Source organism: Arvicola amphibius, chromosome 9 (assembly GCF_903992535.2).
Source record: "Arvicola amphibius chromosome 9, mArvAmp1.2, whole genome shotgun sequence".
NCBI classification, from domain to species: Eukaryota; Metazoa; Chordata; class Mammalia; order Rodentia; family Cricetidae; genus Arvicola; species Arvicola amphibius.
In genome coordinates, this window is record NC_052055.2 from 124,757,204 (window position 1) to 124,889,765 (window position 132,562).

At 51.4% G+C, this 132,562-nt stretch overlaps 12 protein-coding genes across 29 annotated transcripts; 7 read left to right on the forward strand and 5 right to left on the reverse strand.

The window, feature by feature from the left end:
- Positions 1–6,189: 6,189 nt before the first annotated feature.
- On the forward strand, positions 6,190–7,421 carry Ier3 (immediate early response 3). Its single transcript, XM_038343328.1, has 2 exons — positions 6,190–6,419; positions 6,530–7,421. The coding sequence occupies exons 1-2, from the start codon at positions 6,210–6,212 to the stop codon at positions 6,800–6,802; spliced, it is 483 nt and encodes a 160-aa protein (XP_038199256.1). The 5' UTR covers positions 6,190–6,209; the 3' UTR covers positions 6,803–7,421.
- A 417-nt stretch (positions 7,422–7,838) lies between these two features.
- On the forward strand, positions 7,839–17,373 carry Flot1 (flotillin 1). The gene is made up of 13 exons (XM_038342234.2): positions 7,839–8,007; positions 8,301–8,357; positions 8,589–8,664; positions 8,744–8,834; positions 8,998–9,141; positions 9,243–9,362; positions 9,728–9,823; positions 9,993–10,145; positions 14,340–14,521; positions 14,614–14,659; positions 15,061–15,198; positions 15,332–15,496; positions 17,087–17,373. Exons 2-13 carry the CDS (start codon positions 8,315–8,317, stop codon positions 17,114–17,116), a joined length of 1,284 nt encoding a protein of 427 aa, XP_038198162.1. The 5' UTR covers positions 7,839–8,007; positions 8,301–8,314; the 3' UTR covers positions 17,117–17,373.
- Positions 17,374–18,906: 1,533 nt separating this feature from the next.
- Tubb (tubulin beta class I) lies at positions 18,907–22,410 on the reverse strand. Its single transcript, XM_038342985.2, has 4 exons — positions 22,177–22,410; positions 20,754–20,862; positions 20,284–20,394; positions 18,907–20,150 (listed from the first exon to the last, which is right to left on the reverse strand). The coding sequence occupies exons 1-4, from the start codon at positions 22,231–22,233 to the stop codon at positions 19,093–19,095; spliced, it is 1,335 nt and encodes a 444-aa protein (XP_038198913.1). The 5' UTR covers positions 22,234–22,410; the 3' UTR covers positions 18,907–19,092.
- A 3,436-nt stretch (positions 22,411–25,846) lies between these two features.
- Positions 25,847–42,132, forward strand: Mdc1 (mediator of DNA damage checkpoint 1). 7 transcript variants are annotated; one of them, XM_038343215.1, is made up of 16 exons: positions 26,023–26,224; positions 28,541–28,676; positions 30,257–30,637; positions 30,721–30,796; positions 31,288–31,604; positions 31,734–32,555; positions 32,676–32,741; positions 32,885–32,977; positions 35,071–35,775; positions 35,880–35,923; positions 37,065–38,663; positions 38,735–38,857; positions 38,936–39,118; positions 39,369–39,494; positions 39,588–39,698; positions 40,936–42,132. In XM_038343215.1, the coding sequence occupies exons 2-16, from the start codon at positions 28,544–28,546 to the stop codon at positions 41,101–41,103; spliced, it is 4,947 nt and encodes a 1,648-aa protein (XP_038199143.1). In that variant the 5' UTR covers positions 26,023–26,224; positions 28,541–28,543; the 3' UTR covers positions 41,104–42,132. The 7 variants fall into 7 exon arrangements, 6 of the variants coding, with proteins under 6 accessions (XP_038199140.1, XP_038199143.1, XP_038199139.1 ...); XM_038343212.1 differs by lacking the exon at positions 26,023–26,224 and adding an exon at positions 25,847–25,904 and having other exon boundaries at positions 31,288–32,555; XM_038343211.1 differs by having other exon boundaries at positions 31,288–32,555.
- A 2,769-nt stretch (positions 42,133–44,901) lies between these two features.
- Nrm (nurim) lies at positions 44,902–48,323 on the forward strand. Of its 2 annotated transcripts, XM_038342997.1 has the most exons (5): positions 44,902–45,089; positions 46,281–46,477; positions 47,113–47,289; positions 47,457–47,734; positions 48,170–48,323. In XM_038342997.1, exons 1-5 carry the CDS (start codon positions 44,957–44,959, stop codon positions 48,240–48,242), a joined length of 858 nt encoding a protein of 285 aa, XP_038198925.1. In that variant the 5' UTR covers positions 44,902–44,956; the 3' UTR covers positions 48,243–48,323. The 2 variants fall into 2 exon arrangements, with proteins under 2 accessions (XP_038198925.1, XP_038198926.1); XM_038342998.2 differs by having other exon boundaries at positions 47,457–48,323.
- Positions 48,324–49,058: 735 nt separating this feature from the next.
- Ppp1r18 (protein phosphatase 1 regulatory subunit 18) lies at positions 49,059–59,789 on the forward strand. The gene is made up of 4 exons (XM_038343970.1): positions 49,059–49,128; positions 50,133–51,730; positions 57,527–57,740; positions 58,924–59,789. The coding sequence occupies exons 2-4, from the start codon at positions 50,138–50,140 to the stop codon at positions 58,941–58,943; spliced, it is 1,827 nt and encodes a 608-aa protein (XP_038199898.1). The 5' UTR covers positions 49,059–49,128; positions 50,133–50,137; the 3' UTR covers positions 58,944–59,789.
- Positions 59,790–62,102: 2,313 nt separating this feature from the next.
- On the forward strand, positions 62,103–73,574 carry Dhx16 (DEAH-box helicase 16). Its single transcript, XM_038342659.1, has 20 exons — positions 62,103–62,459; positions 63,949–64,193; positions 64,295–64,460; positions 64,706–64,762; positions 65,158–65,412; positions 65,504–65,707; positions 65,783–65,977; positions 66,497–66,607; positions 66,698–66,813; positions 67,971–68,181; positions 68,351–68,449; positions 68,559–68,711; positions 69,935–70,075; positions 70,214–70,376; positions 70,479–70,597; positions 70,737–70,804; positions 71,176–71,338; positions 71,568–71,729; positions 72,096–72,269; positions 73,359–73,574. Exons 1-20 carry the CDS (start codon positions 62,253–62,255, stop codon positions 73,485–73,487), a joined length of 3,138 nt encoding a protein of 1,045 aa, XP_038198587.1. The 5' UTR covers positions 62,103–62,252; the 3' UTR covers positions 73,488–73,574.
- A 47-nt stretch (positions 73,575–73,621) lies between these two features.
- On the reverse strand, positions 73,622–78,926 carry C9H6orf136 (chromosome 9 C6orf136 homolog). Its single transcript, XM_038342670.2, has 6 exons — positions 78,713–78,926; positions 77,249–77,653; positions 76,820–76,908; positions 76,448–76,648; positions 73,993–74,062; positions 73,622–73,911 (listed from the first exon to the last, which is right to left on the reverse strand). Exons 1-6 carry the CDS (start codon positions 78,782–78,784, stop codon positions 73,798–73,800), a joined length of 951 nt encoding a protein of 316 aa, XP_038198598.1. The 5' UTR covers positions 78,785–78,926; the 3' UTR covers positions 73,622–73,797.
- A 192-nt stretch (positions 78,927–79,118) lies between these two features.
- On the reverse strand, positions 79,119–92,686 carry Atat1 (alpha tubulin acetyltransferase 1). 7 transcript variants are annotated; one of them, XM_038342663.1, is made up of 13 exons: positions 92,559–92,686; positions 92,088–92,148; positions 91,917–92,008; positions 91,740–91,800; positions 91,493–91,606; positions 91,245–91,346; positions 84,576–84,621; positions 84,392–84,460; positions 82,702–82,773; positions 82,249–82,492; positions 79,911–79,990; positions 79,779–79,821; positions 79,119–79,475 (listed from the first exon to the last, which is right to left on the reverse strand). In XM_038342663.1, the coding sequence occupies exons 1-13, from the start codon at positions 92,663–92,665 to the stop codon at positions 79,298–79,300; spliced, it is 1,269 nt and encodes a 422-aa protein (XP_038198591.1). In that variant the 5' UTR covers positions 92,666–92,686; the 3' UTR covers positions 79,119–79,297. The 7 variants fall into 7 exon arrangements, with proteins under 7 accessions (XP_038198591.1, XP_038198595.1, XP_038198590.1 ...); XM_038342667.1 differs by lacking the exon at positions 84,392–84,460; XM_038342662.1 differs by having other exon boundaries at positions 79,779–79,990.
- A 385-nt stretch (positions 92,687–93,071) lies between these two features.
- On the reverse strand, positions 93,072–99,463 carry Mrps18b (mitochondrial ribosomal protein S18B). 2 transcript variants are annotated; one of them, XM_038342671.1, is made up of 7 exons: positions 99,082–99,419; positions 97,892–98,000; positions 97,686–97,783; positions 97,500–97,568; positions 95,198–95,264; positions 94,222–94,281; positions 93,072–93,577 (listed from the first exon to the last, which is right to left on the reverse strand). In XM_038342671.1, the coding sequence occupies exons 1-7, from the start codon at positions 99,202–99,204 to the stop codon at positions 93,288–93,290; spliced, it is 816 nt and encodes a 271-aa protein (XP_038198599.1). In that variant the 5' UTR covers positions 99,205–99,419; the 3' UTR covers positions 93,072–93,287. The 2 variants fall into 2 exon arrangements, with proteins under 2 accessions (XP_038198599.1, XP_038198600.1); XM_038342672.1 differs by lacking the exons at positions 94,222–94,281; positions 95,198–95,264 and having other exon boundaries at positions 99,082–99,463.
- Ppp1r10 (protein phosphatase 1 regulatory subunit 10) lies at positions 99,238–113,450 on the forward strand. The gene is made up of 20 exons (XM_038342661.1): positions 99,238–99,490; positions 100,027–100,539; positions 106,083–106,200; positions 106,725–106,811; positions 106,938–107,073; positions 107,828–107,879; positions 108,973–109,050; positions 109,191–109,364; positions 109,719–109,824; positions 109,911–110,023; positions 110,447–110,547; positions 110,729–110,876; positions 110,973–111,131; positions 111,222–111,468; positions 111,574–111,637; positions 111,733–111,927; positions 112,204–112,279; positions 112,526–112,639; positions 112,776–113,134; positions 113,269–113,450. The coding sequence occupies exons 3-20, from the start codon at positions 106,094–106,096 to the stop codon at positions 113,338–113,340; spliced, it is 2,388 nt and encodes a 795-aa protein (XP_038198589.1). The 5' UTR covers positions 99,238–99,490; positions 100,027–100,539; positions 106,083–106,093; the 3' UTR covers positions 113,341–113,450.
- Positions 113,451–119,153: 5,703 nt separating this feature from the next.
- Positions 119,154–131,882, reverse strand: Abcf1 (ATP binding cassette subfamily F member 1). Of its 4 annotated transcripts, none has more exons than XM_038343421.2 (24): positions 131,762–131,882; positions 127,039–127,085; positions 126,146–126,235; positions 125,919–126,039; positions 125,565–125,602; positions 125,378–125,485; positions 124,863–124,937; positions 124,667–124,783; positions 123,681–123,779; positions 123,389–123,511; positions 123,044–123,144; positions 122,886–122,971; positions 122,623–122,762; positions 122,391–122,539; positions 122,093–122,176; positions 121,864–121,988; positions 121,589–121,701; positions 121,332–121,503; positions 121,129–121,203; positions 120,976–121,046; positions 120,304–120,336; positions 120,053–120,221; positions 119,892–119,956; positions 119,154–119,797 (listed from the first exon to the last, which is right to left on the reverse strand). In XM_038343421.2, exons 1-24 carry the CDS (start codon positions 131,832–131,834, stop codon positions 119,558–119,560), a joined length of 2,514 nt encoding a protein of 837 aa, XP_038199349.1. In that variant the 5' UTR covers positions 131,835–131,882; the 3' UTR covers positions 119,154–119,557. The 4 variants fall into 4 exon arrangements, with proteins under 4 accessions (XP_038199349.1, XP_038199348.1, XP_038199347.1 ...); XM_038343420.2 differs by having other exon boundaries at positions 125,919–126,042; XM_038343419.2 differs by having other exon boundaries at positions 125,919–126,045.
- Positions 131,883–132,562: the final 680 nt, after the last annotated feature.

Genomic DNA, 132,562 nt, shown 5'->3' on the forward strand with positions numbered 1-132,562 from the left:
GTGCTAGAGTCCTCTGGAAGAGCAGCAAACACACGTGGCCACTGAGCCAGTGCCTTGGTTAATTTTAATAGTGTGCATTCGTTGTCCAGAGGGAAGGGTTTTGTTTTATTACGGCATTGTCTGTACCATATGCTTTGCTCAGATTCCCCGTTGTCTTCCCACTGGCTCTTTTCTCTCAGTGAATCCCTGTTTCTTCTTTCATTTTCTTTTTTAGGTTTTTATGATCTCGATAGCAAATGTGAGAGAAAGCATGCGACGTTGTCTTGTAACGTGATAATAACATGCGATGTGTCTTGTAACGTGATGATAACTTGTGCACCAAGCATTTAATCTCTGCCTAACTGAAAGACCAGTCTGCCCACTTGCTAATTGAGGAAACAGGTTTTCAAAGAGTAACCGGCTTAGCATGGCATGGTTAATAAATAACAGAACCGGATTTCCTCAGTGCCACTAGCTTGGAATATGTTCCTTTTGCCTTCCTTGGTTTCCGCCTCAAACTTGTCTCGGTCAGCAACATATCGACATGCCGTGCGAGTGGGAGCCTCTGGTTGTCCTTCTCAGCCCCCAAATCTCTGGCTGCATCTCTCCGTCCTGCTTCTCTATCTCAGAAGCACACACTTTCAAAGGTCTACTGTTCCTCTCTTCTGTCTGCAGCCATTTCCCAGGTCCCTGGGTTGCCATTAGGCTATGGTAAGCCATATTGTGGCATTCCAGGTGGGATGCAACCCTGGCCTAGTCCTATGCCAAAGACTCGGTGAAGGAGAAGGTAGGGGCTTCCTCATCTGCAGGAGGGGCAGATGAACCTGAGCCACAGCTGAATAGACTCCAACTTCTGCTTTGAAGAGGAAGTGCAAGCAAGGTTCTGAAAGGAGAAAGCTGGAAAAACACCAGGATGAAGTTTAGAAGAGACAGACCTAAAACCATGTGTTCAGGGCTGGAGCAATGGCTCCGTACGTACGAGCGCTAGCTATTCTTCTGAAGGACCCTCATCAGATCCACAACACCCACACAGAAGCTCACAACCTTCCGTAATTCTAATCCCAGGGGATCAGCACTGCCTTCTGCCCCCAAGAGCACTGTACGTGGTGTATAGACCCACATACAGGCCAAACATCCATACACACAAAACAAGTGGGGGTTTTTTTGTTTTGTTTTGTTTTGTTTTTCAAAGCTAAAACTTTGTATTAAACCCCATCGAGACACCAGGCCACCTACTGAAGATACCAGGGAGCCACATGGAGGTACAGAGCATGTGTGACTTGTATACCCCTGAAGATGAGATTAGACCCAGCCTTGTGGTGTAGTTCAGAGATGGAGTACAGGATGAGCATTCAAGAAATTCTGGGTTGGGCTGGAGAGATGGCTCAGAGGTTAAGAGCGCTGCTTGCTCTTCCAGAGGACATGAGTTCAATTCCCAGCAACCACATGGTGACTCACAACCATCTGTAATGAGATCTGGCGCCCTCCTCTGGCATGTGGGCATACATGGAGGCAGAATGTTGTATACATAATAAATAAAATCTTTTTTTAAAAAAAGTTCTGACCGGGCGGTGGTGGCGCACGCCTTTAATCCCAGTATTTGGGAGGCAGAGGCAGACGGATCTCTGTAAGTTTGAGACCAGCCTGGTCTACAAGAGCTAGTTCCAGGACAGGCTACAGAGAAACCCTGTCTCGAAAAACCAAAAAAAAAAAAAAAAAAAAAAAAAGTTCTGGGTTCAATGTCCAGCACCAAAAGAATTATTAAAGATGTAAACCAAGATATAAAAATTTTTCCCAACTACTTTTGTTGGTTTGTGAAGTAAACAAACAAGAGGCTGAGAAGGAGGTGCTGGTGGGAGACAAGACCCCAGGTCAGAGGGAGGAAATGAAGGAACAGGCTGGCCTGGAAGAGGAAGGGAAGCCAAGGGCCTGTGTCTCTAGGATGAAAACACCGGGCACTGACCCAGCTGATGCTCTCAGCCTCTGGTACTTCCTGGCTTTAACTCCCCCCAGCCCCCACTCCCACGCCCCCTCCTTGGTTTGATGACTCACTCTCCACCTTTCCCCAGCTTCCTGGGTGGCAGAGCCCAGAGTCTCCAGAGACTCTGGAGAAGGAACGGCAACAAGCCGGGTTCTCTGGGTCATCTTGTCATTCCATGCTGCCCAGCATCTCCAGAGGAAACTCTGGAGAATGGGATGAGTCTGGGGAGAAGGAAAGGCAACAAGCTGGGTTCTCTGGGTCATCTTGTCATCCCGTGCTGCTATGGCCACAAGAAATGTCCCTGTCTGGGGAGGACGGTAAAGCTAACTAGGCCCAGCTGGAGCCAGAATTCCAGATGTGGGAGTTTGTGTTGAAACATGAACCTGAGGTCTCTTTTCTTTCCCTTCCCTGACTGAAGCCCTGAAGAAATTTTCCATCACAAACAAGTGAAGCATTCCTAACCTTGGGGGCCTCCCCCTCTCTCCCACCAAACAGTTTCCTCTCATCCTCTCCATGTGTGAGTTCTCGGGGAGGAGAGTGTGGGCAGGTGCGTAGTAGCCTCCACTCAGGTGCAAACCTGGAGACGCTGGCCGATAGGCAGATAAGAGAAGGAGAGTTGTTTCTCCTACAGGAAGAGGTGTATTTGATGTGGAAGCTGTCCCCCGTGTTTAGATGGGGATACTAATCCCAGGAAACAGTCACATACACAGCAGTGAAACCTCTACTTACAGCACAAGTGTGAGGCTTATGTGCTTTCCTAAGCATCCTTGGTTGAAAAAAAAATGCCCCTGTGTTTCCTGTTTGGTGTAAATGCAGTTCTATGGCTCGGAAGGAAAAGGTACTTTCAGCCTGGTGGCCTGAGCTCAGCCCAGTGTAGCCTGCATGGTGGAAGGAAAGGACAGACTCCCAAAAGTTGTCCTGTGACCCATCCACCCCCAAATAAATGCAATAATAATTTTTAAAACTTCCAGGTTGAGTTGGAAGCCATAACAGTGTATGGCTTTAATCCCAGCACTTGGGAGACAGGCAGGTAGAGCTCTGTGAGTTCAAGGCCAGCCTGGTCTACAGAGCTAGTTTCAGGTCAGCCAGGACTACACAGAGAAACCCTGTCTTGAAAAGTCAAATAGAAAACTTCTAGGTTGAAGATAGCTCAGTGGTAAAGCATTAGCCTAGCAGACAGGAGCCCCCATTTTCAGTTTCCAGTTTTTTGGTTTTTGTTTTTAAGTTTTAAAAAAAGAAATTTCAGCTTTTCCTTTTTAAAAAAAAAGTTTTAATTAGCCAGACAGTGGTGGCACAGCCTTTAATCCCAGCACTCGGGAGGCAGAGATGAGACAGTCAGACCTCTGTGAGTTCAAGGCCAGCCTACTCTACAAAGAGAGTTCCAGGATAGGCTCCAAAGCTACAGAGAAACCCTGTCTTGAAACACACACACACACACACACACACACACACACACACACACACACACACAAAACAAAATTTTAATCAAATTTATTTGTTTTAGGCTGGAGGGATGGCTCAGCGGTTAAGAGCACTGACTGTTCTTCTAGAGGTCCTGAGTTCAATTCCTAGCAACCAGATGGTGGCTCGCAACCATCTGTAATGAGATACGGTGCCCTCTTCTGGCCTGCAGGCATATGTGCAGGCAGAACACTGTATACACAATAAATAAATCTTAAAAATAAATAAATTTGTTTTTTTTATTTGTGTGTTTTGCCTTCATGTGTGTCTGTGCACCCACATGCATATCTGGTTCCAGAGGAGATCAGAGACACTATTAGAGACCCTGGAACTGGAGTTAAGGTGGTTGTGAGCCACCATGCGGTGCTGGTCAAAGCTGGATCCTCAGCAAGAGCAGAAGCTCTCCAGCTTTTCATAAGATGCTGTTTCTCTGGGAAGTTTAAAGGAACGTATTCATGTTCCAAAGCTTGGAGGCCCTAGCCAGTCTGAGAATATTATGTTTATCCTTATAGCTCTGTATTTTCATATTTACTTTGTAAGATTATTGAGGGCTAGAGAGAAGGCTCAGGAGGTAGGGGCACTTGCCGCTCTTGCGGAAGGCCGCAGTTTGGCTCCTAGCACCCATAACAGGCGGCTTATACCCACCTGGAACTCCAGGTGCAGGGCTCCCAGCACCCTCTTCTCGCTCCTTTGGCTCCACAAGGCACTGTGCTGAGTTCTATGAAGGACAAACCGTGTGTAGCACAGCTTCTGACTGAATGATGGGACTCACAGGAAGGGACTCATATGTACTCACCGGGCTCAAAACGAGATAAAGTTCTGACCTAGGCTCACCCTGGAGCCAGTTCTATTTTAAGGCTTCTACGTGTTCTTCCTCCAACGATACCAATTTATTACCCAAATCACCCAAATCTGGTGATCTCATGCCAGCAATGTCTATTCCGGTCTTGTTTTGGACTGCTGTTACCGTCTACCTGAGCCCCTCAGGTAGCTCATGGCCCCTTAGTCCCACCCTTAAGGGCTTAGTCCCCATCCCAGTCGGTTCCCAGCTTAGAATGCTCTTCTCCTGGGTTGTGCTGCACAGTCTGGGGTCTGCCCCGTGAGTGCTCCTCTGTCTAGTTCCTCGCCCGCCATTAGTACTTCCCAGGAAACTTACTGTGACATTGCTTTCCTCCAGATGGGTCCTGTACTTTTCCAGCTCTGAGCCTCTGCTGACGCCGTCCGTTTTTTCCCATCTGAATGTGTCATATCCCACCTATTGGGTCATCTCAAAGGTCACTCTTGGCTGAAGTCTTCCTGACGGATTAGTCAGAGGTGAACATCAGCTCCTCAGGGTCCCCTTTGATAGCCTTCTTAGGACCCGCAGAAGAGTTCTGGTCATGGCCGCCTTGTAAGCCCAGACCAAAGTGACAGCTGTATCTGGTGTGCTTCCCTCCTGCAACACCAACCTCGGAGCTTTCAACAGCATATATATATATATATGTGTATGTAATTTGATTATTTATTCAGATGTGTGTATGTGTGGGCATATGTAGACCACATGTGGAAGTTAGAGGGTGGCTTTCTAAGAATCACTTCTACCATGTGGATCCCAGGTGTCAAATTTGGGTCACCAGACCTAGCAACAATCACCTTCACTCCCTGAGTCACCTCACCTGACATTTTTGGGGTTTTATTTTAAAACATATTTCACTTTTATTTTATGTATATGAGTATTTTGTCTGTATGTATGTGCACTCCTACAGAGTCCAGGAAAGGGCACCAGATCCCCCTGGGACTGGTTGTGAGCTGCCCTTTGAGTTCTGGGAACTGATCCCAGGTCCCCCACAAGAGCAGCAAGTGCTCTTAACCACTGAGCCATCTCTCCAACCTCTTCTTTGGTTTTTTGTTTGTTTTGAAACTGATCTTGCTATGTTCCCTAGACTGGTCCCAAACTCCTGGGTTCAAGATACCCTCCCTTGGCAAGCCGCAGGGAAGAGGGTCACAGTTTCATATTGTGCTGGGTGACTTCCACAACACCTTTACTCAAACTGTTACGGGTCCCCCAAAATGCTGACTTCTGTGTCCAGGAAGCAGAGAATTCCTGTGGGTTCTGAATGAGGCTGCATGGGACACATGGCACGATGTCTCACAGTTTTAGAAAGCTCTTCATTTTACGTCTTATTTTGTGACCCATCCAACAGAGGCTGCTGACTTCTTGTCTCCGCTCTACCCCTCTTTGAATAACTTCACCGGGGTGTCACTAGCAGTCATTGCACACACGTGTGTGTTTGTGAAATGCATGTGATGGGTCTCTGCGTTCTCACGTATGCCAAGGCAAGCAAACTGTGGGTTTTCGTGTGTTCTTCCTCTTCTTGGAAGTTTGTGCAATGACTCCCCTCCTGGCATGTGTGTTTCTACGCATACTTCCAAGTACGTGGATGTGTTTTCTATGGCCCCTTGATCTTGAGGGGCGTCTCTAACGATGGTGGCTGAACCATCTGCTACACGTCTGGGAGCCCCCTCTAGACACGGCATGTCCGGACGTGTGCTTACTTCCAGCGATTGCACCCACCCGCATTCACTACTTCGGGGCAAAAACGTGCACTGGGGCACCTAAAGAGTAGGCAGTCAAGGCTCCACCTACACTTTCTGCTTCCTCCTCGGAATTTCCAGCCCTTCGCAGCCAACAGCTCCCCAGCTGAGAAGGGCGGAGTTCCGTGGGACCGTCCCCTTCTTTGACTATATAACTAGCGCCGCCTCGCTGGAGATCTGCATTCTTCCTCACTCTCTGCACAGCGCTGAAACTATGTGCCACTCGCGCAACCATCTCCACACCATGACTGGCCTGCGGGCCCCGGCTCCCGCTCCCTCCGCCAGCTCGGAACTCCGGCGGGGCTCCGGTCCCGAGATTTTCACCTTCGACCCTCTCCCGGAGCCGGCGGTAGCGTCCGCCACGCGTCTGAACACTTCCCGCGGACACCGAAAACGCAGCCGAAGGGTGCTCTACCCTCGAGTGGTGAGTATCGCCGGAGTGGGCAGCAGGGGCTCGCGTCGCTGTGGTACCTACCGGGAACAACTAGACGCGGAGACCTTGATCTGACTTTTCCCTCTTTTATCTCTTCCCAGGTCCGGCGCCAGTTGCCAACCGAGGAACCCAACATTGCCAAGAGGGTCCTCTTTCTCCTGCTCGCCATCATCTTCTGCCAGATCTTGATGGCTGAAGAAGGTGTATCGCAGACCCTGGCCGCAGAGGATGCTACCGGTGCCGCGTCACCTGAACCCATCTCTGCGCCCATCACTGCGCCGCCGTTCTTCGAGCCCTTCAATCTGACCTCGGAGTCCTCGGACTACGCTCTGGACCTCAAAGCTTTTCTTCAGCAACACCCAGCGGCCTTCTAAATGCGACACTCAGTCCGAAAAAACGAAAGAGGCACCAGGCGTACCTGGTGCGCCAGAGCGTATCCCAAACTGGGACTTCTAAGGCAACGCCAGCTCAGAACACTACAGCCAAGATGCCAGTGCTTGGGGAGCCCGAGGCACCGTGCGTCCCGGCTAGGCCTACTGGAGAAGGACAGAGGCCTTCCCAGTGTCCTAATGAATATTTATGTATTTATGTATATCCTCCTAGGTGAAGGAGGGGGTGTATGTAATATTTATTCTAATTTATGCAGGGGTGCGAGATATGCCCCCTTGCTGTAACACAGATGTCTGGATTATTTATTAACGAGTTATAGGGTCGGGGAGACAGAGTGGTGGGGGAGCACCTGGGGATTAGACTTGGTGGTAGGGCATAGGTTTAGGGGTAACACTCCGTCTTCCAGCACCCCAACTCTAGTCTGTTGTAAGGCTTTCGGCAGACCCTTGGGAATCCGGTCCGTGGCCTTTGATGTCTTCCTGGTTGCTTCTCAGGGGCGGCTACGGGAGTCTTGGTTCCATGGATAGTCAGAGGGCCGATGTCGGGGGTCGCCTAGTATGTTCCGTGAACACGAATAAACTTGATTGGCGGTTATTATTATCAGCAGTTCTCCAAGTGTTTTTATTTCCAAACGACCAAAAATTAAAAAGACAAAAAATTAAAAAAAAATTTTAAAAAAAGGAGGTGGCGGGAGGATGTGACTAGGTCCCTGGTCCCTGGTCCGCACCCCTTCTTGGGGCCCGAGCTCTTTTTCTTGGAGTTACAGACCTATATCCGGTCACCGGATGCTGTCATACATTGCTGGTTAGCCGGTAGTGTGGCAACCTGCTTACTCACGGTGGACGGCGGATACCCAACGACCTGACATGGAGGGCGTGGCCTCGTGGGGCGGGGCTTCCTTCCGCGGGGGGAGGGGTTGGGGGGGGAGCGCCTGGCGGCCCCCTGCGCAGCCGAGAGCTGGAGTGCTGCGGACCCGAGCGGGGCCTGCCGGGAAAGGGGCGGACCGAGGGGTTGGTCGGGGGCGGGGTCGCGTCTGCTGCAGCAACAGGGTGCGGTCGGGTTGGGGGCGCCAGCGCAGCTTCCAGTTAGCTGGGTGCCCGAGCTGCCCCTGCCTCATTCTAGGGCTCTGGGCGCCTCCGCGCGCGCTTCCCAAGACCTCCCTGTAAGGTTGCTACCCGCGTAGCGGAAGGTGAGTGGGGAGGGGAGGCGGAGCCACGGGCGGCCGAGTAGAGGGGAGAATGCGGAATCGTCTGCAGACCCCTGGGCGCGGGAGAGCTTTGTGGGATGGAGGGGCTAGGGGGCGCAGGAGAGGAAGGCCGTGAGAATCAGCAGGCACAAGGAAGTAGTCCCTGGGGATCTTAGGACTGTCATGGGGCGCTTAAGGGACTGGGCGGTGGCAGAGGCAGTGTGCTCCTGATAGAGGGAGGAGGAGGTGCCACAAGGCCCCTTCCCCTGTGCAAAGGCTTTCTCTCCATCCCCCAGCTGCAGCTTCAATCATGTTTTTCACTTGTGGCCCAAATGAGGCCATGGTAGTCTCCGGTAAGTCTTGTCACAGCCAGTGACACCCGCTCCACCCCTAAGCCCCCCCTCCTCTCCTTACCAGCCCCAACCTTCTGGCCACGGTGGGCGCAAACCACCGTGATTCCCAGCCTCTATTTTCCAAGAATGCTCTTGGAATGCTGTCCCTCAGTTCCCAGATTCTCCCTGTGAGTGCGCCCATCACCCTCACCTCGTAGTCTGCCATGGCCACATTATGCCCTCACCTTACAGGGTTCTGCAGGAGCCCCCCAGTCATGGTGGCTGGGGGCCGAGTTTTTGTCCTGCCCTGCATCCAACAAATCCAGAGGTAGGTAGTCACAGAACCCCGGGAGGCAACCCATTTTCCTCTCTGCTCTTTCCCTTACTGACTCTCCTTCGCCCCCTAGGATCTCTCTCAACACACTGACCCTCAATGTCAAGAGTGAGAAGGTCTATACCCGCCATGGGGTCCCCATCTCAGTCACGGGCATTGCCCAGGTGAGGCTGTCAGAGCCTTCCTCCCAAAGCCCACACCCACCTTTCCCTGGCCACTGAATACCTCTGACCACAGACTTCTCTAATCTGCCTTTCTGCTGGTCTCGCCTTCTCCACCTGCCCCCAAGGCACCTACCTCTTCCTCCTCTCTCTACTGTGACTACAGGTGAAAATCCAGGGCCAGAACAAGGAGATGCTGGCCGCCGCCTGCCAGATGTTCCTGGGGAAGACAGAGGCCGAGATTGCCCACATTGCCCTGGAGACGCTGGAGGGCCACCAGAGGGCAATCATGGCCCACATGACTGTGGAGGTGGGACTGGGGGACAGGAAATACCTGGGTGGGATGCCAGCATGAGTGGCACCTGAGGACCAGCTTGTCTGTGACCTCCTCCTCCTTACTATTTTCTCTAGGAGATCTATAAGGACAGACAGAAATTCTCAGAGCAAGTTTTCAAAGTGGCCTCCTCAGACCTGGTCAACATGGGCATCAGCGTGGTTAGCTACACCTTGAAGGACATTCATGATGACCAGGTAAAAATATACAGTTGGGCAGGCTTGGTAGCTGGAGCTTGTCATCCCATCCCTGGGGGTAGGTTGCGGGGACTAAGGCAGGAGGGATCCATTGGTCATCTGGGCTGCATCGTGAGTTCCATTCCAGCCTGGGATGCTTCATGAGTTCCAGGCCAGCCTAGTCTACAAGGCGAGTTCCAAGACAGCCAGAGCTACGTAATAGAGAGACCCTGTCTGGGAAAGCAAACAAAGAACAAGTTTAGTGGTAAAGCACTGACCCAGGCCGGCATGCTGGGCCTCTGGTTCAACCCCTGCACCACAGAGCAGACAGAAGCCTCGACCCCCTCTCTCAAACCCTCCCGAGACTCTGGTTCATTCTCCCACAGGACTACTTGCACTCTTTGGGGAAGGCTCGTACAGCGCAAGTCCAGAAGGATGCTCGGATTGGGGAAGCAGAGGCCAAAAGAGATGCCGGGATACGGGTGAGGGAGATGGGGGTTGCTTGGTCTCCGCTGGCTTGTTAGACACCCAGTGGACAAGGGCACAAGGGGGTTTGGAGAGTCCAGCTGCGTGGTCATTGGGGGTGACAGTAGAGACATCTGGCGGAGAGCAGGCCCTTACCCTTTGGCCTTCCTCATTAATCTGACCTAGGAGGCTAAGGCCAAGCAGGAGAAGGTATCTGCCCAGTGTCTTAGTGAAATAGAGATGGCCAAGGCACAGAGAGACTATGAGCTGAAGAAGGCCACCTATGACATCGAGGTCAACACCCGCCGAGCACAGGCTGACCTGGCCTATCAGCTACAGGTGAGTGGACCAAACTGGGCTAGTCTGGGCTGCCCAGTAACCCTTCTCCCTCCTCCTCCCTTCCGTTTGGACTGGGAGAGACTTGGGTCAGTTTTGACCCATCTTCCCCGTATGATCAGTGACATAAGAGTCTCGGGCAGACACTGGAGAGGAAGCTCAGTTGGCAGACATGCTCAGTGGCACACACATGTGATCCCCACACTCCCCATGCCAGGGAGGCAGAGACAGGTAGATCTTGGGGGATCACCGGTCAGCTGGGCTAGCATAAATCGTTGAACCTCAGGCCAGTTGTCTCAGAATAAAGGTAAATGGTGCCTGGAGAGGAATGTCCTCTGGTCTCCACAAACACACAGGTACACGCACACCTGTACATGCATGTGTATCTGCACACACATAGAATAGAGCATTCAGTTGAAAACTTCCTAAAAAAGAGCCAGGCGGTGGTGGCACACTCCTTTAATCCCAGCACTCAGGAGGCAGAGGCAGGTGGATCTCTGTGAGTTTGAGGCCAGCCTGGTCTACAGAATGAGTTCCATGACAGCCAGGGCTGTTACACAGATATGCCCTGTCTCAAAAAAACAAACAAACAAAAAATAAAAGAAAGAAAGAAAGAAGGAAGGAAGGAAGGAAGGAAGGAAGGAAGGAAAGAAAGAAAGAAGAAAGAAAAGCCATAAATTTGATTGATCAAGAGGGTCACCATGTTTGGGCTAGCCTGTGCATGTCTGTAAGGGCACCTGGCTGCAGATAGAAGCCAGAGTGATGAGCCACCCTGTGCTCCACTCACCAAGCTGTGTGTTTTGAGTCTGCACCTGTTCAGAAGAAGAGAAGTTTCCTCTCATTTGCACAGGGTACCCCAAAACTTAATCAAAGAAGAGGGTGAAGAAGGAAGCTTGAATAGCAGAAAGTGCTCTATGGACAGCCCTTTATATTCACAGGGTGCACAGTTGCGAATCTGCCTGCACGCTGGGATTAGTGGGCGACCCCCAGGTCCGTGTTTGCAGCATTCTTGTAAGGTACTGGCAGGATGGGATGCTGAGGAATTCTAGGTCCTGACGCCATCTGCAGATGACCTCAAACTAGAACATGCTGCCTTGTGTCGGCTCACGGGCCGCAAACGATCTCACCTGGCATCATTAACACCAAATTTCTGCATTTTCGTGCTTTTTGTTAGTAATCCTGCTGTTTCAAATGACTCTTGGGACTGAGGGTATCACACACTCCCGGTGAAACAGCACTCAAATAGTACTAAAGTGCTGTGTGAGGTCCCTTAGCACCGACGCGGTGATGTCCCTTGTGGAGAAAGTGTGTGTTAAGTTACCTTTGTTCAGACAGGAATTAAAGTACAGTTGGCTACTGTTCCACAGGAATGCATCAACTCAGTGTGTTTATACAAGGCATCTTTCTTTTTTTTTTTTTCTTTTTTTTTTTTTTTTTTTTTTGATTTTTCGAGACAGGGTTTCTCTGCAGCTTTTTTTAGAGCCTGTCCTGGAACTAGCTCTTGTAGACCAGGCTGGCCTCGAACTCACAGAGATCCGCCTGCCTCTGCCTCCCGAGTGCTGGGATTAAAGGCATGCGCCACCACCGCCCGGCTATACAAGGCGTCTTTATTACTGTGCTTTTGTTCTTCCAACAAGACAGGGACTCACTATATTCCTGTCTGGTCTGGAACTGACTACATAGACCCCTCACTGGCCTCAAACTCACCTGCCTCTGCCCTCAACTGAGGGCTAGGATTAAAATTGTGCACCACCATGTCTCACACCCAAACCAGGCTCAAACTTGCAGCAAGCCTCCTGTTTCAGCCTCTCCCTTTTTTCTTTTTCCAAGATTTGTCTTATGTAGATGGTGCTCTATTCTGCATGTACAAGTTTATGTAGAAGAGGGCAGCAGATCTCATTACAGATGGTTGTGCGCCACCATGGGGTTGCTGGGAACTGAACTCAGGACCCCTGGTACAGGCGTGTACCACCATGCCTAGTTTAGAAGGTATCTTTTGGGTTTCCAAGACATGGTTTCTCTATGTAACCCTGGCTGTCCTGGAACTCACGCTCCACCTGCCTCTACCTCCCGAGTGCTGGGATTAGAGGCATGCGCCACCCACCTGTGTAGAGGGTATCATTTAAACAAAAACACTTGAAATTAAACATTGATTGGCTGATTAAGGATGTAAACTAGGCTGCTCCTTGAACTCACAGAGATCCTCCTGCCTCTGCCTCCAAATGCTGTGTGTAGCCAGTTTTCTTGGGCCACCAGCCCCCAGATCATGACACGTAGACTTACTAATTATGAATGCTCGACCTTAGCTTAAGCTTGTTTCTAGCTAGTTTTCTATTTTTGAGTTAAAGTTAGATTAACTCATTTTTGTTCATCTCCGTGTTGCCCCGAGTCTCGTATACCTCATCTCCATACAAGACCTATTCCACTGTCCTGCTTCCTCCATGCCTGGCTGGCTGGACCCCTCTTCTCTCTACCGCCTGCCCTGAGTATCCTTCCCATGCCTACCTGTTTTCAGCTTTTTATTAGACCAGACAGGCACCTTGGGCAGGCAAGCTGAAACAGCAACACATCTTTACATAATTGAACAAATGCAGCATAAACAAACGCGACACATCTTTACATAGTTAAACAGATATTCTACTCCACAACAGCTGGGGCTAAAGGTTCACTGCAGTCCTGTGGTAGTCAAGCACACCTTTAATCCCAGCACCAGCACGTGGGAGGCAGAGGCAGGGGAATCTCTGTGAGTTTGAGGCCAGCCTGGGCAACAGAGCAAGTTCCAGGACAGCCAAGGCTATACAGAGAAACCCTGTCTCAAAAAAAAAAAAAAAAAAAAGCAAAAAAGATTTATTTTGATTTTATGTGATGAGTATTTTGCCTATGTGTTTGTATGTTCGTGTGTTGATGTGTTCCGTGTTCATGTGTTGATGCCTGCGGGGGCCAGAAGTGGGCATGACATCCCCTGGAACGGGAGCTACAGATGGTTGTAAGGTGCCAGGCAGGTGCTAGGTGATGAACACAGGTCCTTTGCAAGAGCAGCCAGTGCTTTTATTCCATTTATGTATGTTCAGGCCAGAGACAACCTGCAAGAACCAGCTCGCTCCTACCATGTGGTCCCCAGGATCAAACTCAGTCAGACTTGAAGAACAATGCTTTTATGCCCTAAGCCATCTTGCTAGTCCAAGATCACATCAAGTCTGAGGCCAGCCTGGGCTGTCTACTTTTAAGGTAGCCTGGAATACAGAGAGACAACTTCTTACCTTAAAACAAACAAACAAAAAGGGGGGCGGGGGCTGGAGAAATGGCTCAGTGGTTAAGGGCACTGCTGCTCTTCAGAGGTCCTGAGTTCAATTCCCAGGCTCCGAATGGTGGCTCACAGCCATCTGTAACTGTAGTCCCATGAGACCCAACACCCTTTTCTGGTGTGCAGATGGTCATGAAGACGAAATACCCACATACATAAAATCAATAAATCTTTAGAGATCGGTGATGGTGTGGGCCTTTAATCCCAGCACAAGGGAGGCAGAAGCAGACGGATCTCTGAGTTCAAGGCCAACATGGTCTACAGATTCAGTTCCAGGACAGCCAGGGCAACACAGAGAAACTCTGTCTTGTAGAACTATAAAAATAATAATGAGAAAAAAAAAAGAGAAATATGAACATACCCACGCAGTTTGTGGAAGCTGGTCACAGCAGTTGCTGCTAGGAAGGGAACCCAGCGGTTTGAGGCAAGAGGGAGGGGGGAGCCACTCTTTCCCTATCTACTTCTTCTTTTGAATTTATTTTGTGTGCAAAAGATCGGGAAAAAAAATACCTGCTGGCAGGGTGGAAAAGGCAGCAGTGAGTATTGCGCTTCCCCTAAGAATCGCTGCAGAGGGAAGTGGAGAGGGAGTGTGCACAGGACTGTGGAGGTAGAAGATGATCAGTGTGCTCTGGAGAGTCAGCCAAGTGGAAGACCTGGGAGGGACGCTTAGTCTCACCTTACCTTACCCCTTCCAATGCTAAGGCCTTTACCTGCTCTCAATTCTGTCCTTGAAATGGATCTCAGTACCCTGTAGGCTGAGCAGACCAGGAAACGACTTCATGGGCCTCCTCCACACCGTACCGCTGGCTTTTCTGCCTGGCTCGGTTTAGGGGGGAGAGGGATGTTAGGGCATCTGCTCCCCAGCCCTGTCTAGAGTGCCCCTTGCCCTCTAGGTGGCCAAGACCAAGCAGCAGATCGAGGAGCAGCGGGTGCAGGTGCAGGTGGTGGAGCGCGCCCAGCAGGTGGCAGTGCAGGAGCAGGAGATCGCCCGGCGAGAGAAGGAGCTGGAGGCCCGCGTGCGCAAGCCTGCGGAGGCTGAGCGCTACCGGCTTGAACGCCTGGCAGAAGCAGAGAAGTAACGCCCATTTCCCGCGCCCTTCCTGGCCCCTTGACACTCACAGGCAGGCAAGGTGTCCTGCAATGAGCCTACTTCCCTTCTATCCCCAGGGCCCAGCTGATCATGCAGGCCGAAGCCGAAGCTGAGTCTGTGAGGGTGAGTTGGGGCGTGGCTCCTGTTTGGCACAGGGAAGGGCTTGGTCAGGGTTTCTTATTCCTTTTTTGTTGGTTTTGGGTTTTTGAGACTGTCTCACTGTGTAAAACAGCAGACTGGGTTCAAATTCACACAGATCGGCCCTCTTCTTCCTCCCAAGTTTTGGGATTAAAGGCATGCTCAATTGCACCCAGCTGTCTATTTTTTGCTTTTTAATACGAGGGATAGGATGGCGTATGTACTATCTTGCCAGGGTGGAGGCCAGATCTCTTCTTCCATACATGTGAGTCCCGGGGATTTTAACTTAGGTTGTTGGCCTTTACCCTCTGAGACAACTCATTGGCCTCGGAATTTCATATTCTTAACGAGTGCCGTCAGTCTCCAATGCCCTGTACCCTCTACAGATGCGTGGGGAAGCGGAGGCCTTTGCCATAGCGGCGCGCGCCCGTGCCGAGGCTGAGCAAATGGCTAAGAAGGCAGAAGCCTTCCAGATGTACCAGGAGGCCGCCCAGCTGGACATGCTGCTAGAGAAGCTGCCCCAGGTCTGGGGGTGGGTGGGGCTCTGGGAGAGGGGTGAGGTGAAGTAGGTGAGGAGGGGTGCCAGAGTGAGGAATTCCAGTCAGTAGTTGGGCGAGTTTGATGGACCGTGTGGTCTGAGCTGTCTCTACTCACCAGGTGGCAGAAGAGATCAGTGGTCCCCTGACCTCAGCCAATAAGATCACGCTGGTGTCTAGTGGAAGTGGAACAATGGGGGCAGCCAAAGTGACTGGGGAAGTCCTGGACATCCTAAGCCGCTTGCCAGAGAGTGTGGAGAGACTCACGGGCGTCAGCATCTCCCAGGTGAGGGTGGATGTCGTGTGTGCGTGTGCGTGTGCCAGAGAGTGTGGAGAGACTCATGGGCGTCAGCATCTCTCAGGTGAGGATGGATGCCGTGGGGGGGGGGGTGTGTGTGCACGTGTGCGTGTGCCAGAGAGTGTGGAGAGACTCACAGGCGTCAGCATCTCCCAGGTGAGGGTGGATGCCGTGTGCATGTGCGTGTGTGTGTGTGCGCGCGCGCGCGTGCCAGAGTGTGGACTCACGGGCGTTAGCATCTCCCAGGTGAGGATGGATGCCGTGTGTGTGTGTGTGTGTGTGTGTGTGTGTGTGTGTGTGTGTGTGCGCGCGCGCGCGCGTGTGCACCTGTCAGGTTCTTGCTTGTAAAGTCCCAGGTCAATGAGACCCTGAAAACAAAATGGTGAACAGTGCTCAAGGAACGACAGCTGCAGTTATCAAGGAGTGCATATACGAGAACTCCCTCCAGCATGTTAAATAGTGTGGCCCCCACGGCTGGGAAGCAGAACTTCAGCCAGACTGGTTTTTTTTTTTTTTTTTTTTTTAATGTATACAATATTCTGTCTGTGTTTATACCTGCAGGCCAGAAGAGGGCACCAGACCCCATTACAGATGGTTGTGAGCCACCATGTGGTTGCTGGGAATTGAACTCAGGACCTTTGGAAGAACAGTCAGTGCTCTTAACCTCTGAGCCATCTCTCCAGCCCCCCAGACTGGTCTTTGTAGCCTGTGTGCCTGGGCACCACGGGAGAGCAGAGAATTAGCTGCCGCCTGGTGATAGCTCATTTCATTGCAGTCATTGCTTTCCTTGAGTTTACCCACCTGTGGGTTACGGTCAGAATGATGTAAGTCACAGCCCCCTTGCCAGGGCAATGGGGAGATTGTCTCCGGAGTGCTAGGGCAATGTTATATGTGCCACAAAAATGTGTAGTTTGGTGTAGCAGTACAAACCTCTAATCTCAGCACACAGGGGACAGAAGCAGGCTGATCTGTGAGTTTGAGGCCATCTGGAGCCACACAGTGTGACCCTGTTTGGAAGGCTGTTCTGGAACTCATTCTGTAGACCAACCTGGTTTCAAACTCAGAGATCCACCTAACTCTGCCTCCTGAGTGCTGGGGATAAAAGTGGGTACCACCACTGCCAGGCAAGACCCTGTCTTTTTTGCTTTGAATTAGGGTTTCTGTGTAGCTTTGGAGCCTATCCTTGAACTCAGAGATTCACCTGCCTCTGCCTCCTGAGTGCTGAGATTAAAGGCATGAGCTACCACCGCCAGGCTAAAACCATCTTAAAAATAAAAGCAACCTTCACCCAGCTGGGTTTGTTGGACCATCCTCGAAACCTGAGCTAGGCTCCTTGATATGGAGAGAATACAAAGCTCTGGCCCCTCTGACCTTCAGTGACAGATCTCCATGACTACATTGATGCCTGGAACTTGCTTGGTAGACCAGACTGGCCTTAAACTCAGAGATTGCCTGAGCACGTGCCACCTCGCCTACCACGACTGTTGCCCTTTTCAGTGCCTTCCTGAACCCATCCTTCCAAGTGGTTGCTGGGGAGAGCAGGTACCTAGTCCCATGCGTCCCTTTCTTTTCCTCTAGGCGAATCACAAGCCTTTGCGGACAGCGTGAGCCATCAGCTGCGGTGGTCATTGCATGCACCTCTCCTGGCCCTGAGCATGCCTCCTGGCAGAGGTGCACCGTATCTCCTTGCCAAAGTCTGTGCCTTGCCTTGGAGGGGTCTGCTCCCTTCTTAGCCCATTGCCAGTGCCCAGATTTTTAAAATCTAGTGTCTGGCACCAGGTTTTGCAGACACCAGATTTTGAAGATCCCACTTAAGCTCATCCCAACTATTTAATTTCCTGATTAAACTAGACTGTGTGAACCTGTTTGGAGGCTTCTTTCTTTACCAAAGCCAAAAAATGACCTTTGTACTGATAGTTTGCAGCATGCCGGAAGCATGAGAATCATAAATCCCCCATCAGCCTGAACTACCCAGCAAGAACCCAACTCACTGGGAGTGGACTGTGGGGCACACTGGATATCAGACTCCTGCAAGCAAGGAGACACCATCTGGGGCACCACAGCAGATGCCAGAGTACGTGGCATAGTATTCGTCGTAACCGTGAAACACCCTGCTTTATACATTAAATCAAAGCCCGTTATGCTAATACAACTAGCAGTGAGGTAGCTCCAGCCTGTAGAGACAAAGCCCCTGGCCACCCACGGCTTTCTGACCAGAGGTAAAAGAATCACAGGTTAAAACCTAGTGGTGGTGGTGGTGCACTCCTTAATGCCTGATGCTGGGGGGCAGAAAGAGTTCCAGAACAGCCAAGGCTACAGAGAAACCTGGGGAGAGGGGAGACTAGCCCCAGAGGGATCTGGAATGGGCTAGTTATTTGAATATGGGACATGGGTGTCCATTCACAGGCATTACTATGGCCCCAGCAGCCCTGCACCCCAGAAACCTCTGCTGAATGCTGGCATTTGAGGTCTGCCTGTGTAACCTTGCTTTACTACTTGTCTTCCCCCTCCCCGAGAGAGCGGGTGCACGCTACATGGAAGTAATCTCAGCTTTTGGAATCCCCTAGTTAGGGGCAGCCTGGGCACAGGTCAGTGCATAGGGTAATGTCCCGCCTGTCCACAACCCTAGAATGTCGATATGAACAAGGCTGATTGGATGATACTCTGCTTACCAAGAATTCAAGATAAAATGATGAAGTCCTGTGACATCCTCACAAGCTGGGCCCCACGCCTCGACCATGACCTGACCCTGAATGACCACACCTCACACTTTTTTCCAACTCCCATTTATTTGTTGGCTCTTGGGGCAATGTCATCTTTTCAATATGAAAAAAAGCAGCCAAGTTCAACACAAAAAAGAAGGGTAGGTAGGGTAGGACCAAACCAGGAAGAAAATGGCAGAAGCAGAGACAGGTCCCAGACCCCCCGTGGCAGCACACCTTTCCAGGTTTGGAGGTCAAATGGATGGGGCAGTTCTGTTCCACTCCCACCTTAGAGAAAGAAGGAATACAGGGAAGACACCTCCAATGGCAGATTTGGCTCAGGACAGCTGGAGGTTATAAATGGAGATAATACTGTTAATCCTTCCCCTGAGGCTGAGATGAGGCAGAGAAAAACCTGTCAATTGAAAAAGCCTCAGTGGATTTCCCCGTGGAAATAGCCTTCACTGGAAAACCCCGCCCCTCTCTTCCCTTCCCAATCTCCTTAGCTTTAGGATGGTGGCCACTATCTGGATCTTTAGTAATGTTCTAGGCAGACTCTGGAGCAGAACTCAGGTTCCTGGGGAATATAATGGAAATATTGACAGTCATGAGAAATGGGTACCAGAAGGAAACAGGGCAACACTCAGAATGGCAGAAGTGTAGGTTTGTAAGAGTGGAAAGAGAAAGGAGACATTCCACAAACAAATATTTATTGAGCGCCTACTGTGTGCCAGGCACCGTTCACTTCCCCCCGCCCCAGTGAAAAAAACGAAAAAAAAAACAGGACAGAGGCAGCAGAAAGAAAACTCTGAAGGAGAAAAATGGGCAGCTGAAGAAAGCTGAGGGAACTAAGCAGCCTGAGGTGATGCGGGGCTCTCTGCCTTAGGCCTCTTCTTCTGCCTCCTCCCCGAAATCCTCCTCCTCTTCTGCAGTGGCATCCTGGTACTGCTGGTACTCGGAGACGAGGTCGTTCATGTTGCTCTCGGCTTCGGTGAACTCCATCTCGTCCATGCCCTCGCCCGTGTACCAGTGGAGGAAGGCCTTGCGCCGGAACATGGCCGTGAACTGCTCCGAGATGCGCTTGAACAGCTCCTGGATGGCCGTGCTGTTGCCGATGAAGGTGACCGCCATCTTGAGGCCGCGGGGTGGGATGTCACAGACCGCCGTCTTGACATTGTTGGGGATCCATTCCACAAAGTAGCTGCTATTCTTATTCTGCACGTTGAGCATCTGCTCATCCACCTCCTTCATGGACATCCGCCCGCGGAAGACGGCCGCGACGGTGAGGTATCGGCCGTGGCGGGGGTCGCAGGCAGCCATCATATTCTTGGCATCGAAGACCTGCTGGGTAAGTTCAGGCACAGTGAGGGCCCGGTACTGCTGGCTTCCACGGCTGGTGAGCGGGGCAAAGCCGGGCATGAAGAAGTGGAGACGCGGGAAGGGCACCATGTTGACAGCCAACTTTCGGAGGTCAGCATTGAGCTGGCCCGGGAAGCGGAGGCAGGTGGTGACACCGCTCATGGTGGCGGAGACGAGGTGGTTCAGGTCTCCGTAGGTGGGCGTGGTGAGCTTGAGGGTACGGAAGCAGATGTCATAGAGGGCCTCGTTGTCAATGCAGTAGGTCTCATCGGTGTTCTCGACCAGCTGATGGACGGAGAGGGTGGCATTGTAGGGCTCGACCACGGTGTCGGACACTTTGGGCGAAGGCACCACGCTGAAGGTATTCATGATCCGGTCAGGGTATTCTTCTCGGATCTTGCTGATGAGCAGGGTGCCCATGCCAGAGCCCGTGCCTCCACCCAGAGAGTGGGTCAGCTGAAAGCCCTGCAGGCAGTCGCAGCTCTCTGCCTCCTTCCGCACAACATCCAGGACGGAGTCGACCAGCTCAGCTCCCTCTGTGTAGTGCCCCTTAGCCCAGTTGTTGCCTGCCCCAGACTGACCTGGAACGTGGACAGGAAGAAAATTAAAAGCTTAGTCACTAAGCTAGAGAAGAGGCATACATGACTATCACTAGTCTTCCAACTTTTGGAATAATCCCCCTTGGTACATGAAAATAAATATTTTGTAACTCACCAAAAACAAAGTTGTCTGGTCTGAAGATCTGGCCAAAAGGACCCGATCGAACAGAGTCCATGGTCCCGGGTTCTAGATCCACCAAGATAGCTCGAGGAACATACTTGCCACCTAAAGAGATTCAAGTAGACGTTTGAGAGCCCTCTGCAGTAAAGATCAATTTTGGGTAGGAAATGCCACAAACCACTAAACTTGTCATTCCAGGAGCTGCCACCTGGTGGCAGTAGAGCTCCCATCTGGCCCCTTGTAGGTGTCTAATGGAAAAGGGAGATTCTTCATGCAAAGGGCTTAACAGTTAATGTTGGAAATTTGGGCATAGAGATGCCGCTTTTTAAGTCCAGCACTTGGGAGGTAGCCCGATCTTTTTAAGTTCGAGACTGTAAAATCAGACCCTGTCTCGATAGCCTAGGGTTTAAAAAGACCCAGGAAAAGTGTTAACAGCGAAAAAGGAGCCGAATTTTCGCCTTTACCTGTGGCTTCATTGTAGTAGACGGAGATTCGGTCCAGCTGCAGGTCGCTGTCTCCGTGGTAGGTACCGGTGGGGTCGATGCCGTGTTCATCGCTTATCACCTCCCAGAACTGCACAGGGAAGAGCAATGAGCCGTCAATGGCTTACGTCCTGAGGGATGACTCCCCACCCGCATTTCAATTCTAGACATGCTCAAACGAAGCTGAGGTGTTGAAACTGCAATTCCGTTATCTGCCTGCCGAACCTCCACCAGGGGGAAAAAAAAAATCACCGTATTTGTAGCTAGGATTAAGTTCAAGGGGCTGAGGGTTACGAGCATTCATATGGACGGACTGGACAGCCACCCGCCCATTTGACCAGCACCCAGCCAAACGCTTCGGGATGGGCACCGCCCCTCTAGGCCAGCACAAAAGAGGGTTGGGGGAGAAAGGTGCGGCCACTGCAGTCGCCCACCCCTTACGCGTTCCACGTGACTGCGGTGGCGGGCCGGTCTTCCAGCAGCCCACAAAGGCGGGAGTAGCGAGGGCGGGGCCTGGCACGAGGGGCGGGACCAGCGCGCCCCCGCCGGCTAAGGCTGCATTGTCCCTGCGCTCCAGGGGCGGTAGCCCCGCCCCCGGAGGGTCCCACCCTTCGGCTACAATTTAGCGGCCGCACTTCCTCCTCCCCACCCCTCCCCCGCTACATTGTAATTGCGCGCAAAAGAAAAAAAAAAAAAAAGCATGGCTGCGGGTTTTTATTCCTTTGCTAGCTTCCCTCTCCTACTAAATGGTCTCTCTCTCTCGCACACGGACTTCGTTCCGAGACTTATAGACACGCCTCTCACTTTTCCATGAGGTCACACCCTAAGATTTCTTAAAGGCAATGAAAAGTAGCCCCCCACACACAGAACCATCATCTACCTAGAAGCTAAATCAAGCCTGGAGGTAGCGAGTGCCTTACGGTCTCCAAGCCTTTGTTGAGAGGTAACGCGCACCGGACCACGTCGCAGGGATCTCTGCAGCTGCCCGCCCTCCCCTTCCCCCTCCAGCCCTGCTCCACTAAGGCCCTCCAAGCGGGGTGGGGGTGGGGGTGCCGCAAGGGGAAAACCTCGCTCCGGCTTTGTCTCATACCGTTTCCGCATCTCTCCTGTCCAGTTCTCGAACCGTTAGAAAACCCCTCTAAATAGGTACTTTACAGTTCCACAGACTCCCGGTCCCCTAAATACTTAAGTCTCTTTTAACGGCTTTCCGAAAATGTGCCAAGAAAAATATTTCTCAATTTCTCAGCATCAGAATGCTAGCCACAAATATGGGTTATATTGATACGTGCAAAACTTAGAGGGGGCAAAGCTAACGAATGGAGAATGCAAGCCCCTGGTAACATTACTCATGACTAACCTGGATTTTTCGTGCTCACATATTTCACCTAAATTTTGAAATCCTTACCTTAGCACCGATCTGGTTGCCACACTGTCCGGCTTGGATGTGCACGATTTCCCTCATGGCTTTAAGATAGGTACCGAGCAAGAAAAGATAATTATTTTTCTTTCTGGGCTGGTCTCAGGATGAAAGGATGGAACGTGGCCCCGGAGGCTGCAGCAGCGAGATGCGACCACGACCGCAGGAAGGTTCTAAGAGGCAGGAGAGGCCGGCGAGCGCAGGAGGGAAGGCGCGCAGGGCGGGGCGCGCGTTCGCGCGGTCGGGGGCGGGAGATAGGCGGGAGCCCCTGGTCGCAGACAAAGCCTCTCCAGCCCGGCGCTGATTCGACCACTCGATCACGTGCGAGGCGACCATTGGTCTAGGAGCCAGTGGCGAGCGCAGTCCTTTTCGGGAGTTGTAGTTCTCTATTGTTGTCCACGCTGCAAAATGAAGTTAGGCTTGGGTGGGTACTGTGGGAGGCTTAGTGGGTAGCTTGCGGCGTGGGCGTGATTGTATTTATTTTTAATGGAAAGTGACCTCTCACGAGATTCCTATCCTCTAGTCCTGAGAGAGGTTTTTGTGCTAAGAAGTTTTGGGAGGGCTGAGGTGTCCTCAATTGGGAGATGGGATAGGCACGCCCAGCAAGCTGCCCACCGCAGTAGATTTGGTAAGGGCAGACTGCATAGCTCAGCGGAAAGTCCCGAGAAATGTGGCGTCCTGCCCTGATACATACTATCTAGTTCTTTGTTGTCCCAAGACAGGAACTTCACTCACTCCCTCGCATCCCTCCTGAAGAAAAGGATTGTCCTCCTGTTTCTAAGGGAGTTGTCCCAAGGATGTTTCGAAAGAGAAGCAAAATTGCAAGGACTTTTCAGACTAGAAATGTTGCCTGGGGATGGATGCTCATAAAGGGTGAAGGTGGGGTTGGGCCTTCAGGACCACGGCGAAGACATCCTGGTCTTCTTGTCATTATAAACTGTGAAATAGAATTCCTAATTGGTGCCTCTCAGACACCTGGGTTTTTGCTTGGTTGATTTTATTCACTAGGTGTGGCTGTGGCAGAGTCCTGCAACTGTGAAAAAGCGGGATAGGGGATCTAAATGGACTCAGGTCAGAGCCCATGAGCTTCTTCCCGGGGTTTCATTTGATAGAAACTAAGTACCCTAAAAGGTGTAAAGGGAGCCTGGCAGTGGTGGCACACGCCTTTAATCTCAGCACTCGGGAAGCAGAGGAGGGCAGATCTCTGTGAGTTCAAGGCCCGCCTGGTCCACAGAGCTAGTTCCAGGACTGGCTCCAAAGCTACAGAGAAACCCTGTGGGCCGGGGGGGAGGAAAAGGTGTAAAGGGATACAAAATGATTAACTAGAGTCAGAACAAGGGTGGTTCACACGGGTGTTTTCTAATTTGGAGGCAGAATGATCTCAGGAACTTCAAGGTCAACCTGGGCTAATTAGGAGAGTTCCTGGACAGCCTGAGGTACAGCTTCAGAATGTAAAGTTAGCTTGTGCCTAACTTCCCAAGCAGTAGGGAGGTTGAGGCAGAAGGATTCTTTTTTTTGTTTGTTTTTTTTGTTTTTTGTTTTTCGAGACAGGGTTTCCCTGTAGTTTCTAGAGCCTGTCCTGAAACTAGCTCTTGTAGACCAGGCTGGCCTCGAACTCAGAGATCCGCCTGCCTCTGCCTCCCCAGTGCTGGGATTAAAGGCATGCGCCACCACCGCCCGGTTCAAGGATTCTTGTATGTTGAAGGCTAACCTGGTCTACAAAATGAGAGTCTGTCTTGAAAACAAATCATACTTTCAGCTGGAGAGATGACTCAGCAATTGAGTATTTGCTGTTTTTGAAGAAGACCCAGGTTCAATTCCCATCACCCACAGAAAGGCTTTCCTTTTTTTTTAACTTTATTTCATATGCATTGGTATAATGATGTCAGATTCTCTTGAATTGGAGCTACAGACAGCTGCAAGCTGCCATGTGGGTGCTGGGAATTGAACCCGGGTCCTCTGGAGGAGCAGTCAGTGCTCTTAACCACTGAGCCATCTCTCCAGCCCCACAGAAAGGCTTTCAACTATCCATAAGTCCAGTTCCAAGGAACCCAATACCCTTTTCTGTCGTCTGCAGGCATGTGGAACACAAAATAGTGCACAGACAGATATTCAAGCAAAGCCGGGCGGTGGTGGCGCACGCCTTTAATCCCAGCACTCGGGAGGCAGAGGCAGGCGGATCTCTGTGAGTTCGAGACCAGCCTGGTCTACAAGAGCTGGCTCCAGGACAGGCTCTAAAGCTACAGAAAAGCCCTGTCTTGAAAAACCAAAAAAAAAAAAAAAAAAAAAAAAAAAAAAAAGAAAAAAGAGGAAATGAGGCTGGAGCTGTGGGTCAGTGGTTAAGAGCACTGGTTGTTCTTCCAGAGGATCTGAATTCAATTCCCAGCATCCACATGCAGCTCACAACTGTCTTTAACTCCAGTTCCAGGAGATCTGATACCTTCATAGCAACACATAAAGTTAAATGAAATATTTAAAAGAGAGCTAGAGAGCTGTGATAAGCAGTATGTAGAAGTGTGTTGGCCCAGACAGAGGCTGGAGGACCAGGGAGTTCAAGGCTGACCTGATGTGTCAGTTCTACCCCTCACTATGCACATGGTGAGGTACATACTGAGACCCTTTCTCTGTCAGAAAAAAAATGTATCAAAGACATTGTTAATATTCAATCAATACCCAGATCAAGTCATCTTTTAAATAAAAGAACATTAAATAGCACTAATGTCGCCTTGTTCATTAAAAAATGTTTTGATTATGGTGATGCTAACAATGAAAGTAATTATATTTTGTTTCTTAAATTTGAATTTGTCCCGTCAACAGTAGGAACATGGTGAAGGAATCCAACTTAGAGCTTCAAACGTATGCCGATTTGTTTATTGTGAACATACGGAGAGAATACCAATGGGAAAGAACTCTAAACAACCCAAGTCCAATTTCTTGCTATGCTTTCTTTTATGATAATGAAGCAAATTATTTTATAATATTTTTCCCTTTTCCGTGTCTTGAAAGATGACAGCTTTGAGGTTTTAGCAAAACAGTTTGCCTAGCCACGTTTGTTTTATTTAGGATTTTCCTTTTAGGAAGGTGACCTCAAAATGTCCGTCATCTTATACATATATATTATTTCTACTAAGCAGTCCAAACCAAAAAGAAATGAAATTCCTCTGCAATGGGGAGTTCTCGAGCGCCACGCCTACGGGCAGTTTTCCAATCTGCAACCTCCAGCCACGACTGCAGCCTGCAACCCTCATTTCTCGTGAGTCGGCCGGCGCCATTCCTGGGATGACCGAGAAGGGCGCTCTGGCCTCGGGACGACGTCTATGGTACATCCCTTCTAGCCGCCGCCGGCAACTGGCGCCAGACTCTCTGGTAGGCGTTTGGAAATCTGCGCGGGAAGTGTGCGGTTGAATGACGTCGGGCCGGTGGGTTGGGCCAGGGCGCTGGCCAATCACCGGGCCGGATTCTCAGGTTCCAGCCCCCCCCCTTTCCCGCCCCCCGCGTTTCCTCCGGCGTGTTTCCCGCCGCTAGCCACACTTTAAAGCTGTGAGGGGCGAGGTGGGGGCGGGGCTTCCTGCGCGGGATTTGAATCAATCGGCGCGCTCCGAGCTGGAAAAGACAGCTCCGGGAGCCAATCAGCGCATCGATCGCTCTTCCGGGATCCGCGTTCCCGCCACCCCGCCGGCGGCCGTTACTGGAGGCGCGCGCGCGGGGTTTCGTAGGTGAGTTCGGCCGCCCGCGCCCCGCTTACCTCCTCCACGCCTCTCGCGGGCCGGAGGGGCGTGCCTTAGGTGTCACTGGGCGGAGGTAATGTGGGCTGCCCGTTCAGATCCTCACGCTAATAATTATGGCCCCGGTGTAGATTCGGTGACGCGGAATCTTTAGGCCACGAGGGAACACACTCGCGCGTGGGTCAAAGATGGTTGCTCTTCAAATTGGAGCGAGAGTCGTAGGCGTCGGCTGGGTTGACAGGACGGAGTTTCCTTCTTGGGGTTCCCTACTTTCCCTGTCAACGGTTTCCCCATGTGTGGCATCTTTATAGGTAAAACCTACCCATGCAATCTTGAATTTTTGTCTTTTTTTTTTCCTTAGTCTGTAGCTCTGGAGGTGGAGCTCCCATGAGAGCAGGGTTTGTTTTGGTTGAGGCTGTGTGCCAACTACCGCGAAAGGGACCAGGTGCCCATAATGTTGTAAAGCAGACAGCCGGACCCCGCTGTGGGGGTGGGGAGATGTAGATAACAATCCCACCCGTTGCGATCTGGAGGGATTTGAATTGAAATCCAAACAGCGTTCAGATCACGTCGGCTCTTGCCCAAGGCGTTACCAGGATCCTTAAAACCCATCTGTGTCGTGTCTCATCTGAAAAAAAAAAAAAAATGGTTATATCTACAGGATTCTTCGGGAGAATAAAAATCAGTCAGTCAATTTAAAGTATTATAAAACAGTTTGACCCGGGCAAGGTGGCGCACGCCTTTAATCCCAACATCCAGGCAGAGGCAGGCGGATCTCTGGGTTCAAGGCCAGCCTGGTCTACAGAGTGAGTCCCAGGACAGCTAGGGCTACAGAGAAACCTGTCTTGGGGGAAAAAAATAATGGAAACATCTGTAGTTCTTTGTACTTCAAGCTGAGGTATGCTGACTAGAGTGTATAAATTACAGACTTCGTACAAGGGTCAGAGTTTGTTCCTCAGTTCTCTGTGTCCTTAGAGGTTAGAAAAAAAAAAAAGAAAACAGTATATTTCATGTAACAATTTCTCAACACCACACTTACACACAGGCGAGGCCTGGTTCTAAGGAAGGTGTCACGTCCCCTGGAACTTGCATTACAAACTGTTGTGAGCTATGTGGGTTTTGGGAACTGAACCCAGGTCTTCTTGAAGAGCATATTGAACTCTTTCGTAACCTCTGAGCCATCCCTTCAACCACTGAACTTGCTATTTTTTGTTTTTTTGAGACATGGTTTCTCTAACTTTGGAGCCCGTGTTGGAACTAGCTCTTATAGTCCAGGCTGGCCTTGAACTCACAGAGATCCACCTGCATCTGCCTCCCAAGTGCTGGGTTTAAAGGCGTGCGCCACCACCGCCCAGCTCAACTTGCTATTTTTTTTAAAGCAGGGTCGTCTTTGTTTGTTTGAAGTGGGGTTTCTCTATAGCCTTGGTAGTCCTGGAACTCATTCTATAGATCAGGCAGGCCTCGAACTCAAAGAGATCTCCTGCCTCTGCCTCCCACAAGCTGTAATTAAAGGCGTGCGCCACCTCCGCCCAACTTTAATCAGGGTCTTAATGTGTTATCCGAGCTCACCTGGAGCTCCTGGACTCAGGCAGTTGTGCTGCTTCAGCTTCCTCAGCAGCTGGTGCTGTGGACTTAGACTAGCTCAATCCAGTTTCTCATGCTTTTATATACTTTAAAGTCTAGCTCAGTGGTAGAGCATTTGCCTTGTGTGAGGCCTAGGTTTAGTCTCCGGTACCTAAAATCCCATAAAATACCCCTTTGTATATAATGGTATTCTTGGACCTTAATTCTTTGTCATGACCAAAAGTATGCACATATGTATTATTTGTTTCATTTTGGAGGACAAGTTCTTAGAACCCAAGGCTGGTTTACTACAAATACAAGACTAACCTTGAACTCACAGAACTCTGGCTGCCTCTGCCTCCCAAGTGCTATACCTGCTATACCACGTGTATATCATTGTGCCTGGCTAAGTCTCCCAACTCTTAATCTTCCTGCCTCAGCACCCCAAGTGCTGGGATTACAGATATATGACAACATGTTTGAATCAAAGATTTTTGTTTGTTTTTAGACAGGGTTTCTCGGTGTAGCTCTGACTGTCCTGGAACCCACTATGTAGACTAGTCTAGCCTTGAACTCGGAGATCACCCATCTCAATCTCTCAAGTGCTGGGATTAAAGGGGTGTGCCATTTACTACCTAGCCCCCTAAAACATGTGTTGTTTTTTATTTTGCATTGGTAGTTTTAAGAGTGTTGAACATATGCCCTCAAATAGGCTAGCCAAACAGTTTACCACTGACATATTCTTACTATCTGCTCCCCATCCCCCAGTATTTTTACATACTTCAGAATGACTGACAGAAAATCATCAGTCACCTCATGGTGGCTCCCATCTTTAATCCCAGCACTCAGGAGGCAGAGACAGGTGGATCTCTGAGTTTGAGGCCAGCCTGGTCTACAGAGTGAGTTCCAGGAGAGCCCTACATAGAGAAACTGTGTCTGTGGAAAAGAGAAAGAAAGAAAAGCATTGTCTCCATATGTACCCAGGTTCACCTCCAGTTATTTGTTCTCTATCAGCGTTTATATAAACTAATGACAGGAGCAATGATAATGTGTTTTCTTTACAGATCATGGAAAACACCCAGGTTATTGACTGGGATCCTGAAGAAGAGGAGACAGAAATATCCAATGGGTCCCTGGGGCATAGCTTGGAGCCTATAGGGCGGCTGCGTCTCTTCAGTAGTGCTCATGGACCAGAAAGAGGTCAGGGGATTGTTGGCAGCTGAAATATGAATATGGGTTTTTTTCTTTGCCTTAGAGGTTGTTGGATCATTGGTAGAACTTTATATGTTTCAAAAGAGATATGAATAATTATTCTTTTTTTTAATTTAATTTTATTTTTTATTATATTTTTGGAGACAGGGTTTCTCTGTAGTTTTGGAACCTGTCCTAGAACTAGCTCTTGTAGACCAGGCTGGCCTCGAACTCACAGAGATCCGCCTGCCTCTGCCTCCCAAGTGCTGGGATTAAAAACGTGCTCCACCACTGCCCAGCGTGAATAATTAATTCTACTAAGGATGGCAGAGAGGCCACGTGATTGACTATTCGGGCTGGTGGCCTGAATTTTCTAAAAGTTGATTTTCTTTTGTTGGAACTTGAAATAAAAATGCAGTATAGGGGCTGAAGAGATGATTCAGTGATTAGGGTACTTTCCTGCTCTTGTAGAGGACCTGGTTTACAGTCAGAGCATCCACATGAGGGGTCATTCGTACCTGAAGCTCCAGGGTGCCTGCACAGACATGCTGGACATACACTCATACAGGCGCAGGCACATACGTAATAAGGAAATTTTTCTTTCTTTTTTTTTTTTTTTCAAGACAGGGTTTCTCCTCTGTAGCTTTTAGAGCTACAGAGAAAAAAAAAAAAAACGTGGCCAGGCATATAATTTTTAAAAAATTAAAATACATTGTGGCCTAGAAATGGGTGTTGGTGATTGTGGAAGGACAATGGATATGTAATATAACTGAACAGTATATTCACAATGATTGAGATGCTTAGATTTGTATTGTGTATATGTTTTTGTCTCTCTATGTAGTTCTTTCTGTCCTAGACTATGTAGACCGCTTAAAACTCACAGAGATCCACTTACCTCTGCCTCTCAAATGCTAGAATTAAAGGCCTATGCCACTACGCCCAGCCTGTATTGTGTATTTTATCCAACGAAAAACACCCCTTAGGCATGATAGTGTCTGTGATTCCTATATTCAGGAGGTGAATCTAGAGTGAGGGTAACCTAGACCACATAGTAAGTTTGAAACCAATCTGGGCTACATAATGAGACCCTGGATCAAAAACAAAACAAGGGCTGTAGTTCAGGGAAGAGTGCTTAGGTAACATGCATAAAACTCTGTTTTCAAGTTTGAGTAATTAGAAAAAAACAAGACTAGTGTAAGTAGATAAAGTACTGCAGGTGAGTAATGTATTTATTGTATGTGCTCTTTAGTCAGGTGGTGGTGGCACATACCTGATTTTAATCCCAGCACTCAGGAGGCAGAGGCAGGCAGATTCCTGTGAGTTCGAGGCCAGCCTGGTCTACAGAGCGAGTTCCAGGACAGGCACCAAAGCTACATAATGAAACCCTGTCTCAACCCCCCTGCCAAAAAAAAACAAAAACAAACAAACAAACACCCATTCTGACCAAAAGTAAATACTCTCCTATGCTGGTTATTTTTTAATCCCTATAAGAGCTTTGAGTGAATAGTAGGGTACCATCTTTAGGCCAGGACTCCTCTGATTTTAATATTTGTTTGACCTATTCTTTTATATTTCTTTTCAATCCTTAGATTTCCCTCTCTACCTTGGCAAGAATGTAGTTGGCAGAAGCCCTGACTGCTCTGTGACCCTGCCTTTTCCATCCATCTCTAAACAGCATGCAGTGATTGAGATCTCTGCTTACAACAAAGCCCCCATCCTCCAAGATTGTGGGAGCCTCAATGGCACTCAACTCGTAAAGCCTCCTAAGGTCCTAACCCCTGGAGTGAGCCATCGTCTGAAGGACCAGGAATTAATTCTGTTTGCAGACTTTCCCTGCCAGTACCGTCGCTTGAATGTCCCTCCACCTTTGGTCTCTCGGGGATTTCTAACTATAGAAGGGACCCCCAGAATACAGGGAGAATCCCAGACCTCCAGAGTTTTGTTGGCTGAGGATTCAGAGGAGGAAGTGGGTAAGTTTGTGTCTTGGGAGTGTGTGTAAATAGACAGGTATGAAAATGTAAGCTTTCAATTTATTCCTTCCTGTTCTTGCCAGATTTTCCTTCTGGAAGGTGTGTGGCAAATGGATCAAGAAATCCAACATCCCCATCAGCAACAGTTGTTCCGGAGAGGTGAGTACCAAAGCACCAGATAACCGAGTCTTTCATTTTGTTTGGCAATCCTCTGGGTTCAGTTTGAGTATTGGGATAACAGGTTTGAGCCATCTTACCTGGTTTTAGACACCTGCACTTTTGAATAAGGAGTTAAAGTGTCAATCTTGAAGAGATGAGATGATTTTTTTAAAGATTTATGTATTTATTATGTATACAGTGTTCTGTCTGCAGATCTCATTATAGATGGTTGCTGGGAATTGAACTCAGGACCTCTGGAAGAGCAGGCAGTGCTCTTAACCACTGAGCCATCTCTCCAGCCCCAAGATGATTCTCTTGAAAGGTGGAGCTGAGAGCCTAGGCATAATCATTTCCTCAGCTAAATTAAGTTATGATGAGCATTTCTGGTATATGCAGTGGAGACGGGAAAAGCAGCTGCCAGCAGTAGCAGTGCCTGCTCTTAAGTGCCTGCACTCATGGAAGTACGTCCTGCGGATTCTTTGTCTTTGCAGTGATGAAGAGGCATGTTCTCCAGCCCCGAGAGCCCCTGGGCTGTCTCTGCCCTTTGACGTGGGCAGTGACACAGATGAAGAGCAGGGTCAGCAGCTGGCAGTGGGAGGATCCTCTTCAGCTAGGGCTGGTGCTGCTGCTGCAGAGGCTAAGCAGCCTGAAGGTAAAAGAATGACAGCTGGCATCCTGCTGGGACAGGCGCAGCCTACTGAGCCAAAGTTCAAGGACACAGAAGTCAAGAGTGAGGCTGGCAATGGAGCAGCTCAGGTCGGGTCAGTTCTGGAGAGGAGCCTCACTCTTGGGGAGGACAGTGACACAGATGTGGAAGGAGAGGGGGTTCCTGTGACCCCAGTTGTAGGTCCTGGGAAGAAGCAAGTCCTGCTTGGAGTTGGTACAGGGGATCCTGGAGCACCTGGAGTGGCACCTCTGCAGGGCGGCCCAGCCACAGCTATGGAGGAGGGCAGGATGCCAGTGGCTGTCCCTCCAGAGACAAACCACACACCCATGGTGATTGACAGCGACACGGACGAGGAGGGTGACGTCTCAGCAGCGCTCACCCTGGCCCATCTGAAAGAGAGGGGGATGACTTTGTGGAGCAGAGACTCAGGCGTGGAAGAGGCCAGGTCCCAGCCCCAGGTCCTTGTAGAGCGAAGCCAGAGTGCCTCTGGGAGAGACAGTGACACAGACGTGGAGGAGGGAAGGAGAGAAGTGGTCCCTGACAGCCCCGTGGACATAGATGAGGCTCTCACTGTCAGGCATTCAGAGAGCCAGCCTCCCCATCGAGCCAGAGATGGAGGTGAGGATGTGGACATGAACTCCCCTGGCGGCCACCTAGAGGGAAATCAGGCCTCCTCTGCCACAGTGGACAGCAGTGCTGCACAAGTGGAGGGGGAATTCCCCCCAGAGCCAGCTGTTACCCTGGGGGAGAAGCACCAGCTGCCTCTAGAGGAAGCCCAGCCTTCTGAGGAGGCCTGGGAAGCAACTGTGGGGGAAGGCTCATCTTCAGCAGTGGCAGATGTAAGAAAGAGCCAGCAGCCAGTAGCAGAAGATGCTGGGACAGAGTGTGCTACAGCTGTTTCTGAGCAGGAGAGCACTCTTGAGTTGGGGGCCCAAAGCAGGTCACCTACTGCACCAGCGGAGCAGGTAGTGGTGTATACAGGTCCTCGAGGGGATCCCACACAGCCACAGAGAGAGGGAGCCCAGACTCCCACAGGAAGAGAGAAAGGAGCACAAATGGGCAGGACCAAGAATGCCAAAGACTGCTGTGACGGTAAGTGCTGCCCTCTGCTCTGCCCTTGACCCTTGAAATAAGCTATCTATAAGGTTAGAGAACTGTAAAGTCCTGAGGATGAGAGCTGATACTTTATCTGTCTCATATCTCTTCCTACAGAATCTGAAGATCTGTGCCTTCCAGCTACCCAGTGCTTTGTAGAAAGGGAGAGCCAGAGCTCAGAAGGTGAGGACATTGTTGTGTTTATATTTGAGTACAGTAAAAGCCGGGTGATTAGACTGGTCATCCTTGAAAGATGGTACGGCCTAGATGGGGGGGGGGGGCTGGCATTCTGGAGGAGCTGTGTTCAGCCATCTTTTCTTGTGCAGCTGTCCAGGGTTTAGAAGATGAGCCTACCCAGGGCTTCCCATGTGCTCTGCCCCAAGAGCCTGGGCCTTCCCATCATAGCCTTCAGACTCCAGGTATAAAAAAGTCTCTCTGAACCCTCAGCTTTGTATCCTTTCTTGTTTTCTTCCTCTACATCCTTTCATAGTCTGTCTTGTTGGGAATTGTGGAGCCTCAGACCCCGAATTTCCTGTAAACAACTTGTTTTCCTCTGCTTGCAGCTGCTCTGAGCAAACAACTTGTTTTCCTGTGCTTGCACCTGCTTTGAGCACAAGACAGGGGAGTGGTTCCTGGTGGGCTTGCAGCTGAGAGTTAGGGCATAGCCATTTGTCAAGGAGACCCTATATAAGCTGCCCTGGAACAAAATACAGTTGGCATTCTTGGTGTTCTTGTTTCAAGAGTGACCCATGTCTGTGTGTGTGTGTGTTTCAGTCTGCAGCCCCTTGCCCAGTTCGCAAACTGTGCAGTGGTGCGGGCAGTATGCTACAGCCTTATTACTGTAGTACAAGTAGTACAGTCGTTACAGGACCGTAGTACACGTAGCTCAGGAATTACAAGTCTTATTTTAGATTTATCTATTTTTATGTGTATGAGTGTTTGATTGCATGTACTTATGTTCACCATGTGCATGCCTGCTGCTCACAGAGGTCAGGAAAGGTTGTCTTATCCCCCGGAACTGGAGTTAAGAACAGTAGTGAGCCACCGTGTGATTTCAGAACTGAACTCAGGTCCTCTGCTAGAGCAACCAGTGCTATTAACTACTGAGCCATCTCTCCAGCTCCTCATATTCATTTTAATTTGCCTGTTTGTTTGTTTGGAGACAAAGAGTTCATACAGCTGAGGATGAGCTTGAACTTCTGGTCCTCCGAGTGCTGGGATTATAGGTGTGTGCCACCACATCCAGCTAAGGATGGACAGGGCTTCATGAATGCTTAATGAGCTCTCTACCAACTGAGCTGTATCTCCAGCACCACCATTCATATTCTTTTGCTATTTTACTGGTGCTCTCCATTTCATCAGGAAAAGAAATCCATAGCAGACATGTGATACACACTTGGGAGGTAGAGGCAGGAGCTCAGAGCTAGCCTAAACTACATAGAAAGTTTAAGGCCTGGATTATGTTAGACCTTGTCTCAAAAGAAGAAAAAGAAGAAAAGAAGAAAAGATGGAGCTGGGGCAGTGCTGGCGCACACCTTTAATCCCAGCGCTCAGGAGGCAGAACAAGCAGATCTCTGTGAGTTTGAGGCCAGTTTAGCATACAGAGTGAGTTCCAGGACAGCCTGGGATACACAGAGAAACCCTGTCTCGTGATGGGGGAGGGCAGGGAGATGGGCTAGAGAAATGGCTAAGTGGTTAAGAGTGGCAACTGTTTGGAGGACAAGAGTTCAGTTCTGGCTCCCATGTCAGGAGCTGACAACTGCCTGTACGCCCAGCTTCTAGAGATCCATGGGCACCCCCACACATAATATACGCACATACATGTAAATAACAATTTAAAAATACATCTTTAAAAATAGTAAGCTGGGTCTTGATAGCACACACCTTTAATCCCAGCACTTGAGAGGTGGAGGCAGGCGGATCTCAGTGAGTCTGAGGCCAGCCTGGTCTATAAAAGGGAGTTTCAGGCCAGCCAGAACCACCCGGAGAAACCCGGTGGCAGAAAACAAAACAAGACAACAAATAAAAGCAGGTTATTGGGCCTTACCCTGATTCTAGTTCAGGAGACTTGGGATTGGCCCAGAAAGTCAATTTTTCCCCTCTGCAGGCTGGAGGTTGAACTCGGGGCCTTATACATGCCTGGGAGTACGCTCCTCAGGCACATAACCAATCCTTTTCAGAGATTATAATCTCCTAAATAGCATGCAGTGTTTTAACTGCCACCCTATTCCAAGCTTGCCTTTTGTAACCCATTTAGCCATTTGTGAGTGTGCCCTAGCTCTTTGCCTTATTGCCTTTAAAAAAGCTTTACTTTATTTTATGTGCATTGGTGTGATGATGCCAGATTCTCTGAACAGGAGTTACAGACAGCTGTGAGCTGCCTATGGATGCTGGGAATTGAACCCGGGTCCTCTGGAAAAGTAGTCAGTGCTCTTAACCACTGAGCCATCTCTCCAGTCCCTTATTGCCTTCTTTACCTGCGTGCTCATCTCCTTTTTCTGATCCTCTCTAGGTGCAGGCGCCCTGGATGTGCCTTGGGAGGTTTTGGCTACACAGCCATTTTGTCTGAGAGAACCTGAGGCCTCTGAACCCCAGCTCATCGCCACCCACCTTGAAGCTCGTGGATCTCCTCCATCTCTACTTAGTGCACCACCAGGACACCAGCATCTGAGTCACACAGAGCTGTTGGGAGTTCAAGGCAGAGAGATACAAACTATGGAGAAAGCCATGGGTATACCAAAGGAAACAGCAGACAGGGTGACCCCTGAGAGAGAGCCATTGGAAAGGAAAATCAGGGAGAGAGATGTGATGGGGGAAGAACTACCTCAGGTGATAGAGGACAGAGAGCCAAAGACGGTGCCAGCTAGAGACAGCCAGGGACAGGAGTCTAACAAGGGGGAGGGTGGGGATCCTGAAGGAAATAGGGAGAGTTTGAAGGTAGAAATGGAGATGTCCAAAGACACACAGAAGAGAGAGAGAGAAGTAGGGAAACCAGAACCAGAGAGAGAGTGGGAGCCAGCTGGTTTAGAAGTGAACCTAGATAGAGGGGTGGCTGAGGGAGGGAGCCATGACCAGAAAGATCAGATTGCCAGTCCAACACTAAAGCCTGGACTTGGCATGGGAGACCTTGAGGGACTGACATCAGCCCCGCCAGTCTCTGGGAGCCAGGGAGATGGAGGAAAGGGAGACCCCGTGAGCCCCGGGAGGCAGCAGAGAGGTAAGTGAGGTTGAGGGAGGCAGTGCTGTGCAGCCCTCATGGCATTGGTCCTGCACTGCAGGCTGCTCAGCACTCAGCCACTCCTGTTTCCACTCTCTGACTAGGCCGCTTGAATTGCAAGATGACATCTGCTGGAAAGGCTTCCAGGGTGAGCTAGCTCAGCTGCTTTTTGTCCTGCCCCTACTTCACAAGTTGCTCCCATCCCTGGCAGCTTCTTTGTCTACCCAGCCTGCCTTTGATCTACTCCTTTGTGTAGTTGCTGTTTTCTCACTGACTGTACATTCGTGCATGGCTGAGGGTGTGTGTTTGGGGAGGTGCATGAGGAAGCCAAGTAACAACCTGTGTGGTGTTCATCAGGAACCACCCATCTTTTGGGAAGGGTGGGGGTCAGGACCTTGAGCTGGGTTAGAATTTGTTAAAGTAGACTAGGCTGCTTGGCCGGCAAGCTCTGGGGACCATCCTGTCTCTATCTGCCTGGCTGTGGATCGCAAACTTATGTCACGGTTCCTGACTTTTTTACATGGCTTCTGAAGCTCAGATTCAGATCCTAGTTGCTTGTCTTGTTTACTGAACTCTGCGATCCCACGTTCTCAGTTTTCTTCATCACTCGTTAGTTAACTTCTGTTCCTGTTCCGCCACCCATTGTTCCCAAGTGGCAGTTTCCTTTATTGACTCAGAAGTCTGTGCTTCTGCCCTCTTTGCCCACCCATGTCTTAGCTCCTGTGTCTACCTACCGGTGTAGAACACTGTGCTGGAGTTATGAAGAGAGAGGCCTCTTATGGTATCCAAAAGATTGCTTCTTCTCCCAAGGAGTTCCTAGCCTAAAGAGAGGTCACAGAAAGAAGTGCCAGTGAGCATGTCATGACCGTAAATAGAATCAAAGCCAGACATACTGACAGGCCTGTCATCCCAGTACTGGGCAGTAAAGGCAGGAAGATGAGTGGAGGGAGGACACAGCAATCACATGAGGCCCTCAGGAACACTGAGAAAGAGCAAGATCCATGCCCACCTCTCTCTCTCTCTCTCTCTGTCTCTCTGGTCTGTCTCTCTCTCTTTTTAACTATTTTTATTTTATAATTCATTGGTGTTTTGCCTGGATGTATGTCTATGTGAGGGTGTCAGATCTTCTGGGACTGGAGTTACAGACAGGTATGAGCTGCCATGTGGGTGCTGGGAATTGAACTCAGATCCTCTGGAAAAGAAGCCAGTGTCCTTAATCACTGAGCCATCTCTCCAGGCCCACTGACCTCTTTTCTTGCTCTCTTTTATCACTTGCCTCTCCTCCTCAGGGTGATCCAGAACCACCAGCCCATTGCCTGCTTTCTCCAGTGCCTGAAGCTTCAGCTCCACCCCAGAGTCTCCTCACCTCTCAGAGCCCAAAGCAGTCTCCGCCTCCGCCTTTGATGTCTTCCCCTTCTGAGCCACACCTTCCTGAGAGTCTTCACACAGAGCCTAATGTCAGGCCTCGGAGGTCCTCCAGGATGACCCCCTCATCCTCTGCTGCCCTTAAGCCTAACACTACCTGCCCCAAAAACCTGCCTGCCGCCCCCAGACCAACATCTCAGGTCACTCGGGGCAGGGCAAATAAGTCCTCTGCCAGGACCCCAGAAGTGATTGTCCCTACAGACTCTGAGCTCCAGCCTCCCACCTCCACAGAACAACCTGCCATCCCCAGACCCACATCTCAGGTCACTCAGGGCAGCACAGATAGTTTCTTTGATAAGACACCTGAATCAGTTCTCACAGGTCCCGAAATCCAGCCTCCCACCACAGAACAGCCTGTTACCCCAAACCCTACACCTCGGGCCACTCGGGGCAGGCCAAGTAGGTCTTCCATTAAGACCCCAGAACTAAATGTCCCCACTAGCTCTGAACTCCAGCCTCCCACCTCCACAGAACAAGCTGTCATGCCTAAACCCACATCTCGGGCCACCCGGGGCAGGCCACATAAGTCTGTCAGGACCCCAGAACCAGTTGTCCCCACTGTCTCTGAACTTCAGCCTCCCACCTCCACAGAACAAGCTGTCATACCTAAACCCACATCTCGGGCCACCAGGGGCAGGCCACGTAAGTCTATCAGGACCCCAGAACCAGTTGTCCCCACTGACCCTGAATTCCAGCCTGCCATCTCCACAGAACAGCCTGTCCCCCCTGAGCCCTCATCTCAGGGCAGGGCACGTAGGTCTTCTGTCAGAACTCTTGAAGCAAGCATCTCCACAGCCCCTGAACTTCAGCCTTTCACATCTAGAGAACCTCCTGCCCCCAAGCCCACAGCTCTGGGCACTCGGGGAAGGACATGTAAGCCCTCCATTGAGGATTCTAAATCAGTTGAACCAGTAGCCCCTGATTTTGAGCCTCCCATCTCCACTGACCATCTTGTTACCCCTGAGGTGACAGATGAGAGCATTACACTAAAGTCTTCACCACTGAGTGCTTCCCCACTGTCCACCACCCCTGAACTGGAACCTGGTCCCCCAGAGCCCATTCCTCAAGGCAGTCGCCGAAGGAGGCGGAAGGCTGCTGGGAAACAGGGCTCCCACATAGTTCCCATTGACCATGAGCCTTACTCTGCACCCTCTAAACCCGAGTCCCAGTCTTCAACCAACCAAAGCTCAGGGACATTAGAAGCAGCTGAGTTGATTACAGTCGCTCCTGAGGCTGCCATTGCCCAGGTTCCAGAGACCCCACCTCACGTTCCTCTGATGCAAAACGAAGCAGCTGGGAGATCAGGGTTCACTCCCAAACCGCAGGCTGAGGCTTCTCGAGTCCGCAAGGAGCCTTCCACTACCCCAGACTCACCACTTCAGAAACGTCCCCGAAGACAAGTTCCCCAGATGACCATCGTCCCCAAGGAAGAAGATCCCCCAGAAACGCCAGTGAAGGAAGAGGTAAGAGTCAGCCAGGGCCCCCTAGCTAGGAGCAAGAGCTACAGGACTCAAATCACTGATAGGATTTTCAGCCTCAGGAGAGAGCAATTCCGGCACCAGGCAAGAGAAAGAGGGGCCGTGCAGAAGATGAGACCCAGGGAAACGCAAGTCGAAGCCGGCGGGCTAAACCTAACCAAGAAGCAGTAGCTCCCAAGGTAGGAAACCAGGGCCTGGGGACTGAGAGGGGAGTGCAGCTGATGTGGGTTCTGTGACCATCTTCACACATCCCCTAGGTCCTGTTCACAGGAGTCATGGATTCCCGTGGAGAGCGTGCAGTCCTGGCTCTGGGAGGCAGTCTGGCCAGCTCAGTGAACGAGGCTTCCCACTTGGTCACCGATCGCATCCGCAGGACAGTCAAGTTCTTGTGTGCTCTGGGGAAGGGTATCCCCATCCTCTCCCTGAACTGGCTGTATCAGGTAAGGTGGTGAGCAGAGGAAAGGACTGCTCACCTGCCCTCAGGACGCAGTGACAGGAGCCGAGTGGAGGTGGAGTTAGTGAGGCAGAGGCTGCTTTGAAGAGGTTATTGTAAGGGCCTGATGACGCAGTGGTAGCACACTTGTCCAGCGTGCTTGAAGTCTTGGATGAATCCTCAGCACTGGGAAGGAGAAAGAAGACATAATGAGTTCTCTTCAGATGAACCGTTGTTCTGCCTGTTCTTCCCCTTAGTCCAGAAAGGCCGGTTACTTCTTGCCCCCTGATGACTACTTGGTGACTGATCCTGAACAAGAGAAGAATTTTAGCTTCAGCCTTCGGGATGCCCTGAGCCGGGCTCGGGAACAGAAACTACTGGAGGTGAGGGGCTGCCTTCTGCAACATGCCTCAGTCCTGCCCAGTGGCCTTCGCCTCTCAGTGCAGACACCTGTCTCCGCCTCTCCTCTTTCTTAGGGCTATGAGATTCATGTGACCCCTCGCGTGCAGCCACCTCCAGCTCAGATGGCAGAGATCATTGGCTGCTGCGGAGGCACCGTCCTGCCCAGCATGCCCCATTCCTACAAGGTATGCGGGCATGTCCAGAGCCTGGGGGGGACAGCTAGGAGGTGGTGGGGATGAGGACGGGTGAGGACAAAGGCTGACAGGAGTGAGGGAAGAGAGCTGCTGGCACCAGTGGACTGAGTTTTGTTTTGAGGGTGAAACATTTTCAAGTAGCCAGATGTGGTGCCACACATTGGCAGTCTAGCACTTGGGACTTGAGGGCAGGAGGAACAGAAGTTTAGGTATATACTCATAAAATAGCAGCCTGGCCTGCGCATGACTGTTCCCCCACCCAGACTTTTTTAAGATCTATATTATGCACAGAGAATAGGGACCATCATGTGAGTGCTGGAAACCAAACCTGTTATTGCGAACCATCTCTCCAGCCCCCATTTTTTTAATTAAAAAAATCCATATACTTTGTGCCCATATTCAACAGTTTCGATTATGTGTCTTTTTTTTTAAGGTCTGTAATCAGGGTGGCCTCAATCTAGCAGCAGCCCCTTAGACTTAACCCAGCAGTTCCTGACCTTCTGACACTTCTGGAGGCTTCTTTTGGTTTGGTTTTGGTTTTGATGGGAGGTTTTTTTGTTTGCTTGTTTGTTTTATTTTTTTTTTTTTGTTTTTTTTCCAAGACAGGGTTTCTCTATAGCTTTGGAGCCTGTCCTGGACTAGTTCTGTAGACCAGGCTGGCCTCAAACTCACAGAGATCCTCCTGCCTCTGCCTCCCGAGTGCTGGGATTAAAGGCATGTGCCACCACTGCCCGGTTTGGTTTGTGCAAATTATAATTATAAAAACAGCAATGGGGGCTGGGAATGGGAGCTCACATGGCAGCCTGCTTGCCTAGGTAGCACATATAGCAACTCTCGGTTTGATGCCTAGCACACATAAACTGGTCTGTAATTCCAGCATCTGGAGGTAGAGACAAGAAGACCGGAAGTTCAAGATCATCTTTTGCTACATAGTAAATTTCAGGCCAGCTTAGTATGAAACCACTTTTCAAAAAAGAAAGTGGGAAAAAACAAAAAGAAAAAAAAAAAAGAAAGTGGAAGGTAGGCTGATCTGTTTTGAGTTAACCTTTGAGGCAAAAATACTTGATAGACAGGGCAGTGTACTTCATGTATGCTTTGTATGTTTGTGCGCTCATGTCTGTGTGTATGACTGTAGATATATATAGTCTTGGTTCTGAGGCTGCTTAGGGCATCCTGATCTGTTCCTAGGTTCCTTCCTTCCTAACTCTGTCTCTTCTGCTCCTCACAGCCTCAGCGAGTTGTCGTGACCTGCACTGAAGACCTTCCTTGCTGTGCTGTCCCTGCTCGCCTGGGGCTGCCCCTCCTCTCTTCTGAGTTCCTCCTAACTGGTGTGCTGAAGCAGGAAGCCACACCAGAGGCCTTTGTCCTCTCCAATTTGGAAATGTTACCTTCCTAAAGAATACAAATCTACCAGCAAACACTCCTAGAAAACACTTGGAAAAGAAACATAAATACACAATTAAGACCCAGCAAGGTAGTCCACCTTTAATGTGAGCACTTGAGAGGCAGAGGTAGGCAGATTTTTTAAGAGTTCCAGGCCAGCCAGGGCTACATAATGAGATCCTTTCTCAAAAACCAAACAAACAAACAAAAAACCCTCAGGGCTTCACAAAGACCTAAGATATTGGGAATGTGGGTAAGGCCACAGAGCTTTTGAAAAGAAAAAAATAAATAAAGAAAGAAAAGGACTTTTTCCCTAAGATGTCCAGTTTTAAATTGTCCAAACCCAAGCTGGGGTAGCTGTGTGGCAGAGCACTTGCCATCATGGTGAGGCCCTGCTTCAGTCAGCAGCCTGCAGCTGCTCTGGTGAAACTGCTGTTCCAGGCCCAGCACCCTGGTGGGACCCATCTTTGGAAGCTGTCACTTCCCTTTCCTTCCCAGGATTCTTTTTTGTTTGTTTGTTTTGTTTTAGACAGGGTTTCACTGTAGCTTTTGGAGCCTGTCCTGGAACTAGTTCTTGTAGACCAGGCTGGCCTCGAACTCACAGAGATCCTCCTGCCTCCCAAGTGCTGGGATTAAAGGCGTGCGCCACCAGCGCCTGGCTCTTCCCAGGATTCTTACTTTACTAAGTAAAGCAGCTCCCAGGAGTGCCTGACTGAGAAGATGCGGGTGGCTCATGGCATGTTTTATGGTCTGTGACTGGCCCGGTTAGAAAGGGTGTTCCATGTGCTTTTGCAATGCTTGCTGTTAGCTGTGGTCATCTCTGTGTAGGTCAGCGCTCATGCAGCCTGCCTGACGGCGAATTTCTGGTGTGACAACAGAAGACAGTCTGAATTTGCACTCATTTATCAGCATCAATTTAGAGCAAATTATATTTGGTTTTAAGAGTTGGCCACTTTCCAGGATGTGGAGAGCATAGGAATCTTGGGGACTGCTGGTATTTGGTTTAGCCTCCGCAATGAACAGTTGAAAAGTTCCTTTAAAGTTGAGCGCAAAACACTCGGGAGGCAGAGGCAGGCGGATCTCTGTGAGTTCGAGGCCAGCCTGGTCTACAAGAGCTAGTTTCAGGACAGGCTTTAAAAAAGCTACAGAGAAGCCGGGCGGTGGTGGCGCACGCCTTTAATCCCAGCACTCGGGAGGCAGAGGCAGGCGGATCTCTGTGAGTTCGAGACCAGCCTGGTCTACAAGAGCTAGTTCCAGGACAGGCTCCAAAGCTACAGAGAAACCCTGTCTCGAAAAATCAAAAAAAAAGAAAAAAGAAAAAAAAAAAAAAAAAAGCTACAGAGAAACCCTGTCTCGAAAAACCAAAAAAAAAAAAAAAAAAAAGTTGAGCGCAAAATTAGTCACGTGCATAGTTTCTGTAGTCCCACTACTTAGGTTTGAAGCAGGAAGTTCACAAATTCCAGTTCAGACTGGGCTACAGAGTAAAACCCCCCGTTTTAAAGAAAGGGTTTTTGTTTTTATGTTTTTTGCGGTTAGCTTTCATAATTTTTATGGTAGGTCAGTATTCATTTGACCTACCTGCTTATCATATGACCAGCGATGCTGTTCTTTTCTCCTATTGGGAAATTCTATACTTGACCTCTGAACAGTCCAGGTAGAGGGAAGTGGGATCAGAAGTTCAAGGTCAGCTTTGGCTACTTAGCAAACGAGAGCCCAGTCTAAAACTACAAGACTCAACAATGAAAAACAGGCACTTGATAAATGTTTTTGGTTTTTTTTGGGTGGGGCTTTTTTTCTTTATGCTTGATAAGCAATGATTTTTGCCGCTATGCCTCATTCCAAGCCCCCTATTACTTTTCATAATAGATAAATACAGAAATAGTGTAGATGACTGGGTAGTATTAACACACCTTTAATCACAACACTTGGGAGGCAGGTAAATCTGAGTTCGAGGCCAGCCTGGTCTACAGAGCTGTTCCAGGACAGCCAAAGAGGGCTGTTACACAGAGAAACCCTGTATTGAAAAACCAAAAAGAGAAACTAGATGTTTGTCCAGCAAAGATGAAATATGCTGTGTGTACCAAAAGGAATGCTCAGACATGAAGTAAAAACTGGTATTTGATAAGTGTCAAGAACACCCTGAGTAAAAGAAGCAGACTCAAAGGACATTTGATTTTACCTGCATAATAATATCCAGGATGGGTGAATGCACAAAGATAAGAGTAGATCAATGCATCCCAGACTCTAAGGACAGGGGAGATGTTAAGGGGTCGAGAGTTTCACTGTGGGGAGCCAGAAAGGAAGTGGTTGTACATAGTGCAGAATATTAAATGCTACTGTACTAAATGCCTGTTTGCTATGTGAATTTCATTTCAATAAAAACATAGTTGCTAGCTTTGTATACTTTTCTGCTGTGAACTGTTAGAAAACTACTTTGGTGTATATATAGCCTGCTTTCTCTCCGTGTGGTAGGCGTCATTTTGGGCCCTGCTCTCGCTAGGCAACTGCTTTATAACTCATTTATACCCCAAGTATATGCTGAAGCTTTATAATTTTTCTTTTTTGGGGGTGCCAGGGGGTTGAATCTAAGGCTTGCAGCAACACTGCTCAAGTAAATGCTTCACTAAACTATAGTCCCGGACCTTTGTTAATTTGGTGCCTGTGGAAACCGGAAGTCAGCCTTAAATGTCCTTCCTCAGGAGTCCACTGTTTCTTTGAGACAAGAGTATCTCACTGGGACGTGAAGCGCCCTGGTTAGGCTAGGCTGGCTGCCAATGAGCCCTAGGCATCTGCCCTTCTAGGTCTTGGATTATGAGTGTTTTCAAGGGTGAAGCAGGATAAAGTGAAACCGCAAAGCTTAGTGCAGTCCTCGTTTTCCACCTACAAGCCCTTCTGGGTCTGCTCAGAGCTCCGACAACAGTGGAGCTAGACTGGCACTTGGTGCTCCGCTGCCGTCCTGGCACTTGGTGGTAGAAGGCAGGAACATCAGCTCAAGACTATTCTCAGCTACATAATTGCCAAGTTCGACGCCAGCTTGGGCTACATGAAGATTCTGCCATTTAAATAAGTGGAGAGAGCAGCAGTATGCAGACCAGAACCTCCTCAAAAAGACTGATATTCTCGGACGCAGCCCACTCAGTACAAATTTCCCAAGCCGAGCATAGGGCGGGGAGGAAATGCGCTCTACAATGCATGGCAGTTTGATCCAGAGGCTGTGGGAGCGCACAGGCTGGGTGCTGCTAGGATGTTCCTCTATCCCTCAACCTGAGGGTCTTGCCTTTGCTTGTCTTGGGTATTTTCATCTCCCTGGCCCTGCTCTATCTGTAAACTAAAGGAATAAGTTCGTGTCTTCTGAGGATCCTGTGCTCGGATAGCTACGGTGGGGGACAGATCCTTTCACCACGTGGTCTTTTTTTAATTTCTTACGGCCCCTTTGGACCGGGTCTCCATGTGCAGTCTAAGCTAACTTGAAATCTTCCTGCCTCAGCCTTCTGAGTACTGGAATTACAGGCACGAACCATCAGGAACAGCTCTGAAAAACGATCACCAAACCAAAATCTATGTTGGGCGTGGTGGCGCCGCCTGCAACCCCAGCACACCAGGGACTGAGGTCTGGTTTGCACGCAAGGGAGACTCTGTCTTCACTTCTCACTCCACGTGAACACGGGCCGCACTGAGGTTCGACCCACGCGGGTGGCTGCAGAGTCGCTGCCCTGACGACGGCTAAGGTTCCAGACTCCGCGCTATGACGCGCCTCTCGCGGTCCCCGCCCTGAGGCCAGCACCCCACGAAGGCGGGACCTGGGCGGGGCCAGCAGCCGCGGGAACCCCGAGCCCGCCTCCTCGGCAAGCTCCTTGGCGCTCGCCATGGCCCCGGCGCTGCTGCTGGTCCCGGCGGCCCTCGCCTCCTTCATCCTGGCCTTTGGCACCGGAGTGGAGTTCGTGCGCTTCACCTCCCTGCGGCCGCTGCTTGGAGGGATCCCGGAGTCCGGTGGTCCGGGTGAGCCGCAGGGATCCTGGGCGAGCTGAAGCGGAGAGGAGGAGCCAGAACAGCGTGGAGAGGGCGGGGCGGGCGTGGAAACAAATGACAGGGAAAGGCCAAAGCTGCGAGGCGCCAACGGGAAGGGAACAGAAGGCTAAATCAGAAACTCCACGATTAGTCCGTCCTGGGCAGAAGCTGGGGAGTGAGGACTGACCGAGTAAGGGCGCGGTGGGGGTAGCTTTTGTGGGGAGAACTAGGGACGGGAAAGATGAAAAGAGGAAACATTAGAAAACCGCGACAGTGGGCCCGTGGTAGCTCACACCTTTAATCCTAGCATTGCAGAGGCGAGGAGATCTCTCAGTTCAAGGCCCGCCTGGTCTGTTGAGTAAGGGTTATGTATGTAGAGAGACCCTGTCTCAGAGAAACAAAAAAAGAAAACTAATCACCAAAGGTGATTTCTCTAGCCTTGCTGTGTGTGTGTGTGTGTGTGAATATATGTGGAATGTGTGCTTGTGTTTCCGTTCGTATGTGTGCAGGTGCGGCTGAAGGGAGCCTTGAGTGTCTTTCTTCAGGGGCTAGCCACCTTATTTTTAGACAGGGTCTTACTATGTACCCCCAGCTGGCTTGGAACTCAAAGGTCCACCTGCCTCCGTCTCCCATGCATTTTGGGGACAGAATCTGTCACTGACACCAGAAGCCTATCAACAACTAGGTCAGATGGGTCCCCTGGAACTGGGGTTATAGATGGTTGTGAGCTGCCATGTGGGTGCTGAGAAACAAGCAGGTTCCTCCGGAAGAACAGCAAGTGTTCTTAACCGCCAATCCATGACACCAGCCCCTCTGGAGTTCTCCTGCCTCTGCCTCCCCAGCACTGAGATTACCGGCACACCCCACCATGCCAGGCTTTTTGTACAGGTGCCAGGGATCGAATTCAGGTGCTTACATAGCACTACATGGACTGAACCATTTCTCCAGCCCTCCGGCACTGGTTTTAATAATGACCCTGCCGGCATTCTAAGAATCTTTCCCAGAAGGAGGCTAGAGAAGATGGGAGATTGAAGGAACAGGAAATTTAACTGGGGTTGGCCTTGACAAGATCTTGAAAACGTCAGGGACATGGAATAGGGTTCCAAAAGAAGATGAGGGTAAGAGGAATGTTCTAGCCTTAACTGATCCTTTGTCCCTGTCTTCCCTAACCAACTCCCTCAGATGCCCGCTATGGGTGGTTGGCTGCCTTGCAGGACCGAAGCGTTCTTACCTCCCTGGCTTGGGATCTTGGGCTTCTGCTATTGTTTGTGGTGCAACATAGCCTCATGGCAACTGAGACAGTGAAGGCGTGGACATCCCGGTACTTTGGAGTCCTTCAGAGGTCACTGTACGTGGCCTGCACTGCGCTGGCCTTACAGGTATGAGGCCTTGGCCACGGGAGACATAATTCGTGGTGTGCTTATACTGGAGTGACAAGACGAGTGTGTAAGAAAGCAGAGGATGTGAATCTCAGCTCCCCGTCCCCCAGAGCACATGCTCCATTCATCAGCAGAGTCCTGTGTTTCTGAAATTCCCCAGCACAGCCTGAGGAGTCTCACCCTTGCAACTTTGTTCATGTTGTCTTGCTTCAATTTGTTTCTTTGTTTCTCTGCGTATCCCTGGGTGTCCTGAAACTCCCTCCTGCCTCCTGGAGATCCACCTGCCTCCTCCCCTTCCTGAGTGCTGGGATTAAAGGCCTGCGCCACCACTGCCTGGCTTGCTTCAAATCTTAAATCCTTCTTAGTTCCTGTCTTCCAAACCTAGGTCTTCAAGAGAAGACACCTTCCAATTAGTCTTCTCATTGGGTGTTTGTCATAGGCTAGTTTGCTAGGTATCCAGCAGCCCTCCTCCTATCCGTTTTGTAAGTCCTGTATAGAAATGGATCATCTTCATAGCCTCCATCCCGAGCCCTCTTCATGATAAATATTTACTATTTATACTCAGAGGAAAGAGCGGTAGGTCACTATGGGGCCAGGGAGGTCACTGGCATGCTTAGTTTCTCATCTTTTCCCAGCTGGTGATGCGGTACTGGGAGACTGTACCCAGGGGCCCAGTATTGTGGGAGGCTCGAGCTGAACCTTGGGCCACCTGGGTGCCCCTTCTCTGCTTTGTGCTCCACGTCATTTCCTGGCTCCTCATCTTCAGCATCCTTCTGGTCTTTGACTACGCTGAACTCATGGGCCTCAAACAGGTGAGGATCCCACATCCCTGCCTGAGTCTACCATTCTCTCCCTCCCATACTTTGATTGCTCCCGGCTCTCTAGTCCCTTACCTCCTTTTCTGATTGTCTCTGGGCTTGAGGAGGATGCCTGGACCAGAGGCTTGGGCTTGATTTCCATGCTCTTCCCTCTCTCCTAGGTATATTACCATGTACTGGGGCTGGGTGAGCCTCTGGCTCTGAAGTCTCCTCGGGCTCTGAGACTCTTTTCCCACCTTCGACACCCAGTATGTGTGGAACTTCTAACGGTGCTGTGGGTGGTTCCCACCCTGGGCACTGACCGCCTCCTCCTGGCTCTTCTCCTTACCCTCTACCTTGGCTTGGCTCACGGGCTTGACCAGCAAGATCTCCGCTACCTTCGGTCTCAGTTACAAAGAAAACTCCAGCTTCTCTCCAGACCCCAGGACGGGGAAGCAGAGTGAGGAGCTAGCTCCATTTCTAGGGCCTGTTCTCCTTCAAAAGTCAAAATCCCTTAGCTTCCGGGCCATTTGTTACAGACCAGAGGCTGGAAACCATGTGCTGAAGGGGCTGTCACTTCCCCTGCTTGAGACCTCAGTTCCAGGGTCCAGATCCCCTACTCTAAATTTAGAGTTTCTGCCACTGGCCTCCAGGGTCCACTTCTCACCAACCAAGAGTGGGTACAAAGTCATGTCATCTCTTGGGGTGTAACACAAGGCCTTGAGCACTCCCTCCCCTGGTACTGTTATTGGCTCTGCACCTCAGGGATCCCCTTCCTAGTTTCCACTTCAAGGAGCTATGCCAGGGCCAGTCTGCAAGTTTGCAGGTAGTGGATATCTCTTATACCGCTGTGCGTCTTCCCCACTCCTGTCTTCACTTCTCCACCTCCTTATAGGTCCTGCCCTACAGATCCTAGGTGTCTCCTGTTTTTTAACTCGGTCTCCTACCGCGGTGTCTCCCGTTTTTAACTCGGGCTGACTCGGGTCTCCGGGCTCTCTCAAAGGATATGCGCTGCAGAAAAGAAAAATTAAATATTTCTACGTATGGTACCCAGTTGTCTGTCCATGCCTCTCAAGCCGCCGGATCAAGTGTGGGAAGGAAGCTGAGGCCAAGTTCTTGTGGCAGCAGCCTCTGACGACCACTGGGCTGGGGCCACACCCCACGGGCCCGCCCCCATGTCCCAGTCACCCAGTCCTGCTCCCTCCAAACATTACAGTTTCTTCGCGTAGAGATCAGGGAACCCATGGGAGACAGAGTATCTCTGGGAGGGGAGCGAACTCCCAAAGCCATTTTTCCTCAGACTCTGGGGCCCGGCAGCCGCCCACACTACCACGGTAACAAAGACTGGCCGGGGAAAGCAAAAGCACGGGGAGGGGCGGCGAGTGATGGGAAGGGCGGGTCTGACTCCAAGCAGCTGCCGCTTCCTCCCCATGTCCCTCAGGGGGCCTGAGTCACGGGCCGCCGCCCCGGGTCGGCCAGCTGGAGCAATAAGTCTGGACACCCAGCTTCTCCGGGGCTGCCAGAGGAAGTGGGTGAGGGCCTCTGGAGACAGAAAACGAAGCGCTGTGGATTGCCACTGCAAGAGAGGAGTGCCACCAGAGTCCCACGCGGGAAGGAGGGCAGCGAGGCCCCGCCCTGCGCCCGGCTCCGCCCTGCGCCCCCTTCCCTCGCTCCATTGTCCGTAGACAAAGCGGTCGCCGCCCCCGCCTGGCCCCCGTCTGAGTCTCCGTCCCTCCTCCTAGGCGCCCTCGTCCCTCCTCCTTTGCTTCCCACCCTCCCTCCAGATCTCCCTTTGACTTGCTCCTCTTCCGACGCCTGGCTCCACCGCACCTCCTCCTAGGGACCCCAAGGCGTGTAAGTTGACTGTGGGGCTCCCACTTTAAGGGAAGTGTCTCCTGATCTCCCTGGGAGTGCCTCCCCTTTGTGCAGAGATTGCATGTCCGTGCAGTTCCCGCGGGTGCATGGCCCTCTGGGTCAAGGTCCCCCTGAGAGCGGGGTCCCTGCTTGGGGACAGCAGAGGCATGAAGCGGTTCTTCCGAGCGTCCGGGTCCTAGGGCGTAGTTGGTGGGGAGGCAGGCGAGGTTGAAGGGACTGGACGCGGGTGGACGCCAGAGTTCTGAGAATGCGTAGGCAGCACACCCGCTCGGGTACCAAAAGTCCCCGAGGAGGGTATTTCCCCTGACCCGCCTCTGGGGCGGAGTACGCTGTGGGGTGGGGGCCGGACTGAGGGGCGGGGCCGAGCGCAGCCGGGAAGGCAGCCGGGACCTGCGGTGCCCGTGCGAAGAGGCGCCCGCGCCCTTGCCGGCTTTCTGCTCTCCCCTTCTCCCTCGGACCTCTGCCCTCTACATCTGTCCTCACCTTCTCACATCCCCTCCGACCCCTCCGCCCCCTCGCCAGCCGGTTCCCTGTTCTTCCTTCCCGCTTATCTCCTCTGGGTACCGGGGGAGGGGGGCAGCCTCGATTGAACCCGCTCACTTCTCAGCCCCAGTTCCCTCGTCTTCTCGCTCTCTCCTGCTTTTCCTTCCCTCCCTTTCTCATATCTTAGGGACTGTCTAGTGCCTACAAACCCCCAATCTGGCGCTGCCTCTGCCCGGAATCTCGACTCTTCCTCTCCCATTATCCCCACCCCCAGCTTGGCACCCAGTTTTTCTCTTAACTTTTTTAGCTCTGGCCTCTTCTGCCCTCCTTCCTCTCCCTGTTCCCCTCTATCTTCATCCTTAGTTCCACCGTCCTCGGTTCTTAGTCTCTTCCCGCATCACTTCCTCCTCTCCCACCCCCATTCTCAATCCCCGGGTCCCTCCGAAGCCTACCCTTCCTTTCCTGTTCCTGTCCCCCAGTGCTCTCTCCTTCACTTCCAGTGACCATGACTGCTATCCCAGATTGGAAGCTACAGTTGCTAGCCCGGCGGCGGCAGGAGGAGGCAGCGGTTCGTGGCCGTGAGAAAGCAGAACGGGATCGCCTGTCTCAGATGCCAGCCTGGAAGCGGGGAATCCTGGAACGTCGCAAGGCCAAGTTGGGCCTGCCTCCTGGAGAGGCGAGCCCTGTGCCTGGGACCGCAGAGGCTGGACCTCCGGACCCAGATGAATCCGCTGTCCTTTTGGAGGCTATTGGGCCAGTACATCAGAACCGATTCATCCAACAGGAGCGACAGCGGCAGCAGCAGCATCGAAATGAAGTACTTACTGATAGGAAGCCTGGACCTCTGGAGGCTCTAGAACGGAGATCAAGTCCTAGTAATTTAAGAGAGCAGAGCCCCAAGGGAAGAGAGTCAAGAGAAGAGAGGCTAAGTCCCAGGGAGGCCAGAGATAAGAGGCTGTTGACAGGGGGAGCCCAAGAGTCATGTTCCAGGACTTCGGATGCTCGAGACTGGAGGCAGAGCCCTGCAGAGGCCAGAGACCTGAGTTCCAGACCAGCAGAGGTTCAGAAATGGAGGCTGAGCCCTGGAGAAACTCCAGAAGAGAGCCTGAGATTAGCAAGTCCTGGAGATGACAGTCCCAAGAGAAAAGAGGTATTGGAAAGCAGACTGAGCCCCGGGGAGTCTGGCGACCAGAAGGCCTGCCTGACAGAGGCCTATAAATGGAATCTTGACCCGAAAAAAACCCAGAAACAGAGCTCAATACAACTGGAGGCCACAGAGTGGAGGCTGAACTCAAGAGACGAGGGGAAAGACTACTTGGAGGAGTGTGGGAGAAAGGAAGAAAAACCGAGTCCGGGGATTGTCCTAGACCAGTCTCCAGGGCCAAAAGAGGGCCAAGACACCATCTCTGGAGACGTGGAGACTGCTGCTGAGCGGAAGCCTAGCCCTGTGGAGGATGGAGACAGGATCTCAAGACCCACAGAAGGCTGGAAATGGACCTTAAACTCTGGGAAAGCCCGAGAACGGGGCATAGAGACACGAACTCAGAAACCGGATCCTCCAGCATCTTCAGAGAAGCACCTGGGGCCTTCTGGTTTGGAGGCTGAAGAGGAGGCTGAGAAGGAGGAGGCGGGGGCTCAGAGCAGGCCTCTGAGAGCCCAGCAGAACCTCTGCGCTGGGCCCTCCCCCCTCCCACCAGAGCACGCTGGGGCTGGGACGGAAGGCTCCAGACAGCAGGAAGAGGAAGCAGCAGAACCCCGGCCCCCAACGACAGCCCCTCTGTCTCCCCCACCCCCAGCCCCAGCTGCCCCCCAGCCCCCTGGGGATCCCCTCATGAGCCGTCTGTTCTATGGGGTGAAGGCAGGACCGGGGGTGGGGGCCCCCCGCCGTAGCGGACACACCTTCACTGTCAACCCACGGAGGTGTGTGCCCCCTGCCAGCCCAGCCCCACCGGCCACCCCAGCCACAGCTGATGCTGCAGGGCCTGGATCCGGGAAGAAGCGGTACCCAACTGCTGAGGAGATCTTGGTGCTGGGGGGCTACCTCCGTCTCAGCCGCAGCTGCCTTGTCAAGGGGTCCCCTGAAAGACATCACAAACAGGTAGGAAAGCTGCCACGCCTGACTGCATGGAAGTCTCCTTCTAGTTCTGACTGGATGGCTTTTTAAATGTTCCTGTCTTCTATTCTTTTTTCTCCTGCCACCTCCCTTTCTCCCTCTGCACACACACCCTTCCTCCGGCTATCCCTCCTTTCCATTCATTTCAGAGCACCAAGGATTCTGCCCAGCAGTCAACGGCTGTGTTGGGGTGTGTGGTTTTCAGGGTGTGTCCAGCCCTGGTCCTTCTCCCTCCCTCACGCTCAGTCCTCCTTTTCCTTTTGAGCTTTCGATCCAGGCAAGCCCGGCTGGTAGGAAAGATGAGAAAACTTTGTGAAAACGGGGTGAAAACAACCAGAGGGTAGAGAATGTTGAGGCAAGAAGTAAGTTGGAATGAGCGTCTCAGCCCCACGAAAGAGGACATCCCAGGGCAGAAAGGGGCAAGTGAGATGGGGCTGAGCTGGGTGAGGAACAGAGGAAAGGCTTTTAGACCCCAAGTCAGTTCCCCCCCCTCACCCCCCAGAGAGGCATACAGAGGCCATTTGAAGTGGGTGACCTCGGGGTTGCCCGTTCCCCCCAACTGGGCAAATGTTAGACAGTGCTCTCCTTTTCTCTGGGGACAAGCAAAGCCTTCTCCTCTTCCAAAATATCCCAGTCCCTTCCCCCATCTTTCCTCCCTGGGCTTCCCTTCCCCCACAGAACTGGCTCAGCCTTGGTTTTCCCCTCTGTCCCTCCTCCCCCTGGCCTCTCCCTCCCTTTGGGGTAGAAAAAGAGAGAAGTTCATTTGCGCTGAACTGAGCACCGACTGGCCAAGGCCCTGTGGGAGTTGGGGGCAGGGGTGGGGCTGAGGCCAGCAGAGGGTCAGAGGTTAGGCTGGAATGCAGACCTGCAAGGAAACACTGGACAGGGTAACTTTCCCTCTGGCCGCGGCCCAGTTTCTTAAGTGAGAAAAATCTCCGGAGAAAGAAAGGGCCACACTCAGCCGCCTCAGACCCGAAGGTTCCCCAACACACTTCTGCCAGGGCCTTCCCGGGACGCCTGCTCCTGCTTATTCTCTGTAACATGTGTGTGTGTGTGTGTGTGTGTGTGTGTGTGTGTGTGTGTGTGTGAGTGTGTGTGTGTGTGTGTGTTTGGTGTCAGTAGGAGATCATAAGGACCGAAGATCAGGGCTGAGCTCAGGGATCATTTGATTCTCCCCATGCATCTTTTTGTGTTTTTAACTTATGGACAGAGTATTCATTGTCACAATAGCATTATTGAATATGACTTTTGTTCTCTCACCTCTGTCCCAGCTTCACTGAAGCTCCAGCCCTCCCGGGGTGGCACCTAAGAGTGTACCCTGAGCCCTCAGGCTCCTATTGGCCCTCTCTTCTCGAGACTTGGCAGATATAAAGGAAATTCTCCCAGGGTGAGGCACGCAGAAAAGTCACTTCCTCCCTGGCTTGTGACTTTGGGAAGTGAGCAGAGGGAGGCTCAAGGCTTTGTGGTCCAAGCCTAGGAACCATCTGGGGGAAGCCAAGGAGCCTAGGTGCGGTGCAGGACCTGTGATGGTCACCATACCTAGGTCATGCAGTAGGAGGGGCGGAAGTAGACCTTCCAAACAGGAAGCCTGGGGTGGGGGCCGGAAGGCTGGTGGGACTGAGTGGGAACACTGGGCCTGGGGGCCTGCCAGAACTGTGCTCAGGATGTGGTGAGAGAATCAGGAAACAGACACACTGGGGTGGGGGTGGGGAGGAGGCAGCCGCGTTCCTCCCTCAGCCCTCTCTCTAAGTCCTGCACCTCCCAACCTTGTCTGTCTGTACAACCTCAGCAAGGATGACTGTGCCTTGCCCTGCTCTGTCCCGGCCATGACCACCATCCCTCACCCTTCCTGAATAGTTCCTTTTCAGGCTGCTTCATCAAACTGATGCCTGCCACCACGAGAGACACCACGCCTGTCCTGTCCCAGGCTGTAGCCGGTGCTGTGCCCCAGCAGACTCTAGGGCTGGAGACCCGCCCCTCCTTCCTTGGCCCCCTTGTGACCTTATATAGCTGATGAGAGAGGCTCCAGTGAGTCACTTCCCTCTCTGCGCACCCCCCCTCCCGCGCGCGCGCCCCATTCGGGTTATGCATTCCTGAGAAGCCCAGTCAGAAGCTGGGGGGAAGTGAGGCAAAGGGGGTTGACAGAAGTAGATGAAGGGACGAAAGAACTGTTTTACAGAACTAACGATAAACTACGGGGCTGGGGTAAAGCTGTCAGCAACAGAACCAGTATGGGTCCCTTTCCAGATACTGGTGTATGAGCCATCTGGAGGCTGTCCCTCTATTCTACAGAGGCTGTCCTCTGTTGTTACCTCCCCTGATGTCTAGACACACCTTTACCTTAGGCAGTGTGACAATCTGTAAACTCCTTTCATGGCAACCATGGACATGCGTAGCCAAGTACAGTCAGCCTTCTGCCAACATGATTTCAACCAAGCACAGACTGAAAGTATTCAGGCCCTCCAGGCTGGTGGTTCAGACTTGTAATTCCATCTATGGGTGTCAAGCTCAAGACTAGCCTGGGCTAATTTAGTGAGCTCCAGTCTCAGACATAATATTATAAAATAATAATAATAATAATAATAATAATAATAATAATAAAGACTGGAGAGATGGTGCAGCCATTAAGAGCACTGGCTGCTCGCAGGGAACCTGGATTCAGGTCTCAGCACTTAGCGGAGGCTCACCATCCTCCACCCTGGTTCTAGGAGATCTGATGCCCTCTTCTGGCCGTCTCTGGCACTGAATGCACATGGTGCCCTTGTGTGCCAGCAAAACACTAAACATGGAAAAAAGTTTCTAAAGCGTAATAGACTTGAGAATGCATGGGAGTGGCTGCGTGAGTCATATGGAACACTGTACCTTTTTATGTAAGGATCTGAGCGCTTGGGCATTGTGTGTGAAGAGGTTTTACTATAAACTCCCCCTCCCCCCGAATTTTTAAATAATGTATTTATTTTTATTTTATGTGCATTGATGTGTATGTTGGTGTGAGGGTGTCGGGTTCCCTGAAATTGGAGTTACAGACAGTTGTGAGCTGCTATGTGGGTTCTGGGAATTGAACCAGGGACCTCTGGAAGAGCAGTCAGTGCTCTTAACTGCTGAGCCATCTCTCCAGCCACACCCCCCTTTTTGTTTGTTTTGTTTTGTTTCGAGACAGGGTTTCTCTGTAGCTTTGGAGCCTGCCCTGGAACTCGCTCTGTAGACCAGGCTGGCCTCAAACTCACAAAGATCCCCATTTCTTCCTCCCAAGTCCTAGTGCTGGGATTAAGTGCGCCACCACTGCCTGGCTTCCCCCAAGATAGTAACGGGTTCTCTCATGGTGCTTATGCAAATATTAGTACTAGGGTGTGTGTAATAGGATCAGGACATAGAGTAGGAAGCTAGTGTGGCAACTTCCAAACAGGATGCCCTGGAGCAGAGGAGTCTTGGGGATATTTGGGGGAAGAGTCTCCCAGACAGAGGGAACGGCACAAAGGCCCAGAGGCGGAAGTGCATCTGGGCAGCTGGAAGGAAATCACCCTGCTGCCTTTGTGTAGCTCTGGATGTTGTTCAAAGTGAGATGAAATGAGAAGTCATTGCAGCTGGGCCATGGTGGCGCACGCCTCTAATCCCAGCACTTGAGAGGCAGAGGCAGGCGGATCTCCGTGAGTTCGAGGCCAGCCTGGTCTCCGGAGTGAGTTCCAGGACAGCCAGGGCTGCATAGAGAAACCCTGTCTCAACAAACAAACAAACAACAAAGAAGCCTTTTCAGGGTTAGGGTTTGGACCCTTTCTTAGGGACCGAGGTGTCACGTCTCTCTCATTCAGCCCCTAGAAGACTTGGAGATACACAGGAGGTCACATGGAGGCTCTGGGGTACAGCCACAGATATCCTGGGTAGATCTGGAATCACCTGTTTATCTCCCTAAACCTTCTGGTTTGCAGGGCTAATCCTACTGTGTCCTCCCAGGGGGAGGGGGGCAAAGGGAAGGGTGGAAGGACTCTGAAGACAGCCTGTGTTTTTAAGGATTTCTGCCTCTCTCTGGTTCTTTGCCTGTTTTTGTAGCTACTCTGGCCTCCTGCCTCTTTTTGTGGGTATCCTCTGGCCTCCTCTACTTCCCTACCCAGGGTTTGCCGACTCTGTCCTTGTCAGCTCTCCAGCCGCGTATTCCAGGGCTCTTCTGTGTGTTGAGCCATCTCTTGGCTCATATAGGCCTTTCCATCGTGTATCCATTCCTGAACCAGGACCTGTATGATAGGATTGGAGAGAAGGCAGGGGAAGGGAGGGGGCAGGCTCAAGCCTGGGTTTCCCAGGGAACACCAAAGCCTTGAGGATCTGGAAAGCAGGGTGCCTTCAGGGATTCCCTTCCCAACCAGCTTTTTCCTGCCTGGCCAGCTCTGACTTCACCCCCTTTTGTTTTTGTTTGTTTTTTCGAGACAGAGTTTATATGTGGCTTTTTGGAGCCTGTTCTGGAACTAGCTCTTGTAGACCAGGCTGGCCTTGAACTCACAGAGATCTGTCTGCCTCTGCCTCCCTGACTTCACCCCTTTTGGGACGCCCCAAAGGGTGCCCAACGGCCCAGTCCTGGCCACAACACTCTTCCTCTGTGCATTTTCTTTTCTTTTTACATCTCCGACTCACAGCGCTAAGGGGGGGGAGACCCGGATCTTCACAGCTCTAGGGGTGGGGGGAGACCCGGATCCTCACAGCTCTAGGGGTGGGGGGGAGACCCAGATCTTTCCTTATTTACTCACATTCCCAGTTCTTTTTTGTTGCTGTTTTTTATTTTTTCCGAGACAGGGTTTCTCTCTGTAGCCCCAGCAGTCCTGGAACTCACTCTGTTGACCAGGCTGGCCTTAAACTCAGGGAGATCCTCCTGCCTCTGCCTCCCGAGTGCTGGGATTAAAGGTGTGTGAGCCACCATTGTCCAGCTTTTTTTTTTTTTTTTTAAATTTAGACAGTTTTAATAAACATGGAAGGCTAGCCTGGAACTTACTGTAATCCTCCTGCCTCAGCCCCCTGAGTGCTGAAATTACTTGTGTGAGGCACCGTACCTGGCTGTTTGGGTTGTTTCTGTTCTTGATGTTTTGTTAACGTGTTTTGGTTTTTGGTATTTAGGGGTGGAGACATACCTGACACAGCACCCTGTGGAGGTCAGAGGTCACAAGCCGGGCATCCAGCCAGGCTGCAGTTCCATCTCAGTGGCCCAAATCTGGTTTGGGTTTGTTTGTTTAAGATTTTCCTTTTTTTTTTTTTCTAGGCGATGGTAGCATAACCCTTTAATCCCAGCACTTGGGAGACAGAGGCAGTGAGATCTTTGAGTTTGATACCAGTGTGGTCTACAGAGCGAGTTGCAGGATTGCCAAGGCTACACAGAGAAACCCCTCTCTAGAAAAACAAAACAAACAAATATTTATTTATTTCTGAGTCTGAGTGTTTGCCTACTTGTATGTGTATATGCACTACATGCGTGCCTGGAGCCTGCAGAGGGCCTCAGGTCATGTTTCCTCTGGAACTACAGTTACAGATGGTTGCGAGAGGCCTGGTACTGAACCAGGTCCTCTGGAAGAGCGTCCAGTGCTGTTAACTATTGAGCCATTGTTTTGTTTGATGTCATTTGAAGGGAAAAAAAAATCAAGCTGTAAAGGAAAGTCGAATCCCCGCCTGGAAGGGGTGGGAGGGGACGACGGTCTTTGGGGTGCCTAAGACCAGCTGCACCGCATCTGCTCCTAGGCCCTCCCTCCCTGAGGTGCTTTAGTAATGAACTTGTTTCCTCTCCCCTCTCTCCCCACCCCTCAGCTCAAGATCTCCTTCAGTGAGACGGCCCTGGAGACCACGTACCAATACCCTTCCGAGAGCTCGGTACTGGAGGATCTGGGCCCGGAGCCTGAGACCCCCAGTGCGCCCACCCCCTTGGCAACACAGCCTGACGACGACGATGAGGAGGAGGAAGAGGAGTTGCTACTGCAGCCGGGGCTCCAGGGCGGGCTGCACACCAAGGCCCTAATCGTGGGTGAGCAGCTGGCGGGCGGAGGGCGCCCCCTGGTGTCCATGGTGTGGTGTTGTGACGTGTTTGGCCTAATTCCCTCCTGCAGATGGAGTCTCCAGATTTCAAAACCAGAGCTCGCCGGTTCTCTAGAACTCCAGTCTGGTTAAAAATACCCGAGTTGGGTCAGACGACCTGGAGTATGAATTCCAGCTTGTCTGTTACTTACGGTGCAATCCCGGATCCATATGGGCTTAGTTTCAATTTATCTTGTGTGGGGTGTGCACGCCCACACTCCAGGAATTGAATCCAGGGCTTTTTAGCATTCTAGGCGAGTGCTCTGCCACTGATCAGTATCCCCAGCCTTCATTTTATCTTTCTTTGCTGATTTGAGACAGGGTTTCTCTGTGTCGCCCTGGCTGTCCTGGAACTCACTCTGTGGACCAGGCTGCATTTTGACATTCTTTTAAAATACAGTTAATAACTGTGTCCTGGGCTTTGGAGTGTGTGTGTGGTGTGTATGTCAGTAGTAAGACCGCTGCCTAGAACTGAGTGTGGTGGCTCATCCCGTTACCCCACCACTCAAGCTGATGTAGAAGTACAAGAACAGCCTGGTCTACACCGTGAGTTCCAGGGCAGCTTGGGCTGTACAGATTGAGACCCTGTCTGAAACGAATGAATAAACGAGGTTGTGTGCCTTGCTTTAATCCCAGCGCATGAACATTCGATAAGATCACTACCTCCTGAGGTGGTTGAAAGAATCGAGAAAGTGCCAGGCGGTGGTGGCGCACGCCTTTAGTCCCAGCACTTGGGAGGCAGAGGCAGGTGGATCTCTGTGAGTTTGAGGCCAGCCTGGTCTACAAGAGCTAGTTCCAGGACAGGCTCAAAAAAAAAAAAAAAAAAAAAAAGCTGCAGAGAAACCCTGTCTCGAAAAACCGAAAAGAAAGAAGAATAGAGAAAGTTTTTGCGAAGCACCTAGGACTATAGCTGATATTAAATTACTTCACCTTTGCTTGAGATGATTGTGAGATCACACAAGATAGCCAGTGCACAGTCCCAGCTAACTGAAGACTGTTGACAGTGACAGGCACACACACCCCCACACACTGTGAAGGACTTCTACTGCCGCTCTTCAGCTCTGGGATACGTGGGGAGGCTGGTGGCAGAGGCTCTCCCCACTTCGCTGTCTTGATCACTCCTTCTTTTGTAGATGAGTCCTGCCGGCGGTGACCATCTTCCAGTCTGGGCCTGTACCTCCCCGCTTCCCATACCTGAAGATCCTGGAGTCCGGAAGATTCAGAGCCAACAGACGAGGGAGGGGCAGTGAGCACATTCCAACTTGCTTCTCCCATCCTGTTTCTGGGGCAGAGCCAGTAGCCTAAATTTACTCCTACCCCAAGGTCCCCCGTGGGTGTAGTCATGTGGGCTGGAGCATCCTCGGTGAGCTAAGAGTGAGCTTCAGGTCCTAGGGCGGAACACAGGATTCACCTGGGATTGAGATGGATGGAGCACCTCCAGCCCCATGACAGGGTACACTGTCCCCACAGCCTTTGACTTCCTGCCACTCCCGGGGACACTCAGGATTTACGCATTCACCTCCCTGGGAGGTCTAGATCCCACTCCATCCACAAGCACCCCTTTCCTAGGTCACTGCCCCTTTGTTTACAGCCTCCTCCTCCTCCCTTGATCGCAGCCTGGTTTACATACCCACCAGCTCCCAGTCCCGCCTGCCAAAGTCCCAGGTTTACAAGCTCTGCCTACCCAGCCTCCCTAGGAATCCTCTACCCTCCTCTTGTTTTATTGAGAGTGACCTGGGGAGGTATGTGGCTTTCTTCACCTTTGCTCAGTATTACTGTGCCTCAGTCTCTCCCAAGAGAGAAGGCTGAGGGGTCCTAATTCTGTACCCCATGAGAATTATTTAATTCTGTTCCTCCACGTGGTTCACATTGAATTGAATTGCAGCGTGGGGGGCACTAAAGGAGGTGCCTCGTTTCTCGCCTATTGCTCCTTTATTAATTGCCTGATTCGTTTCTTTTTGTAACTTTCCATAATAAAATGGAGCTCTTTTCAACTCTCTTGCTGCTTCTTTCTTTTTAAAATTTCCTTTATTTTTGTTTTGTGTGAATGAGTGTCTTGCCTGCATGTATGTGGTGTCTGTGGAGGCCAGAGGATGTTGGACCCCCTGGAACCCTGGAACCATCTGGGTGCTGGGCATCAAACGTTCTCTAGTAACCAATGCACTCCTTAACCACTGAGCCATCTCTCCAGCCCCAGCTTTGGAGCCTGCCCTGGAACTTGCTCTGTAGACCAGGCTGGCCTTGAACTCACAGAGATCTGTCTGCCTCTACCTCCTGAGTGCTGGGATTACAGGTGTGCGCCACCACCACCTGGTTTCTTCTTTATTAAATTAATTTATTTTGTGTATAATTATGTTTTGTATGCTTCCAGCTCACCGTCCCCCCTGCCCCACCCTTTTTGGAGAGTAGGTATTACTGTGTGACCCTGGCTAGTTGGGACTTACTGTGTAAAACTGGACGACCTGGAACTCAGAGCTCTTCCTGCCTCTGCTTCCAGAGTACTGGAATTAAAGGCTTATACCACCACATCTGGCTTCAAAAAAACCAAAGTGTTGCCGGGTAGTGGTGACACACACCTTCAATTCTAGCACTTGGGAAGCAGAGGCAGGCAGATCTCTGTGAGTTTGAAGCCAGCCTGGTCTGCACGGTGAGTTCCAGGACAGGTTCCAAAGTTACACAGAAAAACCCTGTCTCAAAAAAAAAAAAAAAAAAAAAAAAAAAAAAAAAAAAGTCTTTACAAAGACGGGTGGAGAGAGATGACCTGGCAGTTAAGAGCACTTGTTCTTGCTGGGCCCAGATCCAGTCCCAAGCACCCATAGAGTGGCTCACAGCCGTCTGTAAATCCAGTTCCAGGGAACCAGACATTTTTCTGTCCTCCCTGGTACATAGACGTACATGTGGTCAAAACATTCACAGCTGGGCGATAGTGGTGCCTCTAATCCCAGCACTCGGAAGCAGAGACAGGCACATCTCTGTCAGTTTGAGGCCAGTCTGGTTTAAGGAGTGAGTTCCAAGACAGCCAGAAATGCTCAGAGAAATCTCGCCTCAAAAAAAAAAAAAAATTAACAAAATAAATCATATAGGAACTGGAGCGATGGCTCAGGACACTGGCCATTCTTCACCAACATCACTACCAGCAACCCTTCATTACTTTTGATTGTATAGAAATTACATATTTCATCCAAGTGTGATACTGTCTATAATCCCAACACGTAGGAAGTGGGATCAGGAGGATTTAGAGTTCGAGGTTGTCTTTAGCGGAGCAGTACACACAAAGCCAGCCAATGCTGCCTGAGACCCTGCTTAAGGGGGTGTGGCTGGAGAGAGCCGGCTCAGCAGTTAAGAGCAACTCCTAACATGATGGCTCATCTGTAACCACCGTTTTAAGAGATCCAATGCCCTCTTCAGGCTTCTGTCTGGTACACATACTTGTAAGTAAAATGTTTATATGTACATAAACAAAAAATCAGAAAGAGGGGCTGGAGAGATGATTCAGTGGTTAAGAGCACTTGCTGCTCCTTCAGAGGACCTGCTTTTGGTCCCCAGCAACCACTTCAGGCAGCTCACAAACATCTATAACTTCAGCTCCAGAGAGACACCATATCCTGATCTAAAGGGCTCTCTTGCACACATGTGGTGCATAAATAAACATATCTTAATTTTTTTTTTTTTTTCGAGACAGGGTTTCCCTGTAGTTTCTAGAGCCTGTCCTGGAACTAGCTCTTGTAGACCAGGCTGGCCTCGAACTCAGAGATCCGCCTGCCTCTGCCTCCCGAGTGCTGGGATTAAAGGCGTGCGCCACCACCGCCCGGCTTTAATTTTTAAAATTAAGATATCAGAACTCCTACCCAACTTACATATTTCTATTAAGTAGCTTTAAATTATTTTTTAACATTTTTAATTATGTTTGTGTGTATGTGCAGAGGCCAGTAGAGGCCAGAGGTGTTGGATCCCCCTTGGAGCTGGAGTTACAAGTAGTTGGTTGCGAGGAAATGTGGGCGCTGGGAATCGAACTCGAGCTCTCCGAGCATTCTTCCCCAGCACCTTATTATATATGTCTTGTTTCCTAAACCTGATTCCTACCTATTCCTTTTATTCCACGCGATGGGATAGTCTCCTACACAGGGCCTTGTGTTCACTGAGAGCAGCATTCGCGCACCGACCATCAGGGGGCAACAGAGGGCTTGCGCGGTGCTGCGCCTGAAAGCCTGGTACCCTGAGTGTCCGCAAAGAGCCTGCGCGATTTGAACCCTCCCAGCCACCGTTAAGCTCGATCCGGAAGAGCTCGACTCTTTCCGGGTTTCGCGGCTTTGGAAGCCAATTTGGGGCTACCCAGTCCGGCACTCTGGACTAGGACTCTCTACGGCCGCCGGCGCGGGGCCGTGGCGCTTTAGATCTCTCCTGGCCCCGCCGCCGTCCGGGCTGCTGTGCAGCCTGCGCGCCCGAGGCGGGACGCGTCGCTATGGCGACGCCGGCGGGGCTGGAGCGCTGGGTGCAGGAGGAGCTGCACTCGGTGCTGGGGCTGAGCGAGCGGCACGTCGCGCAGTTCCTGATCGGCACGGCGCAGCGCTGCGCCTCGGCTGAGGAGTTTGTGCAGCGCCTGCGCGACACCGAAACGCTGGACCTGGGCGGGCCGGCGCGGGACTTCGCGCTGAGGCTCTGGAGCAAGGTGTGTGCCGCCGGGGCGGGGCCACTCGCAGCTCAGGGGGACCGCTTCACGTACACGCACCTTGCGTTTCGAGACCGAGTGTAGCTGTCTCTTCTAGGGATGCCTGGAACTTTGAAAATGTAGTACACAAGCTGGCTTCGAACTTGCAGAGAGCCTCCCCGTAACAGAGAGACCCACCATTCCTGGCTCCGCCAAACATCTGTCTTTCTCCCCTGTTACCTAGGTACTGTGGTAGGTGCTGGGCGTACAGCTCTGAGGAGAAGATTTAGGAGAGAGGGGTCTGCGTACGTCTTTAAACCTAGAGCCCTTGTTAGTTACCCACATACTCCAGGGCTGAGGATGTCTCTCAGGTGGTAGAGTGCTTGTCTAGCATACAGTAAGTCTTGGGTTAAGTTTCAAGTCCTGGGAAAAAGTCACTGAGAACAGAGCTATGGGAATTAGTAATTAAAAATTAGGATGGAGACTGGGAGAGATGGCAGTTAAAAACCTTGCTACTCTTCCAGAGGTCTTAAGTTCCCAGCGGCCAGTTCTAGTGGCACACAACGACCTGTAATTACAGCTCCAAGTGGATCTGATGCGCCTTCTGGCCTTTGCCAGGTCTCCATATCCATACACATAAATGGATAACAAATAAATCTTAAAAAGAAAGTGGGTTGTAGAACGTAAACTACTCGAACTCTGGGCCTTTTTTTTTTTTTAAATTCTATTGTGGGACTGGAGAGATGGCTCAGAGATTAAGATCGCTGGCTGCTCTTCCAGAGATCTCTGTTTGAATTCCCAGCACCCACATGGCAGCTTACAGCTCTCTGTAATTCTAGTTCCAGGGGATCTGATACCCTTACATAGACACACATGCTGGAAAAACACAAGGCACATAAAAGTAAAAATAATCATTAAAATTTTACAAAATTTCATTCTGTGTGTGTCCATTTGTGGATGTCAGAGGGCAGCCTGTAGGTGCTGGGTCTCTGTCTCCACCGTAGATTTTAATTAATAACCATTTCATAGATGGGTTCCTGGAAGGAAGTTCAGAAGCAGAGGGCCCCGTTGAGCTGAGAACATGAAGCAGAGAATGATGAAGATTGGTTTAAGATAAAGGCAAATGAGGGCTGGAGAGATGGCTCAGAGGTTAAGAGCACTGACTGCTCTTCCAGAGGTCCTGAGTTCAATCTGGTGCCCTCTTCTGGCAAGCATACATAGAAGGAATGTTGTATACATAATAAATAAATAAATAAATCTTTAAAAAGATAAAGGCAAATGAGCCGAATCGTGGTGGTGCACACCTTTAATCCCAGCACTCGAGAGGCAGAGGCAGGCGGATCTCTGTGAGTTCGAGGCCAGTGTGGTCTACAGCGCGAGTTCCAGGACAGGCTCCAAAGCCACACAGAGAAACCGTGTCTCGAAAAAACAAAAACAAACAAACAAAGATGAAAGCAAAGGAGAGTGCTGATGTCAGGAGCTGCCACACCAGCGTGTTTTCTACTGGCAGGTGCCACGGAAGGCCGTGGTCGAAAAGCCAGCTCGGGCAGCTGAGCGCGAGGCCCGAGCCCTGCTGGAGAAGAACCGGTCGTATAAGCTGCTGGAAGACAGCCAGAGTGATGAGGAGGCAGTGGGCAGGGACGCGAGCCGTCTCCAGAAGAAGCGGAGAAGACGGAAACACCTCAGGAAGAAACACCACGGGGAGGAGGAGGAAGAAGAGGAAGGGGTTTCCGAAGTAGGAAAGGGAAAGTCAGGGTAAGTCTGAAGCGAGGAGAGAGGGAATCGGAGCGGGTGGTTGGCTGCGGGGCGGATAAGCTTCCTCGATACCCCACTTTGATGCCCTGGGCTGGGTTTAGGGGGAGTAAGTCACCCGCGGAGGACAAGCCAGCCTCAGAGGATGAGTGGGAGCGGTCGGAGCGCGAGCGTCTTCAGGACCTGGAGGAACGGGATGCCTTTGCAGAGCGGGTTCGGCAACGGGACAAGGACCGGACCCGGAATGTTCTGGAGCGGTCAGACAAGAAGGTGAGTTGAAGAACATTGGATAAATCTGGATCTGATTGCAGAGTTGTCTCTGGGAAGACAAGGGTTGTCGGTAGGGTTCCTGTGTGGGGCAACAGGGTCCTTTCTGGCCAAGGCTCTCCCTGCTTGGTTGAAATCACAGAGGCTCCTCACTGAGAAGGCAGTGAAGGACGTTTGCCATTCGGAGGGAATGATCAGAGACCTGTGTATCTTTGGCCTCATGACCCTCAACTTGATTTCTTCTTTAGGCTTATGAAGAGGCTCAGAAACGCCTCAAGATGGCAGAGGAAGACCGGAAAGCCATGGTGAGGCCCTGCGTTCAAGAAGCAAGATGCAAAGACAAGAGAAAGACTGATGGAATTGGTTGGCTGTAGCAGGAAGGGTTTCAGAGGGATTCCGGTGAAATGCGGGTGGGTGGTCAGTCTCTAAAGGAGGGGGCCTGGATGACAGGAACCAGCAAAGAATGGGCTTGGGCTGTAAAAGGAAGGAAAAGCGGCAGACCCTCCTGCCTGTGGGGTCAAGTCATAGCGTTTGCGATTAGAATCTGGCTTTTCCTGTCCCCAGGATTTGATGCAAACATGAAGCAGCAAGTATCAAAAGTCTCACTCCTGCCCTCTTTCTAGTTTCCCACACTCCTCTTGTAGGGAACTGTGTTGCTGGCTCCGGTAGGATGAGGATTTGACTGTCCTTCCCGACCCAGGTCCCTGAGCTCCGCAAGAAGTCTCGCCGAGAATACCTGGCAAAGCGGGAGCGGGAAAAGCTGGAGGACCTGGAAGCAGAGCTGGCTGATGAGGAGGTCCTCTTCGGGGACGTGGAACTGAGCCGCCACGAGCGCAGGGAACTCAAGTACAAGCGACGAGTGAGGGACCTGGCCCGGGAGTACCGGGCGGCCGGCGAACAGGAGAAGCTAGAGGCCACGAACCGCTACCATATGCCCAAGGAGACTCGAGGCCAGGTGAGGGAGCCCTTGCTGCCCGTGAGCGAGGCGTGCGGCGGCTGGTCCGGGCCATCCTTCTTCAGGCCCATCCGTTTGCCTCTCTCCATAGCCAGCTCGAGCTGTGGACGTCGTGGAGGAGGAATCGGGTGCCCCAGGAGAGGAGCAGCGGCGCTGGGAGGAGGCCCGGCTAGGTGCGGCATCTCTTAAGTTTGGGGCCCGAGACGCCGCCTCGCAGGAGCCCAAGTACCAGCTGGTGCTGGAGGAGGATGAGACCATCGAGTTTGTCCGAGCTGCTCAGCTCCAGGGTGATGAGGTGAGAGGAGGAGTCTGGGATGTTGGGGGGCCCTCTGAAGGTGGTGGGGACTTCACTCTCCACCCGCTTCCTCAGGAGCCGACCTCAGCTCCAGCCCCATCAGCCCAGGCCCAGCAGAAGGAATCCATCCAGGCCGTCCGCCGCAGCCTGCCCGTGTTCCCCTTCAGAGAGGAGCTCCTGACCGCCATTGCCAGTCACCAGGTCCTCATCATCGAAGGCGAGACTGGCTCTGGGAAGACCACACAGATCCCACAGTACCTCTTTGAGGAGGTCAGTCATTGCAGCACGTCGCCAAGGGCCCAGGCCTTGAGTCGGTCCTGGCAGACCTTCATGCGATGGTTGGCGGAGTCCTGTCCTGTCCTGTCTGCCCAGTCATGAGGCTTTTCAAGCACATTCAGGTCACATTCTCGGCCGCCTTGTTTTCAGGCTGGGGGAGCTGGCTTGGCACCCCCTCAGGGCCCTGGTTTTCATTCACCTGTTTTCTCTTTTTTTTTTTTAAATTTTTTTCTACTTATTATTATGTATACAATATTCTGTCTGTGTGTATGCCTGCAGACCAGAAGAGGGCACCAGACCCCATTACAGATGGTTGTGAGCCACCATGTGGTTGCTGGGAATTGAACTCAGGACCTTTGGAAGAGCAGGCAGTGCTCTTAACCTCTGAGCCATCTCTCCAGCCCCCACCTGTTTTCTCTTGACTTTCATCTTTGGCCCCTCTCTTCTCCCTGCCTTGCCTGGCTCAGGACAGCATGTCTGTCAAAGGATGACCTCTCTGTCCTCTCCTCTTAGGGCTACACGAAGAAGGGTATGAAGATTGCGTGCACCCAGCCCCGGAGAGTGGCGGCCATGAGTGTGGCTGCCCGAGTGGCCCGCGAGATGGGTGTGAAGCTTGGGAATGAGGTGAGGTCTCCGGGTCTCTGGGAGAGGGAAACCTCTCTCGCGGTCTGGGCACCGGTCGGTCGTTCTTACCACCTCACCGTCTCTGCCCAGGTTGGCTACAGCATCCGGTTTGAGGACTGCACATCCGAGCGGACCGTTCTGCGCTACATGACAGACGGGATGCTGCTCCGCGAGTTCCTCTCCGAGCCTGACCTTGCAAGCTACAGGCACGTTTGGTACCTGCCTCTCTGCGGATGCACGGCCCAACTGCTGGGCTGCCTGCTCCCTTCAGCTTTCTTCCCGGAGCGGGTTGGCCGCTGTCCGTTCACTTAGCACACCGGTTATTTCTAGTGTATTGAAACACGATTTCGCTTTATAGCCCAGGCAGGCCTGGGGCTCACGGCGTGAGCTGAGCTGGCCTCGGTCTTGGAGTCTCAACACTGAGTTCATGAGGAAGAGCCACCATGCCAAGCAGTGTGCACTTTAAGGCACGGTCTTACTTCTACTTCTGAGTAAGAATAGCTGTTCCCAACTGACCCAGAGATGTCTGACTTGTTCCGTTCCTGCTTCTAGGCAGTTTCCTGCCTTTTGGCTTTTTTACATTTGAAAAGAAAATTTTGCTGGGCGGTGGTGGCGCACGCCTTTAATCCCAGCACTTCGGGCACAGAGGCAGGCGGATCTCTGAGTTTGAGGCCAGCCTGGTCTCCAGGGTGAGTTCTAGGACAGTCAGCACTGTTTCACAGAGAAACCCTGTCTTGAAAAACAACAACAAAAAAACCCCTATTTTGTGTGTGTATATGTGTGTGCATGTATGTGTGTGCATGCGTGTGCATACGTGTGTGTATGTGTATATGCGTGTGTGTGCGTGTGCAATGGCATATGTAGTGGATCAGGAAGCAGCCTGTAGGGATCCATTCTCTCCTTTCCACGTTGCCTTGGTGGCCAGCACCTTTACTGCTGGATCATTTTACCCGTGCTATCTTTTTTTTTTTTTTTTTTTTTTTTTTTTGGTTTTTCGAGACAGGGTTTCTCTGTAGCTTTGGAGTCTGTCCTGGAACTAGCTCTTGTAGACCAGGCTGGTCTCGAACTCACAGAGATCCGCCTGCCTCTGTCTCCCGAGTGCTGGGATTAAAGGCGTGTGCCACCACCGCCCGGCTTACCCGTGCTATCTTGACTGCTTTTCATGGCCAAGTCCAGGATGGGTCGCAGATCACAGAACCCTGGCCCTTCTCAGCATCTGTCAGAATCCTATGACTGGAGTACTTAACGCCTCCTCCTCTCCCTAGCCCCGCCCACTCTGTAGCCCCTCCCCTCTCTTCTATCCAGCTCCCTGCTTTCCCTCACTGACCCTTCACCCTCACCCCTCTCCCCTTTCCTCCCCCAGTGTGGTGATGGTGGACGAAGCCCACGAACGGACTCTGCACACGGACATTCTCTTCGGGTTAATTAAGGATGTTGCTCGATTCCGCCCTGAGCTCAAGGTCCTGGTAGCTTCAGCCACACTGGACACGGCCCGTTTTTCCACCTTCTTTGATGATGCCCCTGTCTTCCGAATCCCTGGACGCAGGTTTCCAGTTGACATCTTCTATACCAAGGTGCCCCTTGGGAGGATGACGTCACTGTGAGGCGGAGGAGCTGGGGCCAGTTTAGGACGCTGTCCAAGGGAAGGGTCTAATGCGACACCAGGGTGGGGGTAAAAGACATGCTGAGGAGGGAGAAGAGTCTGAGCTGGTGGCCCTCTGTGACCCGAACCTTCCTTCTCAGGCCCCCGAGGCTGACTACCTCGAAGCCTGCGTTGTGTCTGTGCTGCAGATCCACGTGACGCAGCCCCCTGGGGATATACTCGTGTTCCTGACAGGGCAGGTGTGCACTGTGGCGGGAAGCGGGTGGGTGGGTGGAGTGTTTCAGGGAAGGACGGGGCTGGTGTGTGGGTCCTGTGACCAGGACTCCTGCCCTCCTGCTCTCCATCCAGGAGGAGATTGAGGCCGCCTGTGAGATGCTTCAGGACCGCTGCCGGAGACTGGGTTCCAAGATCCGGGAGCTCCTGGTGCTGCCCATTTATGCGAACCTGCCCTCTGACATGCAGGCTCGCATCTTCCAGCCCACACCCCCCGGGGCCCGAAAGGTCAGTGGGAGAAGCCTTTACTCCTCACCCTGCTGCCCAGGCAGTGAATATCGAACAAGGCACATGCTGCCCTTGTTTACCCGGCTGTCGGGCACAGCTGAGGCGCAGCCAGGCCCTCACCTTCCGGCCGGAGAGAGGTGAAGTTAGCGGTAGCTGAGAGAGAGCGAAGCTTCAAGTTCTGAGCTGAGGAAGCCTTTGTTTGCCAGGACATAGGGTCTGAGTGACCCTTGATAAAAATGGCTGGGAGGACCCGGAGGAAAGCAGACGTGCGTGTGAAGTCAGGAGTGGGTTTCAGGGTTTTGAGTGCTGCTGCAGCCAGAGCTGAATGGCCAAGGCTAAGACAGAGGTTTTTGAAGCACTCATTTTATTTTTGTATATTTATTTATTTTAGTTTTTCTTTGTGTCTTTTTCTTTCTTTTTTGGGGGGAGGTTTCAACACAGGGTTTCTCTGTGTAACAACCCAGGCTGGCCTCAAACTCACAGATCCACCTGCCTCTGTCTCTCAAGTGCTGGGATTAAAGGCATGCACCATTGTCTGGCTTCACTCAGATTTTAAAAACCAAAGGATTTTAAGTAGAGTTTTGGTTCTCATTGAGCAAATATTTATCGAGGGCTTGGGGGTGTGGCTCAGTGGTAAACACGGGCCCAGCATGTACACATGAGGCCCCGGCGCCGAGGCCCAGTACGGCTGTGTGGGGAGGATACACTGATGGGCAAAGTAAGACTTACAGTCTGGTGGGAGGAGACGTGGGCGTGTCAGTTTGTACTGAGGACAGCGAAGAAGAGATTCAGGGCAGCACAGGAAGGTGGAAACAGACTCGGGGCTGAAGGGGAGGAACAGCAGAAAGGCTATTTCCAGTGGTGGAGGGAGGCTGCTGTCCGGGAGGACTGCTCTGCTGAGGGACAGGCTGGTGCAGAGCATCTAATAGGAGGGCGCTAGAGGGGATCAGGAGTCACTGGGCCAGCACACGTGGAGGGCTGGAGCAGATGGTGGTGGAGAGGTGGCGCAGGGTCCTTGACATCCCATCCTCCGTCTCTGAAGAAAACCCCTAAATTCAGTTTCACTTCTTTGGTTTGCCCCTGCTGACTGCCACCCCCGACCTGCCTCACCTCATCGCCAGGCCTTTGGACGCTGTTCCTCATGGCACTGAACTTTCTCAGGTGTCTAGTGGGCTGGTCACTGGGTGTCAGGAGTCACTGGGTGACTCTGTCCTCTCGCTTAGGTGGTTGTGGCAACAAACATTGCAGAGACCTCGCTCACCATCGAAGGCATCATTTATGTGCTGGACCCAGGGTTCTGCAAGCAGAAGAGCTACAACCCCCGCACAGGCATGGAGTCTCTCACCGTCACGCCCTGCAGCAAGGTCAGCCCGCATCTCTGTGAGGTCCAGGGTGGCAGATTGTCCCCCAGAACATTTGAGGACAGAGTTCAGTGGTCTAAATACTCCAGACTTTGAGTCAACACCGCCCTGGCCATGTGTTTGCCACTGCTTTCTTTCTAGGCCTCAGCCAATCAGCGGGCTGGCCGTGCAGGTCGGGTGGCTGCAGGGAAGTGTTTCCGCCTGTACACGGCCTGGGCCTATCAGCATGAGCTGGAGGAGACCACAGTTCCTGAGATCCAGAGGACAAGCCTGGGCAACGTTGTGCTACTGCTGAAGAGCCTAGGTGACCAGGCTGCCCGGGTCCTCCCTCCTGCCAGGGCGGGCGGGGGGTGGGCTCTGGAGCTCGGGGAGGACTCCTTTCCACGCTCCGCTCCGTTTTCTTCAGGGATCCATGACCTGATGCACTTTGACTTCCTGGACCCTCCACCCTATGAGACCCTGCTGTTGGCTCTGGAACAGCTGTATGCACTTGGAGCCCTCAACCACCTTGGAGAACTCACCACGGTAAGGAGCTGGTGTAGGCTGGGCCAGGGTGAAGGAAAGTCAGAAGGCTCTGGGAAGCCCTGGGTGTTGCCAGGGACTCTTGTAGTGGTGGGAGAAACCTGAGGAAAACTGGCCTCACCTTTCCCTTTCTTTGTGTTAGTCTGGTCGAAAGATGGCAGAGCTGCCTGTGGATCCTATGCTGTCTAAAATGATCTTGGCCTCCGAGAAGTAAGTCTCACCCACCCAGCTCCTGGCACAAACTGGTCACACCGCCTCGGTCTCAAGTGCCATCCCTCTCTTCTCTTCATCATGTTTTGTTTTGTTTTGTTTTGTTTTGTTTTTTTAAATAAATGTTATTTAAGAAGTCTTAAGCCGGGTGGTGGTGGCACACATCTTTAATCCCACCACTTGGGAGTCAAAGGCAGGTGGATCTCTGTGAGTTCAAGGCCAGACAGTTCCAGGACAGCCAGGGCAGTTACACAGAGAAACCCTGTCTCAACAAACAAACAAACAAACATACAAACAAGTAAGATAGAGAGAACTCAGAGACCTCTGTCCGTTCTTGTTTGTCCTTTGATGTCTTGCTGTGACCTCCCCAGGTACAGCTGCTCAGAAGAGATCCTGACAGTGGCCGCTATGCTGTCTGTCAACAACTCCATCTTCTACCGTCCCAAGGACAAGGTCGTCCATGCAGACAATGCTCGCGTCAACTTCTTCCTCCCTGGAGGGGACCACCTGGTTCTGCTAAATGTGTACACACAGGTCACTGGGAAAGGGGGAATTTGGGAAGTGTGGGATACTTTTTTAAAAGATCTATTATTATGTATACAGTATTCTGCCTGCATGTAGAGGGCGCCAGATCTCAGATGGTTGTGAGCCACCATGGACCTCTGGAAGAGTAGCCAGTGCTCTTGACCACTGAGCCACCTCTCCAGCCCCGAGGGTGGGAGCCTTCTGTCCTGATGTTAAATCTTAGGCCTTGTCTTGGCAGTGGGCTGAGAGCGGCTACTCTTCCCAGTGGTGCTATGAGAACTTCGTACAGTTCAGGTCCATGCGCCGAGCCCGGGACGTGCGCGAGCAGCTGGAGGGGCTCTTGGAGCGTGTGGAAGTCGGCTTGACTTCCTGCCAAGGAGACTACGTTCGTGTGCGCAAGGTCAGGGTTCTTGTTGTTAATGTTTTGTCTTTTTCTTCCCTCTTTTTGTTCTTTTCAAGACGGGGATTCTCTGTGTAGTCATGGCTGTCCTGGAACTTGCTCTGTAGACCGTGCTGGCCTCGAACACATGGAGACACACCTGTCTCTGCCTCCCAAGTGCTGGGATTAAAGACGTGCCACCACTGCCTGGCTGAGTGCTTCTTAAACCCAGTTCCCCTGCCTCAGCTCTTTCCTGGTGTTTCCTGCAGCCTAGACAGCATGTCAGTGGGTTCCCCACCTTTCTAGTTCTCCAGAAACCTGAGCTCAGAGGTGATAAGTGGAAGCCCCCAAATGGCGCCTAACCGTATTTTCTTGCCTGCTCCTTAGGCCATCACTTCGGGTTATTTTTACCACACGGCAAGGCTGACTCGGAGTGGCTACCGCACAGTGAAGCAGCAGCAGACGGTGTTTATCCATCCCAACTCCTCTCTCTTTGAACAACAGCCACGCTGGTTGCTCTACCACGAGCTTGTCCTGACAACAAAGGAGTTCATGAGACAGGTAAGGGACTCGCTTGCTCAGGTGGGGAGAGACGGGGAGACAGTACGCTGTGGTATCTTACGCTCAATTCATATTTCTGGGACTGGCATTGAAACAAGGTTTATTAGTTTAAGTGTAATCAAATTTAATGTATGCTTGGGGTGTAGTCAGTGATAGTCCTTGGCACCATTACAAATAAATATAAAAAAATCTTTTCTTGCAATTGTTAATGCCTTCCAAGATCTGAGAATTGTAATTCATTCAATAAATAGTTGAAGCTGTGCCTAAAGGCACAAGTCTGTAGTCCCTGCTGCTCAGGATGGGGCAGGAGGACACACATTCAAGGTCTGCCTAGATAACGTAGAATGTGGGTCTGGAGCGATGGCTCGGTCGTTTAGAGCACACACTGCTGTTGCAGAGGACCCAGGTTCAGTTCCAGCACCCATAAACCAAGCAGCTCACAACTGCCTGTACTCCAGTTCCAGGGGATCCTCCGTCAGCCTCGCCTGGTCTCTGCAGGTTCTGCACTCATGCACACTCAGACACCTACACACACATATCACAAGTAATAGAACTAGAGAGATGGTTCCACAGTTCAGAGCACTGACTGCTCTTCTAGAGGACCTAGGTTCAATCTCCAGCACCGACATGGTGGCTCACAAATGCCTCTAACTCCAGCTCTAGAGGATCTGACACCCTCTTCTGGCCTTCTTGGGCACCAAGTATGCAGGTAATACATAAACATGTGCAGGTAAAACACCCATACACCATACACATAAAAAAATGTTTTAAATGTGGAAGAAATTTAGAGGGAGAGCTGAGGATACCTCAGTGACAGTCTTCCGTAGCAAGCATGAGAGCTTTGGTTCCTCTCCCGAATCAATAAAATGTGCACTCAGTACCGGGGCTGAGAAGCAAATGAAGCAGATGACGTCTGCCCCGACAGACAAGCTTCTTGGGACTCACCTGCTGTAGGAACATGTCAGGGTGTGTCCGCCATTAGCATGAAACATAGCCTCAGTCAAAGGGGAAAGAAAAGCCTTTTTAGCCACACAGTTAAGATTCTGGCTGGAAGTAAAGGAATCCTACTGCTCTCTGTTGCCTCGTTAGGTACTGGAGATCGAAAGCAGCTGGCTTCTGGAAGTGGCTCCTCACTACTATAAGGCCAAGGAACTGGAAGATCCCCATGCTAAGAAAATGCCCAAAAAAGTAGGCAAGACACGAGAAGAACTGGGCTAGAAGATGACAAACAGACTGGACCAACAGCTTCCTATTTCTTCCATACTTTATTTAATATCTACCAAATAAAATTATTTTTGGAATGAAGCGTGTGGGAACTTTGGGGCCCAGAGAAAGTGACATGAAACTGTACCTTGTTGTTTCCTTAAACTTTATTATTTACAAATTAAATTACACAGCAGCTTTACACAGCATGAGATGGTAAGAAGGCAGGAGAGTGGAGGGGAGGTGGCCGTCTCTGGACATTCCTGTCAACCTTCACCTCTTGTGCGCAGCAAATTCTTCATGATGCCTCCACCCCAAGCTGGGCTCAGGCCTTGGAACACAGGTGTAAGCTGGGCTCCGGTTCTGAGAGCCCCAGGGCCACCAGAGCGCCCACCAGCAGCTTCTTCACAGGTGTCGAAGGTGAGTGTGAGGGCGTCAGCTGCAGAGACAGGCTAATGAGGCTGGGGAAGAACACAGACTGTTCTACCCTTCGCCCGCCCTGCCCAGTCCCAACACTCACCTTGTCTAGGTGATGACGGCAAATGAGGCCGCTAGAATTCAGGTAGAAGGTGGAATAGGCGTCAAAGGTCCTGGAGAGGGAGGAGCTTTTTGAGGGGTGAGTCATCCTGAGACTTAATTCACGTGTCTGTTAGGACGAGTTCCTAAGGGTCGCGTGTGTTCCATCACCTGAACTGCTTTATCTGAGCAGGATCTTGAGTCCCAGGCTGACTTCCTACGCTCAGCTTGGATACTGGGACCATCAGTCTCTCCACTCTGCCCAGCCACCTGATTAAAAACTCCTGGTGCTGCCGGGTGCAGTGGCGCATGCCTCTAATCCCAGCTCTTGGGAGGCAGAGGCAGGGGGATCTCTGAGCTCAAGACCAATCTGGTCTACAGAGCAAGTTCCAGGACAAGATCCAAAGTTACAGAGAAACCCTGTCTTGAAAAAAAAAAACAAAATACAAAAACCCTCCTAATGCTCAGGTTGGATTCAGAGCAATTAAATCATAACGCCCCTTCTACAGAAGACCTAGATTACTGCTCCGTGCAGCAAAGGGTGACCCTCCAGTGGTTACCTTGTGGGTGGGCGGGCAGGTGCATGTGACACAGAAGAGGACACAGAAGAGGACCATCTGGGGAGCTGGTCCTCTCCGCCCACATGTGGGTACCGGGTATTGAACTGAGCTGCTTGTCAGACTTAGAAGCAAGCGTCTTTACTTACCCACCAAATCATCTCACTGGCCCAGAAACCATTTAAATGCTGACGTACAATGGTGGAGGCTGAGCCTAATAAGTTTGGGGGATGTACCAGCCAGAAACTTAACCATGTTGTTCACCCAGGGTCGTGAAACTAAATTTAGGATGCAGTATTTTTATTCATTTGGTTTTTGAGATGGTTTCATATAGTCAACGCTGGCCTTTAACTCCTGATCCTCCAGAAAGCGGGAATATTTTGTTCATTAAGAACGTATCACGTATCAGGTCCAAGTAGCATAGGAAGAAACTGAAATTCAGGGATTTCCTCTTTTCCTTTCGAGACAAGCTGTCCTGAATCTTACTGTGGAGACCATGCCGGCCTCAAACTCGGAGATCTGCTTGTCTCTCCTCCACAGTGTTGGGATTAGAGGTGTTTATTAACAATACCCAGCAGGGGTTTGTCTGTCTGTCTGTCTTCCTTTTTTTTGTTGTTGTTGTTGTTTTTTGAGACAGGGTTTCTCTGTGTACAGTCCTAGCTGTCCTGAACTTACTTTGTAGACCAGGCTGGCCTCGAACCCACAGAGATCCACCTGCCTCTACCTCCCAGGTGCTGGCATTAAAGGCATGTGCCACCACCGCCCGGCTCTGACTGGGGTTTCTTAATAAACACAAAAATCTATTAATTTTACTAAAAGTAGACTGGACAATCGAAATGGTTTTGCATATGGTACTTGCAGGCAAGCCTGTATACTGAGTTCAATTCCCAGGATCTATGCGGTAGAGAGAACTGATTCTCACCAGCTGTCTTCTGAGCCATCACTTACATGCTATGATGTGTACCGCCACATGCACACGCGAACCTTGACTTACATGCTATGATGTGTACCTCCACATGCACACGCGAACCTTGACTTATATGATATGATGTGTACTACACATGCACATAAACACAAACAAAAAAGTTTTTAATGATTTTTAAAGGTTTATTTATTTATGTATGGTATTCTGCCTGCATGTCTGTTTACAGGCCAGAAGAGGGCACCAGACCTCATTACAGATGGTTGTGAGCCACCATGTGGTTGTGGGAATTGAACCCAGGACCTCTGGAAGAGCGGCCAGTGCTCTTAACCTCTGAGCCACTCTCCAGCCCCCCAAAAAATAATTTTTTAAAAAAATTCAAAAAAATAGACAAATAAAATCTCTACCCCCAGGAAATTTTAAGATTTATTTATTAAGTATACATGTTCTGTCTGTATGTATGCCTGCATGCCAGAAGAGGGCACCAGATCTCACTTCAGATGGTTCTAAGCTATCATGTAGTTTCTGGGAATTGAACTCAGGACCTCTGGAAGAGCAGCCCTCTCTCCAGCCCCTCCAGTTCCCCTCAGGAACTCTACAGTCAAATCAGAATAACTCAAGCACTGTTGGGAAACAAGATTGTAGTGGCATTTCATAAATAAAGCTGCCTGAAGATCAGAGACTAAAACAGCCCCACTGGTCAGCCTGACAGTGGTGACACACACCTTTAATCCTAGCCCTAGAGAGAATTATAAAACCAGAGGAGACAGCTCTCAGACATTCTTATTTTAAGATTCCTAGAGGTAGGATGGCCACTTTGGACTGAGGTCGAGATAAGAGCCAGTGGCTGGCTGTTCTGCTTTTCAGATCTTCAGGTTGAACCCCAATTTCTCTGAGTTTTTATTAACAGTGCATCACAAGATGACCAACTCCCAAACGAGGACTATTAGGGAAATCACTGTAGCTCGGGCTCCTCTTACCGGTAGAGCTCCTCTTTATCACGCCTGTAGAAACGCAGGAAGAGCATATGTATGGGCAGACCTACTAGCCTCCAGCGGGCTTGCAGGGTCCAATTCTCAGGGTGGCGGGTCAGCTGTAGAATCTCCAACCGAAACTGTGCAAAATAGTTCCAAGCCAGGAAGCGGCAAAAGGTCAGGGACATAACATACCATGTCCGGCCCCTGTGAGAATCGAAGGGACAGGGGCATCAGGACTGCAGAACTAGAAAGCCAAACTGGCTTCTGTCCAAGGAGTGGGGAAGAGTCTCGAGAAGCAGCCTAGAACCTTCTCTGAGACAGGGCTCGAGTGTCGAGCACTGGGTCCTCTTCTCCCTCCCTCGCCCCGACTCTCACTTGGTACGGATGTTCAGGATCTCATTGGTGAACTCCACATCCATTGAATAGAGAGTGTAGTCATGGGAGCGAAGAAAGAGAGTAGGAAGCTAGGCGGAAGAAGATGGAGTCAGCTCAGCAGGGAAGCAAAGCGCGCCGTAGCCCAGTCTGGCCTTGAACCTGGAATCTTCTCCCTCAGCCTCCTGAGTGACAGGCCTGTCACCCTGGTTTGGCTCATTTCTCAGTTATCTATTTTTAGGGTCTAACTTCCACTCCCACCTACGACCGAAAGGTCATCTCCAGTTTAGCTGTCCTTCATTCCGACCGAGGGACACCCGTTTCCCCAGGAAGCTACTTTCACGGCACAGTTCTACGCCTGCCCTGTGCTGCCATGATTTCAGTTGGCTAACTTGCCTCCGTATTCTTTCCCACCGCCGATGGACTGCTTACCTCGTGTCTCAGTTTCTCATGCATGACAGCCAGGTGCTCCTCCATACTCTGATCTCTTGACGGGGTGTCAGGGGAAGGACGGGAAGCTCCAGGGGCTTGGAAAGGTATCAAAGCCCCAGGATAGGGGCAAGGGGGTCCCTCAAAAAAAAGGCTCCTCAGCCCATCCAGACAACCATTGTGCAACTCAGGTCCTGGTCCCTCCTCCCTCTTTCCCAGAGGAAGAACCACCAACAACGAGTTGAGAGCCTGAACCTGAGAGAGAGGTGGTGGGAGAGCCTGAGGAAGAGGGTGGGTGGGAGGATGTGGGGGGGTGAGCGACCAGAGAAGAGGAAGAGATGGAGAAGCTGGTGGAGTGGAGTGGGACCAGCTGGGTGGGAATGGTAGAGTCCGAGGAGAAAGCTGGTTCTAGAGAAAGAACAGAAATAACAATAAAAAAAAAAAATCAGATGTCTAATGCTTCACTGAAGCTGGGCTGTTGACAGCTGCACATCCTACCTGCTCCTCTGGCAGAAGAGAGAATTACTAGAGGAAAGAGGACGGCACACAAGGAAAGGGTGTCACATGACAACACCACCAGGGCCACCTCCCCAACTTTAGAAAAAGCACCTTTACATTTCCAATCCCCCCCCCCCAACAGTCGGAGCCAGTCTTGCATCTCTGACTCCACGAATTAATAAGATGTTTTATGAACGAATGAAGAACCGGTTTATTGTATCACGGATGAAGTGATGTGATCCACAACCTGGGTTCCTGACTCTGAAACTGTGCTGGGCAAAGAACACGCTGGTGAAACGTCCGAATGGTGGTTCCGAGTCTACTGGAACCTCCGTGATTCTCTCTCCCTGCGCCTCAGTGTCAGCACGAGGACTATACAGGATGAGGAATGTAGATTAAACCTCACCATCCATAAAGTAGTACATAAAAGAGAACTATTATCATTTTGGGCTCCTCGGAATGAGGCGTGAACTCCTCCGGTCACTAACTGTTACTACAAGGATGGCAGGTCACCCTAGGTCACGACTGATTCCAGGTCCCTTGGCTCCCGGGGAACCCCAGGGGCAGGGGTACCCCGGTGCCCGGCCTTGCCCTCCAGGGGCCTTCCCTGCCGGGGGCGTGGCACTCGGAAGCCCGAACGGGTCCGCGGGGCCAGCCTAGCAACCGAGGACCGCTCTGCAGGTGCAGCGCAGGCCCGCAGTTCCGGTCTCTCCGCCCTGCCCTTCAAATCACCTCCAGGCACAGGTAACGGCGGGAGGCTGGCGCGCGGCGCTGCACCTCACCGGGGACGCCGGTCCCCGCCGGTGCCCGGACCCCGTTGGTTTTCGCCAAGCCCGCGCCCCCTTAACGCGTGCGGCGCCGGCCAGGGAAGGGGCTGCGGGGGCCATTGCGCCTGCGCGGCGCGGCGCCCCGCCCCTCGCCGGCTCCGCGGAGGGTCTTCCTCCCGCCCCTCGGCCGCCTCCGCCTCACCTGGGGTCGAGCCTGGTAGGCGCGGAGGCAGGGCCCGAGGCGCCGGGCGGCCCCCCGACTCGGGCGGTACATGGTGTTCCGGGGATGAGCGGACGCCTCCCCGCGTCCCGTCTCCTCACTGGGCAGCGCGCCCCGGGGCCGGCTCCGTGAAGGGGAAGCAGGGAGGGGGCCGGGGCCGAGGGAGGGAAACGGAGACGCCGTGCGCCTGCGCAGTGTGGGCCCGCAGCCGCCGAGGGACCGCTGCTGCGCGGGTTGCGCGCCTGCGCTCGGCGGGCCGAGGTGCTCCGAGAGCGCCTGCGCAGCCTCTGCCGGGCCTGGCGAAGTCTGCGCGAAGGTAGAGCTGAATGTGGTGTAATGAGGGGGTACGTGAGCTGAAGCAACGACAAGTCACTTGTTTCAATAGCTGTCGGGATAAAAAATAAATACTTTTATTGCTCTGGTTAAAAATAAGATACAAACGATCTGAAGCTGACAGGCCTGTTGAATGAATGAATGAATACATCCATTACGAGGGCCGAGCTTTGGCTGTGTCCTGTAGTGAAGGAGAAATAATACGGACTTGGAGAGAGTGCCAGGGGGCTGTGGTCACCAAGGCCTGGTGCTGCGGCGTTCCTGAAGGTTTCGAATGAACCTGGCGTTGATTATGTCCCCACCCATCGTCCACGACTGAGCTGGTGGGGCCTGGACCCTCGGAGCAACTGGGCGCGCAGTAGCTTCCTCCCCAGACCCATCCTGTAACAAGACCCGATCCTCACTGGGCGACCTGGTGGGCGGGGAGACGGAGAGTAGGTTAGAGTTGCTAATGGGAGCTACTGTTCTGTTTGTTCTTCAAGGTCGCAGAGAACACATGTTGGGTTGTCAGACTGGGAAAATTAGCAGGTCCAAACTTGAGACCATGGCAGAGGGAAGCACCAAAGCTCAGCCCACGAGGAAGAAGACTTAGTGCGGTGTTAGGTAGAAAGATGCGCGGGAACCGGCACCCGGTTCACAGACTTAGAGGAAGCGAGCGAGAGTATCTATTGTTAGGCGGTGTCAGAGGTGCTGGAAGCTGTTAGGGGGACCTCACCTATCCTCTGCTTCCTCTTCCCCCTGCTTCCGTTCTTGGCTGCCTGTGGAAATACCAGGCATCTGGGGAGACTGTAGTAGTGTGTGTGTGTGGCCCACGTGATTGGAGAATTAAGAAAGAGTGCCCACTTACCTGTACCCAGGGATGAGGTATTGATTTCCCCATGGCGGCTGTAGTGGCAGCTTTGGGCTACCAGCCCCTGGGGAGTCCCCCTGTAGGAGAAATGGGAGATGATGGGGAAGAGGCTCAGGAGGAAAGGTGGCATGGAGGGGTCGGAGAGAGGAGGAGCAGCATGGGAACAGGACAACAGGCAGCTGTCACCCAGAAGGATCCTGTCTAAGCTTTTCCCAGCAAAGGTAGGGGAGGGCTCATTTTATACCTCACGATTTTCTGACACATCCCTGCTGTCTTGCTTTATTCCAATTGGGGTGGCATGGTATGTGATGTGATCCAGTTATGTCATCAAAACACTCATGCATGTAAGAGAGGAGCTTGTTGGACCATGTGACCTGATGTTTGGAAAATCTCAGACCAGAGTAAAAAGGCAGAATTTAGGAGGAAAAGGCTGTCTTTTCAGGGGGGTGACAGACTCAGTTGGACTATTCTATTATTGAGACAGGGTCTCACTGTACAGCCTTGGCTGGACTGGAACCTGCTACATGGACCAGGCTCCCTCCAAACTCTTATCAAGATCTGTCTGCCAAGAGCTGGCCTTAAAGGCATGCGCCACCATGCCCGGTGCCCTGTGGGGATGGATGTAGGTAGGACTTGTCTGTCTGAAGAGAGCACTGAGGAGCTTAGTGGGGCAGACATGAGGAAGTCAAAGAGCAGGAGACGAACCAGAAACAGTCCTGAGGTTAGTGAATTCCACGATCCCAACAAATCTCACACTTTATCACAGGCTGGCCAGGGGAAGGAGGTAGAAGTCGTGGGCGGAGAGGGGACCCAAGGTTCCCAAGTGGATAGCGAGGTCTACATACTTATTGCAACTCTAGGATAGAACCAGCAATAAAGACGGGGCAGGGCAGACTGAAAAGGGGGTGGGTTGGGTGGTGGCGGCCCTGAGCTTGGCTGCAGATCTCAGATCTGAAGATGAAAGGAAGAGGGGTAGGGGCCCCAGGAAAGCAGGTGAGGCACAAATGAAACTTAACCGCTTCTCACTGAAAATGTCAATTTAGAAAACAGAAGAATCCACACTTTATTGAGACAATACTGAGAGGGAGGAGGGCCAAGAGGGGAGAGGGAGGTCCTGCTCCCAAGGACTTGAGGGAACACGCAGGGCACCTGATCTACCACGCAGTCAGAGGACGGGAGGGAGGGCAGCAGAAGGGTGATCCCCACGTCATCTCAAGACAGTCTCCCGGTCTATTTAGAGGGAGGCAGGGAGGTTTGAGGGGAATCCAGGATCTAATGGATCAGGCTTATCTTCAAAGACACAGCTAAGTGGTCCTGGGGTTTGCTGGGATCTACTGCTGAGAGGCTTAGGTTATCTGAAGTAAGTGGTGTTGTCTGTGGGTCTCCTATAGAGACCCCAAAGCAACACCTGAGACATCTACACAACACTCGGAGAGTAAGAATTTGGCAATGTTGGGAGGACCCTGCTGGGAAGCCAAGGGGTCCTCGTCCCGGCAGCCTGTCAGCTAGGAGGCTGCATCAGCCCACTAAAGGACAGGTCTGTTTGGCAGCAGGGTGCAGGATTAGAGCTGCCAGTGGGCACTGTGGAGGGAGTATCCACTGACAGGACACTCCTTCAGGGCTTCCCTGATGGTCTGGAGTCTGACGGTAAGCAGAGTGTGCTTCTCTAGGGAGTCGGTAGGAGCAGAGCAGCGGGCTGCCTGTGGGAGAGTACTCGGAGTGTATGCGGGGGTGGGGGTGGGAGTGGGGGTGGGGGCGGGGTGGGGCGGGTGTGTCTTCTGCCGTAAGAAAAGCTACAAAGTGTTAGGCTGTTTAGAACCCTGGTAACCCAGCTGTTCACGGAAGGGGAGAAAAGAATCCTGATGGAAGAGTGGGTTGCGGGTTGGGGAAGGGGGAAGGAAAGGGGCAGCTGTCAGTATCGACTCTCATCGGAGCGCGGAAGGGAGCTGTGGAGGGATGTTATGGACAGGAGGAGGGGAGAGGGAAGGCAGGGAGAGAGAAAAACAGAGATGTCAGAGGCGAAGAAGCTAGGAGGAGACATAAAGGACACACCCACTCCCTGCCTGTCTCCCTGGAACCCAATGGCTCCTAATCTGTGAGACACATGCCTACCCCTGGCAAATGTCCAGCCAAGATTCCCCCAGTTTGAAAGGCTCAAGGCCCCCCCCCCCCATGGATCTTGTCTTCCTATTCTTTTGATGACCCTCGGAATACCACTCTGGTCCCTGCTCTGTATAAAGCCCGGCAGACCCATGTTGCAGAAATTTGTGTTTCTGGAAAGATCGCACTGTTTCACATTCCTTCCCGAGGCTCCCAAACTTGCAGGCCCTCTTACCTGGTGCGTCTGCGCTGAGCTGGGCTGCCCCCAGGGTCAGAGGCCAGCAGAAGGCGGGCAGTAGGGTGTGGGGGACAGAGACGCAGGGAGCGAAGCAGCTCCTGCTCTGGCACAAAGGGTCGGAGGGGACCCCGATCCGGCGAGTTTCCCAGGCTGCTAGAGCGTGGAGGTGGATGAGCTGGCGGTGTGGCCCGGCGAGGGGCCCTGTTCAGGGGCCAAGGAGGCTCCACAGCCACCTTTAGGACTGGGGAGAAGGTAAGAGAGAGAAGAAAGGGGAGAGGCACAATAATAAAGGTCAGGCAGGAGAGGCAGCTGTGGCCGTTTATCACTGTCCCCAGCTACCTTTCCTTCCCCACTCCCAGCTCCTCCCCTGACCGCCCCGCCCCTCCCCACCCCCTTATATTCTCTGTCACTGGAGGAGGCCCCGCCCCCGCCCCCTCCCCTCCCCCTTACATTCTCTGTCACTGGAGGAGTACGGCTTAATGTCTCCCTCTGCCCTTTTGGGTGGCAGCTTCCGCGCTGGAGCTGGTGGTAGGGACACAAGGAAGTTTTAGGAGATGCACGTTCCACACCTCCTCCCTGCCGCTTCCCCAAGATCCCAAACTTCCGCTCCCTGACACCACAGCTCCTCCTGGGAAAGCCAGAACAGAAGCCGTGCTGTGGCAAAGCCAGCACACCAGAGGGAGTCGGGGAGGAATGCTGGAGCACTTTCGGGGGAGCCAGAAGGAGCAGGCCAAACACGGAGTTTCAGGAGAAAGTTCCAGGGGAGGCTGGGGCCTGGGAAACACAGGAGAGGATGGCTGAGGGGAGGTGAGCTCTTACTGTCCGTGGGTGTTGTCAGGCCCCCCTGGGGTTCTGGGGCAGTGGAATAGTCCCAGCTGGGCCAGTGAGGACCCTGGGTCCCTCTAAATGAGATGGACAAAGCCCTTGGTTAATTGGGAATTGTTCTGGGGAGAAAGGGATTGAGACAGGATCCCGAAAAGAAGAGAAAAAATGTGGGCATCTACAAAATGGCTTCAGCAAGCAGGAATTACTATATGGCAACGGTGGGTTACCTCCCTTTCTTAGGTTCTGCATTACAAACAAGGATGGAGAACCCAAGCAGCCCTCTGTGGATCTGCACCCATCCCAGATGGAAGCTCGACCTTACTGCTTGCTGGACAGTGGCGGGTCGTGGACATGATGGGCCTCTGGGAGCCTGGGCTGACACCAACAAGGAGCAATGAACTGTTCTTTGGGCCACCATTACCAGGAGAAGGGGAAGGTAGCTAGCCACAAGGCTATCCCAGGAAGGAGGCCATTCTGTCTGGGCCATGCAGCACCACACCACTGGTGAGGGCTGTGCCCTCTCCCTGAGGATGTACTGCAGAGGGAACAAGGGAGGCACGATGCAGCCTGTGAGTTTCATGCCAAACAGGCTTGATTTTTATTTATTTACTTATTTAGAGTCAGGTTTCTCTGTGTATCCCTGGCTGTCCTGGAACTTTGTAGACCAGACTGGCCTTGAACTCACAGAGATCTACCTGCCTCTGCCTCCCGAGTGCTGGGATAAAAGGCGTGTGCCACCATGCCAGGTAAAAATGTTACAAATTTTAAGCATTCTCTTCTAAAACACATTTAATCTTTGGACCGTTCACATCACAACGCCATGAACAGAAATCAAAGGACTGTTGGGCTCACTCGCCTGTCCCTCCCTGATGACAGAGCCTGGAACATTTACAAAGTAATTTATTTGATTTAGGCCTGTTTTGAGGGAGCTGTCCTAGGAAAGAGCTATGCTGGCATCAGTGGTCAGCCAAGGTCTGAAGGGGCTTGCTTCCTGAGAACCCTTGCCAAGAACGGGGCTGGAGTGCGCCTCTCCAAGGACAGGGCTGGGGTGCACCTTGCCGAGGATGGGGCTTGGGTGCATCTCGCCAAGAGTAGTGTAGTTAGTGCATGTGCTTCAGCATTAGCGGGACCCGAGTTCCTTCCAGTTATAAAATGCAAGAGCTCCCAGCAGGGCTCAGGCAAACAGGGGACTGCTGGGTATGAGGGTGGCTTTAGGGTATTCTAAATTGCAGCAGATAGCACTGTGCACGCTGGAACCTCTCGAGAAACGAGACCTCACTGCCCTTTAATCCCACCCAGTCCACGCAGGCTTTACCAGCGGGCGTGGCATCGACCTCAGCAGCACGAGAGTGTCGAGTTGCCCTCAGAGAGGCAGTGGGGGGCCCTGTGAGGAAGGAAGAGGGGGGTGGCCCTCAGTGTGGGGCCAGTGGGACCAAGAGCCCACCTCTTTCCTTTCCCTCTCCCCAACTTCTAGACCAACGAAAGGTAAGGAGACTTACGATGCTGGTGGGCAAAGAAGCCTTCAAAGATCACGAAGTTGTTCACCTGGAAGACGAAGCAAACAAAGCCTCAGCACACAGTGGGTCAGGACGGCCACAGGGGTGCGTGCTTGCCCACAATAGGGCCCTGGAGTCAAGCCTCAGTCCACATACACTGGGTACTGTGGCACATGCCTGCTATCCTAGCCCTTGGAAGAAGAAAGTAGGAAGACCGAGTTTAAGGTTAGCCTCAGCTACACATTGAGCTGGAGGCCAGCTTGGGCTACATGAGACACTGCCCCAAGAAACAAAACAAGGGGCTGGAGAGATGGTTCAGGGGTTAAGGGCACTTGCTGCCTTTGCAGAAGACTGGTTTATTTCCTAGCACCCACTATGGCGGCTCACAACCATCTCTAACTCCAGTCCTAGCCGATCCAGCGCTACTTCTGACCTCCTCCGTGGGTACCAGGCACACCTGTACTGCACATATATTCATGCAGGCAAGATATTCGTACACATAATAAGATAAATCTAGCCAGGCAGTGGCATCACATGGTTTTAATGCCAGCACTTGAGAGGCAGAGGCAGGCAGATCTCTTAGGTTTGAGGCCAGCCTGGTCTACAGAGTGAGTTCCAGGACAGCCAGGACTACAGAGAGAAACCCTGTGTCAAAAAACAAACGAACAAAAACATATCTTTTAAATATTTTTTAAAGAGAAAAACAGCCAGGCATGGTGGTGCAAGCCTTTAATCCCAGCACTCGGAAGGCAGAGGCAGGCGGATCCCTGTGAGTTCGAGGCCAGCCTGATCTACAGAGCGAGTTCCAGGACAGCCAAGGCTGTTACACAGAGAAACCTTGTCTCAAAAATCCAAACACACTGGGTAGTGGTGGTGCATGCCTTTAATCCCAGCACTCAGTAGGTAGAGGCAGGCAAATCTCTGTGATTCCAAAGCTAGCCTTGGGTACAGAGCAAGTTCTAGGACAGCTAGGGCTGTTACACAGAAAAAACCTGTCTCAAAAAAGCAAAACAGGCCAGGAGGTGGTGATGCACAACACCTTTAATCCCAGCACTCGGGAGGCAGAGGCAGGCAGATCTCACTGAGTTTGAGGTCAGCCTGGTCTACAGAGTGAGTTCCAGGACTGGCTCCATAGCTACTCAGAAACCCTGCCATGAAAAAAAAGAAAAGAAAAAGAAGGAGGAGGAGGAGAAGAAGGAAGAGGAGGAGGAGGAGGAAGAAAAAGAAGAAGAAGAAGAAGAAGAAGAAGAAGAAGAAGAAGAAGAAGAAGAAGAAGAAGAAGAAGAAGCAGTAGCAAGTGGCACAGGACAGCTGTCAATCAACAGAATAGAATTAAAGGTGCAGAAATAAACTTATGTGTCCATGGTCACTTGATTTTCAACAAAGATGCCAAGATCACCCATTCAACAGGGAATAAACAAAAGTTTCTTTAACAAATGGTTCTTGGAAAAATGAAAATCCCCAAGAATTATGATCATAGCACAGACACAGAGTAAATGAAGGGGCAGGGGAGATACTGGTCTGCTGGGCCCTTCCATCCCCAGCATCCACATGGTGGCTCACAACCATCTGTGTTCCAGGAGATGCAATGCCCTATTCCCACCTCTGCAGACACTGCATGCACACGGCGCACATACATACATGCAGGTACTCATACCTACATATAAATCTTAACCAGAGCTCACAGGATAGAGGACATCTGTTGATGTATAAGCTAGCTGCTCCACTTACCCGTGGAAACAGCATAAAGTGTCTGATGTGAAGAATGTGCCTTTCCACTGTTCCCCCCCTCCCAAGACAGGGTTTCTCTGTATAGCTCTGGCTGTTCTGGAACTTGCTCTGTAGACCAGGCTGGCCTCGAACTCACAGAGATCTGTTTGCCTCTGCCACCCGAGTGCTGAGACTAAAGGCGTGCACCATCACCGCCTGGCTGATTTTGCTTTTCACTCAGTAGAAACCAAAGCCTTTACAGTGACCCGTGAGGCCCCAAGCGTGCTCCCTTCCTTTCGCCTCCACTCTCATCTTCTGCATTCCTTTCATGGCACTGACCGGGCATATTCCCACCGCACAGCACTGACCTGGGCACATTCCCACCGCACAGCACTGACCTGGGCACATTCCCACCGCACAGCACTGACCTGGGCACATTCCCACCGCACAGCACTGACCTGGGCACATTCCCACCGCACAGCACTGACCTGGGCATATTCCCACCGCACAGCACTGACCTGGGCATATTCCCACCGCACAGCACTGACCTGGGCATATTCCCACCGCACAGCACTGACCTGGGCATATTCCCACCGCACAGCACTGACCTGGGCACATTCCCACCGCACAGCACTGACCTGGGCATAGTCTCACCGCACAGCACTGACCTGGGCATATTCCCACCGCACAGCACTGGCCTGGGCATATTCTCACCGCACAGCACTGACCTGGGCATATTCCCACCGCACAGCACTGACCTGGGCATAGTCTCACCGCACAGCACTGACCTGGGCATATTCTCACTGCACAGCACTGACCTGGGCATATTCTCACTGCACAGCCGTACTGTACTGACCTGGGCATATTCCCACCGCACAGCACTGACCTGGGCATAGTCTCACCGCACAGCACTGGCCTGGGCATATTCTCACCGCACAGCACTGACCTGGGCATATTCTCACTGCACAGCCGTACTGTACTGACCTGGGCATAGTCTCACCGCACAGCACTGACCTGGGCATATTCTCACTGCACAGCACTGACCTGGGCATATTCTCACTGCACAGCCGTACTGTACTGACCTGGGCATATTCCCACCGCACAGCACTGACCTGGGCACATTCCCACCGCACAGCACTGACCTGGGCATAGTCTCACCGCACAGCACTGGCCTGGGCACATTCCCACCGCACAGCACTGACCTGGGCACATTCCCACCGCACAGCCGTACTGTACTGACCTGGGCATATTCCCACCGCACAGCACTGACCTGGGCATATTCCCACCGCACAGCACTGACCTGGGCACATTCCCACCGCACAGCACTGACCTGGGCACATTCCCACCGCACAGCACTGACCTGGGCACATTCCCACCGCACAGCACTGACCTGGGCACATTCCCACCGCACAGCACTGACCTGGGCACATTCCCACCGCACAGCACTGACCTGGGCACATTCCCACCGCACAGCACTGACCTGGGCATATTCCCACCGCACAGCCGTACTGTACTGACCTGGGCATATTCTCACTGCACAGCCTTAGTACTGGCCACTACCTCTCTGGGACACTGGGCCTCACACACTTTCTTCACGCTGTTGCACAAATGAAGAAGCTTCTCAGTGACAGCATCCTACCGTATCCCACCCACATTTTCTCACAACACTTACCCTTAACTACAGTAAATAAGACTTTTAAGGAAGTCCTGGAACTTTCTTTGTAGACCAGGCTGGCCTCAAACTCACAGAGGCCCCTGCCTCCCGAATGCTGGGATTAGAGAGGTGTGCCACTTTACCCTAGAATACGCTACTCTTGTCTGGCTCCACATTTAGGAAGCAGGTTTTTTTGATGGTTAAGGATTCCTAGTGCCCACAGCAGATGCTTGCTGAGCTAACTCACAGTCACTCCCGTGATAAACAAGCTCCCCGCGGAGCTGGGATGTCTGTTTTCTGGGTTGTCCATAAATGCTGACTAAATGAGAACAAGGCACAAGCTGCTTCAGTCTGGGACAAAAATGAAGTAAACAACATGTCAGGTGCAGTGGAGAACCCAGCCTGATTTACCTAGGTAGCTCCAGGACTGTCAAAGCTACACAGAGAGACCCTGTCTCAAAAAAGCAACAACAGAAAGGGAGGGAAGGAGGTTGGGAGGGAGGGAGGGAGCCCTGATCGAGGATAACAGGCCATGAGGTGGCTCAGAGAGTAAGAACCCTGACAGTTCTTGCAAAGGATCCAGTTTAGGTTCTCATCACTCTGGCCTCAATGGATCCCACTCACCATACACACATTCTCATGCAGGCACACTCACATACACACAGATATAAATAAAGAATGGATAATCTTTAAAAAAGAATAAAAATAACCAGTGAGTACGTATAAACGTGGGTAAGTGCTATTAGCTGCATGAATTCCCACAAGTGTGATGATCCAGCAGTTAGGAGTTTGGGGTAGGAGAATTACTGTGAGTGTAAGGCCATCCTGGGCTACACTGGGAGTTTCAGGTCAGCTGAGTTGCAGAATGACAACCTGTCTGAAAACAGACATGCGAAAGTTCCGAGGCTGACTGTAGTGGAAGCAGAGGTAGGCGGATCTGAGGCTGACTGTAGTGGATCTGAGGCTGACTGTAGTGGATCCGAGGCTGACTGTAGTGGAGGCAGAGTAGGCGGATCTGAGGCTGACTGTAGTGGATCTGAGGCTGACTGTAGTGGATCTGAGGCTGACTGTAGTGGATTTGAGGCTGACTGTAGTGGATCCGAGGCTGACTGTAGTGGATCTGAGGTTGACTGTGGTGGATCTGAGGCTGACTGTAGTGGATCCGAGGCTGACTGTAGTGGATCTGAGGCTGACTGTAGTGGATCCGAGGCTGACTGGTGGATCTAAGGCTGACTGTAGTGGATCTGAGGCTGACTGTAGTGGATCTGAGGCTGACTGTAGTGAAGGCAGAGGTAGGTGGATCTCTGAGTTCCAGCCAACAGGCACTACATAAGGAGATGCTCGCAACAACAAGCCTGTCAAAACACCAACCAGCTGTGCATGTGGCACCCCTTTAATCCCGCACTCTGAGCTGACACAGGCGGATCTCTGTGAATTTGAAGTCAGCCTGGTCTACTAGTGAGTTCTAGGACAGTCAGAGCTATATAGAGAGACCCCCCATCTCAACAAACAAACAAACAAAAAACAGAAAAAAAGAGAAAAAGAAAAAAGACAAGACGACAGGATGGGGCTGGAGAGATGGCTCAGCGGTTAAGAGCACTGCCTGCTGTTCCAGAGGTCCTGAGTTCAATTCCCAGCAACCACATGGCAGTTCACAACCATCTGTAGTAACATCTGGTGCCCTCTTCTGGCCTGCAGAACACTTTATACATAATGAATAAATAAATCTTTAAAAAAAATTCTTAAAATAAAAAAAGCCAGGATGGATGTTTCCAGAACACGTGACAGCGTGAGAAGAAAAGATTTAACTGTAAAAATAAATCACACTGGACCGGTGTGATATAACCCTAACTCTCGGGAGGCTGAGGCAGGAGGACCATCAGTTGGAGGTGGGCAGGGCTGAAGGAGGGGTTATGCAACAAGTCTCTTTCAGAAACAAAACATCTGGGCATTAAGGTGTACCTGTTATCCCATAACTCAGGAGGTGGAGACAGTCACCCCGAGTTCAAGGCCAGCCTTAGCTACACAGTGAGATCCTGTTCCAAAAAACAGGTGGCACCCTGGACACAAGTACATATAAACAATGCTAAAGGTCTTCAGCAGATTATATGTGTGTGCATGTGTGTGTGTGTGTACATACACATGTACATGTAACAACAATAAAGAGGAGATAATGTGAGAACATGGGAGAAGTTGAAGGGGTAGCAGTGCTATAAATACAGAGTCTACATATGAAGTTCTCAAAAAAAGAAAATTAGCTGAGGTGGTGGCACAGCCTTTTAATCCCAGCACTCTGGAGATAGAAGTAGGTGGATCTCTGTGTGTTCCAGGCCAGCCTGGTGTACAAGGTGAGTTCCAGGACAGTCAGAGTGACCTAGTGCGACCTTACTTGAAAAAATAAAAGTCAATGCCTGGAGAGCTGGCTCAGCCGTTTTCAGTGCTTGTTGCTCTCGCAGAGGACTAAGGTTCAGTCCCCAGCACATGGTGGCTCACAGCCATCTGTAACTCCAGTTCCAATGGTTCTGACCTCTCCCGACCTCTGTGTGCACGGGTGCGGACATGATGCACATATACATGTGGGTAAAACATTCACACACACACAATGACGTAAGCCTAACAAAACAACCCAAGGTAGGACTGGCCAGATGTCTCAAGTTCAATTCTCAGGACCCACATGGCAGAAGGTGCAAACTGATTCTCACGTCTTTCATCTCTACACATGAACAGGAATGCACGGTAAGAAAATAAAATGGAGGGCTGGAGGTGGTGGTGCATGCCTTTAATCCCAGTACTCGGGAGGCAGAGGCAGCATATCTCTCTGAGTTTGAGGCCAGCCTTGTGTACATAGGGAGTTTCAGGACAGGCTCCAAAGCTACAGAGAAACCCTGTCTCAAGAAGAAAAAGAAAGAAAGAAGGAAGGAAAGAAGGAAGGAAGGAAGGAAGGAAGGAAAAAAGGAAGGAAAGAAAGAAAGAAAATGTAGATCTTTTAAAAAGGGGAGCAGAGGGCTAGAGAGATGGCTCAGAGGTTAAGAGCACTGACTGCTCTTCCAGAAGTCCTGAGTTCAATTTCCAGCAACCACATGGTGGCTCACAGCCATCTATAATGAGATCTGGTGCCCTCTTCCTGCGAGCAAGCATACACGGAAGGAATGTTGTATACATAATAAATAATAAATCTTTTTAAAAATTTTTAAAAAGGGGGGGGGAGCAGAGATGCAGTTCAGCGGCAGAGTACAAGTATAGCCCGCCCAAGGTCCTAGCTTTGCTTCCCAGCACCACCAAAGGTACCTCTGTGTGGAGCCTCTAACCTGTGGGACTGTGGTCTCCAGGCTGTAGTGCTTGTTCAGGAACTTGAGCAGCTTTGGTGACGGTCGATCGATGGCCAGCTGGTGTGGTTCAACTCGTTCTTTCTGCAGGAAACCGGAGACTTGGGTTGAGGGGGAGCATGCTAGCGGGAAATTGGGAGCCTGGCAAGGGAACACGAGGGAAATGGGCCACTGTTGGGCAGGCAGCAGGGCCTGTGGGAGCCTCTCACATCTATAAGGCTGGCTGGTACCTGTAACATGTACTGAAAGAGCTCTCGCCCGTGGCCATGCCGTTGCACTGACTCGTGGATGTAAAAGTCCAGAATGCAAAGCGGTTCCACCTCGTTGTGCGCTTCACGGTCATCCTATGGCGCCGAGAACAACGCGTCTTCTTAGGAGCCAGGCATCTTTGTTACCCACCCCACCCCACCCCATCCTCCTCCACATTTCTTCTCTGGCACCAAAGCTTACAAATGCCCAGTTTGCAGCAACACTCACCAGTACAAAGAGTTTCTTGTATCCAACTTTGAGGAAACCAATGATGGCTCCTTTCCCTGCCCTGTGGGACGGGGAGAAGAATGAACCGGGCAGCAGCAACTGTCTGGGACAGATAATAAAGAAAGGAGGACAGCGAAGGATAGGGGTTGATTCAGGTGGACGAACACTAGAACTCACGGTCGGGCTGAAATATCCTTCAGTATATAAGCAACATGGCGGTTACTCTGCATCCTGGAAGCGCTGGTGATGGGTGCAGGGAGATGCTGGGCCTGCAGACATGAAGACACACTTTCTACCGGCCCCTTATCTGCCACCCAGTTTCCCTTTACTCCTGGAGGTGCCCCGTACCTTGGCAGAGGCCTTGCCCAGTTCGTCTATAATAGTCATGATTTGCTGCTGCAGATCCACACTAGAGAGAGAGGGGGCCGGTCAGCTATTCGCCTGGGTCACAGGGCCTGAAGAAGTCACTCCTGCAGCCTGCCTGACTCCCACCCGGGCTCCTCCATGGGGTCTCTGCCTTTGCCTGGAACTCGACCTCCCCTCCCACCTCCCCTCCAGATCCCATGTCAAGATTACTGTGGGGCACTGGGAAAGGTGGGTCGCCCATAGCCTCAAGGTGAGGCCACATGGGGCCAAGGGGTGAAAGGGCTATGGATGCTGGTCGATTAATCCAGCAAGGTTCAGGGTCAAAGTCACCAAAAACCAAGCTGTGAATGCAGAAAGAATGGCCAGCAGTCAGTGAGAAGGGGGCGTGGTGCCTTGACCAGGTTTGGAGAGGAACCGGGACAGAAGGGCCACGGGGCGGGTTTGAAATGTCACCGGGCCGGCGTTGTGGTTCCGGGTCGGCGGGCCGGAGGCCGCAGGTGCTGGTCCAGCACGGTGATCCGCTCCGGGAACAGCGCATCCACATCGAACGGGAACTCCATGGCCCATTGTGCGGGACCGGACACGCCCCACAAACGTCACTTCCGCTATCAGGAGCGCACACCCGGTCTTTATTTCCAGGGCCCGCCTCCTAAGATCGCCCCGCCCCCACAGCGGGGTCCAGCAGCCTAGGAGACCCCATTTGTCTGGCCAAACTGGTGGTCTCCTAGCAACAGGACTCTTGTCGGTCTGTGCCTCTGTAGAAGCCAGGGCAACCAAGCATATTTCACCGGGACTGGACCTCGGAGAACAGCTAAGGGGACCCACAAGACAGGATCGTCTTCAGGCACCCTTTCTTTGCTGGAGTTGCAGGCAGGGTGAGTTTGGCCGAACACACTCCCACCCCACAGCAGCCAGTACCCCATCTCATACACTTCACCCCCACGCTCTGAAGTCAGCCCAACGGAAGCCAGGACAGAAGAGACAGCTTTATTGTAGAAACGCTGGGCCAGCAGGTTTAAAACAGGGACAGACTTTCAAGTGCACACCAGTCCAGACTCTCCTGTTCATATCCGAACCCCTCTCCAGTTTCCCACGTTTGTCCTCTGCAGCAGTCACTTCCTTAGGGTCTCAGAACACATGCCATCACAGAACCCAGACACCATGCCTCCCAGTCCACAAGCCCTAAGCACTCTGGGAGCTGGTCTGTTCGGGGGAGGTTTCTGCTGCTGGTGCAGCGGGCACCTGCGGCATCAACTCAGGTGGGGGGCCACTTTCTTCTAGGAGATTTCCTTGATAGAGCCGGCGAAGGCGGGACAGTTCTCTCTCTGGTGGCTGTTGCCAGCTGTACCACGGGTACCAAGGCTCGCCCGACAATAATGTGGGGGCTGGCGGAGTAACACTGACAGCTCCATGAACAGTTCGGAAGTCAACATCTCGGGGCTCAACCTGGGGAATGTAGTAACTGAGGAGACCTAAGGAATTAAAGGAAATAAGGGAGGATGAGGAAGGGGAATTCAGATCCAGGGACAAGAAAAAGGCACTGGGATGGAGGGACCAACTAAAAGTACCAGGCACATTTCAGGCTACCCACTGCACAACCAGCCATGGAGAAGGAGACAAAGAACAGTGCTGCCCCGGCTCCCCTGCAAAGCTACATTCAGTCTCTGTACGCGCTGCCCGGGCTCCCCTGCAAAGCTACGTTCAGTCTCTGTACGCGCTGCCCGGGCTCCCCTGCAAAGCTACGTTCAGTCTCTGTACACGCTCTGAAGGGTATTGCTCACTCATCTGTGCAAAGGTGCTGTGTGTCAGCCAGGTCAGAAGATGACAGAATTGAGAACAAAAAACTCAAGACTGTCAGGATTCAGGAGATGCAGTGTAGAGCGACCAAAGAAACACTGTTTCCTCCCTGTCACATGCAGTCAGTCCTAGGAAACACTGCATCCTCCGTGTTACATGTAGCAGGTCCTAGGAGCCAGAAATCTGTAGCTGGGACTCCAGGCTCCAGCACCACACCCAATTCAGAAGAAACCCCAGGAGTCGGGAGAGCACATAAGCGCCTTCCAGCCCACGCCACTCTGCTACACCTAAGAAGACCTTCCCCCTTGCTCTCACTTACCACACTCCCTGGCTTTCTGGATGGCCTGGGTCAGCTTCTTGTGCTGCTTCATACAGACCCCTAGGGACAGCATAGTTAGCAAAAGTCTTCTATAGAGACAGCTAGCTGACTGTGGAGGAGCTGACTTTACCGAATGACCCCCGACCTACCCGCACAGCCAGTTTCCCATCGGCCTCATCTGTAGCTCAGATGACCAGCCCTACAGAGATGTCACTGAGTGAGAAAGCCTGTAGACAGGCCAGACAATGATTCAATGGACACGCGGCTAAAGGCTGCCTTGGGCAGCCCACAGAGAAAGATCCCATAAGGGAAGAAGCGATTTCAAATCAGGGAATGTGGTAAGAGTAGCAATGATCAGCCCATCTCCATCTGGAGACTGATAGTAAAATCTTCCTCACAAAGGACCTTATTCCGGGGCCATGTTCTCCCATAAACAGTGAGCTCAGATTATTTTTGTCCTTCCCTCTCCTTCTCTGATGTGTGACGCTCAACTTGGCTACTGCTGCTTGGAAGCAGCTGCAGACTACATGAGAAGCTGGACGTGGCCACAGGCCAATGGGGGAAGAGGAGAGACAGTCCCAAACTGTTGTATTTAGTTGTTTTCGTTGTTCCTTCTGGGTTATGTTTTCTTTCTGTCTGGCTGTCTTGGAACGCACACTAAGTAGACCAGGCTGACCTTAAACTCACAAGGACCAGGCTGCCTCTGCCTCCACCGATCCAGTGCTGGGACTAAAGGCGTGGTTCACCTTTCAAAGCTCATTTTGACAGTGTCTTACAGAGAGGCTCACCTTAGTCTTTTGAGCACACATAACTATTCTAGCCTAATGAGTATCTTCATTAATACAATCTCCAAAAGCTGCAACCACACTTCTGTGTGCTACATATATGAGCTACCACACACCTACCTAAACATAAACATAAACAGGAGTGCCCTAAGGAAAAACCACAGTGGTACTGACAGGGGTGCCAAGCTAACCTGTGTATGGGGCGTGGAAGATGATACCCGTGTGGGCGCAAACGAACTGTTCCAAGAGTTTCACATTCTGCAGGGGAGAGATGAACAGACACGTGAGGAGGTGGTCTGGAGGCTGCGTGCAGACACCTTACACACCTACAGTTGCTGTGGTGGCAAACCCCAGCGGAACGTGATGGAAAGGCAAACACAGAAAGGTCATGAGTTTCAGGCCAGCCTGGGCTACACCCTAGCACTTAGGAGGCAGAGCAAAGTGGCTCTACGAGAGTTCAAGGCCAGTCTGGGCTACATCCCAGCACTTAGGAGGCAGAACAAAGTGGCTCTCCGTGAGTTCGAGGACAGCCCCATAGCTGCCCTTTACGATTGTGTGTCTCTTGATGCTTCCTTCAGTTTTAGCCTCACTAATTCATTTAACATAAAAGCCGACATTCTGGCACTTCAGGTATGGAGAAGCATGCTTCAAAATGTACACCTTTGGGTAAAAAATTGGGGACAGTCATCAAGGTCCTAGAAATTACCCAGAAACAACAAGACGGATATGTAACAAGTAAGCAATACAATAGCATTCCGAATATAGTACATAAAATACAGCATGTAGTTAGGAGCAATTTAACAATTTTAATTGCATAAAACCAGGCAAACCAATCACAGGAGGTGAGCAGAGAAGAAGCAGATACACCTACCAGCATGCCCAGCCTAATCCCTGCCTCTTTTCCTAACCCCCTGCATACAAGAGACTGGGAAGCACCCTCTGTGAGGCTCTGGAAGGACACGAACCTCATCAACAGACACCCGGGATCCCCAGCATCCTCAATGCACGGTTATTGTTTTGGCTCCCACGAGCACCTGTATGATGTCGGCGTATGCCTTTATAATCCCAGCACTCAGGAGGCAGAGACAGGCTGATCTCTGAGTTTGAGGCCAGCCTGATCTACAGAGTGAGTTCCAGGACAGGCTCCAAAGCTACAGAGAAATCCTGTTTTGAAAAAAACCCAACCAACCAACCAAACCAGGCCTTATCATTTTGAAGTGGGGAGGGGAGAGGAAATCTCCTTTCTTATCTGTGCTCTATCCCCAGGCCCCAGCATCTCACATAGGAGGCCAAGCAAACAGTTAAGCAAGGAGACAACTAGAGAACTCAGCCTGCTGAGGCAGGAGGACAGTGAGCTGAGGTCAGCTTGGGCCATATAAACAGACCCTTTCTCAAAAGAGGAAAACGGAGGAGGAATGTTCCTCACCCCCTCCGCCCCCAAAGGCGGCAATATGTCTGTTAACAGTTGTAGTAGGTAGATAGACAGGGCTCTTTTCCTTGAACCCCTACTGCCTTTAGAAGTTTTTTTCCAAGTAAGTTCTTTCCCTTAAAATAACAAGTTGACCTCTGAGCTAGGTGTGGCATCATCGCACACCAGCCCCGAGGAAGGCAGGAGGACCAGAAGTTTAGCTGCAGGGCTGGAGATGCCCTGGTGGTTAACAGCACTGACTGCTCTTCCAGAGGACGCAGGTTCAAATCCCAGCACGCACACGACAGCCGACAACAACTGTCTGTAACTAGAGTGAAATCTAACACCCCATGCAGATGTGGATGTGGGCAAAACACCAAGATACGTAAAATTAAACAAAATCTTTAAAAAAAATTAGCTACATAGCTAGCAAGTCCGAGGCCACTTGGGATTCTTAGACTTTGTCTCGTCTTTAGGAGAAGTCACTTTTGTAACTGGTGGGGTAGGGGATGACAGGGTCTGTACTTGGAACTCACACTTCCGCTTCATTCTTGCCAGTGTGGGATCACAGATATATGCTAACCAAGTCTGCTTTCAAATACGTGCCTTTTTTTGTTTGTTTTCTAAGAAAGGTTTTTCTCTGTAGCCCAGGCTGTTCTCAAACTCAGAAATCTGCTTGCCTCTGCCTTCTTAGTGCTTAAGATTAGTCTAGCTCAAATGTGTTTTTCTTACTTGGAGTTTAGACTATGAATTTTTTTTTTTTTTTTTGGTTTTTCGAGACAGGGTTTCCCTGTAGTTTCTAGAGCCTATCCTAGAACTAGCTCTTGTAGACCAGGCTGGCCTTGAACTCAGAGATCTGCCTGGGATTAAAGGTGTGCACCACCACCGCCCGGCTGACTATGAATTTTAAGAGTGTACTAAACCCTCGTAAGAAAGTCCACACCTGTAAAGAGGGGTGGCTTCACAACGGCAGCGTTGGGACTGTGCGCATACAGGTACAAAAGCGCGGAAGACACATCCTGATAATTTCTTTAGCACTGCACAGAGGATCCAAGTCTCAATTCTGGATAAAAGATTCTGCTTACCCTAAAGTCAACATGCAACTTGTGATCGCGGCAGATGGGGCAAGGGTTCCCAGCAACTTTATTTTTACGCTGTAGAAAAGAAACTGGTAGTTAAAGACACAAAACATAGTCAAAGAAAGGACCAATGTCACCCACCCTATGGCCTCCTCGTCACACCCCACCACAATGAAAACCTTAAAATCTTACAATGCATGTCTTTCGGGTCCGCTGTGGCGGTACACCACCTTTGTGGTTGCGGCGGTAGTCAGCCCACACAGGTCGAGAACCGTAGCGGTCCTGGTATTCTGAAATGGAGACCATATGCGTTTATTCATTAATGCAAGAGGTAGGGATCTTCCCTAGCCAGTTACTTCAGGCCTCACTTTTTCTCACTTCCCCCGAATCTGGGGTACCTTCTGATTCCAGATATTTCCAAGGCTCATTCTCATAAGGGGACACGGGAAGTGAGGATGGAGAACCTTCTTCCGGAGGATCTTTAGTGCAAAGTGCTCGGAGGGGAACCTATAAAGGGAGTAAAATGAGACGGTGAGTTTCAAGAAAAGGATATAACTATTTAGTTTATTATTCTTCAGGGAGAAGGAGGGATATGTGTCCAAAACATCAGAATAATTCATCAGAAAGAGACATGACTAGAGCATTTCTTCTGGTGTTAAACTGACACCTCTCTATCTAGCTCCAATGATATGTCAACCAGACAAAGGAATAATTAGGGTGTTAGGGTGGCAGACAAAGATCTGTGCTTGATGGGCATTAGTTGGATCTGGTGAAGAGAGAAAAGATTGCTAACCTTTTGGAAATAAGATTTATGGAGCACAGGGGATGCATCAGACAAGGGAGAAAAAGCCAAAGACACCGAGTTGCCCAGTTTTAGAAAATGCTGCAGGTCAGCATTCCACAGGGCAAAACAAAATCTGAGTGCTAACGCCAGCTTGAACGCTACCAAACCTGTTATTACTTCGGCTGTGACCTCTGCCACCACTCTTTAGTCCCACCTTAGGGAGTGTCGTCGCGACAAGCCTTCAAGCTATTTCTCCCTGCCCTGCAAGAACCTCCAGGGTGGTGAGTACCTTAGCCTAGAGGGCAACTTCAATCCAGGGAGCAGATTAAACGCCCCAGCAGGTTCTTATAAGAAAATGATGTGTTAGGAGGTGGGGTAGGGAGTCCCGGATCGCGTCTTTAATACTTGGGAAGTGAAGACAGAAAGATCAGGAGCTCAAGGTCACTTAAGAGGTCAACTTGTCAACCTGGGTAGTGAGACACTTTCCGGAATACCGGGGGCGGGGGGGGGGGGAATTAAGATTAGGATCCTTTGATACAAGAACACTTCCAACAACAAAGTTAGAAATTAGTTGTGTATGTCCAGGAGCAATCCAAACACCTCATCCTTCTGTCTGATACTTAGGGAAGACGACACTAAGGCTCAGTACTAGAAAACGCGCGCCGTGGGGGACAGGGGGTGGGTGGTGCAGGACGGAGACGTAAACAGACGGGAAGAGCTGTGCGCCTTGAGCCTTCGCCGCGGGGCGAAGGCGGAAACGCGCAGACGGCGTGGGGATGCGGAGAAAGCCCTCCGAGGGGTTACCTGCACGCCATAGGAACTTCGCAAGAGGCTAGGAAACAGCCTCAGGAGCGTGCGCGGCACGGAGGCAGCCATCTTGACGCACGGCCGGCGTATGGCCGGCCGGAAGGAGGCGCGACTGCGCATGTGCCGGTCGCGGGTTAGGGCGGGGCCGAGGCCGAGGCTCGCAATGCGGAAGGCGGGTGCTCACGTGCGTCACGACGGCAGCGTCGGAGGGCGGGGCCGGCAGAGGAGCCACGCGAATTTGAGCTGCGTCACAATCGAAGCCGCCGTCGAAATTGATTTTCGCCCGGACCGGTCACGGTGACTCATAGATGCCATGCCGAGCGTATGACCCAGAAGGAGTTTCGAGGGCGATTTGGGCCGGGCCGCTCTCAGTGCGCACGCGCCGGGTCGCGCCGACCAACCCGGGGTGAGGCTCGTCCTCCGGGGCGGAAGTGGTGGAGGCGGGGAAGAGGGCGGCGCCGGACGCGGCGGTCACGCGCTGGCGCGGAGGGCACGGAAGGAGACGGAAGTGGGGGGGGGGGGACGAGGGCTGGGGCTTCCCGGAGGCGGAGGGGCGGCGTCCAATCGGCGGGCGGCCTGGCCCTCGCTGTGGCCAATCAGCCTCCGCCTCGCGCTCGATGCCTCGCGCCGAGGGCGTTTCTCCATCACGTTAGGGTGCGTTGGGCGGCGGCCGGGTATAAAAGACTCCGCCCGAGCGGGCGGCCGCCATTCTGGGGTTCGTTTAGAGGTAAGTTTGGGTGTTCCGTCGCTTGGACGGTAACGTTTTTTTTTTTCCGAGAACGGGCGGCCCGGGGAAGCGGAGAGGGGATGGATTTATTCGGCAGCCGCGCTCTGCCGAGTGCCTTTGCGTTCTGGGACGACGAGAAATGGCACGTGGGAATGTTTTAAGGCGACCCGTACTGATTACATCTTTCTCCTTTTGTGTTCTTTTTTTTACCCCAGGTTGAATTTTCTCGGAGAAAGACAGGCCGGCCATCAGGAAAACAAACAAGCCTCCGCAACATCTTAAGCCCATGAAAGGATCCTGAGAGAGGGGGGAAAGGGAAAAGAGCAGCCACCAGCCCAACCACTTGTGTCTTCTACCCCTTCCCACCTATTCGCCCACCCCACCAGCCCACGCTGCTTGGGACTTGAGATCTGTGGCCGAAGGACCGTCACCACATAACTGCAAAAATAACCACCCTCCCCGCCCAAACCCACCCAATCTCACTCATCCAGCATTTCCTTTTTGGAATCCACTCAGGATTTTTTTCAACGACCCCCCCTCCCTAAATGGAGTTGGGTGGGGGGAATGTGAATACTGAGTTGGTCTTTACTTTTTTAAGAGACTTTTTGATCCAATGAGGCCCCCCAAGTAATTGAGTTTGGGTCCTGGTTGGTTGTTTTTTTTTCCTCCAAAATTTTACCCCTCCCCCCCCTGAGCCCGTGGTGCTGACGTCGCAAAAAAATTGGATAGTAAGTGTCGAATTTTCAAAAACCAGCCTTTCAACAAGAAATCAACGTTTCCCGTTGTGAAACCAAAAATAATGAGAGGAAGCAATGAGACCATAGAACAAATGTATTGTACTGGAGAAGGACCAATCGGGTCTCTTAAGTCTCCATTAAAAAGGTCCTGTGGGTCTAAACAGTCTTTGCTCTCTCCCCTACCACCTGCCTCTTCCCTGCTGTGGAGCAGGCAAGGAGAGGGTGAAGGGAGGGCCAGCAAGTGAGGATATTGACGGTTAACCCTTGATAATCCAGCAAATTTCCAGACTGCCAAAGCATAAGCCTTTGCTATTATAAGGAGGAATGGTTACCTTCCTCTGGTTAGCAGTCTTCAAAAGGGTTAATGAGCTCACATACAAAAGATGGTGGATCTTGTGGCCCAGAAGTCCCACTTCTTTGTGTGTGAGACAACCAGAGCGCCTTTCAATTTGCCAGATTAATAAGCAATCTGTACATAAAGATTGCAGGGTAAGGAGATGGGCAGAGAGAAGTATTAGCTGGCTATGTCTTTTAAAGTGATTGTTAAATCCTCTCAATTTTAATGTAATTTGCTTGGGGTATATTGTATGGTTAAAATAGGTGGCAATCTAGAAATAAAGATTGCAAGACACTTAAATTTAGGGAAAAATCTTACTATCAAGTACATACAATATAACATTTGGGGAGGTAAAGAATGTCTTGTAATTGTTTCAGATTGCATAGGTTATTTAAAGGCAAAAGTGATTTAACATTTTAACTTGATACTTTTTAGTGGTTGGTGGATACAGTTAAGAGGGTGGAAAGGTTGGGGAATGTGAAAGCTCAGAAGTATAATTTTAAAAAGCCATTAGTGCAATTGAATGCTAGCTTTCTAGATTTGTGTCGTTAAAGAGTTTTTTTTCTTCCCTGCTTCAAATATGGCGACTTTTCCTTGTCCTTTTGTCTTCCAAGCGGCGTTGCAGGTTGTGTCTTGACCCATTTTTCTCCTGTCCTCCCACCTCAACCCTATTTGTTGAGGGGTCCAAGTCCTCCCCCTTTCCGGTTATAGGGAGGATTGGGGTGGTCGGCGGTAGTAGCAAATTGAACTTCAGTTGCAAATTCAAATTCTTAACCCGCAGAAAATTGTATATTAATTGATTTTACTTTCAGTAAACTCTTAAACTGAATTCAAGTAGGTCAGATTGAGGATGGGGTGGAGGTATGGCTTCTGCTTTTTTATTTAGTGCTTTATAGTGTAAGTAAAGCTACCGGCAGATCAGGATGGCTTTGTAAATTTTGAGTCGTCCTCTCCATAACAAAATGGCGTCCCTCTCCTTTGTTTTTCTCTTTTGCCAGTCAGCTTAGGGCTGCTCTAGAAACTTGGTCAAGGGGGAGGAGCCACTTTGAAAGGTGATGTAATCAGCTTGCTTCCTCTGAAAACTCCACCCCCAAGCAGATGCTTTCTCTCCCTGTGCAGACTGCTGCTGGGGAGAATACGCTTTTCGTTTCTCTTATCTCTTATGGAGTATCTTATAGGGATAAGAACTTAATGAGAAGAGGATTGAGATTGTCCTAATCGTGAAGTTATAGTTTGTGTGTTTAACAATCAGCCCATTGCTTTTATTTTCACCTACTCATCACAAGCTTGGACATGCACCTTGCTTCGTTCAGTTGACAGGTGTGAAAAACTAAACTCCAACTGTGCTTTAGTTTGGGAGACTGGGAAGTCACAGGGCTTGTAACTGGAGGAGACAGTTGGGCCTACCGGAGCTGAAATGTGCCCTTCTGCTCAGGATGGGCCCTTGTGCTTCCGAATGTGGTTGCTCTGAGTCTGGGGGAGGGTTGGTACTTTAGGATTTCTTATAAATCATCCTTATTCTCACCTCTCAGTTTGGGAATAAACTCTTTGTGCTCAGTGCCATCACCTGCAGTTGCTTAGTTCCCGTATGTTGGCACTAGGATGAGAAGTGAATCTTTAGGAAAGGAGGCTGCAGTTGTAAACTCGAGGCAGGGGGAGTCAAGCTACGGTTTCTGGTAAGCAAAACATTTCTGGTATTACATTTCACAACCTTTCTTTTTTCCAAAGAGCCACCTTTTTGAATTTCTTTTTCCTTCCTTTCTAAAGAGAAATTCCCTTAAATCACTGAGGAAAAGAATGTCCTCTTGGTCTCCTGCTGGTCAGTGCTGTGGCAGTCGGTGCATGTTGAAAAGCCACACCCTTGAGGGTGTTATTGGGTGTCTGGTTCTTTTATCTCTTTTCCCCAACTTTTCAAAGTCAAGTCTTTGACAGTTTCTTCTTAAACTTTTCATTTTTCTATTTAAGTCCTGTATTGGAGTGTGGAGTTTTTAGGTAGAGTTTGTAAGCCTTTTGTCCTGTCCTGTGGTGACTTGGGTGCTGCAACAGGGCTCATTTCCTGCTGGCTGGGGATTCTCATTATTACTTGGACTTCTGATTGAATTGGAGGGCCTCTTCCATATGTCTATTTACCACACGTCTTTTTTATCTTTTAAGCAGTTTGCCAGGTGTCTCTGCAGCATATCTAACCTGGGAGCTGAACATTCCAGCCACTGGGGCTCCTGACCTAGTGAGCAGGGGATTAGTAAAGAAGACCTTCCTTGCATGGGAGATGAAAAGCAAGGCTCTAGGGGAAGCCTGATTCTTAGGGCGTGGCCAGAGTTCTATTTGAGGGTCTTTCCCTGAGGGTTAGGATGGTAGACATAATTTTGCATCTTTATTGAAAGCCAAGTCATCTTCCTGGGACCAGGATTACCTGATTTTAAAATAATGATGAGGGAGGAGCAGGGCCTTACCGAGCAGAGGTGTAGAGTCTGAATCACCTGAGACAGTCCACTCTACTATTGGGTCACACCAGGCAGCTCTTGAGACACTGAGGGATGGAGCAAGGCATTTTGCTCCAGGGGGTGCTCAGGTCCCAGCAAAGAACTGGCACTTCTTTGTCCTCTGACAGAAGACCTATTTAAAGTACCCTGGCTTGCATGGGCCTTGTTTCCTGAACTAATTCAGGATTCAGCAGTGCTAGATGTTTAGTGTCCAGCCAGTCTGGATGTTTTTCCACCATTTTAAACCAAATAAGTCAAATTCAGAATTTGATATCTCTAGTAAGAACTGTAGAATGTTCCCCAGTGCTTAGAAGATGGAGGTACACCACGGGCTTCCTTCCCTTGTCTCCTTTTGTCTGTGGCCTTCAAGGAGAATAGCAACTGGATAAAAACAAAACAAAAACATGACCTGGGTTCTTTATGGTTACAGAAAGTTTCCTCGGCTTCAAACTCCAGAGCAGGCGTGGGGAGTACTTGGGCACAGTTCCTGCCCGCTCTGGTCAATGCCGCTTTGGGCCTTCACATAGGCCTGCTCCAAGCATGATGGATTCTTCCTTTGTTCCTTTTGGAAGACCTTACAGCTTGCCTGTGAAAATGGGGGCCTGGTTGTAAGGCACTTGGGGGTCCCTAATAAGGAATGAATACCACGGAGAAGGCACAAAGAAAGTGCACATTTTACTGTGAGGAGACAAGTTCAGTCATCCTCCCAGATGTAACAGCGGGAACAACCATGCATCTTAGCATGTTTGTTTCGTCTCCCGGCTTCCCTGACTGTTGTGCCTTTTTGTTTATAGACAGAAATTTACAATACCTAGGTCCCATTTCCATCAGGGCACTAGACAGCTTCGCTTTGTTTCGTTCAAGGTGGCTGTCCTCTGTCTTTTTCTGACAGTTGAACAAGGAACATTTGGGTTGGGCGTATTCCTAGATAGACATACAAAGGGGGTGATTTTTAGCTCTGGGTTTCAGTCAACCATGTTCAGGAGGTCTGGAATGAAGTAATGTTTAATCCAAGACTTGACAAATTGCATACATTGTCATTTGGGGTCCTAATAGGTTTATGTATGTATAGATTTTAAAATTTCCTAGTCTGGATTGCTTAAATGTATTACTTTGGGCCCATTCATTGCTTTTCCAGAGTAACAGATGGGAACTCTGTTACTATACCGGAAACTCACAAATCACTGCTGTCTTAAGACAGGGAGGTTTCCTCTCTGTACATGTACACATTGGGTTTGTCCCCTGACCTGTAAATGTTCTTGACTGTTTTTCTCCTTTGACCTCAGGTTCCAGGGTATTGGGTGACAGCAGTTAGCAGGTTTTGTTCAATGCTTAGCATTTTTCCCCGGCACCGCTCCCTGTGTTGAGCCTGCAGGCTCCAGCCTCCAGAGCAGAGACTGCTGCCACCCACCCCCCTTTCCCTGGGCCTTTTTAACACTAAATTTTTATCTTGTTGTATGTGGAGAACCACTCTGGTCTTTGACAGCCTCTTTACTCAGGTTAAAATGTCTAAGCCAGGAAAACAGCCACACTTCTCACACGCCTTTTCTGCTTTGAGAACAGATAACTATTATGTTGCAAGAATCCTATTGTTTGTTTTTGGTTAAAGACTGGTGCTCATCCTTGTAAGGCTACCTCTGCTGCTTATGTAATGAGATGCACAGGGACCCTTGCCTTTGTCCTGCCCGTCATGGCCTGGTGGTGAGGCTCATGGTTTTGGTTCTCTGAAGTTAGTGGTGATTGTGTTGTGGCTAAAACTCCTGATCAGAGCCGCATCAGCCCTAATTATCTCTCTGGAACTCTGGCCTAGAAATCGGTCCCTTTCCATGGAGTGTAGCTTTTAACTCACTCCTTTTCCGGCCTGATCTAAGTGTCCACTGTCCGCAGCTTCACCTTCATTATTTTTGATGGTTCCTTCCCCGTCTCCAGTTCTCGGCGTTGGGCTTTTCTTGGGAGTCTTGGCCAGTGATGAGTTTTGAGGTCAGGTTTGCATCTTTGCTTCTGAAACCACAAGCCAAGTTTCTCCTGAACTTTGGAACAATAAAAGCTTGTTTGGTGTTTGTTCAGTGAGTGACATTATTCAGGCCTAATAAGAGCCTGCCTACTTTCTTCAGTCACTCTTGTTCTGAGCGCTGCTGAGTTCCCTGGGGAAGGGCCCTGCTCAGGGCTGACTTGTTTTCTCCATCAACCACCTCAGCTGATGCATTCTACCACTTGTGCTTATGACTTAAGCAGCCAAGATAAAAGGGAATTGATTTCTGGAGAGTGAGTGATTGATTCTTGAAAATGTTTACCCAGATGCTCAGGGTTGGCTCGATTACCTTAGGAAGCTTCAGCTGCCTCCTTATCAAAATCAGCAGCTGCTAACTGGAGACAGGACCTTAGAAGCATGAGGAACTGAGCATCTTATCTTGGTCTTAGCCCACTGTCCTGAAGTGTGACTTGTGGAAAGGGTCTAACTGGGAATGAGAGGTAGGCTGCCAGGGCCTTCACTCACATTACCCTTCCTGTCAATCCTGCCTTGACCCCAAGCTTAAGTCGCCAAGACTGTTTTGTGAGCACAGACTTGATTTTACTGACCTAGAGAATAGTGCAGTTGAACATAGATTAGTCACTGTGTCTTAAATATGCCGATAGGATTTATTAGAGGGATAAGTTAGCGGGGCTGGCTTTGCTATCATATATCCTATAGATTTTTTTTCCTTTTACCACAGAAACCACCATCATGGGTTCGGGTCCCATAGACCCCAAAGAACTTCTCAAGGGCCTGGATAGCTTCCTTACTCGGGATGGAGAAGTGAAGAGTGTGGACGGAATTTCTAAGATCTTCAGGTAGGTCTGCCTTTCGGGGTTCCTAGTCAGAAGAGGAGACTACTTGTGACTGAGTTGAAATGAGTAATAGAGAAGAATAAATGGGAAAGGAAGAAGCCACACGCAGGCAGATTGTGACAAGAGAAATGTGATCTCTTGGCTATTGGCCATGACAGAAGCTGGGGATTTGGCTCATAACCCAAGAGAGTTATGGGATGCAACCAGGGGACCTATAATAGAATTCTTGGTTCCGTTTTGGGTCATGTGCCTATCCAAAATGTCTTTTTCCTTCAGAGATCTGAGGCTTTCCAGAGAAAAGCAGACTACTGGGGCAGTCTTAGATTCCCAGGGGAATGGGTGTTGGGACAGGAGGGATGCTCTCCCAGTGACTGCTGTGGGACATGAGCTGGCATAGTCTTCCTCGTGCCTGTCCTCCCAGCACTCAGGAGGGGAGGCTGGCGTGGGCAGCGACAGGACCCTGACTGGGAAAGTGCGGTGCTGAGAGCAGGTGCTCTGCTCTGCATCTCACGTGGTCTTCCTTGCAGTCTGATGAAGGAAGCACGGAAGATGGTGAGTCGCTGTACGTACCTAAACATCATCCTGCAGACCCGGGCCCCAGAAGTGCTAGTCAAGTAAGTGGGATTGGGGGGGCTGGCATGGGGGAGGGGAGGCATAGGGTTTCTGGGTCACCAGACATGTGAGCTTGCTAGTTCTAAAATTAGGAGAGCTTAACAGATTCTGACTCCACCTGCCTGCAGGTTTATTGATGTTGGTGGCTACAAGCTTCTGAACAACTGGTTAACATATTCAAAGACGACCAACAACATTCCTCTCCTACAGCAGATTCTGCTGACCCTGCAGCACCTCCCACTTACTGTGGACCATCTCAAGCAGGTACAGCCACACTGCATCGCCCACGCTTCCTTTCTGGGTTAGCCTAACTGATTAGAACCACTCCAGTCTGGAATTTATGAAGTAGAATGGCAGGGAAAAGTGGGAATTGGAGTGGGAAAACTTGATGTGGGTTTATTTCCTTTATCGGGTGTGTGACAGAACCCTTTGTATATCTGAGGCTCGGTTTCTCATCTCTAAAGTGGGAATAAGTTGTTTTGCGATTGGGTCTAGTCTAGCCCTCTACCAACTGAGTTGTATTGCCAGCCGTCGTAACTAGGGTTCTAGGGTTAAGTAAGAATGTTTCTGTATCTGACATGGTGGCTCACGCCTTTAACCCCAGCATTTGGGAGGCTGGGACACATGGGTCTCTGTGAGTTCCAGGCCATCCAAAATTATAAAGAGAGAGACCCTTACTTGTTTTTGTTTTTGTTTTGTTGTTGTTTTTTGTTTTTGTTTTTTCAAGACAGTATTTCTCTATGTAATAGTCCTGATTGTCCTAGAATTCACTTTGTAGACCAGGTTGGCCTCAAACTCAGAGATCCGCCTGCCTCTGCTTCCCAAGTGCTGGGATTATAGGTGTGTGCCACCACTGCCTGGCTGAGAGACCCTTTCTTAAAAAAAAAACAAGTATCTATAGGTTTTGGAGATTAAAGTATGCCACTATTGTCAAGACGTGGCATAGTTAGTGAGCACTGAGTGAGCTTGTTTTATTCCCGGCATTTACCTTTCTGCCATTTCCTTCCTTCTCTTCTAGAACAACACAGCAAAACTCGTGAAGCAGCTGAGCAAGTCAAGTGAGGATGAAGGTGAGTGCCACTGTCAGCTGGGCCTGGGCTCCGTAGTGTCTCTTTTATGTTACGGCAAGAGACTGGTGCCCCTGCCTCCCAAGTGCAGGATTAAAGGCGTGTACCACCACTGCCCAACTTGTTTCTCTCTTAAAGATTTAAGTCAATTAATCCAATTCCTCTTCATCTTGATTCCAAATGAAACCTACCCATTTCTACACATTGAATGTGTCTACCAAGAAATATTTCTATAGTAGTGGTTCTTTGGGGTGTTTGTTTGTTTGTTTGTTTGTTTGTTTGTTTTTTGGAGATAGGGTTTCTCTTTATAACCCTGGCTGACATGGAACTCACACTTTGGTTTGATTTTGATTTTTCAAGACAGGGTTTTTCTGTGTGACCCTGGCTGTAACTCTGTAGACCAGACTGGCCTCAAACTCACAAAGATCTGCCTCCCAACTACTGGAATTAAATGCATGTGCCACACCACGCCGCTCTGAATAGAGGGTTTTTTTTTTTTAAAGATTTTATTTATATTATGTATACAACAGTCTGCCTCCATGTATGCCTTCAGGCCAGAAGAAGGTGCCACATCTCATTACAGATGGTTGTGAGCCACCATGTGGTTGCTGGGAATTGAACTCAGGTCCTCTGGAAGAGCAGCCAGTGCTCTTAACTGCTGAGCCATCTCTCCAGCCCTAGAGATTTTATTAACTCTAATTCCTTTAGCTATTTAGAGTTGCTTGCTAAATGAGTCTGCATGACTGCAGACGTTCAGGGGAGCTGCTGTAGCCGTGCCACCCAGCAAAGGCTGCAGGAAAGCTCTCATATCCCTTAGATTATCAGGCGTCCGTTTTCTCTGTATAAACTGCTTCTTAGCTTGAGTGCCTGCTGGCATGTTCTTATTTCCTCTTTCCCTGTTGGTTGAGTCATTGCCCCCACAGCAAGCAGTCCCTCGGAGGCTTTTTAATTTCTCTATTTTAAAGCACGCCATATTAAGACTTTTTCCCCATTGAACAAATTTAACAGTTTTTAAAGCATATTTTCTGTTACTGAAAATATTAATGAATTATTACTAAATAAGTAGTTTTTTTTTTTTTTCCTTTTTCACTTTCAGAGCTCCGGAAATTGGCCTCAGTCCTTGTCAGCGACTGGATGGCTGTTATCCGCTCTCAGAGTAGTACCCAGCCTGCAGGTAAGCTCCTTGGCCCTCTACCCTATGTGTTCTCTTCCCGTTTAGACTGCAGCTCTCGAGTGTCCCTAGGTTGGTTCTTCGCCTCTGGCAGTCTTCTCTGTATTGAATGAAATTCTTACCTGCTTTGTTTTTCCATACAGAGAAGGATAAGAAGAAACGGAAAGAAGAAGGGAAAAGCCGAACTACGCTTCCTGAGCGACCTTTGACTGAGGTGAAAGCTGAGACCCGGGCTGAGGAGGCCCCAGAGAAGAAGAAGGAGAAGCCCAAGTCACTGCGAACCACTGCACCCAGTCACGCCAAGTTCCGTTCCACTGGTGAGGCTTTGTGGGGTGTCAGTGTGTGCAGCCAATAGTTTGTGATTTCAAGCTGTGAGGAAGCAAGAAGGCTAAAGGGGCCGGGCGGTGGTGGCGCACGCCTTTAATCCCAGCACTCGGGAGGCAGAGACAGGCGGATCTCTGTGAGTTCGAGGCCAGCCTGGTCTACAAGAGCTAGTTCCAGGACAGGCTCTAGAAACTACAGGGAAACCCTGTCTCGAAAAAAAAAAAAAAAAAAAAAGAAGGCTAAAGGGAAAGCTGGGGGAACTTACTCAAGGCTGGACCATCTAGGGGGGCAACAGGGAGGGACAGTAAGGGTCAAAGTTGAACTGCTATCAACATGTTTCTCCCCAGGACTAGAGCTGGACACCCCATCTTTGGTGCCTGTGAAGAAGAACTCCAGCACTGTGGTGGTGTCAGATAAATACAATCTGAAGCCCATCCCCCTCAAGCGGCAGAGGTATGAGCTCTGGTGTAGGTTTCTATGGAGGGGCCTTTGGAGAAAAGGGAGAGTTGGGGAGGTTGTTGATTGTCCCTCTTTTGCAGTGCCACAACTGCTCCAGGAGATGCTGCCCCACCTGCAGAGAAGAAGTACAAGCCCCTCAACACAACCCCCAACACCACCAAAGAAATCAAAGTGAAGATCATCCCCCCACAGCGTGAGTCCTCCTGGAGTGCCCTCAGCACAGGGTGGGGGAAGGTGTGCCCTTCACCAATTTCCTTTGCTTTGCCTTTGATCTCTTGGCGTCCTAAAATTTTGTGCCTCTGGAATTGCCCTTCCGTAAGAGTCATGTTAGATATGTGGCCGGAAGGTGTCCCTCTCAAGTGATAACCTTATCAGCTCCCTCCCTCGTGGCTGGACCCTCTGGTGTTTTCAGCAGCTTGCTTCATGAATTTTGCATTCTAAAACTATGATCAAAGTCATGGTTGCCAAAAGAAAGATTAATGGGAACTTCCTGTGTGAACCTTGCTTCCTCGTCACTGTGGGCGGGGCCTCACTGGCCCACTTGTGTTTTCTGCCTGGACTCTGCTGGAACAGGATTGTGGAGGAAGTTCATTCACTGCGCTCTTTTCCTCTGTAGCTATGGAAGGCCTGGGTTTCCTGGATGCTCTCAATTCAGCTCCTGTCCCAGGCATCAAAATTAAGAAGAAGAAGAAAGTTCTGTCACCGACTGCTGCCAAGGTATGAGCTCTAGCAGTGCATTTCGGTGACAGGATTGTGGGGTGCAGAAGGCAGGGCACAGCAGCCAGGAGCTGTTGTGGTGACTACAAGGATTCTGGTGTGACTTTGGACATCTAGGATCCTGGGCTCGTTGCCTCTGAGTGTCCTGTAAGCTCATTGGATGCTTTCTCTTTCATAACAGCCCAGCCCCTTTGAAGGGAAAACAAGCACTGAACCAAGCACAGCCAAACCTTCTTCCCCAGAGCCAGCACCTCCTGCTGAGCCCATGGACACAGACCGCCCTGGCACCCCGGTGCCGCCCGTTGAAGTCCCAGAGCTCATGGATGCAGGTAGCCTCCCTGCCTGGTTTGGGTGTTTTCTGAAAGACAGGATCTTGGGCTGGATCTTAGGTCGCTTACAGCCTCCTGAAATGCGCTTGTTTTCAGCCTCCTCAGAGCCAGGAGCTCTGGACGCAAAGCCTGTGGAGAGCCCTGGTGATCCCAGCCAGCTGACTCGGAAGGGCAGAAAGAGGAAAACTGTGACGTGGCCCGAGGAGGGCAAGCTGAGAGAGTATTTCTACTTTGAACTGGATGAAACTGAGCGAGGTGCGCTGCGGTTCCGTGCACAGGCTCCTAGGATCTGAGCACAGGCGGTTCCGCGGTTTCACGCTCACTTGTCCTCTGCCTCCCTTGCAGTGAATGTGAACAAGATCAAAGACTTCGGTGAGGCAGCTAAGCGTGAGATACTGTCAGACCGGCATGCTTTTGAGACAGCCCGGCGACTAAGCCACGACAGCATGGAGGAGAAAGTGCCCTGGGTGTGTCCCCGGCCTCTGGCTCTACCCTCCCCTCTCGTCATCCCTGGGAGCCATAGCCAGGAGCGGTACATCCAGGCTGAGCGGGAGAAAGGCATCCTTCAGGAACTCTTCCTGAACAAGGAGAGGTGAGCTCAGGCGTCAGTGCCTGAGGTGTGGATTGTCTGTACCCTGGGACTGTGATGGTAGCTTTGGGAGGCTGAATTCATGCCATTATGTTCTTTCTCTCTCAGTCCTCATGAGCCTGATCCTGAGCCCTATGAGCCTGTACCCCCGAAACTCATCCCCTTGGATGAGGTGAGTCTTCGGACACAGCAGTGTGGGGGGCGCGGTGCAGGTGAGGACACCCCTGTTGTTTTCCACGGCCCTGATTTGTTTTTGTCTCTTCTTAGGAGTGTTCCATGGATGAGACACCATATGTTGAGACCCTGGAGCCTGGAATGTCTGGTGGCTCACCTGATGGGGCAGGAGGCTCCAAGCTGCCTCCTGTTCTGGCCAATCTTATGGGAAGCATGGGAGCTGGGAAGAGCCCCCAGGGCCCTGGGGGAGGAGGCATCAATGTCCAGGAGATCCTCACCTCCATCATGGTATGTGAGCCCTCTTCCTCAGGTGATCTCTGTGTGTTGTCTTCAGATTCTCTCTCCCACTCTTCACTCTAGATTTTAGTTTTTGGATATGTTTCCTTTTTTCCATTTAGGATGTTGTTTGGTTTCAGTTTTGTGAAAAGGTCTCATGGTGTAGCCCATGCTGGTCTGGGACTCAGCCTGCACCCTGTACCCCAGCTCTTTGTCTTCCATTGACATGCACGTTCTTGCTTTATCCTGGCTGTCACTCTCTTGAGCTGTCATTTTGCTTGCTCACAGGGCAGTCCAAACAGCCACCCTTCAGAGGAACTGCTGAAACAGCCAGACTACTCCGACAAGCTCAAGCAGATGCTGGGTAATCCTCAGAGCCAACCCCAGGGGCCTGGGGAGGACGCCCTGTGGTAGAAGGGGAAGCAGGGTTTCCAGATGTGGAAAAGCATGGGACTGTTGCCACTGGGCAAGAACTGGGGTGGGAAAACTGGACAGAGAGCATGGCTCTGTCAGGTTGGTCTGAGATTAGTTGGGCACACTTGGGTGGGAAGCCATGCCGTTCTTGTTAGAATTCTCTTCCTGACTGTTTGGCTCTTGTTTACATTTGCAGTGCCACATGGACTCCTAGGTCCTGGTCCTGTAGCCAATGGCTTCCCACCAGGAGGCCCCGGGGGTCCCAAGGGTATGCAGCATTTCCCTCCTGGTCCTGGAGGGCCGATGCCAGGTAGGCAAGAGGGATTCAATGGGCTTACTTCATGTTTCAGCATGGCCACAGCCAGGGATGGTAGAAGGTGGAGGAGGTTGGGTTGGAGGTGGCCGCTCTAGAATGTAACAGATAACAGAGGTCTTTTCCTTGCCAGGTCCCCACGGAGGCCCTGGTGGGCCAGTGGGTCCACGTCTCCTGGGTCCCCCACCTCCCCGGGGAGGTGACCCCTTCTGGGATGGCCCAGGTGACCCCATGCGAGGTGGCCCCATGCGCGGGGGTCCTGGACCTGGTCCTGGACCCTACCACAGAGGCCGAGGAGGTCGTGGAGGAAGTGAGCCGCCACCACCCCCTCCATTCCGAGGAACAGAGGAGGTCGTTTTCTGGGGAGGACCCCCAAATGGCCGAGGGGGTCCTGGTGGAGGAGGCATGGTTGGAGGTGGTGGACATCGATCCCATGATGGCCCTGGAGGAGGAATGGGCAGTGGACATCGATCCCATGATGGCCCTGGAGGAGGAATGAGGCAGTGGACATCGAATCCCAGTGACGGCCCTGGAGGGGAGAATGGGCCGTGGACATCGATCCCCATGACGGCCGGCATGGAGGGGGAATGGGCAGTGGACATCGATTCCCCTGACGGCCCTGGAGGGGAATGGGCAGTGGACATCGATCCCATGACGGGCCCTGGAGGGGGAATGGGCAGTGGACATCGATCCCATGACGGCCCTGGAGGAGGACTGGGTGTAGTGGTGGACATCGTTCCCCATGAAGGCCCTGGACACGGGGGACCACATGGCCACCGGCCCAATGATGTTCCTCGTCATCGAGGCCATGACCCCAATCGAGGGCCACCACCTCATGAGCACCGCAGTCATGATGGCCATGGGGGAGGCGGCCACCGAGGGCATGATGGAGGCCACAGTCATGGAGGAGGTGAGGGTTCTGTCTCCTGGCCTTCTCTGTGTAGTTTCTGACCTTTGTCTTACACACTGTCTCTGAGGTCTTCGGTGGGAGGGGTGGTCTCTCAGCTGATGTCTAACCTTCTGCCGTCGTCCCGTCCTGCAGATATGTCCAACCGCCCCGTCTGTCGACACTTCATGATGAAGGGCAGCTGCCGCTACGAGAACAACTGTGCCTTCTATCACCCTGGGGTCAACGGGCCCCCGCTGCCCTAGGCCTCCTGCCCTTCCCGCCCCTGTGGACTGCAGCCTTGCTCCTTCCACTCGGTTATGGCTTCTGTGAGGCCCACTTCCCCTTTTCCCCAGCTGATGAGGAGCCAGCCCCCTCAGTTCCCACCTGGTTGGGTTCCGGGGGGTTTCTGATCACTGGTGCACATTGATGTACATATCCCCTCCAGTCTGGAGAGGAGAGAGACTGGACACACTCTAGATGCTGGACTGCTGAGATGGCTGGCTTCACTTTATGCTGAGATCTGCCCTGTGCCCCAAACCCCTTCCAGTATTAGCCCCATGCCTGAGAACCTAAAGCTGGTCACGCTGGAGACCTCTGCTCTCCACTTGCACACAGAAACCATCCAAGCCAAGTCCATATCCTCACAGGACGAGGGGTGGTGAGGAGCGCCATATAGCCCACTGCACTGAGGGCTCAAGCTGGCAGAATTGAGTTCTGGAACCACCCCCCTTGTGCCTGCATGGGCCAGTCACTGGTGAGTCCTTTCTCAAGGAAGACTGTAACTGTTAGGACCCAGGTCATTGTGGGTCAGCTAGGTTCAGTGATGGCGCATTCACAGCCACATCCAGTTAAACGTCGTAGCTGGCAGAGGGCAGGCCTGCAGTGTTAGGCCACTCTTGCCTGCAGCCATTTTAGAGACTCCATTAAACACTTCCGTGAGACCAGTTTTTATCAGCTTCACCGGGTATCCCAGGCCTGACGCACTACATGCACTGCCTGTAGGAGTGGGCTTGCTCCTTACCCTACAGAACCCCGTCAGTGTGAGGCTTCCTGGGCAGGTCAGCAGGAGGCCCCGCCCCTCCTCTCCTCCCTGTCTGAGCATCAGTTTGTTTTCTATGAAAACAGTGGGTTGGTTTTGTGCAGGGTCTTGGGTTAGAACCACAATGGATTTGAGGAGTTTTTTCTTTTGATTTTGTATATTTTGTACATTAATAATAAACAGTGGAAAGAGAAGCAGCTTATTTAACCCCTGGTGTGTTTTGGCTCTTGCTTTTTTCTGAAACAGGGTTTCTCTGTTAACAGGCTGTCCTGTAACTTGCTTTGTAGACCAAGCTGGCCTCAAAATTCACAGAGATCAGCCTCCTGAGTGCTGGGATTAAAGGCATATGCCACCAACATCCAGTGATTCTTGCTTCTTTTAATAAAAGCGGGGTGGGGGTGGAGAGCGGGTTTGGCTTAGAGCACTTGCAGAGAGGACCGGGGTTTCAATTCCAGCATCTGTGTGGGACATCTATAACCACCCTAACTCCAGTTCTGCCGCGATGTGCCTGCTGGCTAGTTTATGTCAACTTGACACTGGCTAGAGCCATCAGAGAGGAGAAAGCTCAACTGGGAATCCTGTGAGATCCAGATGGCCAACAGTGGTGCACACCTTTGCTTCCAGAGGCAGAGGCAGGGGGATCTCTGTGAGTTCGAGGCCAGCCTGGTCTACAGAGCGAGTTCCAGGACAGGCTCCAAAGCTACAGAGACAAACAAAAAACAGAGATAGGCTGGGGTTCAACCTGCATGTCAGAAAAGAAAAACAGCCAACCACTGGCTTCTACCTCTACCTTTTTCCTAAATGGCGATGCTGCCTCCAGGAATCCTCAGAATGAGACTGTGAGAGCTGTCCCTCCGTTTTATAATCCTCTCTAGGGCTAGGATTAAAGGCGTGCACCACTACCACCCAGTTTCTATGGCAAACTAGTGTGGCTACTGGGGTTAAAGGTGTGTGTCCCCACTGCCTGTTCTGTAAGGCTGATCAGTGCGGCTGCTTTGCTCTCTGAACTAAAGGCAAGCTGCAAGCTTAAAATACAAATTAAAATACAAATATCACTACAGGGGGCTGGAGAGATGGCTCAGGGGTTAAGAGCACTGACTGCTCTCTTCCAGAGGTCCAGAGTTCGATTCCCAGCAACCACATGGTGGCTCACAGCCATCTGTAATGAGATCTGGTGCCCTCTTTTGGCATGCAAGCATACATGGAAGGAATGTTGTATACATAATAAATATATCTTAAAAAAAAGAAAAAATATCACTACAAAGGAGGCGGGGAACAGGGTCAGTACTCCTGTGGCCTCTGTGTTAGCTCCTGCCTGTCAGATTCCTGCCCTATTTCAGTCCCTTCAATGATGGACTAGGTATGGAAGTGTGAGCCAAATAAACACTTTCCTCCTCGAGCTGCTTTAAGTTGTTTTTCATCACAGCAATAGAACAATCTGACCCTCTTCTGACCTCCACAGGCACCAGGCATATGTGTGATGCACCCATATACTTACAGGGAGACAAAACAGTCATATACATAGTCTAAAAAGAAGAAAAAGTGGTTTTGCCGAGTTTGAGCTCCATACGGTGGAAGTAGAGAATGGCTCCTGTAATTGTCCTCTAACCTCCATAGACTTGCTGTGGCATGTGTATGCCCCCACCACGCATGATAGAACTTTTAGAGTTCAGGTATGACGCACATCTTTAATTCCAATATGCAGGAGGCAGAACCCAGCAGATCTCTGAGCTTGCGACCATCCTGGTCTGCATAGAATTTCAGACCAGCCAAGGATTCAGAGTGAGATTGTTTCAAAACCAGCCTTCCCCAGGATGTCTAGCTGATGGAATAGGATTTGAAGAGAGGCAGAAGACCTTGAAGGATACCGAGTTGGGGAAGGAGGAGAAACTGGGATGTAAGCAGCAAGAGAATGCTGGTCCTGAATGCTTGGTGTTCATCGGATCCCAACAGGATCCCAGGCACCCAGGACAAACTGGTAGGAGGATCCTGAGACTGCAATCCAAGTTGGCAGGTGTCTTGACTGTCATTCTGAGTATTGGCCACATGAGGGTAGACCTCTTAGCTCTCACATAGCTAAAAATTATCCTCTCCCACCTTGAGGGTTAACTAACCAGCCTGTGGTCACAGCTCTCCTTGTATCTCTCTCCAAGGCTCCATTACTTCTTTTCTTCATCTCCTACAAGCCCAAGACTCTCTTCCTTTTTCTTCCTTCTGCCTGCCCTCCCTCCCTCCCTCCCTCCCTCCCACCTTCCCCCTCTCACATTTTTTGCACCCATATCAGTCAGGTGACTCACAACTGCCTTGAATTCCAGCTCCAGAGAATCCAATACCCTCTTCTGACCTCTGCACACCCTACACCCCTATCCCAACATATGCAAACTCACGTACAGGTATATAAGAATGAGAAAATTATAAATTAAAAAAAATATGGGTGTGGTCACTAGTGAGGTAACTGACCCTAGAACTGTGAAGTTAGACACCCATACACACAAGATTGATTTTTTTTTCTTTTTTCCCATCACAAAGACAGGCTGAGCATATCAACTCCACCATCCTTTGGTCCAAGTGTGGTTTCTTGTTTTGTGTTTTTTCGAGACAGGGTTTTCCTGTGTAGTCCCTAGCTGTCCTGGAAGTAGCTCTGTAGACCAGGCTGGCCTGGAACTCACCAGGATTTGCCCGCCTCTGCCTCCTGGGGTTACAGGCGTGCATCACTAGGCCTGGCCACAGTCAATGCTCTGAACCGAGCTATCTCCAGTGCTGCCCTCCCCCCACACTTTAAAGATTCTTTTATGCTTATGTTATCTACATGTAAGTGCACCACATGCACGGAAGCCAAAGGAGGGTGCTGGATCCCCTGTAAGTGGAGTTACAGACAGCTGTGCTATGTGGGTGCCAGGGCTGAACCTGGATCCTCTGAAAGAGCAGCAGGTGCCCTTAACCACCTACAAGTGCTGCAGTTGGGCTCACATCAAGGCCTGGCCTGAGCTAGACTACAGAATGACTCCCTACTTCAAAGAACCCCAAAATTTCTGATGCTCATTATATGAAACATTTCTATATTCCCTGCAGGTGTTTAAAAATAAAGCTGGGTACGGCGGTGCACTGGTGGGAAGGCGTGCCGGTGCCGCAAAGGCAGACAGGTCTCTGTGTAGACCAGGCCAGCTATGGTCTAGATAGCAAGTTCCAGGCTAGCCAGACCCACACAGCGAGACCCTGTCTCAAACACAAAAATTCAGCTCATGAATAAAACATGACTAATAAAATTGTTTCTTCAGACTTGCAGTGATTGTCTCTCTCTTGTGTTCATTCCTGTTTTATTTATTTTTTTTTTTACAATTTATGTGCATTGGTGTGATGGTGTCAGATCCCCTAGAACTGGATTTACAGTTGTGAGCTGCCATGTGGGTGCTGGGAATTGAACCCAGGTCCTCTATTAGAGCAGTTAGTGCTCTTAACTGAGCCATCTCTCCAGCCCATTTTTCTTTTTGAGGGACAATTCCCCACCCACATCTAAGGGAAGACATTTCTAACCCCACACACACTGTTCATGGGAGAAACTGGTGGACAGCCTGGGCTTTGTGCAGCTGTCCGACTACATGCACACACACACCACACCCTCACATCAAGTTTCTCTTTAGCTTTTCCAGACAAAGTTTTTCTGTGTAGTGTTGCCTGCCTCTGCCTTCAGAGTACTGGATTAAAGGTGTGCTCCACTACCCACTGACACCCACGTTCTTGGTATTCGCTAGGTAACACCCTGTCATTTCTGCATGGTCTCATCTAGATGTGAGGGCATGTAGTGCTCTCCCTGGACAGCAGCTTAGGACCGACTACCATCTGATACCTCAACAACCTCAAGAGCACACCAGCTCCGCTGTCCAGATGGGTACCAGGTCAGTCAGGATCTCCAGTCACCTGGCAAGGACTCCATGGTGGCTGCACTGAAAATCCCTTCAGAGGGGCACAGCCCCAGTCTCCACTGCAGAGCTAGCTGTTCCCGTCTTTCCCTTCTCTCCACAGGGCCCACTTGGAGGTTCTACAGCTCATCACGCTGTCCACTTCTGGACTCCCCATTGTGACATCCTCTACAAACACAAGCCTTCCTCTCTTCCCTTCCAGCCATGTTTGAGTGGACGGACAAACCCCACCAGCTGGATCTCCCTCTCAGGCGTGGACTGGCTCCATGAGCTGTCATCAAGTAACCCATCTCTGGAACTGTCCTTTTTAACCAAAATTAGGCACACGGCAGTCAGTTGTATCATAAATGTCCTGAGTTTTCAAGTCTTCTCTAACCATTCACGGAAGCAGAGCCTTTCTCTCCCCTAGTCTTCCGTAATGCCCCAATTTTAAGGCATAACTCATGTAGCAAATGAGCCTCCCTGCACCCCCTGGGTGCTGGAGCTACAGCTCTGTGTCCTGTGCCCACAGGGACTGTTGGCCTTAGATCAGTGTCCTGGAGCCCTAAGCACAGGGTGGAGCACTACTTCATTCCAGGGGTGGGCTTGGTCATTTTCCCTTCCCTGAGGGTACAGCAGGCACACTGGCTGGGGAGGAGAGGAACTCCACACAGGGACAGGGCATCAGCACCCCTCTCCTTTATTTCCTCCCCTCTAAAAGGAGCTTCCAGTTCAGCAGCTCTCCTTTCCTGCCCGAGTCCCCACCAGACAAGTGGCCACAGCCGCTGTGGTTCCGACTGTTTGTGTCAGTGAGTCAGGACCAGACCACCTTTCAGAAGGAGGACCGGACAGTGTCAGTTCTGAGTGGCAAGAGGGGACTCTACCACAGCAAAGGTCACCTCAGCTATCTGAGGGGAACAGCCCTTCAGTGGGAAGGACACAATCCACACATCAAGTCAACACTCCACCTCCATGGTCCATGGGCTGCAGTTGGCAGCAGACACAGCAGGCTTCTAGGTGGATAGAAAGGGGGTGGGCAGAGATTCTGGCCACAGGAGCTTGTCTCAGCAGGCTTCCAGGAGGGGAGCTCAATCCCGTGGTCGATTGATCATGACTTCACCCAGGGCCTCCAACACCTCTCGCTTGTAGTCATCGAAGTCGCCGTCGATTTGACTGACACCCTGCTCCTCCACCACCCACAACTGGCAGTTGGTTTCTGTGATGAGTCGGGCGTCGTGGCTAACAACAATCACAGCTCCTTTGTACTCATTGATGGCCTCCCCCAGGGCGTCGATAGACTCTATGTCTAAGTTATTGGTCGGCTCATCCTGTGGAGAAGGAGCGGAGCGGTCCGTGCTGAGCACTGCGGCCCTGTGTTTGCAGTGCTCACCCTCAAGCCCCCTCCTGTGACTGCCCACTTACCAGGATGAGGACATCGGGCTCCCGACAGGCCAGCTCTGCAAACACCACTCGGGCTTTCTGCCCACCTGCCACAGAAGGAAAGGTATTGAGACTCCCGTTATGTGCTCAGGACATGGGGGAGTCGATGAGGTCACCTCCTCGGGCACCGAGAGTGGCAGTACCGGAGAGTTTGCAGATCTGGATGGTGTGGGCATGGCTCTCCAGGCCAAAGCGGCCCAAGCACTTGCGGGCATCCTGGTAGGGCAGGTTGAAGCTCCTCTGCAGGTACTCGGTGGGCGTCTCCTCCATGTGCAGCTGCTCGGCATACTGCTGGTTAAAGAAGCCAATTTTCTGCCCAAGAGGAGAGGGAGGTAATCAGTTGGAGTCCTGTTTTCTGCAAGACTTCCACACCTCAGTCCCAAGGCCAACTTACCAGGCGATGGTTCTTTCTCATTTCCCCATTGGTCTGCAAGGAAAATGCAAGAACAGGGAGGCAGAAGGGTTGTAACAGGGAGGCAGAAGGGTTGTGACACCATAGCCAGTTTTTCCCTTTTTCCCTCCCTCCCTCCCTCCCTCCCTCCCTCCCTCCCTCCCTCCCTCCCTCCCTCCCTCCCGAGATGGCCTTATTCTGCAGCCCAGGCTAGCCTCGAATTCATCACAATACCCCTCTCAGACTCCAGAGCTACGTTTATGAGTGCGAGCCACCAGGTCTATCTCAATGTTTTCTTAAGAGAAACAAATATCAGACTTGGGCTGGGAATAAATGAACCCAAGAAAGAGAAATTGGGTGCAAGGAGGCAAGGAGGGCACCGAGGGAGACACCAGATTCCCCTGCAGTGACCCAGAGCTGAGCTGGGTGGTGGCATACACTGCAATCCCAGCTACCTAAGGCTAAGAAAGGACAGGGTAGTTTAACAAGACAGTATCTTAAAACAAGATGGAGAATACAGTGTGTCAGGGGTTCCAGGTTCACTCCCCAGCAGTGCAGAGGCAACAGATAAACGGGATGTCCGGGACTGTGCGTTCCCCCAGCCTGCACACTTCTATCAGCCTACAAGGGTGATATGCTGGGTCCTCTCCTCTCCCTTCTAGCTTTGGGACTCACTGGTGTCAGCTTGCCAGTCAGCAGCAGCAGCAGCGTGCTCTTCCCCACACCGTTGGGGCCCACGATACAAACTGGAAGGAGACAGGTGGTCAGAGAAGCAGCCTCAGTCTTGAGACTGATGCTCCACACCCATGTCACCCAGGACCAACTCACTCCGTGAGTCCATGTCGATGCCAAAATCCAGGTTCTTAAAGAGGGGCTTCTGCCCCTCATAGCCAAATGTCACACCTGAGAAAAAGCAGCCATTTATAACTTCCCAGTCATCGCAGAGGCCTGGCCTTGGAGGAAAGGGCTAGAACTTCGGTGCAAAGCTAAGGCTCGGGGCTCTGCTGTCCATGGCAGCAGTGGTCACTCACCGTGCAGGCCGAGCACAGGTGGGCTGAGAGGTGGCGGGTCTGGGAAGGTGAAGCGCACGGTGTATTCCTTGGGGCGCTTCAGGAGCTCAGGGGGCTCCTGAGACTCCTCATCCTGGTTTTTCCGACGGCATTTCTGCTGTTTTCGAGTCAGGACTTCCTTTGTTTGCTTTTCCTGGATGAGGGAAGAAGGCAGCAATCCATGCGGGCTCAGTCCCACAGGCTCTCCCACCCTGCTCTCCACAAGCTTGGAAACGCACTGCCTGCTTGGTAGACTTGCCCCCAGCCTTCAGCTCCTTCAGCTTCTTCTCCTGTTTTTCGTATTGCTTTAACAGTTCTTTCTGCTTCTGCTGGTACATCTTCTTGAAGGTCACTGGGGGCAGAGGAACAGCCAGGGACAGTGAATTGGGGAGAGAAGCCATGTATGGAGGTTTGAAGACACAGCACATCACCAGCCCAGGGCCTGCTACTCAGGTCCTGCCCAGGAGGGGGAGGGGAGGTCCACCTGCCCACCGCCCCACGAGAGCTTCCTTACTGTAATTGCCCCTGTAGTAATGGAGCCTTTGGGCATCAAGGTGGATGATATCAGTGCAGACGTCGTCCAGAAAGCCCTGGTCATGCGAGACAATCAGCAACGTCTTCCTCCAGCCCTGAAGGTAGCTGCAGTATAGAAAGGGGTGTGGGGTGTTATAATAAGGGGCGGGAACAGGGAAAGCAGCCAATGGGAGCCAACGACACAAAGGTGGAGTACACAGGCCACGCACTTATTGAGCCAGATGACGGCGTTGAGGTCCAGGTGGTTGGTGGGCTCATCCAGCATCAGCAGTGTGGGTTCCATGAACAGTGCCCTAAGGAGGAATGGAGGGCAAGGTCAGCAGACCCGGAGCCCCTGGCTGGCAGAACTTAACGAGAACTTTCTATTAGACAGGGACCACAAGGGAGAATGCCCTGAGCTCCCACACTGCAGTGAGGGTAGTGTACCATGGCCTCAAACCTGACTGCTAAAATGGCCTTGGAAGAAAGGAAAGAGAAAAGAAAGGGCAGAGTAGCAGTAGGGCCCACCTTGCCAGGGAGACCCGCATGCGCCAACCCCCCGAGAACTTCTGCGTGGGACGATTCTGCATCTCAGGGTCAAAGCCCAAGCCAGCCAGGATCCGCCTTGCCTTGGCCTCTGCAGCCGCTGCCCCAGTAGCCCTCAATTCCTCATAGACCTGGGAGGACAGAGAGGAGGACCCATGTCCAAGGGTCCCAAGACCCCTGGGCTCACCATGCCTCCCCGCAGCAGCTCCTCTACCTTTTCCAGCCTCTCAGCGGCCGTGTCATCCCCCTGCTCCAGCTGCCCCTGGAGCTGCCGCTCTTCCTCCAGCAACTTGAGTCGCTTGGTGTCCGCACGAAGCACAGCCTGCACTGCTGGCGTTTCGTCAGCCACCACCTCTGAGGACAGGCAGGTCCAGACGTCAACGCCAGTCCCGGCCACCTGACGTAGGCAGCGCTCCTACCCCCCCCCCCACCTCACCCTGCGCCCACCCCGTCCCCCCCAGCCCCTCGCTGCCTCACCCTGCTCGCACAGCAGCACATCGATGTTAGGGGGGATGCTCAGGGCACGGTTGGCGATGTGCTTCAGGAGTGTGGTCTTGCCTTTGCTGGAGAACAAAAACCATGAGGACCCAGCCACCCAGAGCATCCTCCTTTCCCCTTCAGCCCCATCTTCTCACCCATTGGGTCCCACCAGCCCGTAGCGGCGGCCAGCGACGATGTATAGGTCGGCATTGACAAACAGCTCCTTGCCATGGGCTGAGATGCTGAACTTTTCCAACTGTAACCGACAGATTGGGTGAACCCAGGACAAACATGCACACAAACACACACATGAGAAATCTCCACTTTCCTCAGTGGGCCAGCCTTTCTACCCCTTCCCTCCAAGCATGGGTCCTCTTATTTCTGCCACCTTGCTCAGGCCGGCAGAACCTTCTTCCTAGTGCATCCACTCCTTTACACGCTTTCTGGGGCTACCAAGAGCCCGAGAGAAAGCGAGGACAGGCCTTTGCTGTCCGTCTCACCTTGATGTCAGACGCATTTTCTAGCATTGCCTGGCGGGAGGACACCTCTGCCTGGGACACGGAGAAGTCATTCTCTGCAGCATTGGCTGCTTTTAAAGACTCCACCTGGCGTTCATAGTCCATCTGGGGAGGGAAAGGACACTCCTGTCACAACACAGTGCTCCACCCTGTCATGGCTGAGAGGGGCTGAGGGACACACCCTCCTTTCAGCTGCTCTGCGTCAAGCAGCCCCCAAAGCTCTCCTCATATCTGGCCTTACAAACCCGCAGACACCATGAAGAGCAAGGCTGACCTGTTTCTTTAGCTTTTTCTTTTCCTTTTTGCTAAGGTGGGCATAGGGGTCATTTGCCTTCGACTCTCCCTCCTCCTCTTCTCTCTCTTCCTCTCCGCCCTGTGAGAGCACGTGGCAATAAAGAAACAATCAGAAGCAGCAGCAGCACACCAAGGACTGACGTCCTAGAAAGCTGATCTGGGGGTGGGGGGCTGAGACAGTGAGTGCTATCTCCTGGTCTACAGAGTGAGTTCCAAGACAGTTAGGGCTACACAGAATATCTTGTCTTGAAAAACCAAATAAAAACGGTAACAAAAACAAGCAAAACAAAAAACTCAAACCCAGAAACAGACAGACAAAGAAAAGCTCCCTTTGGGACTGCCGTGCATCCGAGTGGGGCAGGGAGCTGTCCTCCCCACCCAGCCTGGTCCAGCTTATGGTCGGCTCTCACTCATCCCGAGCACTGGTCTGCATACAGCCCTTGTTCAACACCGCCACCAGAACCAGCGGTTGTGAGATTGTGTGGTAAGTGACTAACTTCCAGGTGTAACCGAGGGTGGACAAATGAATTTCTGTCACTAACATGCAAAGAAAAGACTGTGCAGTGTGCAGCCTGAGCATGAGAGAGACGACAGCATCCAGACGTGATAACTGAGACCAGAACATGACAAGGCGTGTTCTAGATCACAGTGCCAACGAACGGTACAGACAGAGCCAAGATCATCAGAGGCAAACTCCAGGCCTTTTCCTCTCCCATGCAGTGCTGCAGTTCCAGCCTCTGGGCCAAACCTGACCCAATGCCTGTCTTCACATGGCCCATGGGATAAAATAGCTGTCACTTTCCAAGAGTTGTAAAAAAGATGAGACAGAAATACAAACCTAAAAACTACTTCGGTGCCCTTCTCTACAGTCCTGGCTGTGCTGGAACTCAGTTCTGCCTGTCTCCCGAGCACCGGGACAGCAGCAGACTTCACCCCTCCCACCCTGGGCCCCAGCAGAACACAGACCTGCTCTGCCTTCTTGGCTTTTTCTCTATCCTTCCCTTGCTTGGGAGGCTCCTTCTCTTTAGTTAGTTCTTCATCATCTTCTCCTTCACTGTCTGGAGCAGCACATTTATTCTGAGGCTAACAAGGGAAAGACAGGCCTGAGGAAATGCTCCACTGACGGGGGCCATCGCCTGCAGCCCTCACCTGCAGCCCTCACCTTGGCCTTCCCTTTGGACTTCTCCTCCTTTCCCCGTCTGTTCTTGAGCCCAGGCTGCTGCTCCTCAGACACAGCCTGCGGGACACACACAGATGACTTTGCTACTCTGCCACTTACAAACACATTTCCAGTGAGCCCGCCATGGTTCAAAAGGGCTGGGGGGGGGGGAGACGGGAGACGGGAGACGAGACATGAGACCCAGAAAGTGCCACTCAAGCTGGAGTAAACCAGACAAGAGCTAGAAGGCTAGGGGGCGGCAGCAGCAGCAGCAGCAGCAGCAGCGCGCGCGGACAGCAAAGGCTTAAGCAAGGACGCAGCCAAACTGCTGCAATGCCACGGCAGAGCCCCAAGGGGAGAGGCAGGTGGAGGTCTTTGTTTCAGATTTGGAGTTTTAGCCTCTGAAGACTACGGCAAGACAGACAACTCTAAAGATGAGTTCTGGCAGCACGACCAGGGCAAACTTAGGCGAGCTGGTTTACAAGCAGGAAACGCACACCTGTGAGGCCGCGCCTCACCTTGTTGATGCGATTCTTCTCTGGTTTGGCAGGCTTGGGAGCATGCTTCTCTTCCTCCTCGTCATCGTCACTGTCATCCTGAATCAGGGCTTCAAAAACATTGCCACCCTGCAGGAAAAGGCCACTGACGTCAGTGGGGCAGCAGTGGTTGCCCTTAGGAGTCTCTACTCACCTACTGACAGCTCACCTTGGCCTTCTTCCCTCCTCGGGGAACTGGCGCAGGCACTGAAAGGACAAGGAGAGGAAGTGGTCAAGAAGATTCCAGTGTCTGGCTCCTTCACTTCACCAACACAAAGACCTTGCAAGGAATGAGGCCTTACTCCCCACCAACCATGAATTTCGGATGCCTCCCTGCCCCTCAGGTTCCTTTCCTTTTCTTTCTTTCTTTTTGAGACAGTTTCTCTGTGTAACAGTCCTGGCTATCCTGAACTTGCTTTGTAGACTAAGCTGGCCTTGAACTCAGAGATCCCTGCCTCTGCCTCCCGAGTTTGGGGTTAAAGGCGTGCGCCACCACCGCCTGGTGTCCCCTCCAGAAACTTACCCTCATCCTCCTCATCACTGGCTGGCACAGAGAGCTGCTTAAGACGCTCCATGAGCTCTTTCTCTTCACCATCGTCGTCCACATCCTTCTTCCGTCGGCCTTTTCGGGTGTCTCGCTTCTTCTTCTGCTGCTGAAAGAATGTGGAGTTAACTAAGTCCTATCAGCCGAGGGCTCAGAGGGGCTGGTGTGTCCGAGATGTCCTGGGGTTCCCAGCCCATCATGGGTACCTGCTGCTGCTGCTGCTGCTGCTCCTTCTCCTTCTGGGTTTTCTCCTCTTCCCCAGCATGTTTATCTTCCACTGCCAGTTCCTCAAAGAACTGTAAAGGGGACAAGACGCAGCAAGCCGCTCAGAAGCTGCCAGCTGTGTGCACAGAGGCCTCATCTTGCTTCTCTCTCCTTTCCAAAGTGCCAGTGGTCATCTTTTTTTATCTGAATTCGCCATGCCTAACTCTCACCCATGTCTGCTCCCCAAGACCATCTGGTTTCTACTTTTGTGTAAGGCTGATAGGCGCGTGCCCACTGAACCCCGACCTCACTGACCCCCGACCTCCAGGCCTGTAAGGCAGCGTTTGTTCTTTTGTGGGTTTGTTTGTTTTCTAGACAGGGAGTCTCTGTAGCTTTTGTTTGTTTTCTAGACAGGGAGTCTCTGTAGCTTTTGTTTGTTTTCTAGACAGGGAGTCTCTGTAGCTTTTGGAGTCCGTCCTGGAACTCGCTCTACAGACCAGGGTGCCCTTGAATTCACAGATATCTGCCCCTTTCTGCTTCTGGGATTAAAGGAGTGTGTTACCACTGTCTGGCCACTGATTTTTTTTTTTTTCCGAGACAGGGTTTCTGTGTAGCCCTGGCTGTCCTGGAACTCACCCTAGTGGACAGGTTGGCCTTGACTCAGAGATTTGTCTGCTTCTGCCTCCTGAGTGCTGGGATTAAAGGCGTGCAACACCATCATCACTGCCCAGCTCTTTCTGAATTTTTAAAAATGTGAATTCTTTGAGACTCTCCCAGGAGCCCATGTGCCTCCTGCTTCCCAAGTGACAAGACTACCCAGCCGCCCAGAGTCCCTTTCCCTCCTCAGACCATCTGGGACGCCCACACTTCTCTTCCTGGACCCTCCTTTTCTCACCGTCTTTTTGGTCTTCTTGTCCTTTTTGCCTTTTTTCACCACTTTGTCTGGAAGATGAAAATCACAACATCAGATCGCTACCAACACCCAGCAGCCCGAGCTCCAGCGGAGCTCCAGCTGTCTCACAAAACAGTCACGTCTGCTTTCGTTCGCTCCTCCAAACACTATTTCCTTAGAACATTTCTTTAAGCCGGGCAGGTGGTGCGCACCTTTAGTCCCTTTAAGGAGGCAGAGGCAGGTGGATCTGTGAGTTCAAGGCCAATCTGCTCTACAGAGCTGTTACTCAGAGAAACCCTGTCTTGAAAAACAAAACAAGGGGGCTGGAGAGATGGCTCAGTGGTTAAGAGCATTGCCTGCTCTTCCAAAGGTCCGGAGTTCAATCCCCGGCAACCACATGGTGGCTCACACCATCTGTAATGAGGTCTGGTGCCCTCTTCTGGCCTGCAGACATACACACACACACAGAATATTGTATAAATAATAAATAAATATTAAAAAAAAAAAAGAAAAACAAAACAAAAGAGCAAGGGCCCTGAGAAAAGGTAGATTTTTTTTGGGGGGGGGGGGAGAGGCTAGCTAGCCTTATGCTTAGCCACACATGGCTCCTATGGAGTAAGCTTAAAGGAGAAGGCGCAGGTGGGTCATAGTGCCGTGTCTAGACCAGCTGTGAGAAGAAACACTCATGTGGAAACACGCGGTCAAATGGGACATGGTCAGGCTGCGGGGAGGGCTTTAGTTGGCCGAGGAGCAGCGTCAAGCCTCGCGTTCACTTCAGAGTGGGGTGAGGGTGGGAGGGAAAGTCTGTTGAGAGTTACAGTATTTTCAGGGTGGTCTGCTCTGTGATGGCAAGGGGAGGGACGGGCAGAACCGACGGGGTGGAGAGCACTGAGAGGCAGAGAGACTTGCAGCATGAAGGACATTCAGGGAACAGCAGAAGAGAAGGGCTTTCCCCTACCCCACTGTACCGTGTGTGTGTGTGTGTGTGTGTGTGTGTAGGCTGCAGGCCACGACAATTACCATCTGCAGATGAACCTACAGTGCAAAGGACAACTGGTCACTTTCCCACGCAGTCTCCCAGCCTAAGAGAGACTATTTGTCTCTCAGGGTGCAAAGGAGTCCGAGTCCACTGCTCAATTCTGCCCACCGTTACACATGCAACCCTCTACTCTCCGTGCACAGAGGAAGGGTTAATCACATGACTTCCCTCCGTGGCCGGGGCACTACCATGGCTTCTGAGGGCCACACTCACTCAGAGACGTCCTCAGTCACTGCTTCCTTTGTAAAGGAGGACTTACTTTACGTGCAGGGGCATCTATCTGCACGTCTTTTCTTGTGTGCTTGGTGCTCAGGATGCCAGCAGAAGGCACCAGATTCTATGGGACTAGAGTTACATCTTGCTGTGGGTGACGTGTTCTTAACTGCTGAGCCTTTTCAGTCCCACAGTAAGCATCGCTGCATCTGAATTCCATGTGTTCCACACTCCTTATTTATCAGAAAAGTCTTACTGAATATCTACTTTGCTAAAAAATGAAACAAAACAGAACAAAAAACCCTGGCGATAATAAAAGACAGTCTCCCTACTTTATAGTCTCAGAGGCTAACAGAGGCCCTACCCATCTTTCCTGCTTCCTGCCCCAGCTAGGCTGTGGACTCTTATCCTCCCAGGTACCTTGCTAAGTCCAGACATAGAAACCTACGCTAGTCTCTGCTCTACATGTCCTACCCAGAACGCTTTTCAAGCCTGAGCCTGGTACTCACTGGGTGACTGCAGCCCACAGGTGAGAGGGTGTACAAGGCTAACACTCAGGACCTTTACGTGAAGACAGCCCGTGGAGCCCAATCCCAAGGACCTAGGGCCTCACACACACTGGCTCGCCACAACTCAACCATACCTCAGTCTTTCATTTCCACCTTTAGCTTTGAGGTGGAGTCTCATTAAATTGCCCAGTCTGGCCTTCAGCTTTGGCCTCCCACATATTTGGATTACAGACCTGAGCCACCAGGTCTGCCCCCCCCCCACACACACGGTTTCTCTGTGTACCCCTGGCTGTCCTGGAGTTTACTCTGTAGATCCTGCTGGCTTCAAAATCAGGGATTCATTTGCCTCTGCTTACTGAGTACTAGAATTAAAAGTGTGAGCCACCATGCCTGACATCTTAGCTGGAGTGAGAAAAGCCCGTGCACAGGTCATTCACAGAGGTCAGCGAGGACAGAGCTCCGCCACGCCTCTCCTCTTCCTACCCCCTATACTATAGCTCTTTCCTTAAGCTCTCCTGAGTTCCAAAGCAGAAAAAACACTTGAATATTAACATTCCTGGCCTATATTTGTAATCCAGCTAACAGGCTAAGCAGCTCAGCGAAACCTTGTCTCAAACAACAGCTGAGGCTGAGACCATCCTGAGCAGTTCAAGGCCACTCTCCACTCTGTGTGCTGACAACACTGCAAGGCCGGGCTGGAACAACGCGTGGTTAAGGCCATCCCTGGCCTGGGCTACATTAAAGCCTCTAAGCTGTGTTTATAAGGTGTATAAGAAGCAAAAGTGAATTTTATGTTTAGACTTGCATCCCATCCCTGAGACAGTTTATTACATACATGCAAATCTTAAACACTCAGAGGTCTAGAACTCTGATCTGGACAGCACTTCTTTTTCTTTCCTGCAGGTTTCTCTGTGTAGCCCTGGCTGTCTTGGAACTCACTATACAGACCAGGCTGGCCTTGAGTTCAGAGATCTGCCCCTGAACTTCCAAGTGCTGGGATTAAAGGTGAACGCCACCATGCCTGTTGGGTAGTATTTCATAAATACTTTCCCCCCAATTTGTTTCTCTGGCTGTTCTTAGAGCCAGCCTGTCAGACTCCTTCCTAACCACCTCCTTACTGGTGAGGCTCTTTAGGCAGGAACCCCAACTCTCCAAGACGGCTTCATCCACCACTACGCCCATCTACGTCCTTACTTCAACTCTTCTCTCCCTAGACACGTCTCTCTGTCACCTCTGAGAAACCTCTAACCCAGCCTTCAAAATACACTGGGCTGGCAGGTGGCTCAGAAAGCACACGCACTTGCTGCACAAGTTCGGAGAGCCACGCTTGATCCCCAGAACCCACATCCAGGTGGAAGGGGAGGCTCTCCGAGCTCCTGGGCGCCACAGGCACTGGACTGCTGGCTCGGTCGTCTACAGCACTGGCTGCTCTTTCACAGAGACCAGGTGGCTCACAACTGTCTCTAACTCCAGTTCGGGGGGGGGGGGGGCCAGACGCCCTCTTCTGACAAGGCATGGCACATGGTACGCTTATGTTCATACACAGCTAACAAGACACCAACACCATCTTTGCGTGCTTTCCATCCTACAGCTCAATACCACTCTCACCTTCTTCCTCGTTAAAAACTTTATTAGAGGTGGCACACACCTCTAATCCCAGCATATGGGAAACAGAGGCAGGGGGATCTCTGTGAGTTCATGACCAGCATGCTCTACAGAGTAAATTCCAGGATAGCCAGGGATACACAGAGAAACCCTGTCTCAAACAAATAATCCAACAAGCAAATTTAAAAACAATATTATTTTCAGGTCTGAAGAGATGGCTTAACAGCTAAGAGCACTGGCTGCTCTTCCAGAGGATCTGGATCCAATTCCCACCTAACAACTCTCTCAACTCCAGTTCCAGGGGGCCCTCTTCTGACTTCCGAAGGCACTGCATGCATGCAGTATAAAGGCAAAATACCCATAAAGTAATTTTCACCAGCATTCAAGAGGCAGAGGTACATAGATCTCTGCGATCTCCAACCAGTCTGGTCTACATAGTGAGTTCTAGACCAGTAAGGCTACAAAGTGAGATCCTGGCTTAAAAAACAAAACACGAAAAAAAAAAAAAAAACCTTTGAATTAGAAATATTTTTTCCAAGTATTACTATCAACCAACATTCTGCTACCTACTCCTCCAAGGCATCTGGATTGAGAGTGGAGCTCTCAGTGTACCTTTGTCTAGACAGCCTCCAGGTCTGGTCCAGACCGCTGGACCCGGCTCTCCAGTCTTCACTCAACTCCTATTTCCTTGCCCCTTCTTACAGAAGCCACTGCCAGAACATGGCAAAAGGTGTTCCCGAGTCTATCTTGACCAAGGCCATTCTCCGTTTTTCGCTGTTACCGTAATATAAGCCCATCATAGAGATTCACGACAGTTTTGGCTACTTAAGACTGAATTAAGACGAGGTGTGGCGGCGCACGCCTTTAATCCCAGCACTTGGGAGGCCGAGGCAGGGGGATTCTAGAGAACAGCACGGTCTACAGAGTGAGTTCCAGGACAGTTTGAGCTATGTAGAGAAGACTGTTGTCTTTTTTTTTAAAGTTTGTTTTAACTAAAACAAACCAAATGTGAAATTACTGTAGTCTTTCGTGTCTATGATCTCCCCCAAAGTGACTTCAAGCCCCTTCTTGTTCCCTTCATTCCACACACAGCACATCTCACAAGTACTAAAGGAATCCCTGACCACAGACCCTATCCGAACTCAAGGCCAACATTTGGGCAGTCCCGTCCGACCGAGCCCCGGCTCTTGTCCTCTCGTCCCTCCCTCGGTGCCATATGCCCCGGCTCGCCTCCCGTCGGCCTCCCGGGGCTCTGGGACGGCCCCGTGCGCGCGGCCTCTGCCCCCGGCGCACATGCGCAGGGCCCACGCCCCACGGCGACCGCCGTCGCCCCGGCCGTCCCCGCCTCCTCCCCGCTCACCCGCGGGGCTCGTGCCCTCGCCGTCCCCGATCCACTCGGGCTCGGGCGGCTGCTGCTTGGGACCCTTCGGCATCGCGGCGGCAGTTGCGAGTCCTCCGCAGGCGTCCAGCGCCGTTTCCGCTTCCGGCGGCGTGGGGCCGCCAGTGGGCGGGCTCTCCATTAGTCACCGCCCCGCCCCCGGCGACCCTGGCGCGCCCACGCCCTGGGCTGGGGGGTGTGGCCTGGGGTGGGCAGCGCCCTGTGACGGTCCCCACGCCTGAGCTGCTGATGGCGACGGTGACACCCGAGGAACGGCATAATTTCTGGGTAGGGAGAAGAGGCTGAAGCATCTCTGATCTCACCGTGTCACCCTAGCTGGTCTGGAACTCGCTGTGTAGACCAGGGTGGCCTGGAGCTCCGCCTGCCTCGGCCTCTGGGAGAGCTGGGATTACAGGTCGGAACTATTACGAGTGAGTGGCCTCTTTACTAAAACAGAACACCTCCCCAATCATTCCCCACTACTTTCTAATCTTCTTCTTGTATTTATTAATTTTTATTTTAGACAGGGCTTCTCTGTGTAAGTCCTAGAACTCCCTTTTAGACCAGGCTGGCCTCAAACTCAAGAGATCTGCCTGCCTCGGCCTCCCAAGTGCAGGGATTAAAGGCGTGCACCGCCACCACCAGGCCTCTTCCCTCTTAATACTACGTACTGTAAACTGTACTTCAAGACAATTTAATTAATTTAGAAGAAAGTAACGTCCTGGTCCTTGGAGGACAAGTCACAAAATACTCAGGTGTATAGATATAAGCAAGAACTCCACC

Coding starts and splice junctions, on each gene's coding strand:
- Flot1 (XM_038342234.2), top strand. CDS start 8,315: ATGTTTTTCACTTGTGGCCCAAATGAGGCCATGGTAGTCTCCG. Junction 8,358..8,588: donor TGAGGCCATGGTAGTCTCCG/GTAAGTCTTGTC, acceptor CTCACCTTACAG/GGTTCTGCAGGAGCCCCCCA. Junction 15,497..17,086: donor CGGGCGTCAGCATCTCCCAG/GTGAGGGTGGAT, acceptor CTTTTCCTCTAG/GCGAATCACAAGCCTTTGCG.
- Atat1 (XM_038342662.1), bottom strand. CDS start 92,665: ATGGAGTTCCCGTTCGATGTGGATGCGCTGTTCCCGGAGCGGATCACC. Junction 92,009..92,087: donor TGGGCAAGGCCTCTGCCAAG/GTACGGGGCACC, acceptor TCATGTCTGCAG/GCCCAGCATCTCCCTGCACC. Junction 82,493..82,701: donor CTCCTCCAGTGACAGAGAAT/GTAAGGGGGAGG, acceptor CCTTCTCCCCAG/TCCTAAAGGTGGCTGTGGAG.
- Ppp1r18 (XM_038343970.1), top strand. CDS start 50,138: ATGACTGCTATCCCAGATTGGAAGCTACAGTTGCTAGCCCGGCGGCGG. Junction 51,731..57,526: donor CTGAAAGACATCACAAACAG/GTAGGAAAGCTG, acceptor CCCACCCCTCAG/CTCAAGATCTCCTTCAGTGA. Junction 57,741..58,923: donor CACCAAGGCCCTAATCGTGG/GTGAGCAGCTGG, acceptor CTTCTTTTGTAG/ATGAGTCCTGCCGGCGGTGA.
- Abcf1 (XM_038343418.2), bottom strand. CDS start 131,834: ATGCCGAAGGGTCCCAAGCAGCAGCCGCCCGAGCCCGAGTGGATCGGG. Junction 123,780..124,666: donor AAGCCAAGAAGGCAGAGCAG/GTCTGTGTTCTG, acceptor GTGCTCTCACAG/GGCGGAGAGGAAGAGAGAGA. Junction 120,337..120,975: donor TGACTGGCAAGCTGACACCA/GTGAGTCCCAAA, acceptor TTTTCCTTGCAG/ACCAATGGGGAAATGAGAAA.
- Nrm (XM_038342997.1), top strand. CDS start 44,957: ATGGCCCCGGCGCTGCTGCTGGTCCCGGCGGCCCTCGCCTCCTTCATC. Junction 46,478..47,112: donor GCACTGCGCTGGCCTTACAG/GTATGAGGCCTT, acceptor ATCTTTTCCCAG/CTGGTGATGCGGTACTGGGA. Junction 47,735..48,169: donor CCCCAGGACGGGGAAGCAGA/GTGAGGAGCTAG, acceptor ACCTCCTTATAG/GTCCTGCCCTACAGATCCTA.
- Mrps18b (XM_038342671.1), bottom strand. CDS start 99,204: ATGCGCAGTCGCGCCTCCTTCCGGCCGGCCATACGCCGGCCGTGCGTC. Junction 98,001..99,081: donor GAAGTTCCTATGGCGTGCAG/GTAACCCCTCGG, acceptor CTCCCTTTATAG/GTTCCCCTCCGAGCACTTTG. Junction 93,578..94,221: donor CCAGAAAGCCAGGGAGTGTG/GTAAGTGAGAGC, acceptor TTAATTCCTTAG/GTCTCCTCAGTTACTACATT.
- Mdc1 (XM_038343212.1), top strand. CDS start 28,544: ATGGAAAACACCCAGGTTATTGACTGGGATCCTGAAGAAGAGGAGACA. Junction 32,978..35,070: donor TCATAGCCTTCAGACTCCAG/GTATAAAAAAGT, acceptor GATCCTCTCTAG/GTGCAGGCGCCCTGGATGTG. Junction 39,119..39,368: donor CCCTGAACTGGCTGTATCAG/GTAAGGTGGTGA, acceptor TCTTCCCCTTAG/TCCAGAAAGGCCGGTTACTT.
- Ppp1r10 (XM_038342661.1), top strand. CDS start 106,094: ATGGGTTCGGGTCCCATAGACCCCAAAGAACTTCTCAAGGGCCTGGAT. Junction 109,051..109,190: donor GAGTAGTACCCAGCCTGCAG/GTAAGCTCCTTG, acceptor TTTTCCATACAG/AGAAGGATAAGAAGAAACGG. Junction 111,928..112,203: donor AGATCCTCACCTCCATCATG/GTATGTGAGCCC, acceptor GCTTGCTCACAG/GGCAGTCCAAACAGCCACCC.
- Tubb (XM_038342985.2), bottom strand. CDS start 22,233: ATGAGGGAAATCGTGCACATCCAAGCCGGACAGTGTGGCAACCAGATC. Junction 20,863..22,176: donor GCAACCAGATCGGTGCTAAG/GTAAGGATTTCA, acceptor TTCCCTGTGCAG/TTCTGGGAGGTGATAAGCGA. Junction 20,151..20,283: donor ACCAGACAACTTTGTTTTTG/GTGAGTTACAAA, acceptor TCCACGTTCCAG/GTCAGTCTGGGGCAGGCAAC.
- Ier3 (XM_038343328.1), top strand. CDS start 6,210: ATGTGCCACTCGCGCAACCATCTCCACACCATGACTGGCCTGCGGGCC. Junction 6,420..6,529: donor GGGTGCTCTACCCTCGAGTG/GTGAGTATCGCC, acceptor ATCTCTTCCCAG/GTCCGGCGCCAGTTGCCAAC.
- C9H6orf136 (XM_038342670.2), bottom strand. CDS start 78,784: ATGTACCGCCCGAGTCGGGGGGCCGCCCGGCGCCTCGGGCCCTGCCTC. Junction 76,909..77,248: donor ATGAGAAACTGAGACACGAG/GTAAGCAGTCCA, acceptor TCTTCCGCCTAG/CTTCCTACTCTCTTTCTTCG. Junction 74,063..76,447: donor GATAAAGAGGAGCTCTACCG/GTAAGAGGAGCC, acceptor CTCCCTCTCCAG/GACCTTTGACGCCTATTCCA.
- Dhx16 (XM_038342659.1), top strand. CDS start 62,253: ATGGCGACGCCGGCGGGGCTGGAGCGCTGGGTGCAGGAGGAGCTGCAC. Junction 70,598..70,736: donor ACCTTGGAGAACTCACCACG/GTAAGGAGCTGG, acceptor TCTTTGTGTTAG/TCTGGTCGAAAGATGGCAGA. Junction 71,730..72,095: donor ACTACGTTCGTGTGCGCAAG/GTCAGGGTTCTT, acceptor CCTGCTCCTTAG/GCCATCACTTCGGGTTATTT.